We start from the raw sequence: 108,901 nt of genomic DNA on the forward strand, positions 1-108,901 counted from the left end.
GGTTATGAATAGTAACATTAAAATAATATTCTAATCTCCACAATACTTTGAATTATTGCTTTTTCTTTATTAATATACATGTATTTCACACAGGTATTTGTACTTATGTAACAGCACATGACAAGTATTACTACATAAACTCCACAGTCAGTTATTATGCAGAGCAGAGCTGCCAGCTGTGCTGTAAATGCAGTGAGGGCGCCCCCTGCTGTTTAACGATCAGTACAACAGTGTGTGAGAACAGCTCCCTGCTCCTCTGACGTCACTATCTCCACAAATACATGTGTTTCTGTCACGTTGTTCTACTGTTGTCAGTGTGAGCTTTATCCTGCTGCTCCTCTCATGCTGACTCAGTAAACTGGTTGTGGGACAGTAACGTGTCACTGACACGATCCAGAGACAGTCCAACATGTTGTTGTCTTTCAGTGAGTGCAGAGGATGTCATTGACACGATGCCTCGGCTTCTTCATGTGTTCATGCTGGATATTTGTGATGGCTCAGGCCGAGCGGAAACATTTGGATCCTTTCATGTTGGACTTGATCTGTTCAGATTCTCTGTATTCGGGTCTTCCACATGAATCGTCTCCTGCTCGATGCACTTTTCTGTCAATCCTCAATAAAATCTGCTTCATTCAGTCACTTTGCTCAGAGAGTCTTTACTGGATCATCAGCTGATTTTCTTTGTTTCTCTTTGTTCCTCAAACACTTTCAGTTTATTGCAAGCAGCAGCTCTCACACACACTCAGCAAACACACACAAAGCTCCATCACAGCTGAGATTTCATTCAGTTATCAGGAAGAACCTGTGTCTTCTGGAGGAAGCAAGCCCCTAAAATGCTCTTTACATTCCTGTAATTAGTGATACAGTTCCACTGTAACAACAGTATAATCATCTATTTATATTTATTTATTCATCATTAAAACATTAGTATTATAATACATTATACATTATAATACAGTAACACTCATCATGACAACAGCAGCATATCCTCACATGTAATTATTAGTCTCTGCACTATGATGTATGTTTTTCTTCCACATTATAAACATTCGAGACCGTCTGAGCATTGAGTGCTCACGCTGTATGAAGCCTGCAGGTAAAAATACACCAGTCAGCTCATGAAACATCCAAAACCTGGATTTTTAACCAGAGTGAGATCCACGAGTATCAATTCTAACAAAAATAGACTGTTTGTGAGAGAGACTCACCTGGGGCCCGTTCTTCGTACGTCGCTTACTACATCCAAGATCAAATGACACATCCAAGATCAAATCATCGCGCTAACCGTGAGCTCGCTAATCCGGTTCCCCGAACACACCTGCTGTTGACGATTACTACAGCTGGACGCAGGAATGTGACATCACTGGGTGTCGTAAAAGGGGCTACGCATCGATAGTAGAAACATTGATCGGCAACCCGCTGATTGGTCGGCGAAAATGTCGAAGGGGCGTGCTCGGTATTTTCCGGCAGCAGAGCAAGAACTCATGAGTGAGGGATTTCAGGAGTTTCAGAGTTTAATTAAAACGCAAGAGAACACTGCAAAGGCTGCAAAAGCAAGGAGAGAGGGCTGGCAGAAAGTTGCTGACAAATCAAACTCGTAGGTAATTTAATAATAATAATAATAATGGATTGGGTTTATATAGCGCTTTCCAAGGCACCCAAAGCGCTTTACGATACCACTATTCATTCACTCTCACATTCACACACTGGTGGAGGCAGCTACGGTTGTAGCCAGGCTGCCATATCGCGCCATCGGCCCCTCTGGCCAACACCAGTAGGCGGTAGGGTAGATCTATCATATGACACTATATTGTCCAATATCATATGGCATTATATTATATTATAATATGTTATATTATATCCCCTTTCACATTAGAGCCACAACAGGACCCACAAGAACATGGGAACAAGTAAAAGTGGAATACAGGAGTATTCTACAGAATGGTAATATTTATCTCTTAGATTGCTTTGCGTCTCTTGGCAAGGTAATACTGGCCTGTAATACTCTGTTAGTTTGTTCATAACAGCAACCAAGAAAAGGGCAGAGGAAAAAAAGACAGGTGGTGGTCCTGCACCCCCTCGTCAACAAGTTGGTTAAGTAAATAATACCCTCACGGGAAAATCGATATCTCTCTATGAGCACACTGTCGCGCTGAGCTAAAGGATCCTGTCTGTCCCGCAATATACGCTGAATTCTGAAAACTCTCCTTATCAATCTTGCACCTTCTGCAATGGGTTGCTCGCGTATACGGACAGGACATGGCTGCGACAGGCTTCCCAAATCCACCTTCGCTTTTATAGCCGTGGTCTCTCATCTTGATTACACGAAGTAATTTACAATTACTACTCTGAAATATGAATTACATCTGTAATAATCACATACATGTAATAGAATGTTAATAGTACATTTCCCTTTTTTAGGAAATGACCTGTATGTATCTGTGTGACATCAATAAAAGGATCAAGTGCTGCATTATCTTTAGTTACACTGATAATATTTATTTATGGTGAAACAGTGGAAAAATATCGCTGTTGCTTTCGTATAAATGAAGCGGACATACCTGCGTGGCCGCGATCTAATCCTGTTTACATAAAGTAAACCTGCTCCCGAGCAGGTTTACGCTTACGGCTCTGTTGCTATGACAGCAAGTCCCGGATGAGCTTCGGGGAACCGACTGATCCAGGATCACGCGAAATCGTCAACAATCTAATCCAGCTAACTTACTTAGCGAGGTACGAAGAACGGGCCCCTGGTCTCTGATTGTAAAGCATTCAGCTCCATCTTGGTTCATTTTTCAAGTCAAGTTGCTTTACTGTCATTTCAACCACGTACAGTGGTGCAGTACACAGTGAAATGAGGTGACGTTCCTCCGTACCAGGGTGCTACATATGACACACAATCAACACAGGACTACATAAAGTGCAAGTGTGTAGAAGTTGCAAAAAAACAAACGAAGACAGTGAAACACCAGACAGAACAGAAAATACAGACACAACACTGCAACAGAAAAGTGCAACAATGACAGCGGCTTCTGCAGAAGACTGAGCATTGTGGAAAAGTACCTTGGTGTATGAAGGTCTGCATATGTTTGTGTCCAGTCACTGAGTGTTCAGGAGTCTGACGGCTTAGGGGAAGAAATGGTAAATGGCCTGTATTTGTAGAGCGCTTTACTAGTCACTAATGACCCCAAAGCACTTTACATATCCAGTCATCCACCCATTCACACACACATTCACACACTGGTGATGGCAGCTACGTTGTAGCCACAGCCACCCTGGGGCGCACTGACAGAGGCGAGGCGCCAAGAGTAATTGGGCTGATGATGTAAGGGCTCTCCCAGGGGTGTATGGTCTAAGGAGCTCAACGAGATAGCTAGACACTGTATGGTTTATGATTTTAAAGGTGAGCAGCAATACTTTCATTAAACTTGGTATTTGATAGGGAGGCAGTGCAAATCAGCAAGGACAGGAGTGAAAGAGGCAAACCTGCCGGTTGCAGTCAGAAGGTGTTCCGCAGCATTTTGGACAAGCTGCAATCTATGGAGCAGACTGGAGCCAGAAGTAGAGGGAATTACAGTAATCCAATCAGAAGGTCACAAAGGCATGAATCAGCTTCAAGATCCTTGTGTGTTACATAATGCTTAGCCTTAGAAATAAGAAGCAGTGGGTAAAAGCTAGATTTGACTGCAGAGGATAGTTGTCTATCAAGTTTGAAAGAGCTATATCACAGAACACCTAGATTACTAACAGTGTCAGAGAGCAAAGTGGCAAAGGATCAGCCAGCTGGCCCCGGGAGACATGACTGTGAAGAAGCCTGTCCATTCTCCGGCTCTTCTTTCCTCCGTTTCCATTTGCAGTCTCATGCCCTCTCTTATTAAGTCCAAGAATTCATCCTTCCTGTCTGTCTTTTGTCCACTCTTGGCTGCAGCTGGCCCACTGCTGAACTGGGCCTGGAGTGTCCTCCTGGATGGAGACAATTAGGACTGGAGCCTGGTAGAAGGCTCTGTCCCAACACCTCATCCATAATACAGACCAGCACCATTTAGCAGCCGTGGGCTTCCCACTCACTCCCTCGCCTGACCCTGGATACTTGCAATCCTAACAGCAGAGGAAATCACAAGTGGCAATGGACAAAAACAGCAACAGTACAGGTTTACACGAATAAGTTCAAAAGATTAGACTTAACAATACATATTTTAACACTACTGTACATACTTTGTTTTGTTTTGTTGGCCTGCAAAGGGGTGATTTTTCCCACCAGGCCCATCTTCACAAGAATTGCCCTAACAGACAGAATATAAGAGAACATCTCACTCATGTTAGTCCCTGAACAGCATCCACAGCAAACTGTACTAAATTAGGACCACAAGACCAAAAACATCACTCTGCCTCACACGTAACAGAGTAAGAACTGCATACTATTGCTGCACCTGCAGCCCACAGTGGTGAAAAGGTGTTCGTTGTCTCGCTGGAGTTTAATAAACTCGCCGTCTGCTCCTTGCTATCTAAAACATAACAGGACACAGGCGTAGATTCTCAATCATCTCACACTTCTGATGATCAGCTGTCTGTTTGACGTTTATTCAGCTGTGTGAAAACTATAAGTTACTATAACAAACCGATTTACTCAGGAACAAATAAAACAATGAAAAAAGCCAAACAATAACATGTTTAAGTTATCTAAGTGACTTATGTACTACGTTTAACCTGAGTAGTCAAAGACCGCGGGGGGTTAAAGAACAAGGAGTTCGCTGTTCTCACGGCTCTACTGAGCCTCGATCTCCTGGCTAGCTATCGAGCTGGTGGGTAACAGACGTCTCAGAAAACGTCGGAGCACTTTTGCAAATATGCGGTGTCTTGATAAACCGAGCAGATATTTGAAGTTTACACAGCTACATTCTCACCTGAAAATATTTTAAACGTTTATTTTGTAACCCAGAAGGAGTAATGAGAGTAATATTAAAACTAACCTTTATGTTAAAACCAGCGGCACTGTGCAGTTACAGTCACGTAAGTTTAATGAATGTAAAATAAATCACCTTAATATTTAAAATGAAACTTCCATTAACTTTAATATCTTAACAATAACAATTTCTACCGTCTCTGTAGCTGCTGCCATCGTTAGAAACTGAACTGGCTAGGCAGCGCTATGAATTCTGGGATAGGTTGGGCCACAAAGTACACACCTGACCCATGCTTCGAATCAGGGGAAATGAAGGCCGCATTTGGAGCAGCCTTCATCGCCTGGCTGTGACGTGATCGGCCTTCAAATGCCTCTGGAGGATGAGGCCCCTGACTTGGGACACAACTAATGTTAGACCTCATGTGGCTGGAGCGTGTCAGCAGTTCCTGCCAGACGAAGGTGTTGATGATATGGACTGGCCCACTCGTTGAGCACATCTGGGACATCATTTAGGTGTGTTGCACCACAGACTGTCCAGGAGTTGGTAGATGCTTTAGTGCAGGTCTGGGAGGAGATCCCTCAGGAGAACATCCGCCACCTCATCAGGAGCATGCCCAGGTGTTGTAGGGAGGCCACACACACACTGCTGAGCCTCATTTGGACTTGTTTTAAGAACATTGCATCAAAGTTGGATCGGCCTGTGTTTTTCCACTTTCATTTTGAGTGTGACTCCAAATCCAGACCTCCATGGGTTGCTAAGCTTGATTTCCATTGAAAATGTTTGTGTGATTTTGTTGTCAGGACATTCAACTAAATATCAACTATCAACAATCTAACTAAGTATTTAATAAGAATATTTCATTCGTTCACATCTGGGATCTAGTTTTGTGAGCTTTAACCTGAGATTCTGGCATTTCTGGCAAAATACATTTATATTTAAAAACTGATTCAGGATTTAATGAATCAATATCACTTTATTCAAGCTAAAATCGATTATCGAAACCCAGGTTAACTGGAGTACAGCTGCTTATGTTTAGCATTCACTCTGAGGAGAAGAGAGGGTTAAGGGTTATATCAAAAAAATGTAATACTTTTAAACCAACTTTAATTAAATTAACGTAAAACTGGAATAATCCAGAGAATATCCATTTTTGAATTTAGAAGGTGAAAAGCTTAAAAATAGGATTTAAGAAGAGGAAGCACAAGGAAATTAATTCAAAATGCACAAAACATGAGACGAATGAAAATTGGAAAGGGAATAAAGAAACATGCAGACTGAGAGGGAGGTTTAAAAGGAGTCAGTGGCTCGTTTCAGCCCTCACCTGTCAGCAGACAGCAGCAGCCGCCCTCTGTCTAATTCAGACAATAGTTGAACTAAATTGTTTCCATTTTTGTTTGTTTTTTCACTCTTTTTAGGATTTTTTCATTTGTTTTTAAAAAAGTATTATTACTTACACAACAATGGGTGTTTGTGTGTTATCTTTACAGATTATTATGTGAAACTCAGCTGGTAGTGAAGAAAATAGACCTGAACTGCACGTTTGATTGACTTATTGAGGAAGACGGTGCCTTCAGGAGCATCCGGGAAAATCCATATTTAAGCACTGAGTCTACCTCAGAGTTTAATGGAACATTTACATTTTAAAGAAGCATGAGGAACAGCGACAGCATGCAGCCAGCGTCAGTGCGCAGAACCGATTATTGATCATCACAACATCTGTCACGCATCCACTCTTTAACAGTCATTTACCCAGCATTCATTGGACATGAACAACCCTGATTCTATTTCAAGGTCACTAACACATCACAGTCACCATGGTAACAGTTAGTTTCTATACAACTGTAAAACATCAGACAGTGTGAGGGACAAATTCCACTAGTCAAACAGAAGCGATGTCAGCGACCAATCAAAGAGGACTTCCAGTTAAATCAGGAAGTAGAAATTAGCACCCATGATGATGATTGGTTTGTGCACTCAGACTTTACAGCCTTCGGGAGGCTGAAGATCTCCAGGGTTCAGATGTCTTTGAGAGGGTCTCATCAGCTGATGACACTGTGTGTGTTGTCACTTCTTCATCTTGTTCTGTCGGTCCAGAAACTTTTGTCGTCTGTCGACTGGAATCTCATCCAGGCTGATTCCATGGTTGCTGGCCCTGACAGAGAGACAGGTGGAGAGCGAGTTTCAGTTTAAGGATTACTTTATTGGTAATCGATAATGACCGCTGTGTGTTCTTACCCTCCGGCGAGGTCTGGAGGAACAGGAAGAGGTTTATTAAAATCTTCTCGACCCATCAGCCAGTACGTGTCCTCTGTGCCCTTAACCTGCAACACAAGCATCCAAACATCAACGAGTCCCACCACGGACTGGCATCAGGCTGACTAACTGTGGACAGGGTGGGATCTGGACCAGACTCTGAACCTGTCAGACTGGACTACAGTAAACCTGAGGGTAATAACCTGACTTTTGATAAGGTTTTATAAACCGTCCATTCTCTTTCATCCTCATCAGGGTCGCAGGGGTGGGGCAGGGTACACCCCGGACAGGTCGCCAGCCTGATTCAAGGCTAAGCTTTGTGGTCACACCTATGACCAGTTTAGATTCTCCAATTAACATAACCTCACTAATTGCATGTCTTTGGACTGTGGGAAGCCACAGTACCCAGTACACAGAAAGGCCCTGGCAGGGGGTGGGATCGAACTCAAGACCTTCTTTATGTGAAGCAACAGTGCTAATACCCGAGCCAGCGTGCTGCCTTTATCACCATTTTGCGTGTTTTCTAACAGCATCCACAGCTACTGCGTCATGCAATTACATTTGGATTTGCTTCAGGTCTGTTTAGATTGGCATACCTGTGCCTTCCGGGTGTCTATGTGGTATCCCACTTTCAGACTGGTCAGGACTTTGACCGTACTCAGACTGATGTGGATCCTGTAAGCTGCAGACCACAAACACATCGTCACACCGCAACTCAGGAGGAAGCTAGTGATTCTGACATAATTTAAATGCAGACAGGAGAGACTTCAGGGTGGTCTCTCAGTGATCCAACCATTGATCAAAGATTTTACTTACGTAGCCCAGAGGACTCCATGAGTGAGGCCGTGGTCACCGTGTCTCCAAAGAGACAGTACCTGGGCATCTTGAGTCCAACCACACCTGCTACCACGGGACCTGAAGACAAGAAGGGCCGACCTTTACCTGGCACTAACACCATTGATAACCTCAGGAACCATTATTACCATACTTTAATCAGAGATGTAGGGTTACATTCAAACTAGCTGGGAACACAAATACACTACCAGTCAAAGGTTTGGACACGCCTTCTCATTTAGTGGTTTTTCTTTATTTTTACTACTTTTGATACAAACTCAAGACCTCATGTATATGAAGCACGACAAATGGAATTATGTAGCAAAGAAAAAATTGATTAACAACTTTAAATATGCCAGGAAAGTTGATTATGTTCAGCTGGATGCAGGATGTAGTTTTCAGTGTGAGAAATGCTTTGTCACTTCTTCGGTCTCAGCTTTCTCCAACCTTATAAACAGTACATCTGCACAGTAACTGAAACCAGCATGAATGAACAATGACCCAGTTGTGTTCTGTATATGTTTATTCCTCAATGCACATCACCAACAGACCCCAGTCAGGAACCAGTCCCATTTTTAAGTTGGCGGGGCAAGATTGCCGATGCCGTGCAGGTGTGTCCACCTTCCCTGCACAGCACCGCAGGCCACGCCCCACCAAATACCCCCATCGCCCGACTGAGGCTGGGGAGCCACCCGGCTGGCACAGCTCCCCGTGCGGCGCCTCTGCCTCCAGCAGGCACAGCCTGTTAAGTCTAATTGTTGAATGTCGCCATTGTGTTTCTTAAATTTGTATAGTCTTAGTTTAAGCAGTAGGATCAAAGCCATTCCTTTGATCCTGACCACCTCTCCAGCCACTCTGTGCTGGGGGAGGTTTTATTGTAGATACATCCTAACTTGAAGATCTGTTTGATGTTTGGTAGAGCTTCCTACCCTTTGTATGGTTTCACTGTGTTATCTTTGGTAAACCATACATTGGGTGTGGGGGAAGACTACCCTCTTTATGACCAAGGATGTTGTTCCTGCTTTTAGGTTTTATGACCCTTTGATCAAACACACACACACACACACACACACACACACACACACACACACACACACACACACACATTCTCACATAACACCCACACACACACACTTACATACAGTGCCTTGTCTTTGTAACCAAAGGGGGGTTGCAAGGGGAGGTGTTTTGTAAACTATTGTTTGAAGTTTGTCAATAAAAGGCGGCGAGAGGAGGCCACCAGTGTGGTCATTTCAACGTGCTGGTCACAGACGAGAGGCCTCCCTTGCGCAAGAAATCGATCGAACACTGTTGCCTTGCTTTTCTTTCATGGGAATAAGTCTTGGATACAGCGGGGTCTGAGTTTAGACCCAACATTTATTTGGTCCTTCGGAGCCGGAGCCTAACACATTGCATCCACCGAGGAGAGGGAGAGGACGCCACCGCAACGTCTGGGATGATTGACGTAAAGCCCTGGTGTTTTTGGTTTGCCACCAGGCCGGGAAGTTTGCGCCTGACCTCCCCTCGGGATGGATGACGATTGACGGGATCCAGAGACTCTTCCCATGAACGTAAACAAACAGTGAGTACAGAAGGCCTTAGAGAGCGTCTCTATAACCGCGTGAATGAATGTGGGATCCTAGAAACGCGTCACCGTGATTCTGCGTGAAACGTTTGAGTCCCGGGGAGCGCTGGTCACGAGAGCGCACGTGACCCAAAACAATAGAGAGCGGCTACGGGCTGTGCGTTAAACGTGAGTCCGGGAGCGCGCTAGCCGCGTGAGAGAGACGCAGGCTTCTCCGCCGTTTGGGGCGTAGAGAGTTCTCCGCCATTTGGGGCGTGGAGAGAACCTAGGTTCAGAGTCCGGAATCTCCGCCATTTGGGGCGTTGGAGAGTGTCCGAAGGTTGAATTCTCCGCCATATGGGGCGTTTGAGAGTTTTCAACAGAGAGCGCTAGCTGTGCGTGCAGACGCAAGCGATAGGCCTATGTTGTGTGTGTGCGGGCCAGACGTGGTCTGCGTGAGTGTGGCTGATTGTTGTCTTGTAATGGAGAATAAAATGTGTAAGTCTGCCTTAGAAGGAGATGTAAAATTTATGCAGAAAGTTTTACCAGGCAGCACGCAGTATGTAGGTTGTTGGTATAAGAAATGTGGATTTGAAGGGACATTAGTGGAAGTTAAGTGTAAAATGCTGGTAGAAAGAATATCTGTAAGTGTAGCAGGTAAAACAGGTAAAGCGAAGCAGAGGAAGGAATTGCAGTTAGCAGTTGCTAAGTTGTGGCTGGAGCAGGCTCAGAAGAGGAGAGAAGCAAGAATGTTAAAAGAGCAATATTGCAAGCAGTAGTTGTGAAACCTGAGGATGAAACTACAGCTCAATCCACTGCAACTACTCTAGAACAACACCGTAGAAAAGCATTAGAAAGAGCAAGAATGTTAGCAGAAAGAAGAGCCAGAGAAGAGCGTGAGAGAGCAGAGGCAGAAAGTGGAGGAGAGATTAAAGGCATATTAGGAGCAGCATTGAGTCCAAGACAGACTAGGCAAGGTAGGAAACAGAAAGTAAAGTTAGTGAACACAAACGTTACAACTACATATCCATCCCTGACACAACACAAAAAAAAAAAAAAAAAAAAAAAAACCATATGGTGTTTCTGTAACAGAGTGTGAAGATGAAGAAAGTTTTTCTCCTGATCAATTCCGCGAGTGTGAGAATGTTTGACATCATGGTGTGTGTGAAAGGTATCCAGCTGGGGCAGACGTGATTCTGCATGTCACCTGCCCAGTGGACAAAAAGAAATAAAATAGTTGTGTGGATGAATGATAGCATGAAGAGTGTTTGGTGTTTCTCAGTCTGAAACAGCTGTAATGCTATTTTCTGTTTTGGAGAAAAGTACAGTTAAAGAAAAAAAACAGAGAGAGATGTGTGTTGTTTTAAGCAGTGATGAGAATAATGGAAGTGTGATGAGAGATGAACACAAAAACATACTGAAAATGCATTAACTATACTAACCCCACATGCATTTACACATAAATGATACTCATGAGACCAGACAGCATCTTAAGCATGAGATTCTGTTTGTCATCTTGTCCAAGTCACTAGTAAGATGAAAGTGATACATAGACTAGTGGACTGAATATTATAGGAGGACAGATGGTTGCATCATAGAGGAGGAAACAGAATGCTGATGAGAGGTCTTGAATGAGTGAGTTGAGTGAGCTGATTGTGAGTTTCTGGTGTGTGAAGAAGTTTTACCATGGCACACATTTAGTTACATGAGAACTAAAACTTATTATGTGCTAAGACAACAGGGTTATGCTGTATGTTGTGTGTATGGCTGATTGGATGAATGTTTGAGATTAAACTGGCTGTTTGATTTGTCTTTTATTACTAAAGTTGAACCTGCCAATTGGGTTGTTACGATTTATCCCCCTGGCATGAAGAACACGTGTCATGATTTGAACAAGGCCTATCTTTCCTTTATTTTCTTTGATTTCTTTTATTTTCTTTCTTTTATTTTGTTACTTTCATGGTGCACTGAAAGTTTTGTTTGATGATCTCTGTTTGAGCAGATCTGCACGATTAGAATCGAAGCGTCGTCGAGAAAACTGTTGCAAAGTGAGCTTCTCCAAAATTAAAATGGGCTCTTATTTGGGACAATCAGGAAACAAGTTCCTGTCCAAAAGGATTCAACGAGGAAATCCAGTCTAAATTATTTTTCTTTTTGAAATGACGTTGTTTTGCTGAGCGTGGAAACGGATGCGACGATAATTTCCACAATTAGCAAAAGAAGGAATCACTGAGTGAATGAGTAAGAATTTTAAAATAAATGGGGAACTGACTGACTGACTTAACACCATTGTGTGAAGTCAACCCCCACTTGACAAAGGTGTGGATGTATCTCTGTGTGTGTCTCTGTTACAGGAGCAGAAAGATGATAGCAACATCTGAGGTTGCGTGATGGTTTAACCTTTTAAATGCCATTTTTATGTTTGTGAATCTATCAGAGGTGTGTTATTCATGGGCTTGTGGTACTCACAGAAGTTACTGTGAGAAAGTGTGTACACACCTGCGCAGCGCTAACATTTGCATTTTTTCTTACAGCATTGCAGTTTTTCATGTGATTTGATGATGTGGTTTTTAGCAGAACAACTGGTGGATGTTTGTTTCTTTATTTCAGGTTTTGTTTTCTTTAAGAGTGCATGTAGCATTCAGCAGAAGTGGACAAGTGACATGAGTAAAACAAATAAGAGATTACGATATTTATGGAATAGTTTATTATGGGCTCATTTGCTGGCCACTTTTGGACCCATAATAATATATGAGTGGAGTGACTTTGCTTAAGGGAAGTCACCGATTACATTAATGTTAACTGAGCACATGGGATGATCCATGTTTGAGGCGAATTATGGTAACAATAGTGATTTAATGATTTGAGAAAACCTGCACATGACACTTGTCTTGCTGATGCTGAATGCTTGTTACTCTTGTGATATACTTGTTTATAAGTGTGAAGTTTGATTTTACTTCCAGATCTTGTTTTCCAGGCCATGATAGTGTGTATGCAGGCTCCTGGTGGAGCCAGTTTTTAAGACAGGGATCCAGGTTTGGTGAGTTGACGCATGAGAAGTGTCCATGCGTCAAGAGGTGGGGTCCAGAATTAATATTAAACAATGTTTACTATTATTGTTGCAGTGATTTGTGTGATTAGCTGTTTATTTACAAGTATTAAACCTATGCAAGTGGTGCATCCATGTTCAGATGAGGCTTTGATGGCCTATAAGTGAAGTTCACTGATTATAATGTGGAATGACGTTGAGATGTTAAATAATTTGGAACAAATTATGGGAAAAAGTAGAAGTTTAATGAGTTTAGAATAAACCCGCAATGATACTTGTCTCTGTGATGCTGAATACTTTATTACTCTTATGATCTACAGTTGGTTGCGAATGTGAAGTTGTTTTAAATTTAAGACTTTGTCTTCTGTGATACAGGAGCTGGGAGCTAAACAAGCTGAACATTTAAGTGCTGATTAATGTTTTTACACAGGGTTACAGCTTGGAGTGAAGCTGCTCCAAGGGACAAACCCTGGAGATTGTTTTAGGGAGACTGTGCAACATTCTTGTACATGTCTCATTGGGGAGTTGACACATGGCGAAAGCCGTGTGGCGAGAGGAGTGTCATTTTTTCAATTTGTAGATGTCGTGAGATGCCATGATGAGAAGGAGTGACTGAGAGGATCGCCCACAAAATGGAACCTGAGGGAGCGTGCCAAGCTCCAAAAAGTGACAGCGCAGAGGAGGTCCAGCGATGGACTTGTGGTTCTGTGAACAGCACAAATGCAAGGTGACTGTAAAATAACTAACAGCACTTTTTCCACAAGTGAAGCCAGTAACTTACTATCCTAAAAGATTAGCTCTAGTTGCTCGTGCTTTACCTCCATGCGTGAGATCAGTATGTGCAGCAGCTTAAGCTGTACAATGTTTCAATGGTTTATTTCACCTTTTGACATTGTTAGTTCCACACGAGGTAGATGTCTACTACTGCAGACTAAACTTACATTTCTGTCACCTACAAGACACTTGTCTTTAATGTTACTGTTACTCTCACAACCACACATATTACCATAAAGTGGTGCAGAATTCTGAATCTGTCAAACCCTTTTTGCCAACGGAGGAGGACACTTCTCATGAGTGTAGAGAGCGCGAGGAGAAGACGTGTAAGCTGAGGGATGACTTAATAGATGTGCCACTCGTTGAGGGAAAGGTTTGGTTTGTTGATGATTTGAGTTTTACAACAGCAGAGGGACAGACTAGAACACGTTTTACTGTAGCTGACAGTGAGAGAGAGTTATCTATGTAGGACAACTAGCATGTTTCATGTTTGCTTGAGCAGCAGAGATGCTAGCTTTAACGGAAGCGTGTAAAGCTGTAGAGAGACAATATACACTGATAGGTAGTATACATTTGCTACTGTACATTTCTTTGTAGTGCAGTGAGTGAGACGAGGTGTGACAACCTCTACAGGGAAACCTGCAGAACACACCAAACTCTTGCAAATTCTGCTGGATGCAGCGTTATTAACCAGTGGAATTGCCGTTTGTAAATGTGCAGCACACATGTGAGGGAAAGATCCGGTTGCATTAGGGGAAGTTTTTGCAGATAAGATCGCAAAAGAGGCAGCTTTAGTTAAACATGGTGTTAACCTTTTATCAGTACAGCATTAGCAGACATGCAGGCCCACTCACCTACTGCAGGAAAACAGTTGTGACTTACAGAGGGAGCAAGCTTGCAGGATGATTTTTTATCTGTGTGATAAACCAGTACTGCCTAATAATTTGTATAAGACTGCTGCTATTTTGAGCCATTGGCTATGCCATGTCTCAAACAGGAGGGAGATGAGCAGTCGTTATACTCACTCTAGGATTATTAAATACTTTAAAAAAAAACTTTTGCAGACAGTAAAGTTAAGATTTAGGAAGACAGGCAGGACATGGTTAGACTGTATAGAATAAGTACATGAGGATTACTCCAACAGAGAATGGTCTGACTCTTTGAGATTACACATGTTAGAGCATTTAGAGTTCCAGTCTTCTGTAGTGATGATAGAAAAGCAGAAGAGAGAGCATATTAGCAGATTAGATGCTTGAAAATGTTTAAAAGTAAAGTAGTCATGAGAACAAATGATCTGCCAGATGATTCTGTTTTTTCGCAGGAGCAGAGCCTGAAGTCTGGAGATTGGATGATGATAAGGCCATGGAGAGGAAGTGCTGGTCCAGTCCATGGTGGGAAGGTCCATATCGGATGCTGCTGACGACGACCACAGCAGTGAAGATTGCTGGAAGGAACACTTGGATACATCAAGCGCACTGCAAGAAGGTGACACACATCCAGGCCAGCTCGGAGTAAGTGGCAGGAAGACCGGGAACAAAGGGGGGGAAAGCCTCCAGGGCCCCTCGTCTCAATCCGGTGAAGAAACCAACTGAGCCACAGGTACTCATCAGAATGGCTGGGAATGTGCTGTGCATCTTCTTGTGCCTGTGGACCCTGAGTGGGATGACAGGAGCGCATTGGGACAGAGCAAATCACACCCAGTACCCGCATGGGTTTTCAACCAACTACTGGTGGCAGTTTAAGAACACAACCGGATAGCATCACTTGGAGCGAGACAGTTTGTTTGGTTGCTTTAGCAACACATCCAGGAACACTGCCAACTTTTCAACTTTCCAATTCCTCATAACCTGAATGGAAGGTTGATTCACCAGTAGCTGGGAAGGTGAACTGCTCTGGTGAGACAGACCTGCTCGTCTGACTCAAAGAATATGACTTGTTGCAGGACATTATACAGTTAAACGAACTGGAAACAGGCCAATTGCCTATGTGTACGAAGGACAATGGATTAGCCCAAGTTGGAGATTAACCATGGAACATGGCAACATCACTTATTCTTTTGTCTTTTGCAAGAAGGATGTAAACAGAGAAGCCTTTTGTCTACATTTACATCATGAACACTTGAGGTTTTGAGCCAAGAAGATCAAAACAGCTTGATCCAATTTCCTTTACAAAGCTTTTTCTGTGGTGACAACAGGACAGGAGAAGAGTTGTAAATGCAGATAATTCACCAGTTGACTCTAACCCCCACAGGATGCCTACAGTGAAAAGATTTGGGGGGTTGATAGGAGTCATAAAGAAGGGTGTTGACCAGGCTGCAGCTTTGAAGTTAGCTGAGAGCCATATGGACAAACAATAAAGTCAACTGATGCGTTTAAATACCTATGTCTGTATACAGTTGGATTGTAGAGACATATGATTTTTGAGAATGATGATTCTTCTTGTTTGACCTTTGACATTCAGTTGTGTACTTGAAGAAATACATAATGAATTGCACGACAGGAGTAGATCCGCCACAAGACTGGATAGCTTGGTTACCGTCTGGTCCTTGGTGGCATCTTCTTTTGAAAATATTAATTCCTGTTTTTGAACTGTTGATACTGATTTGCTTATGTATAGGATGTAGTTTACTGTGCATGAATGAAATCTACACTGACACTGTCAAACAAAGGGTGCATAAGTTGAAATTTAAGTATACAATGACAAAAAGGAGGGAAATGTTAAGTCTAATTGTTGAATGTCGCCATTGTGTTTCTTAAATTTGTATAGTCTTAGTTTAAGCAGTAGGATCAAAGCCATTCCTTTGATCCTGACCACCTCTCCAGCCACTCTGTGCTGGGGGAGGTTTTATTGTAGATACATCCTAACTTGAAGATCTGTTTGATGTTTGGTAGAGCTTCCTACCCTTTGTATGGTTTCACTGTGTTATCTTTGGTAAACCATACATTGGGTGTGGGGGAAGACTACCCTCTTTATGACCAAGGATGTTGTTCCTGCTTTTAGGTTTTATGACCCTTTGATCAAACACACACACACACACACACACACACACACACACACACACACACACACACACACACACACACACACACACACACACACACACACACACACACACACACACACACACACACATTCTCACATAACACCCACACACACACACTTACATACAGTGCCTTGTCTTTGTAACCAAAGGGGGGTTGCAAGGGGAGGTGTTTTGTAAACTATTGTTTGAAGTTTGTCAATAAAAGGCGGCGAGAGGAGGCCACCAGTGTGGTCATTTCAACGTGCTGGTCACAGACGAGAGGCCTCCCTTGCGCAAGAAATCGATCGAACACTGTTGCCTTGCTTTTCTTTCATGGGAATAAGTCTTGGATACAGCGGGGTCTGAGTTTAGACCCAACACAGCCCCTCTCGCCCCTCGTCCACCTCTGGCTTATGAGGCTCCTCCACCACTCCTGGCTGGAACAGCCCTTCCTGGAGCAGCTCCTCTTCCTCCAGTCGGTGTGGACCCTTGCGCCCCTCATCTGCCATCTCCGGTTGGAGCAGCTCCTCCACCGCTCCCGGCAGGAGCAGCCCACATGACAACGTGAATATTAATGATCAAGGAACTGACCTCCCAGCCCAGTGTTCCTTCAGTGGGCTGGTTTCAGTCATTATGCAAATGCATGTTTATAAGGTTGGAAACCTGCAGTCAGCTGAGACTGAAGAAGTCACCTGATGATGATGAAACGTTTCTCTCACTGAGAACGTTCAGATGAACTGAATCAACTCTTTTGGATTTACTCACCTGGATGATTGAGGGTACAGCAAAACAACACTGAATATGTTTTATAGTTTAGATTCCTGTAAGTAGCTGCCCTTTGCTTTGTTGACAGCGCTGCAAACCCTTATCCTGCTCTCAGTGAGCTTCATGATGTAGTCACCTGAAATGGTTTCACCTCACAGGTGAGCCTGTCAGGGTTCATTGGTTCTAATAATAATGGATTACATTTATATAGCGCTTTTCAAGGCACCCAAAGTGCTTTACAATCTCACATTCACACACTGGTGGAGGCAGCTACAGGTGTAGCCACAGCTGCCCTGGGACAGACTGACAGCAGCGAGGCTGCCATATCGCGCCATCGGCCCCTCACACAACAACCAGGACAGAGAGCCCGGGGATCGAACTGGCAACCTTCCGGTTACAGATGCACATCCCAACCCCCAGCACCACGGTCGCCCCCTAATTAAGAATGGTTCTTGCATTCTTAATGGGGTTGGGACCATCAGTTGTGTTGTGCAGAAATCAGGTTGGTACACAGCTGACAGACATATTTGACAACCTTTACCATTCATATTAGTAAAGTAAGAGAAACAACAGTCCATCATTACTTTAACAACTGAAGGTCAGTCATGGTTTTCCTCTTTTTAGTGAGCCAAGCCGAAAGAGCCGGTTCTCTAAAAAGACTCAGAATTCCCATCAGCAGTGTTGTGTGGGCTGGAGGCCTTATGTGCTTCCATTTAGTCTGCTGCTGCCAATCTCCTTTCAGAACCTAGAGGCTCAGTGAGTGCGCCTCGGAGTAGCCTCGTGGTGATTCTCACTGGGAGGCCCGAGACCCGAACATTGTAAATATTACACTTGGGGCCAGTAGGGTGGATCCCTTCATTAGGATAGAGGGACACACGTCCAGGTTACACAGTAATCAAAGCAAAGTCTGCATATTACGAAGAATCTAAAATATAAAACAAACAACGTGTTTTGAGTTATTTCACACTTTTTGATTTACTACATAATTCAACATGTGTTCATTATTAGTTGATGCCTTCAGCAAGAATCTAAAAAGAAAAACCATTAAACTGTTTTGTCCAAAACTGGTACTGTAATCCAGTCTGACTGGTTCAAATATCATTCCCATCCTTGTGGTCTGAGCACCAGCTGCTGATGAGGCAGGACTTGAGCCAGCCCTGAGGTCTCCCAAAACAGTTCTGTCAACAGACACTTCTACTCACTACTCCTGACATTTCTAAATCTTTCAGCAGTTGCCCACAGACGTCGAGCTTCACTAATCTCATCCACACGTGTCCACAGTAAGAGTGACTTACACCTGAGACACATTGAACATACTCTGGATTCTTCAGATGAGGAAAGCTGATAGTATAGTAGTTACACTGATAAATGAACCCTCTCCTGACGTCCTGGTACTGAATGAGCAGATAACGGTCGACAGGTGTACCTGAGTGCAGTCCGATGCGGATTTTGACTTTAATCTCGGGCATGTGTTTGATCTTAAAGTTTCCTATCGAGTGCAGGATGTCCAGAGACATGTTGGCCACTTCAGCTGCGTGTCGATTCCCATTCCTGTTGGGAACACCTGAAGCCACCATGTAGGCATCTCCAATAGTTTCCACCTATAACAAAACCAGAACCAAATTTCATATGTCTTTGTTCAGATCATCCAGAAATTAAGAGAAATCTTTACTGTTTAGGTCAGACACGTGTTTTAAATGGAAGTGTGTTACCTTGTACACATCATGGAGAGCAATGATGGCATCAAACATGGTGTAGAGGTCATTCAGCAGGTCGACCACCTACACACACACAGGTTTAGTGAAACACTGAAAAATGAAATGCACAAAAACAAGTTCAAACAGTTTGTACCTCGATGGGCTCGCTCAGAGCAGAAATAGTTGTAAATCCAACAATGTCGCTGAAGTAAAGGGTGCAGTCCGAATAATGTTCAGGTTCCACTGGCTTCCCTTTCTTCAGAGCTTGAGCCACAGACCTGGAACAAATGGGAACTCGCAAAGTAAGAATTTCATTGCTTAGTGTAACCATGCCACAAACAGCCAAAATACAGGCCAGAAGTTTAACATGGCTCTCCAGTTCATCCTTCAAACCCAGGACTCCGCAGGAACCAATAATGGATTCCAGTTTAGCTCCACTTTTAACGCCATCATCATCCTGGTCTGCCAAAGAACAAATCCTCCTGCCTAAATCTGCCCCCAGTGGAGTTGAAAACCTTGGCACCAACCATATCAATGATCCTGTCTGATTCCAGTAAGACAGGGTTACCTTTCAGCCTGCCAGCAGCTATCATCTCACAGGTCCTCAGAGAGCTAAACAAGCTCAAATCAAAAGAGCACAACGGAGGACGAACTTCCTGTGATACAGCAACAAGTTAAACTCACCAAAGATCATGTTGGGGCATTCCTCCAAATGCACAATGCAGCTCATCATTCATAACCTGAGGAGTGATTGGCTGCAGCATGCCCTCTCATTAGCACCTGTGCAACTCCACAACCCCGAGCCAGGCTAAACCCTCCCAGCATGGCCACTCCTCTCTCGGGAGTCGGTGTCCCATCAGGACCAAAGTCTGCATCATGAGGACCCTTCATTCCTGTCTGCAGCGAACTTCATTAACGAGGCCCAACGACACAGTTCTATTCTCAAGGACTCTTATCCACCCACCCATCAGAGACTCTGACCACACCTCCAGTTCACATTACTGCTAATTATTACTAGTAATTTACTGTTTTAGTCTTACTTTGGCAGAAGCTGCCCCACCAGCTTATCTGTCTTGGTTCTCTCAATCTCCAATTCATCCGTTCGTTCTCGGATCAGATCCTCCAGGTTTGAGCTGTACTGCTCCAACATCCGCAGCATGGAGTCGATGATGTTGGCCCTCCTGCCTCTACTGATACCTCGAAACTGCAAACAGATTGTCAAAGGAGTCGAGATGAAATCAGAAAATAACCCCGAGCCTGTAGAAGGCAGCAGGTGGCAGCAGTGAGACTCGGCTCACCTGTTTGAAAATGTCATCAAAGCTCGGCCTCTTACTCGGGTCTTCATTCCAACATTCATTCATCAGCGTGAGACACTCGGTAGGAGCTTCATCGACCGAAACGATCGGCCTGCAGAGAGGAGGAGGCTGCTTCAGACGCTCCACGATCTCTGGGAGACAGACATGTGGTAAGAGACAGGCGGTTTAAAAGAGACACAGCTGATCAGACATCCTCCCTCACCATGAGCCGGCATGTCCATCATGGCATATGGCAGTGTGCGGGAGATCACTTCCTGTATGATGATGGAGAAGCTGAAGACATCTCCAGCAAACGAACCTCCTGAGACCGGATTCCTCAAAAGCTCCGGAGCTGTCCACAGCATGTCTGAGAGACAGGAAGAGAAACACAGCTGCAGTTTTTATTGGAACAGGTTTGTGTTGTGTTCATGATTAGGGTTAATGTTAGGGTTAGGATGGAGAGTCTTAATATGCCCTCTGACATAAACACACGTGTAAGCAGAGATACAGCGTCTGAGATAAACTTCAAACATCTGAACATGCTCATGTTTCTACCGTGTGGATCCTCAGGAATGCTGATCCCCTGGGATGTCAGGATCATAGGGAGTCCATAATCTGTTATTTTCAGAACAAAGCGACCATCAACTAAACAGTTTGTTGACTTCAGACGGCCATGAGTCAAACCTCGCAGATGAAGGTACTTCATGCCCTGAAACAAACACAAATATCAGTAACCTGATCGGTCTGATCAGAAATGAAACAGTCTTTAAAGAGATCATAGATAAAGTCGAATAGAGCTGCATAATTAATCGACTTAGAAGTCGAGTCGTGAAACCTGAGCTTTATCAGACTAGTTCATAGATCCTTCATTAGGACAGCAGTGCTTTATCATGGCACTATTAATAATAAGGAGCAGAGTACTAGTGTGAGTAATGCTCACAGCACCAGTTGTTGTATAAGTAGCAGCATTGTACAAACAGTGATTATCTAATGAACTCACTTCTTTCGTTTCATCCCCCGACCACCACTACTCACAGCAAATATAAGTGAACACCAGGGACAGGGGGTTCGGCAGTACCTTGATGAGGTCCATGAGCAGTGAGGATTTAAACATCCAGTCCAGCCTCACGTTGCCGTCAGCCAGCAGGTCTGCCAGACTTCCTCGGGGGCAGTGTTCCACCACCAGGGCGAAGATCCCCGAGTCCACAAACAGACCCAGGCACAGGTTTAGGTTCTCGTGTCGCATCTCCCGCAACTGAACACCAGGCAGAAAATACTCTTAATACTGCAATACTGTTAATCTGTTTCACGTACAGATGGTAGCGCCATACAACAGAACAGAAAACACAGAAACAAATAGAATCTGTGTCTGTTGTGTTTCTATTGTAGATTTTCTGCTCATCATACCTGGCTGAACATATTCTGGGTTGTTTGATTGGCTTCTGTTGGTGTTTTTCCAGTACTGAACTTCTTCAGCCAAACCCAGTCACCCTGAAAACAGCACAGCCAATCAGGGAATGTGACAGGACAGGTAGGCTCACACAGGTGCAGGTAATACCTCCAGTATCCCGATGTTGGAGCTCTCCGGTGTTGTGAGGATATAACTTCGAGCGAGCGATCGCAATGGAGTTTTCATTTCCAAAAGACTCTTCATGATGGACTCATCGTTGAGTTTCTATGGAAACAACAACAATCTGACCAAAGGTAGCTCACTGATCAACTTATTGATCAGCCCATTGATCAGCTCATTAGTCAAACATGCCTCGCTGTTAGTACTCCCGCTGCTCCCGGTTTTCTACAGAACTACAGATGCACCAGTACCAGCAATGGTACCAGATTGAACAGTAGTTACCACCAGTAAACATTCTCTGACCTTCCTGCTGACTTGAGTATCGATGAAGACGATGTCGTCCAGAGTAAGGATCATTTTGGTTGCTGTCACGGCTCCCTTAGTACTCCTGTCCAGAGACACGTGAGAAAAGAAAGGTGCACAGTTCTGCAGCACTATATACAACATAAGTAGTGTTATATATTTACAGTGTGGGTCATTGCACTTAAATTAAGTGTTACACAGTGGTGATGGTCGATTGTGTATGGAGGGAAGTCCTTGGACTGGGGGGTGAAACTATGTCGTCAGTGAGTTCAGGGTGATTATGGCTTGTTTGTTTGTTTGTTTGTTTGTTTGTTTGTTTTAACTAAGCAGCAGAAATCCAAGAAGCTTGGAAAGAAAAACTACTGGACTTCTTCAAGTTTCTTAAAGAGGCTCTGTCTGAGAAACCTTCCTTAGCTCTAAGACTATATAGTGGAGAGTCCTGGGTATTTAAGCCCTAGTGGGAGTGGCCTCTTAAAAGGGTCACTGGCCCACTCTTGATCATGGCCTCATTACATGAGCCAAGGTGGGTGTGAGTCATTATAAGCAGAGGTTTTGGGTGAACCCATTGTGAGACCTTAAGGCGCCTGGGAAGCATCAGAGACTGGATTACAGATGGCCGACAGTTGGTGTGATAAGCCCCGCCCTCTGTTCAAAGATGGTCATTCACAGTGGACATAGATGGCTTCTTTCACTCCTCTTTCAAATCATCCATCTTCTCTCTATTACAGTCAACTTTAATGTTGAGATTTCGATTCTCCTCAATGTGCACGGCACAGTCCAGAAACAGCAAACTGTTAGGTGGCATACACGTGTCTGCACCAGTGGCGAGGTGCTGCCAAGAGTCAGACTTTCTACTTCCTCCATGTAAAGGTTGGCTACGTCTGCTAAAAATGACCCTCATACCTCGTAGTGATGGGATTTCCGGCTCTTTTTAGAGAACTGGCTCTTTCAGCTCCCAACCGGCTCGTCAGGTTGTTTTGTTGCTTTAATTAATTTATTATTAACAATAATATAAAATTATGCACAAAAGGAATTACTAATGTAAAAAAAGTGTTGTTTATATATAAATATATGCGGTGGCCCCTAGAGACAAAACACGTACAAACTCCAAAACACATTTCTAGCATGAACTGAACTTCCAAAGCAGAGCTACTAGATCACTTAAATTACACAATTGAAAGCATGTGTGTATTGTTTGTGTATTTATACACAGGCACTCATATATATGTTCAAATAATTTAAACAAAAGTTCATTTACCTGTTATTACCACACACCAAATCCAGTCGTTGGTACTTGCTGGCTTGTGTAGCCACTAGGTAACAAAAGCTCAACACTGCGCCCAGCATCCTGGAGCACTTCTGTTGTCTTTTGTACGTGTTTTGTCTGTAGGGGCCACCGTAAATATACTTTTATTTATTCACTCCACATAAAATGTAATAAATAAATCATATAACACAAAAATCAACTATTCACATTTCAACTTTTAACTATTTAAATTTTCAACTTTTTCCTTTCACAAATTTAAAGTGAAACAACACAAAACACTGCAAACCACAACACAATTAAATATAAATTATAATAGGAAAACAAAAAGAAGATGCACGTTCTCTGCATGAATAAACTTTCTGAATCCTTTATCATCTGCAACTGAAAATAGTTGTGGATGATTACTATACCTTTCTAATGTGACGTTGTTGTCCCTGCTCTCTCTCTCCCTCCCGCTCTGTTCCTGTGCTACTGAGTGTAACTACCGCCCCTCCCCCCTCTGCCCAGCACAAGGCTGGCATGCTGAGTGAAGCGGGAAAAAGTGCGAGAGAGAGAGAGAGGGAGAAAGAAAAAACCCCACGGCTCCCAATAAGGAGCTTCAAATAGTCGGCTCTAAGAGCCGTTTCGTTCACGACTGACACATCACTAATACCTCGGCTCATGTGATGAGTCACATGATGAACAATGGGTCAACGACCCTCTCCAGGGACAGCTCCCACTAGGGCTTAAAGCCTCGGTCATTCCACCATTTGGTGTTAGAGCTCAAGAAGCTTTGCGTCTTCACGAAACTTAAAGAAGTCGAGACGCTTTTCTTTCCAAGTTTCTTAGACTACCATGACCGGGATGACCGAGAACCAGACTGAAAGCAGACTAAGCACCAGGTACGTTAGAGAGGAGTGTGTGAGATTAAGCCTGTGTGTTAACCTGTTCCAAAAGAAAAGGCCTCCAAGCAGAGTGCAGAACAACAGGAAGAGGAAGAGCACAGTTACAGCGCCCATACCTGCAGGGAGTGGAGAGGTTTCCACATTTATAGCCATGCCGGACAGCAACCTTTTGTCAACGTGAACACTAAATCACGACACATACAGAAACTACAGGTGTAATTAAGACCTCATTTGAACTGAAGCACAAAGCTCCCACCCTCTCTGTGGGTCAGTAAACACACCTCCACTGCAGGCCTCATCTGGATTAAACCAACAGAAGCTGGCTGAGGGGGGTTTTCCTCCCGGGAAGACAAAGGAACGGCTCAGCGGTCTCAGACCTCCGGTCGTCCCGTCGGTGTGCGTCGGAGAGAGTGAGTGTGTTGGGACGAGGCGGTCGCCATCGCTGTCCAACACTACGTAGCTGGCCTGCAGGCCACGCCCCTCAGTACCTCCATACAACACCTGAAAGGGAAGAAGACAGGAGCTGATTGTACCATTGAGTTTAAGGTGAGGACATGATGAAAATGATGATGATGCAAAACAAAAAAGATCAAATCAAATTCTGTGGTTCAGAAATGATTAATTTATTAACTTTATTCTAAATGTCTGTGAAGTTTCTTAGTGATCCAGGTCATCATGGTCTAAGGAGCTTGGAAAGAAAAGCGTCTGTGGGAGTGTCCCTTAAGAGGGTTGTTGACCCATTATTGATCCTCTCAAACTCCAGGCCTCGAGGTCCGGTGTCCTGCAGGTTTTAGCTCTCACCCTGGGTCATCGGGGTCAAATGATTAGTTCTTTACCTCTTTGCCTCTGGAGAACTTCAGAGTCAAAGGTTCTGGTCCATGTGTGTCGGTTTCCGGTAAACTTCAGTGTTGAGGTTTCTATTCTTCTCAGTGTACACTGAAAATCTTTCCAAGCTCCTTAGAGAACTTTATGCAAACACTTAACGACGGGATAGATGTGATTATGTTGTATTAAGTGGTGAAAAACAATTATTAAAACTCTTTTGTGTTTGTGGACACAGAGACTCAATTAGTCTGTCTAACTTAATCAGAACGAACTGTTCCCAGATCAGAGTCATCTGACACTAGAAGGTTCAGTCACGAGTAACTCTTCACTGCCACAAAACAAAACTTGAGTTTTAGGTCATAGTTTTAAAAACCGTGAAGTGTGCCTTGTTGTAGTTTTTGCCTCTCTCCCTCTGAGTGTCACGAGTCTATCTGATCTGGAGCAGTTTGTTGAAGGAAACGAGGAGAACGTCTTTTATCTCAGCTTTGATACTGAAAGCAGCAACTAGTTAGTTACTCAGCTAGCGAGTGCTGAAATCTGTGTGACCTGATTGAAACCCTGAAAATCAAAGCCTCCATCTGATTTCATGAGCTGATTGCCCGTCACCCAGTGTCCACTCCCTGCCTGACGGCGCTCTTCCACTGCCTTTGCAACGAAGTAGACCATGTTGAAAATAGTCCCAAACAAAGGAGACACCTGCAGACACAGGACAACACTTTGTCACATTAGATTCTCTCGTTTACTGGGGACGTACACATTGTTTACACGTTATTTACTTGTTTACCTCTGAATCCATCAGCACATTAAAGCCCGTGTTTGTTGTTGTTTGTTTGTTTACCTCTGTGGCGGAGACACCCGAGTGAATCTCTCGGCTCATTTGAGCCTCGCGGAAAGCTTCATAGAAACTCTGGTCGGATGCCATGGTAACAGTCAGGACGGCACTATAGGCGTGACGTAGCTGCGTGCTATTGGTCAGCTGGTTGAAGACTGTGTGCTGATTGGATAAAACAGAGAGGGAGGGAACCAATCAGAACTCAGCCTTTAGTTAAACATGTCATGATTAATATGTAAAGGCAGTGGGGTGGTGTATGGGTGGTAAATAAGAAAAGTTTGCTTGACTCAGTTTTTTTTTTTGAGGATCGGAGAAAATGGAATAAAACCTCCTTGAGAACTTGTTGGTCGTTACCTGATAGGGCATCGCGTACAGCAGGGCGTCGTAGGGAATGAACACGTAACCATTGGAAACCATCCCCATCTCCAGGGCGGCCAGCAGTACCTCCCTCTGATCCTCTCCACCAATCAGGACAGAGCTCATGCACATGATGACCACTGAAGGTGAAATAAAAAGTTCTCTGATCTGATGTGTTCAGTTCAGGGATGCAGCTTAACAATCACCTCTTAGCTCTGACCTTTGACCTTGTCGGCTTCTCTGATTTCGTTCAGCGCCTCCCGAGCCCCGCCTTTGCTGCCTGGTTCCATGGTAACCACCGGCCCAATCGGCAAACCCATAGCCCGGAGCGCAGAGGCCACTTCCTGTCCGGTGCTCTCCCAAAGGTCGGTGGCAGCTACACAACAGAGGAGAAGAGATGGAGACAGGAAACACTGATAAACAATTAAGACAACAAAGAAGATCACAATTTAAACAAACTGCCGGGGAGATGCATATGTTTACGCAAATGCTGGGTAAAAGCTGTCAGCCAGACCTCGTGCAGGTTCACAAAAGGAACAGTGAGAGGAACAGTGTGAGAGGAACAGTGTGAGGAACAGTGTGAGAGGAACAGTGTGAGGAACAGTGTGAGAGGAACAGTGTGAGGAACAGTGTGAGGAACAGTGTGAGAGGAACAGTGTGAGGAACAGTGACAGGAACGAGGAACAGTGTGAGAGGAACAGTGTGAGGAACGCTGTGAGGAACAGTGTGAGAAGAACAGTGTGAGGAACAGTGTGAGAGGAACAGTGAGAGGAACAGTGTGAGAGGAACAGTGAGAGGAACAGTGAGAGGAACAGTGTGAGAGGAACAGTGTGAGGAACAGTGAGAGGAACAGTGTGAGGAACAGTGTGAGAGGAACAGTGAGAGGAACAGTGAGAGGAACAGTGTGAGAGGAACAGTGTGAGAGGAACAGTGTGAGGAACAGTGAGAGGAACAGTGAGAGGAACAGTGTGAGGAACGCTGTGAGGAACAGTGTGAGGAACGCTGTGAGGAACAGTGAGAGGAACAGTGTGAGGAACAGTGTGAGGAACGCTGTGAGGAACAGTGAGAGGAACGCTGTGAGGAACAGTGTGAGGAACGCTGTGAGGAACAGTGAGAGGAACAGTGTGAGGAACGCTGTGAGGAACAGTGTGAGGAACGCTGTGAGGAACAGTGAGAGGAACAGTGTGAGGAACAGTGTGAGGAACGCTGTCTCGTTTCATACTGCACATGGTTGCAATGACAATAAAGCCACTTGACCTGACACTGCTCTGTTTTTTACTCTCACAGAGAAGACGAGATGATCACAGCCGTCTGGACATTAATCGAATGAGTGCCCCCTGACATCAAGGTTTCGTGTGGATCATTTAGTTGATGGTTGGTTTGAAATGATGAAGAACCAAAGATCGTGGAGATCATCTGAGCTTTTAAGAAGCTGTCCTTAATAAGTTGGAATCAGACAACCAGGACAATTGAGGTCCTCCTGGATGGGTCCATAAAGAGAAGGGCTCGGTCCATGTCTCCTTTTTCCTTCAGAATGGTGAAATCAGACTTGGAGGATCAGAAGGTCAGTGGATCTGTTGAACCTCCAGCTGTCTCTGTCTATCTCTGTACTTTACTTTGGCAGAGAGGATTTCATGTCAGCAAGAAGTTTCCTTGGTGAAAGAGTCCTGGTGAACATGTCAATACTGTTAAACTGGGTCTAGCTCTCACTTCTATCTCCATTCAGAAGCTCATAAGTAACAATGGTTAAGTTAAAGCCCTCACAGAAAACACCTCCACTTCTGTGATGTCCCAATGAACCACTGCAGTTATAGTCCGATGGGCAGTAAAAGTCAAACCACCAAAATCAAACAAAGGGGGCCTAATATGTGAGTGTAACAGTCTAAAATGATGAAGCTCAGATCAAATAACCGGCTCAGACTAAATTAAAGTAACACAAGTTTGAATGAAGAGATTATGGTGAGAACCACCCCACCACTCTGACTGTGATGTCAAACCCTTACCTGTGATGATGCTGACATGCGCCCAGCCGAAAAATCTGAGCACGGTGAACAGGACTCTGGTGGGAGGAGTCAGTGGCGGCAGGTTTGGCCAGTCAGCATCTAGACAACTGGGAGAGGCGAGTCCAGCCTCCCAATGCTCAGTCATTAGGGAGGCAGAGTGACAGAGGGCGGGATTAAAGGGTCCAATGTAGGCATAGCCATAACCTTCAAAGTCCCCAAAGTTGGTCAGAGCTAAAATAAAAAGGTCAAAGGTCAAATAAATATCACACAAATAAAAACAAGGAAAATAAAAAATTGTTCACTTACTCCAGTCTGTAAGCTGATAAACACACTTCAAATAAGCGTGTGTTGATAAGACTGATTAAATGTCTAATGATCCTTTGGAGGTGGTCTAATATGTGACTAACAAGCAGACTTTTCAAATTAAAGGTTTTATTAAATGTGTTCTGATTGTTCATTCAATTCAATTTTATTTATAAAGCTCCAAATCACAACAACAGTCACCTCAAGGCGCTTTATATTGTATAGTAGATCGCACAATAACAGATACAGAGAACAACCCAACAATCACATGACCCCCTATGAGCAAGCACTTTGGCAACAGTGGGAAAGAAAAAAACCCTTTTAACAGGGGGTCTAATAATTGGCTGCTAACTCATCATTGTGTGATTGGTTAACCCTGTAGCACTTTGTTCTAGTGTAACTAACCATAACTGTAACTGGTAATCTCTTTCTAAATATTTTACTGAACTTTATTTTAAGGTCCTATTGGCTGATTGGATAACAGACCTTTGGAGGCAGAGCAGTCCTCGTCCAGCACTTTGACATCATACCAGTACCCTCTGCTCATACTGGTGTCAGTCCGTAACCTGGACAACGCCAGCGTGACCGCTGCTGTCGGCATCGCCCGGGAAAACAACGGGTCACATGACCACGGACCGACCAAGGCGATCTTGAAGGTTGTTGTCCGAACCTCTTCGATGCATAGCAACCACAGACACGCCCCTAGCAACCATCGAAGCTGCATCCTGACAACCTGCCAGAGATTCAGACAGATTTTTAGAAAGTCAACAAGAACACAAACTCGTCTGAACAAAGATGAAACAAAAAAAACTGATTCAGGTTTGTCAAACTACTGTCTGTTAACAAGGAACCTGAAACCTCCACGTAATCAGAATCAGAATCAGAATGGGTTTATTGCCAGATGTTGAGGTTTACAACATTAGGAAATTGCTGCGGTGCTTCAGTGCAGACAATAAGAATTAAAGTGCTATGTAGAAAGAAAGATATGTGCATGAGATATACATGAGATATATACATGAGAATAAGAATTAAGAGTGCTACGTAGAAAGATATATACATGATATATACATGAGTGCAGGTGGTGATCAGTGCCAAACATGGAATGATGCAGTGACACAGCGTAGGGTCATGTGTTAGTGGCGGGGACAATCATGTGGTTATTGTTCATGTGTCCAACAGCAGAGGGGAAGAAACTGTTCTTGTGGCGAGAGGTTCTGGTGCGAATGGACCGGAGCCTCCTGCCTGAGGGGAGCAGGTCAAACAGACTGTGTCCAGGGTGAGAAGGGTCAGCTGAGATCCGAGCTGCACGCCGCAGTGTCCTGGTGGTGTACAGGTCCTGCAGAGATGGGAGTCTGCAGCCAATCACCTTCTCAGCAGAGCGCACAACACGCTGCAGTCTCTGTTTGTCCCTGATAGTGGCTCCAGCGTACCACACGGTGATGGAGGAGGTGAGGATGGACTCGATGATTGCAGTGTAGAACTGCATCATCGTCCGTGTTGGCAGGTTGAATTTCTTCAGCTGCCTCAGGAAGTACATCCTCTGCTGGGCTTTCTTAATGACGGAGGTGATGGTGGGCTCCCACTTCAGGTCCTGGGTGATGGTGGTACCCAGGAAGCGGAATGAGTCCACAGAGGTGATGGGGGTGTCAGTCAGGATGATGGGGGGGAGTGGGGCTGTGTGCTTCCTGAAGTCCACAATAATCTCCACTGTCTTCTGGGCATTCAGCACCAGGTTGTTGTGGCTGCACCAGGACACCAGACGTTCAACCTCCCTCCTGTAGGCAGACATTTCTTCTTAACCTGCAATGTCAGTTCATTTTAAAGACAGGGCTTAAGACTGTGGGCTTACCACCCACACGAGGGGCTGTAGGGTTGGGTGCTTAGATGGTAAATGGTGAATGTATTGGTTCTTATATAGCGCATCTCTACTCTTTCTGAGCACTTCAGGCGCTGTACACAACTTGTACATTCACCCATTCGCACAAGCACATTTTTCCAAGTGCTTTCTAAGTAACATTCACACACATTCATACTCCGATGGATGCATCGGAGAGCAATTTGGGATCTTGACCAAGGATATTTGGCTTGCAGCCTGAGGAAGCCAGGGATCGAACCACCAAGCTTTCGCTCTACCACCTGAGCTACAGCCACCCCAGACAGTCTGATGTACTGGCGCTCCGATTTTCAGCTTCCAAAACTGGCTTGTGGCACATGGAATGTCGCCTTTCTGGTGGGAAAGGCGCCTGAGCTGGTGCATGAGGTTAAGATGTGATGACCTCAGTGCATAGCTCTGGTTCTCAACCAGTTTCCTATAGATGACCTGGACTCTGTTCCCCTCTGGAGTTACCCTCGATGTGAGGGCACGGACAGAGTGGTACTACATGTATCGCCACGGTTGGCTGCCTTTGCTGTTGGAGTTTTCCCCGGTGGTTCCCTGCGCCTTGTGGTCGTGGAATGAGTCCTAATTTTTGTTTGTGTGTATGAGCCAAATGACCCTACAGAGTTCTCCAGCACCCCATCCAGCCTTCTTAGAGTCACTGGGTGGGGGTAATAACGCTCAGTAACTCTCCAATAAGGAACTCTATTGTCCTGCTGGGGGACTGAGAAGGTGCTGAAGGTTACGTTTCTGCAGTGTTGCATTGCCTCTACATTGGCAGACCAGATGGTGGTTGCCCTGTTTAAGCAGGGGGTCTAGAGGGTGTGCTCCAACTACAGAGGGATCACACTCAACAGCTTTCCTGGGAAAGTGTGTGCCAGTGTTCTGGAAAAGAGATTTGTAGTCGACCCTCGGATTCAGGAGGAAGGCTGAATCCACTGGTTGTGGAACACTGGACTGGCTCTGGCAGTCTGTAATAAGACTTAATAATGCTGACATACAACTCAGAGGAGACAAGCATCAGAAATCTGTATGAATCACTTGTTTGTAACACTGAAAACACATTTACACTAAACATACCAGTCAAAACAGAAGAGCAAGCTATTGTTTTAAATAGATTTTGTAGACCAGCATTGCTTATGTACACTGATGCTTTTACGGGGTTTGGCTTCCTCTGGACGCAATGCAGTCACATGTCACAGTTACATGGACAGCAGAAGAACATGTAGTCAAATTCAAAGTGGAATCAAACTCAGGACTTGCTGTGAGGCAACAGTGCTAACCACTGCGTCACTGTGGACTGTGGGTAGCCAGAATCACATGATCTGTAAGTTTATACTACAGCAGAGGTTTTAAATCCATCGACCAGCCTGCCACCTGAATGATGTAACATCTTACCTTTAACATCTGCTCCTTAACCCTTTAAGACCTACCATAGAACCAAGTCTGCCAGAGCTTATATCATATTTTTACCTGCTGTGGAGCCATTTTTGGGAGCATTTCAAGTTGCTATACATCAATACAACCATTATAGCCCAGATTTTAATAATATGTATTCATTAAGTGCATAGTAATTACATAAATTGCAAAAAAGTGCAATAAACTACAAAAAAAATTGAAAATCGTTTTTGTTTTTTAACATATATTTCTTGTTAGAGAAATTTAAGAGGCTTATCCCTCAAAACTGTAAATACAAAAAAGTTGCACAAAATAGTTTACACCAACAGGAAATTTATTTTGAGTGCCTTCATAGTTTTATTTTTGAAATACACCAATTTTTATATACTGCAGGAAAAACGAAAATAAGTATTATAGTGCAAATTTGCAAAAAAGCAGCATGTGCATCAAAATAAACTATTTCCAGCAGTGCAATATGAGTCGTAAGCATCCCAGAAACGACACAGAAAGTCATGAAGTCAAAGATAACTTTTAAAAAGACCAGTATAGGCTCTGAGGGCCTGATAGTAAAAAAGACTACATTTCCGCGAAAATGACGTCACTTCCGGTTTCGGGCAGGTAATGGCGGAAATGCAAAAGTTCACGCTGACGTCTATTCAAACGTAGGAAGTGTTACAAACAGCTGATCGGATCACAAAGCGTGTTTCTGGAATATTATGTTTTTGTTGCTGCAAGCGCTTTTTATGCAGTTTTTGCAAAGCTATATGTGGAAGGAAACCGTGACCTAGGACAAGCTAATGGCATAAGATGTAAGTACAACTCCTCCGGTTTCATATGCAAAAAAAATTTTGCGCTAGCTCACGTGGTTGCAGAGCTACGGGATTTAAAAATAGTTACGCAAAACAGAGCGTGCCCGCTCTGATCGGCTGTAAAGGGTTAATCTTGTGTTAGGTATTAAAGTGAATAACAGATTAAGAATTTAGAGGCCTACGTAGTGCTTCGTTAAAAGATGATGACAATGTAGAAGCTCCAAGGTGATAAGGTCACAGGGACCTGCTGGCCCCTTCACAGAGGACCACGCTCTGTTTTAAGGTGAGAATACTTCAATAAACCCTCAGAAGAAGACCTTCTGTTTGACATCACATGACTTAAGTGTCATTTCCACAGTAACTATGAATGAGATGCAGTTAACCACACGTGGGATGCTTGCTTGTATCAGCGTTTGAAAGCTGACTGTCAAAACCTCTGAAACGACCACATTTCCTCTGACCTCCTGCAGCTGTGACTATGTGGGGTTTGTGATGAGTCTCCAGGTGATGTCACAGAGATGCTTCCCTCTGGGGATAATTAATCTGAAGGTAGGTCTGAGTCCACATTAGAGACTGTGATGACTTGAAGCTGAACACTCAAACCACCAGGCACTGGAAACCTTCAACCTCCTAAGGGACTAGGACCGCTTGTGTAGGACCACTATGAACCATGACCCCCTTCAGGACTTGAGCCTCAGTGAACCGGCTTTCTGAAACAGGACCCTCAGCTGTGGCTCATTTGTGACTGGTTCTCCTCAGAGACCATAAATCCTAAAGTTTGGACCCTTAGGTACAGCAACTGGAGAGCAGGTGGAGGCTTTCACTGGTTTGTTTACACTGAATAAATGGCTTATATCAGCATGTGCTGACCACTCAGTGCACTTTATCGACAACTTTAATATTTTTTGGGAACGCAGGCATCTGTTCAAAGCAAATGGATTTAATTTTAACAAGTCAGGGGTGAAACTGTTCACCTCCAACTTGTTTTATTCCATACGTCATCCATCCGTGCTTGGTGCCAAGGCTGAGATAAACGAGGAGTTATCTCATAAAGAGGAACAAACAGTACTCCAAGAACAGACAAAGCCCAGCAGAAACCTTGAAGAGGAGCTCCATCTGCCCCCACCCGGGAAGAGCCTCAGAAAGGAGAGACATCTGAGGCAAGAAGAGGCAAGAAGAGGGGTCCCTATTTGCCTCCAACTCTCTCAACAACACCAACGACCAGGACAAGGGACCACGACCTTCCCCAGTCCCCCAAACCCCTGACAGGCCATCACCCTCCTCCCCCTCCCTTTCCCCCTCCTCCCCACACCTGAAATTCACTGAGGAGATGATGGAGCGGGTCAATGCTGGGCTCAGATCTACCCCCCGGCCCAATCCCTTTTTGTCCCCCATAAACCCCCCACCAGAGCGGCCAAAGGTTCGCCATCGAGCCCCACCCTCAACAGAGCAATCGAAGTCACATTGCCCAGCCTCGCCCCCCTTAGTTCCTCTTCATGCTCTGTCTCCACAGTCTGATGCGTGATGTGTGGAGGGTCCGGGCTGTGAGGATTATGGCAGTGATGACTTTTCCCAGGAGAAGCTGGGACCCTGTTTACTAGAAGGTTTTAAAATTTCTGTACTTTTAGGTGACAGGAGACATGTGGCCTGGTCAAAACACAGAGAGCTGCACTCTAAAAGATCTTTAAACATAGTAAACATACCTTGTGTGCCACAGACTGCTCCCAAACACGAGGGGACAAGTAATACCTCTAAAACACTTAAGTTGGCTTTATTAAACGTTAGATCTTTAGCTGGGAAAACATTTTTAATTAATGATTTAATCACTGAGCACAGCCTTGATTTTATGTTTTTAACTGAAACTTGGTTGGACCAAAGTAACAGTGGAGCTGTTCTCATCGAGACGACCCCTCCTAACTACAGTTTTATCAGTGAGGCCAGGGTGAGCAGGAGAGGAGGAGGGGTTGCTGTCTTATTTAATGAATCATTTCAATGTAAGCAGCTATCTCCTGGAAGTTTTCAGTCTTTTGAATATGTGGCTTTACAGCTGAAGGCCCCATCCAAAGTTGTGTTTCTTAATGTTTACAGGCCTCCCAAATACTGCACAGACTTTTTTAATGACCTCAGTGAACTGCTGTCTGTGATCTGTGTTGATTTTGACTGTGTAATTATTGCTGGGGATTTTAACATTTATGTGGACAACCCTCAGGACAAAGGGACTAAAGACCTGAGTAACACTCTGGGCAACTTTGGGCTGACTCAGCATGTAACAGAGGCCACACATAATAGAGGACACACTCTTGACCTACTGATCTCCAAAGGCCTGAGCATTTCAAAGGTTACTGTGTCTGATGTGGGCCTGTCTGATCATTACTGTGTTTTCTTTGAAAGTAAAATCTCAGCCCACATAAATATATCAACAACAGTGATCACAAAACGGTGTATAACTGAACACAGTAGTGCAATTTTTAACCAGGTCTTCCCATTAACACCTGACCTGCCCAGAGGGTCAGTCAATGAGCTCGTCAATAGCTTCAATGCTAACATGTTAAATGTAATGGACACTATTGCTCCCATTAAGGTGAAGGTTATCTCTGGAAGGAAAAAGTCTCCATGGAGAAACTCCACACTGGTGAAAAATGAAAAAAGAGAGTATAGGAAAGCTGAGCGCAGATGGAGAAAAACAAACCTCCAGGTTCATTATGACATTTATAAAGAGAAACTTCACATTTATAATTTACAACTGAGGAGTGCAAGGAGGTCCTACTTCTCTGACATCATCACTAAAAACAGCCATAATGCTCGGGTCTTATTTTCTACAGTTGACAGGCTAACAAACCCTCCTGTGTCAGTGGCAGCTGAACTTCATTCAACCATGGCCTGCAATGACTTTGCCAAATTCTTCACTGAAAAAATCCAAAAAATTAGACAAGCAATTGGTACATCAACAGCAGATCCAGGATATGTACTGTGTCCACCAAAAAACTGTTTAAACACCATGAAACAGTTTCAACCTATTAACAGCAAAGACCTGGAGGACATCTTAGGTCACCTGAACTCCTCCTCCTGCTGTTTAGATGTCCTGCCAACAAGTTTTTTCAAAAAGGTCTCAAAGACTTTAGAGTCAGACCTGTTACAGATCGTCAACTTTTCTTTATTATCAGGTGTGTTTCCAGAATCACTAAAAACTGCTGTAATCAAACCTATACTGAAAAAGGACAATCTTGACAAGACACAAATGAACAACTACAGGCCGATCTCAAATCTCCCGTTTTTAAGTAAGATCATTGAAAAAGCAGTTTCTCAACAGCTCAGTTACTTCTTAAAACAGAATAATTGCTACGATGCCTTCCAGTCAGGTTTTAGACAGAACCCCAGCACTGAAACCGCTCTGACCAAAGTGTTTAATGACATATGTCTGAATACAGACAGTGGAAAAATGTCAGTCCTAGTTTTACTGGATCTCAGTGCAGCATTTGATACAGTTGACCACAACATATTACTCAAACGACTGGAGAACTGGACAGGTCTTTCAGGAACTGTACTAAACTGGTTCAAAACATACGTAGAAAACAGGAAATACTTTGTATCAATAGGTAACTTCACATCTGAGCAGACAAGTATCACATGTGGAGTTCCCCAAGGTTCCATCTTGGGACCCCTTCTGTTTAACATCTACATGCTCCCACTGGCACAGATTATAAAGAACAACAAAATAAACTACCACAGCTATGCAGATGACACACAAATATATATCACAATGTCACCAGGAGACCGAGGCCCTGTACAGGCTCTTGGTAAATGCATTGAGGAAATTAATGACTGGTTGTGCCACAATTTTCTCCAGCTGAACAAAAACAAACTGAGGTAATAGTCTTTGGCGCCAAAGAAAAACGATTACAGGTCACCAGAGAACTTCAATCTATACACCTAAAAACCACAAACCAGGCGAGAAATTTGGGTGTAGTGATGGATGCAGACCTAAACTTAGAAAAACACATTAAGACAATAACAAAGTCAGCTTACTATCACCTCAAGAATATATCAAGGATAAAAGATCTGATGTCTCAACAGGACCTGGAAAAACTAGTCCATGCATTCATCTTTAGTAGGCTTGATTACTGTAACAGCATCTTTACAGGTCTACCTAAAAAATCAGTCAGACAACTACAGCTCATTCAGAACTCTGCTGCTCGAGTCCTCACTAAGACCAAAAAAGTGGACCACATCAGTCCAGCTCTGAGGTCTTTACACTGGCTGCCTGTCCGTCAGAGGATAGACTTTAAAGTTCTGATGCTGGTCTATAAAGCTCTGAATGGTTTAGGACCAAAATACATCAGTGACCTCCTGACCCAGTATGAACCTTCCAGATCCCTCAGGTCATCTGGATCCGGTCTTTTATCAGTTCCCAGAGTCAGAACCAGACACGGAGAAGCTGCATTCAGCTTTTATGCTCCTTATATCTGGAACAAACTCCCAGAAAGCCTCAGATCAGCTGAAACACTCAGTTTATTTAAATCCAGGTTGAAGACTCACCTGTTCTCAGCTGCATTTGAATAAAGCACCAAATCCACACTTTTAAGCTTAAATTTCAAAACTTACATTTAACTACTGATTTTATCTACTGTTCTGATTTTATCTGTTTTGATTTTATATACTGTTTTGTTTGTTTGTTTGTTTGTTAATTAGTTAGTTAGTTTATTTGCTTGTTTTAATCAATTTTAAATCATGCTTTTTATTTGTTCTTGTTTCTAATGTCTCTGTAAAGCACTTTGAATCACCTTGTTGTTGAATTGTGCTATACAAATAAACTTGCCTTGCCTTGCCTTTGTCTGGCTGCCACCAGAGGCTGTCCAGAGACATGCATGTTGTGCAATAACCGATGATGGTGTGTGCAAATGTGTTGCCTCAGTCATGGCATCAGGAGAGAGAGAGCAGAGTATGTAACTATGACCACACATGCTCAGGTTGAACCCACAGAGGGCATCCGCTGACACCTTTAATCCAATCATGGTAACCATGGAAACACACACACACCTGAGAGGTCAAGACTTGATCTGCAGCTCTCCGATTGGCTGGTTTTAAAGAAGATCAAGCTCATTAACAGATTTACTTAAATCACTCAGGTCCCATGCTCCCTATATTCAGGCAAAATTTAACTTTATGTATACAGCTCGGGTTTACAGCAGCAGTCAAAGAGCCTACAATATTAGAGGGGCAATCGAAGGTGGGAAGGAAGAACTCCTTTTTAACAGGGAGAGAGCTCCAACGGATCGGAAATCAGAGAGGACAAAACACAACCTGTCTGCACACACAGAGTCTAAGACTGTCTGAGCATCAGAAGCTCAAATATCAGAACAATCAATCAAGCGATCAATGATCTATTTACCTTTGTCTCAGAGCTTCATCTGTCCAAAGGAAAACTTTACACCGAAAGTCCTGAAACCAGCAAACCAAGCAGATGATGTCAGGGTGAACGAGGGAGGACCAGAGACCAGGAGGGAGAGCGTCAACGTCGAGTTACATCCACTTACAGTGGAGAGAGAATCATGGTCGAGCTACATCCACTTACAGTGGAGAGAGAGAATCATGGTCGAGCTACATCCACTTACAGTGGAGAGAGAGAGAATCATGGTCGAGCTACATCCACTTACAGTGGAGAGAGAGAGAATCATGGTCGAGCTACATCCACTTACAGTGGAGAGAGAGAGAGAATCATGGTCGAGCTACATCGACTTACAGTGGAGAGAGAGAGAATCATGGTCGAGCTACATCCACTTACAGTGGAGAGAGAGAATCATGGTCGAGCTACATCCACTTACAGTGGAGAGAGAGAGAGAGAATCATGGTCGAGCTACATCCACTTACAGTGGAGAGAGAGAGAATCATGGTCGAGCTACATCCACTTACAGTGGAGAGAGAGAGAGAATCATGGTCGAGCTACATCCACTTACAGTGGAGAGAGAGAGAGAATCATGGTCGAGCTACATCCACTTACAGTGGAGAGAGAGAGAATCATGGTCGAGCTACATCCACTTACAGTGGAGAGAGAGAGAATCATGGTCGAGCTACATCCACTTACAGTGGAGAGAGAGAGAATCATGGTCGAGCTACATTCACTTACAGTGGAGAGAGAGAATCATGGTCGAGCTACATCCACTTACAGTGGAGAGAGAGAGAGAATCATGGTCGAGCTACATCCACTTACAGTGGAGAGAGAGAGAATCATGGTCGAGCTACATCCACTTACAGTGGAGAGAGAGAATCATGGTCGAGCTACATCCACTTACAGTGGAGAGAGAGAATCATGGTCGAGCTACATCCACTTACAGTGGAGAGAGAGAGAGAATCATGGTCGAGCTACATCCACTTACAGTGGAGAGAGAGAGAGAATCATGGTCGAGCTACATCCACTTACAGTGGAGAGAGAGAGAATCATGGTCGAGCTACATCCACTTACAGTGGAGAGAGAGAATCATGGTCGAGCTACATCCACTCACAGTGGAGAGAGAGAATCATGGTCGAGCTACATTCACTTACAGTGGAGAGAGAGAGAGGAGAGAGAATCATGGTCGAGTTACATCCACTTACAGTGGAGAGAGAGAGAATCATGGTCGAGCTACATCCACTTACAGTGGAGAGAGAGAATCATGGTCGAGCTACCTCCACTTACAGTGGAGAGAGAGAGAGGAGAGAGAATCATGGTCGAGCTACATCCACTTACAGTGGAGAGAGAGAATCATGGTCGAGCTACATCCACTTACAGTGGAGAGAGAGAATCATGGTCGAGCTACATCCACTTACAGTGGAGAGAGAGAGAGAATCATGGTCGAGCTACATCGACTTACAGTGGAGAGAGAGAGAATCATGGTCGAGCTACATCCACTTACAGTGGAGAGAGAGAGAATCATGGTCGAGCTACATCCACTTACAGTGGAGAGAGAGAGAATCATGGTCGAGCTACATCGACTTACAGTGGAGAGAGAGAGAATCATGGTCGAGCTACATCCACTTACAGTGGAGAGAGAGAGAGAATCATGGTCGAGCTACATCGACTTACAGTGGAGAGAGAGAGAATCATGGTCGAGCTACATCCACTCACAGTGGAGAGAGAGAGAATCATGGTCGAGCTACATCGACTTACAGTGGAGAGAGAGAGAATCATGGTCGAGCTACATCCACTCACAGTGGAGAGAGAGAGAATCATGGTCGAGCTACATCCACTTACAGTGGAGAGAGAGAGAATCATGGTCGAGCTACATTCACTTACAGTGGAGAGAGAGAATCATGGTGGAGCTACATCGACTTACAGTGGAGAGAGAGAGAATCATGGTCGAGCTACATCCACTTACAGTGGAGAGAGAGAGAGAATCATGGTCGAGCTACATCGACTTACAGTGGAGAGAGAGAGAATCATGGTCGAGCTACATCCACTCACAGTGGAGAGAGAGAGAGAATCATGGTCGAGCTACATCCACTTACAGTGGAGAGAGAGAGAATCATGGTCGAGCTACATCCACTTACAGTGGAGAGAGAGAGAATCATGGTCGAGCTACATCCACTTACAGTGGAGAGAGAGAGAGAATCATGGTCGAGCTACATCGACTTACAGTGGAGAGAGAGAGAATCATGGTCGAGCTACATCCACTCACAGTGGAGAGAGAGAGAATCATGGTCGAGCTACATCCACTTACAGTGGAGAGAGAGAGAATCATGGTCGAGCTACATCCACTTACAGTGGAGAGAGAGAATCATGGTCGAGCTACATTCACTTACAGTGGAGAGAGAGAATCATGGTGGAGCTACATCCACTTACAGTGGAGAGAGAGAATCATGGTCGAGCTACATCCACTTACAGTGGAGAGAGAGAGAGAATCATGGTCGAGCTACATCCACTTACAGTGGAGAGAGAGAGAATCATGGTCGAGCTACATCCACTTACAGTGGAGAGAGAGAATCATGGTCGAGCTACATCCACTTACAGTGGAGAGAGAGAGAATCATGGTCGAGCTACATCCACTTACAGTGGAGAGAGAGAATCATGGTCGAGCTACATCGACTTACAGTGGAGAGAGAGAGAATCATGGTCGAGTTACATCCACTTACAGTGGAGAGAGAGAGAATCATGGTCGAGCTACATCCACTTACAGTGGAGAGAGAGAATCATGGTCGAGCTACATCCACTCACAGTGGAGAGAGAGAGAATCATGGTCGAGCTACATCCACTTACAGTGGAGAGAGAGAGAATCATGGTCGAGCTACATCCACTCACAGTGGAGAGAGAGAATCATGGTCGAGCTACATTCACTTACAGTGGAGAGAGAGAGAATCATGGTCGAGCTACATCCACTCACAGTGGAGAGAGAGAATCATGGTCGAGCTACATCCACTCACAGTGGAGAGAGAGAATCATGGTCGAGCTACATTCACTTACAGTGGAGAGAGAGAGAGGAGAGAGAATCATGGTCGAGTTACATCCACTTACAGTGGAGAGAGAGAGAATCATGGTCGAGCTACATCCACTTACAGTGGAGAGAGAGAATCATGGTCGAGCTACCTCCACTTACAGTGGAGAGAGAGAGAGGAGAGAGAATCATGGTCGAGTTACATCCACTTACAGTGGAGAGAGAGAGAATCATGGTCGAGCTACATCCACTTACAGTGGAGAGAGAGAGAGGAGAGAGAATCATGGTCGAGTTACATCCACTTACAGTGGAGAGAGAGAGAATCATGGTCGAGCTACATCCACTTACAGTGGAGAGAGAGAGAATCATGGTCGAGCTACATCCACTCACAGTGGAGAGAGAGAATCATGGTCGAGCTACATCCACTCACAGTGGAGAGAGAGAGAGGAGAGAGAATCATGGTCGAGTTACATCCACTTACAGTGGAGAGAGAGAGAATCATGGTCGAGCTACATCCACTTACAGTGGAGAGAGAGAGAGGAGAGAGAATCATGGTCGAGTTACATCCACTTACAGTGGAGAGAGAGAGAATCATGGTCGAGCTACATCCACTCACAGTGGAGAGAGAGAGAATCATGGTCGAGCTACATTCACTTACAGTGGAGAGAGAGAATCATGGTCGAGCTACATCCACTCACAGTGGAGAGAGAGAGAATCATGGTCGAGCTACATCCACTCACAGTGGAGAGAGAGAGAATCATGGTCGAGCTACATTCACTTACAGTGGAGAGAGAGAGAATCATGGTCGAGCTACATCCACTCACAGTGGAGAGAGAGAGAATCATGGTCGAGCTACATCCACTCACAGTGGAGAGAGAGAATCATGGTCGAGCTACATCCACTCACAGTGGAGAGAGAGAATCATGGTCGAGCTACATCCACTTACAGTGGAGAGAGAGAGAATCATGGTCGAGCTACATCCACTCACAGTGGAGAGAGAGAATCATGGTCGAGCTACATTCACTTACAGTGGAGAGAGAGGAACTTTGCATCCACCTGTGTTGTTGTCACGTCTTCACTTCCTGCTGATGATGTCAGCACCTCGCTGTAGTGTCACAGCCTGTGGTAAGAGGGCGTCTTCCTGTGTAAGGAGCAGCAGGGGAGGTGAATCATGCGATCAGACAGGTGAGCTGGATCAGGTACCGATGATGGTACCTCCGATCTGCTAATCCCGGCCTGGATCAAGTCCATCTGCTCAGCTCCCTGCTGGACTGCAGCCTGGAATAGACCCAGATTAGTCTCAGCTACCATCCTGGAATATCCTGGGACAGGTCTTTATACTGCTCTGGGACCCGGAGGTGCCAGCTGGGATTAAAGAGTCACACTCAGAGTTTAAAGAAGACTCAGTTTTATTTACACCAGCACAAACTTCAGAGATACAAACTAACACCGTCAGTCCAGTTCAGTCAGTTTATTGGTCCATGTGGCCATCCTCTGGCCAATGAGAGAGCAGAGTAACACCACGGCAGTTCCTGATTGGTCAGAGGGCCATTGGGCTGACCCCGGTGACCTCAGACAGAGATCTTGGTGTTCCTGAAGCTCGAGTTGTCCCTGAAACAGAAGACAGAAGAGGTCTCACTGCTTTATCAGCATCGTTTCCCACAATGCATTTCACCAGTCAGCAGTGACAAGCACAGCTGTTAGTTTAAACACAGAATTAGTGTCATCTGGGCAATCGTTGCTCAAGAGTTCAGTTCGTCCTGTAATCGGAAGGTTGACGGTTTGTTGTGTCTTTGAGCAAGACACCTCACCCGTTGCCTACTGGTGGTGGTCAGAGGGCCCGGTGGCGCCAGTGTCCGGCAGCCTCGCCTCTGTCAGTGCGCCCCAGGGTGGCTGTGGCTACGATGTAGCTGCCATCACCAGTGTGTGAATGTGTGTGGATGTCTGCATGTAGTGTAAAGCGCTTTGAGGTCCTTAGGGACTACATAAAGCGCTATACAAATACAAGCCATTTACCATCTGCTGCAATCCTCCTGCTCTCTAAACACGCTTGAGTGTTTACAGTGGCTTTACAGAGTGGACAGAGGGGTAACAGTGGGTTTACAGAGTGGACAGAGGGGTAACAGTGGGTTTACAGGGAGGACAGAGGGGTAACAGTGGGTTTACAGGGAGGACAGAGGGGTAACAGTGGGTTTACAGAGTGGACAGAGGGGTAACAGTGGGTTTACAGAGTGGACAGAGGGGTAACAGTGGGTTTACAGGGAGGACAGAGGGGTAACAGTGGGTTTACAGGGAGGACAGAGGGGTAACAGTGGGTTTACAGGGAGGACAGAGGGGTAACAGTGGGTTTACAGAGTGGACAGAGGGGTAACAGTGGGTTTACAGGGAGGACACATACATTTGATGAACCAGCGGTCCCCAACCCCCGGGCCTCGGACCGGTGCCGGTCCGTGAGTCGTTTGGTACCGGGCTGCGAGAGTTGAGGCTCAGGTGTGAAATGTCTGGTTTTCAGGGTTTTTATCGGTTTTCAGCGTTATTTTGTTATCATTTTTATCGTTTTTATCGTTAACTCGGTTTTCCTGGTCTTTTCACATCCATCTTCATCCGCTTTATCCGAGGCCGGGTCGCAGGGGCAGCAGCCTAAGCAAAGAGGCCCAGACCTCCCTCTCCCCAGCCACCTCCTCCAGCTTATCCGGGGGAACACCAAGGCGTTCCCAGGCCAGCCGAGAGATACAATCTCTCCAGCGTGTCCTGGGGGCCTCCTCCCGGTGGGACATGCCTGGAACACCTCACCCAGGAGGCGCCCAGGGGGCATCCTTGTCAGATGCCTGAACCACCTCAGCTGGCTCCTTTCGATGTGGAGCAGCAGCTGCTCCACTCTGAGCCCCTCCTGGAGGGCCGAACTTCTCACCCCATCTCTAAGGGAGAGGCCAGCCACCTTTCGGAGGAAGCTTATTTACGCTGCTCCCTTCTCCCATCACTCGAGAACAAGACCCCGAGATACTTGAACTCCTCCACTTGGGGCAGGAACTCATCCCCGACCCGGAGTGGGCACTCCACCCTTTTCCGGCTGAGAACCACGGCCTCAGATTTGGAGGTGCTGATCCTCATTCCCACTGCTTCACACTCGGCTGCGAACCGTTCCAGTGCGAGCTGGAGGCCCTCACCCAATGAAGCCAACAGAACCACATCATCTGCAAAAATCAGAGATGAGATTCTGAGGCCACCAAAGCGAAAGCCCTCCGCCACTTGGCTGCGCCTAGAAATCCTGTCCATAAAAATTATGAACAGAACCGGAGACAAAGGGCATCCCTGGCGGAGCCCATCACCCACCGGGAACGAGTCCGACTTATTGCCGGCAATGCGAACCAAGCTCTTACAACTGTTGTATAGGGATCGAATCTTTTCACATGTGTTATGAATAAATCTTATTTTTTTTGGTACCGGTACTAGTTTTATTTTGTTGACACCTTAAAAGCCAGTCTGTGAAAATATTGTTGGGCATAAACCGGTCCGTGGCGCAAAAACGGTTGGGGACCGCTGCAATAAAGTACAAAAAATTTGAAAATCGTTTTTATTTTTTTAACATATATTTCTAAATAGAGAAATTTAAGAGGTTTATCCCTCAAAACTGTAAATCCAAAAAAGTTGCACAAATAGTTTCCCACCACAGGGAATTTATTTTGTGTCTTCATAGTTTTATTTTTGAGATACAGCAATTTTTATATACTGCAGGAAAAACGAAAACCAATCCTATAATGCAAATTTGCAGAGAAAACAGCAGGTGCGTCAAAATAAACCATTTAAAGCAGCGCGATTTGAGTCCTAAGCATCCCAGCAACTATTCAGAAAAGCATGAAGTCAAACATGACTTTTAAAAACATCGGTAAAGGCCTACAAGTAAAAAACTACATTTTCTGAGAAAATGACGTCACTTCCGGTTTCGGGCAGGTAATGGCGGACATGCGATAGCTCATGCTGACGTCTATTCTAACGTAGGAAGTGTTACGAACAGCTGATCGGATCGGCAAAGCGTGTTTCTGGGATATTATGTTTTTGTTGCTGCAAGTGCTTTTTATGCAGTTTTTGCAAAGCTATATGTGGAAGGGAACTGTGACCGAGGACAAGCTGATGGCATCAGATGTAAGTACAACTCCTCTGGTTTCATATGCAAAAAAAATTATTGCGCTAGCTTACACGGTTCCGGTTCTACCGGGATTTAAAAATGGTTAGGCAAAACGGAGCGTGCCGCTCTAACTGGTTTTAAAGGGTTAAGTACAGATGGTTTAGAGCTGAGACAGGTGACTTTGATCACCGTCAGGTTCATATGAATACACTCAAAGCATCAACCAACCTGAGCAGCACAGTGTTAGCAGCAGTAACAGTGCTAGCACAGTGGTAGTACCTGAGGCTGTCGTTGTGGGTCTTGTACTCCATGATGGTGTTAGCTGGAAGGTTCAGGACTCGTCTCAAAGTGTCTCTGATTCTGGACGTCGTCGTCTGGTCGTTGGACGTCCTGTTCCAGATCGACAGGATGTCCTCCTGACAGACAGACGGGTTACAGACAGGTCAGAGGTCAGATGCTATCATAAACGTACCACAGGCCTTCAAGCTTGTTTAAACCCAGCTAATCTTAGCTAATTATAGGCCAACAGCTAACAGATCATCTGCAGAGGCTCATTGAAGAGTTTCAGTCAGGTTTCAGAGCTCAGCACAGCAACAGCTTTAGTGAAGGTTACAAATGATCTTCTTATGGCCTCTGACAGGAAATGGTGAATGGACTGGTTCTCCTATATCACTTTCCTACTCTGAGCACAGCGTGCCTGGTTCGCCCATCCACACAAGTCCTTTTTCCTATCTAATATTTACACACATACTCCGATGGATGCATCAGAGCACAACTCGGGGAACCAGTTTGGATTTGGGAGACAGACCGTCTCATTTTAAGCTTAGGCTAAAGGAGCAGACTCCTGTCAGTGGAGGAGCAGCAGCTCTCCTCTGAGCTCACTTCCAGCGCTCATATATCGGACTCACTGATTTGGTCTGTGAACACAGCTCGACAACATTGCTGCCACAGTCTTCCATACAGGACACACTGAGGCCAAACAAGACCCCACCCGTCCAGCTGAACCCACGCTACCCACTGATCAGATCACATGATCCAGACTGGAAATACTTTTACTTTGAAAGATGTCGTGGGAGGTCCCTGAGCTCTGAAAGTGGAATTCAGCACTGAGCATGACGCTCAGTGTAGTTTCATTCTTATTAAAAAAAGGGGACCAGCACACCAGCACTGGGTAACCCTGGTAACAATCACAGAAGTCCTCTCTCTGCTTGACTCCACAGACTTCCACAGTCATCACTAGCTGCACTTTAGTAACACAGTTCTATTGTGTTTTACTTGGACAGCACCGAATCCCAGTTTGAGCCCTGATCTCTGGTAGAGAAGGTCTCCGCTGTGCCTCACTCCGACTCAGAGCAGCAGCCCTGCAGTAACACAGTGCTGCAGTGGTTGTGTGGTTACCTGGAAGCGTATGGAGACCACAGCCCCACAGATCTCCTCTCCCACCATGAACTGCTCGCCCAGCATGGCCAGGATGATGTTCTCCCAGAACCGACTCGCCAGACCCTTACGCAGCCGGATGATCCACTTCCCCCCACTGCGGTTAGACTCGTCCTGCACAGGTGAGACAGACACAACAGGTGACACAGGTAGGAGACACAGGGGGGAGTTTGAGTGCATCAGTCATGTGACCACACAGCTCTAACATCACTGCAGGAAGTTATCTGGGACAACTGGTACGAGCAGCACAGCAGGGGGCGGTACGGGATTGCTGCAGTATCAGTACTCCTTTAGCGCATGAGTACATCTCCAGGATTACTCCTGCAGTACTCGAGTACACTGATGAGCAGTTAATACTTTTCTGTTAAAACAGCTTTTCTGTTAAGAATTCTTAGTTGACTTATTATGTATTGTTTATTTTCACGTGTTTTATTTAATCTGTTGTATTGACTATGACCTAACGTTCATGTTACTTTTAGCCTTTTGTGTACAGCTGTGGGACCGCTCGTCTGTGAAGCGCTACCTTTCTGGACATGGGTTTAGGGACCAGACAAAGAGTTATTAAAAAACCTCCATGAGAAGCTCACCCAGGAAACAGTTCCCCCTGCCTGGGGTTACCAGGGCCACGCCCTGGAGCCAGGCCCAGGATGTAGCTGGGCACAGCCAGGGAAAGGGACAGGGGCCCATCGCCGTACTACGGGCCATTTAATCCTTAAGCAACCATTGCAAGAACTTGGTCCGCAGAGCCGTCAGTAGGTAGGACTAGTTCCTGGTGGGACATGGTACTCTCACCGATTCTGTTCAGAATCTTCATGTACAGAATTTACAGGCGCAGCCAAGAATCTCGTCTCTGGCTTTCGTGCAGATTGGTTCTGTTGGTTTCATCAGGTGGTGTCCTACAGCGCGCACTGGAGCGGCTGCAGTGATGCTGCACCGGTCCACGGTGGTGAAGAGAGAGCTGAGCCTCCTGGGCAAGGTGCGCTTGTCGTGTTCTCCAGGAGGCGGCCAGCAGGAGGGAGGTCTGGCACGCTCTGCTCAGGCTGCTGCCCCGTGACCTGCCCCCCAGTGAAGGAAGATGGATGGATACCCCTCATCTTCATCAGCACTTCACTAAGAATTCATTGATGCTTCCTTCATTAGTACTTTCTTGGTGTGGGTGTGGCCTCACACAGGCGTGTCTGGTTCGTGGTGATGTCACTGCAGCCCTGCATGTGTTGTGTGTCTATGATGATTTTATTGTTGTACTTTCATTTGAGCAGCACAAATCTGTCCTACACGAGTACTGCAGGAGTACTGCAGGAGTACTGGGTACTTAGTTACCTCCCACATGGGTTTGATGCCCTCCTTGAACAGGTGGAAGTCGCTGTGCCCGCTCAGGTCACCTGGCCTCACCAGATGACTGTAAAACCTCCAGAACTGCTCCACCTGAACACACATTATTGGCTATCAGAACGATCGATCGCACAGACTTACTGATCCGGTCAGACTGATCATGTGACTGAATCAGAGAGAGAAGAAATAAAATCGTGTCAGACTGAAACTATCAGTAAAGCTGACGGGGTGTGGTCTCAGAGGAGGCGTGTCCTCACAGAAAGCTGTCCATACGTACCGAGGCCACGGTGCCGATCTGTCGTATGTTCTGCTCGTAGCTCAGAGAGCTGGCGGGACGACTCGGGGTCCTCCTGCTGTACCAGAAGGTGTAGTTATACTGCAGGGGGTGCTCACCTGCACCTGGACACACCGTCTGCAGGTTACAAAACACACACATCACAGCTGCTGACCAATCAGGCCCTCACAGTCTGAGGGTTTTAAGAGTGTCTAAACTCAAGGCTGTCCTTCAGAGGGCCGATTACGTCACAGTGACGTGACGAAGGCTGCTGCAAATGCGTCGTCCTTTCCCTCAGATTTCAAGGATGGGTTATGATGTGGGTTGGCACATCATATCCCAGGATTCATAGCACAGCAGAGGATAAAGTGGGGCGGCCGAAGAGTAAACATTTAAAAGTAAGTGCTGAGTTTTATGACTCTTATTTATGCGGCGATACAAAAGTTCCAACAGGAACATTAAACAATACTTTTAGCTTCCTGTCAGCAAAGTCACGTGACATTGTTTTTATGAAGCACTTATAATGTTCAAACAGTTTAATCCTACAGAGATGTGATGATTTCATGCATAATTACAGTCAGTCATATATCCACAAACACAACTGTTGTCTGTCCTCTAACGCCACGTGTCTCAGCGAGACTTCCACCTGGGATAACATAATGTGCCTACAGACACGAGCACGGCGTGAACAGGTAACCAGGTAAAACAGAGGAACAGGTTACCTTGCGCCGGTTGTTGTTGTTGTTGTTTCCATCGGCATTGTCAACGTGACAATCTGTCTCCTGTGCGTTGTCATCTTGGGGACTGAAAGACAAACAGGAAGTACTCAGCAGGTAATCCCAGGTGTCACCTGAGGGACGTGCCCATGGTTTATGGTGGACGAACAGCTAAAATGCTTGAGTCATCTTTACGTTTGCTTTTCCACTGATATGTAGCCTGCATGTGTTATCACAGCAGGGCTGCTGTACACCGAACGACCAGCAGATGGCAGCAGTGAGCTGTTAAACGGGGCTTCGTGCGCCCGAAACCATTGGCTGGAAAGATTCGACACACCGCACCGTCACTACTCACAGGTGAAGTCGCCCCTTTATCTCACATGTCCTTCCTAAACTCCATTTAAAAGACGGAGCCCTGCGCTGACGTCACACCTCCACAGGTCCTCTCACTTGTACACAACAGCGCACGCGACCGTCTCACGCTCCGAAACAACCGGACTGTTCAGGGAGGCTGTGTCAATAAAGTTTAGACCCCGACTGCCTGGATAAAAACGCTGTTGTTAACGGCTAACTCTTATTTCACGCAGTCTGTTTAAATAAAGTTTGAATGAATCACACTGGATGCTAGCTCTACGTGCTCGAGCGTTATCTGCAGTTATTTCCGGGTCAAAGGTGAGCCTTACCGCTCCAACTGATCCATCTCTCCTCCGTCTCTCGTTCTGCTCCTTATCTCCGCCTGTATCACCTGTACTTTTCTATTTTTAATCTATTGTCCCTACTCGGCTTCTACTCAACACACTGGACTGCGGTGACGGCTTCTGTCAATGCGCATGCTTACGGCGGAACAGTGGACGGAAGGCGCGAAGGGACAAATTTGATAATGGTCACTAATCGCACTTTCACGAAAGGTTATAAAAGCGAAACATTATGTCCATAAGTATGGAGGATCAACGCGGGATAATTGACTTCATTAAAAATAATAATAAGTGATATATAAATATTATGGCGGACCCATAGTGCATAAACTACAAAATTATATTTATTAATATATGGAGGACCAACAATGCACAATCAATACATTAAAAAAACGATAAACGAAAATACACTTCTCTGCATTAATGTATGCTTCTCAAGTCAAGTGATCTTTATTTATAAAGCACATTTAAAGGGCATCAAGTGTCCGCCAAAGTGCTGAACAGAAGGATAGCATAATCAAATAAAAAGAATTAAAATAGATGAAAGATGAAAAAATAGAAAACATTGTGACATCCCATATGTTTGTAAAAATATATGTGTACATGCAAATATGCACATACATATACAAGAGTGTACACATTCACACACAAGCACACATATGTGAACATAATACATGTATACGTTTGTACAAGTGCAAACCCAACACATGTCTTTAGATGGTTTAATACAGGGGTCCCCAATCCCAGTCCACGAGGCCGGTGTCCCTGCAGGTTTGAGATCTCACCCTGGGTCAACACACCTGAATCACATGATTAGTTCATTACCAGGCCTCTGGAGACAAGACAGTTATTTATCTATTTAAATCAGCTGTGATGGATCAAGGACACATCTTAAACCTGCAGGGACACCGGCCCTCATGGACTGGGATTGGGGACCCCTAATTTAATAGGATTGTGTGGTCAACAGTGTCAAATGCTGTCTAAGGAGCTTGGAAAAAAAAGATGTCATATATCATGGATTGATTAATACCCAGAGTTATTTGCATTTATTTTCCTTGAAATACGGTGAAATATCTTATTATTTTAGTTTTATTTATTTCATTTTAAAAAAAGAGCAGTTAGGACTCAAAGGTCACAGCAGCACCTGCTGGACGTCAGAGGAACTGAACATGTCTCAGGTGAGTAAAGCACACACACACATACACACACACACACACACATACACACACACCAGTTAAACTTTTATTTTGAAACAACAAAACAACAATAATCCATAATAACACTGATCAATAAGTGCTTTAACACCTGGGCATGGTGTTATAACATCAGGCTCCGCCCTTCAGGTGACCTGCTCTCCTATGTCAGAGGGTCAAGAAGAATCAATAACATCACAAATCAATACATGAAGAAACCAATTAGTTAAAAATCATTAATACATCAGAAAACAATCAATACTGATCACATGGAAACAAACACATCACATCTCCCCGTGTGTTATCAGTCACTATAGTAACCATCACAGTCGATGATGTCAGCAATGAATGATTAGCATGCAGCAGGGGGCGGGGCTTTGATCTCTCACCTGAACAGGAAAAAACCTTCACATAAAACTATTTGAATGTAGCCCTGCCCTAGGAACTGGCAGCCAATGAGATTAGAGGGACGGGGTTTTCACTATGGTAACTAAACCTACCCACAGTTCCTTTATCCAGTGCAACAACTCAGCTATCTAATAGCTAACAGGCTAATGCTAACTATCTCAGCATGACTCATGAGCCAACAGCTAACAATGCTAAGTAGACTAGCTAAGGGCTAACGGCAGCAGCTGATTGGTTCAGATTGTCGAGTACTTTGATCCCTGATTAACGAGGATGATATGCTGATCGTAAAAATCTGTTTAAGTGGGTTCAAATCAACAAAATACTCCAAAAGATACTTCCAATAAACTCTGAAGGTATCTTAAGTCTCTAGACTGCATCATCACAATGACTCCGCCCACAGCTGGTCAGCTCTGCCTTCCTACTGGTCAGAACTGATTGTCATAATCTAAATATTGATTGGTTATTGGAAGTTTTATTGCTCTCACAGTGACCACAGTGTTCACTTTGCTGGTTTCAATAAAGTTATGTCACTCAAAAATAACATTTTATGAAGTTACAGCTGCTTGTCAATAAAATTTCACTCAATAAAGTTTGACTGTTTTTGAAAAGTACAGCAGCTAACAAGCTAACAGTAGCACCGATTGGAAGACTTTTGTGACGTCACCTTCATCATCAGCATCGTCATTTTTTCCCAGCCTGCCTTTGGCATCATCAAAACCCCACTGACCTTTGACCCTGAGATTCATATTTCTATGACAACCGTCCAAAAGACACAAGGACAAAAAACCTCTAAAGAAAATCTATGACATCAGATGACGAGTCTGTCATCATCATCATCATCATTAGTATCATAATCATCACAGTAGTGCAGTAAACAAACACACCAGTGTGGGTGTGTGTCAGTGCTCATTGGGCATGTGTCTTATGGTGTGAAAGATCCAGTCCATCTTCGTGCTCCAGCCGCCGTGGTGAGCGTCGTTCATCTGCTTGGTGAAGTACTCCAGTGCCTCCTGCTGGCTCTTCTCTGAATGACAGACAAATGGGTTAGAGACAGACTGGTTAAAGAAAAGACTTACAGGTCGTGTCCAAATTCATGGGCTGCATCCTCCTGAGGACACATTTGTAGACCGATTACGTCACAGCGACGCGCCGAAGGCTGTCCAAATTCGTAGACTCCTCTGAATGCAGCCGACAAGTGTGGCCTCCTTTTACCCGAATTTGAAGGATGGGTCAGGTGTGTCCATCGTGGCCCACCATATCCCAGAAATCATAGCGTGGCCCAGCCAAACTCCAGTTTCCGGCAATGGCGGCAGCTACTAAGTTTTAAAATTACTGGTATTAATCTAAGGAGCTTGGAAAGAAAAGCGTCTGGACTTGTTTAAGTTGCTTGAAGATGATTCACCTCTCATTTGAGAAGCTTCTTCAGTTCTAGGGTCAAATGGTGGGGAGTCCCAGATTTAAACCTAGTGGGAGTTTCCCCCCCCAAAGAGGGACAAAGGACCCCCCAAAAAATAAACTTTTAAAATATTTTCAGGCGAGAATGTGGGCGTGTAAACTTCTAATATCTGCTCAGTTTATCAAGATATCGCATATTTGCAAAAGTGCTTCGACGTTTTTGGAGACGTCTGCTACCCACCAGCTCGACAGCTAGCTGAGAGCTCGAGGGTCACTGAAGCCGCCGAGAACGACACAACTCCCGGCACATCATTTTCAGATCACCGCGGACTTTCGCTACTCAGGTTAAATGTAATATAAGAGTCATTTAGACAACCTAAAAATGTTATTGTTGGGCTTTTTCAGTGTTTTATTTGTTCGTGAGTCAATCGGTTTGGCTGAGATTAAAGTTATTAGATTAGATTAGATAAAATAAAACTTAATTAATCCCCTGGGTGGTTTTCACACAGCTGAATAAACGTCAAACAGAAAACTGATTAAACAGAAGTGTGAGATGGTCGAGAATTTACGCCGAGTTTATTAAACTCCACCAAGACAGCGGTGACGCTAATCTGAAGGCTAGACCGTTCAATTCCACAGCCGTTTACTTCCGGCCTACCCAACCTTCTGAGGACCCGGCCCACGTAGACCACGAAGGCCGGGTCCTCAGGAGGATCCAACCCATGAATTGGGATATGACCTTAGACAGGCCGGTCTATGACAGATGGCTTAGAGACAGACGGGTTACAGACAGTTCCAAGTACTGAACTGTCCCTGTGATGGACAGGAGATGGTTGCTTAGAACAGGCACTCTGCTGCCACCATGGATTGGTGGAGTTCTAGACATCTACAGCATCATAATACCACCTGTCTCCTGCCCGTCCGTCACTCCAGTCTTACCCAGGGCCAGGGTTTTCCTCAGGTAGGCAATGTCATCAAAGCTCTGCAGTTCAGGCATCCCGCAACCCAGCATAAGGGAGAAGAGATTGATGAAGAGGCTGGCGTGCTGACGGATGGCGAGGTATGCTTTGTAGCACATCTCCTGGAACCTAAACAGGTAGACAGAGAGTGAGGCGGGCTCAGAGGGAGACAGGAGGAGGTGCAAAGAGGAGGGACAGGGCACCTCTCGAACTCCTTGGTCTTGGTGGATTCCTGGATGCCTTTACTAATGACGATGAGGAAGTCCTGAGTAAGGACAAAGGGTACACGCTCCCTCTTGTAGCCAAATTTCTTCTTCTTGTGATCCAGGAAGTGACCAAAGTCAATGTGGAACAGCTGGAGGAGGCAGACAAAGAGTTAGGCGGCTGCAGTCCCAGGAAGAGCTGTCAGGGCGTGGGGTCAGAGGCTCACCTGTCCATTCTCTTTCACCATAATGTTGGAGTTGTGGCGGTCTCCGATTCCCAGGATGAACGTGGCAACGCAGTAACCAGCACATGAGCGCGTGAACAGGTCGATGGCCCGATCGTACCTGTGGGACAGACAGGAAGTGAGCAGAGGGCAGACAGGTGTTCATGCAAACATGTGTGCAGAGGGGTGTGCTCACGCTTCGCCGCGGTTCTTGTCTTTGATCCAGTGATGCAGCGTGTTGGAGTTGAACTGCAGCGCCCCCTTCAGGCCTCCCTTGCACTGAATCTGCATGATGGTGAAGCTGTTCTTCACAACCTCGATCAGACCCACGCAGTCACCGATGGAGAGGCATCCATAGGGCAACATGCTAATACACAAACACACGCTCCGTTAGCCAGGTGTCGGTGTGATGTCACAGCTAATGTCACGGGCTCTCACCGCAGGTCCAGACCCTGGTTCTGCCAGATGTTCTCCATGATTTTAATAATCTGCAACGTTAGCATATCCTGACGCAGGTCTGTAACAGAACACACTACGTTACCCACAGTGCCCTGGCACAGCTGTAAACAGCAGTAATACAGTTAGCGCCAAACTCGTTACCATCTCCGTTCTTGAAGATGATCTCGTTGTTGGTGAAGAGAAGCTCGGACATGATGTCAGGGTTTTCCCAGTTCAGCCACAGGGGGCGCTTTGCCGAGGACATGATCCTACACTCCTCCAGCCTAAAAGCACACGACACTTTTTAAACATTGTTTTACTTTGTTGTTTTTCAAGCCTGAAAACACGCTGATGCAGTCAGGAAGCTCTTTAAAGAATAAAACACTTAAAGTCGGTCAATATGCAGATGAATCACTTTTATATTTAGAAAACCCCACATTTCACTACCAAGAGCTATAAATATCCACACTGATCTTAGTCATAGTCACACACACTAAAAGATCTGGTCATGCAATGATCGGTCAGGTAGGAAGTCATGCAGTTATTTAACCAGTTATGCCTACCTGAGATTTCCCAGCTGGTGAACTGGATTCAGTGGAGAGACGAATCCCTGCAGAGCTTCCATGTAATCTGGACGAGACATGTGCTCAACCAGAAACTTCATCTGAGTCTGACAACCAATCGCAGTACAGAAACACACGTCACCGTCAGCCAATCACAAGTCAGATTTAAGTTGCTTTGTTTGTTTTCATACTTTCTGAGTCTCGTCCTTCTTCTCCTGCTTCAGTGTGTCGGTCAGATTCACCAGTTTATCCATGGCCTCTACCTGCACACACACACACACACACACACACACACACACACACGCACACACGCACACACACACGCACATACAGGTGTGTTAGTAGCTCAGTTATACAAACGACCAGGTGAGAGAAGCTTCGTTAATCACTGACACTGCTGTTTCACTCTGCTGCTCTGTGTTATTTTCACGCTCTATTCTGTGTTTAACCACCTAATATTTTTCCAGCATGATACTTCCTGTGAGTATGTGTCCATGCTTCTGATTGGTCTTCCAAGGCTTCCTGGTTCCTGTGAACTATCTCACAGGTAGACTGATAAATCCTGGGCTGAGACACACTTTTGTTGTGTGGTGATGGTCTTAGGTTAAGAAAAACTAGATAAGGAGCTCATGTTGAACTGGACTCAGAAGACCAGGTGTGTCAGGGCTCACCTGTCTGTTCAGGTGCTTCAGGTACATCCCGCAGGCTCTGCAGAAAGCTTCCAGCAGCAGACCGAAGCGTCGGGAAACCGTCTTGTTGTGCATCTCTGACCTGTGAGAACACTTCCTGTTAGATTAAAAATGACCAAACAGACATGTTAGATCCCTCAGGTAAACACCAGGACATTTGCACTCACTTCAGGTGCCAGAAGAAGAAGTGCCCTATCCTCTGATTGGTCAGAGCTTTCTTTATCAGGAAACGGGCCAGAGGATTGTCCAGGTACATCTCATACTTCAACACCTGCAGAAAAGACCATGAGACAAAAGACGAAAGATAAGTGTATGTATGTGACAGTACACAGACAGGTGAGGAGTCCAGGTGTGTCTGCAGTGTGCTGCAGAGGACTGTGTGAGGCACACAGCAGCAGGTGTGCAGACCCTTTACCATTTACCATTACCACACGCACCTGTACAAGTTGCAACAGGTACTGCGACAGCTTGTCATCCGTCAGGCCCTGCACGAGGCAGCGCAGCGCAAACTCTCGGACCATTGGGTCGGGAAAGTTACAGTCCAACAACTCGAGAGCCGACTCGGGCTCCATCAGAGGCCACTCCTTCAACAGACAGTACATCTGAGGGAGGGGACAGGTGACAGAGAGACAGGTGAGTCAAAGTGAGGGTTTGAAGCATTTGTCCCTGACTGTGATGGGAAGTTCGGTACCTGAGAAACTTCGTCTCTGGAGTTCCATTTGACAGAAAGAAGCAGCTTAGGGAGAGACTCTGGGATGTTTACACAGTAATGTCTGCAGAGATACAGACAGGCAGAGACACAGGTAGACAAATGGGGAGAGACAGGTAGACAAGGCCGGTGGACAGGAACATGCACAAACAGAGAGAGTCACGTGAAGCTGCCAGACATCTAAAATCAGACAGACAGAAAGGTCCAGAAAGTTTCTGTGTCAAAGATCACGTTAGGTAAATCTGGGACTATTTAGACCTGTTCAAATGTACCTGGATCAGAGGTTTAACTGTGGGTTCAGAAGGTCACAGCGTTCAGAGGACATGCCTCCAAAAATACACCTGCAGGGTGTTCACTCCATTACATTCATTCTCACCTGTGTCTCCAGAGGAAGTCCTTCTCCTGCTCCGAGAGCTCGTACAGCGGATCTCTGGAGCAGAGAGAGCGAAGCTGCTCGGCATCGCCTGACGAAACACTGCTGTCACAGGCCAAACGGCTGCTCTGAGGGAGAGGTGAGAGACGGGTGAGAGACAGGTAGTCTGAGGCAATCGCTGAGTCTTCTGTATTTGGATCTGAGTCACAGGTAAACACTGACAAACTAAAACACACAACAACATCGGAAACACAAACTGCACAGGACTGCTGCTGCTCTTCGGTCGAGATGAAACCTATAAAGATTACACCACAATTCCCAAAGAGGCAAAAAGAAGCCAAAGGCAAAACAGCTGGAGAACAGCTGGAAAGCAACTGTGTTCACTTTGAGGAAGACCCCGAAGAAGAGCACTGTTAATGGAAGGAGAGCACACAGGAAACCACTACCGATAGATAGAGGATCTTTGTAGAGGACCTCTGGTAGAGGATCTTTGTAGAGGACCTCTGGTAGAGGATCTTTGTAGAGGACCTCTGGTAGAGGACCCCTGTACAGGATCTTTGTAGAGGACCTCTGGTAGAGGATCTTTGTAGAGGACCTCTGGTAGAAGACCTCTGTAGAGGATCTCTGTAGAGGATCTTTGTAGAGGACCTCTGTAGAGGATCTTTGTAGAGGACCTCTGTAGAGGACTACCTCTGGTAGAGGACCCCTGTACAGGATCTTTGTAGAGGACCTCTGGTAGAGGACCCCTGTACAGGATCTTTGTAGAGGACCTCTGTAGAGGATCTTTGTAGAGGACCTCTGGTAGAAGACCTCTGTAGAGGATCTCTGTAGAGGATCTTTGTAGAGGACCTCTGTAGAGGATCTTTGTAGAGGACCTCTGTAGAGGATCTTTGTAGAGGACCTCTGGTAGAGGACTACCTCTGGTAGTGGACCTCTTTAGAGGATCTTTGTAGAGGACCTCTGTAGAAGACCTCTGGTAGAAGACCTCTGGTAGAAGACCTTTGTAGAGGACCTCTGTAGAGGACCTCTTGTAGAAGACCTCTGGTAGAAGACCTCTTGTAGAGGACCTCTTGTAGAGGACCTCTTGTAGAGGACCTCTGTAGAGGACCTCTGTAGAGGACCTCTGGTAGAAGACCTCTGTAGAGGATCTTTGTATAGGACCTCTTTAGAGGACGTGGTCTGAGGATTTCACACACACACCAAACCTCGGGGGGCAGAGAGGGAGTTTTTAATGTTGTAGTTACCAGGCCGTGGCAGTAGTTGTAGCCCAGCTCTCTGCTGATGGTCCAGTTGGCGTGCTCTTCAATCTGCTGCTCGTCAGGAAAAACAACGATCTGATTGAACCAGGAGAACTCCAGCTCCACGCAGGGGGTCTCCTGCAGACCACAACACCATCATTAAATACTTACTTCAGGATCAGACACATTTCTACTGTCTGAGAGAACTTGTTGGGTACCTTGTTGGGATTTGAACCCGCGGCTCCAATGGGGTTGAGCAGGTCCTCTAGGCCATGGGGAACAGGCCACAGGCTGAGAGCCACCTTACCACAGACCAGGATGTCCTTGTAGTCAAACAGGTTTACATTCCCCCAGGCCAGAGGGCAGTGCTCCTGTGAGACAGGTGAGACAGAGGATGTGTCTTGGCTCCTCCCCTTCTATCGAGCATGCATCGATGGTCATTTCACCTGATGTAAAATGTGCTGTTCTTATTTAAACAGCTGACTCTGAATTGAATCTAACAATAAAAATAATTAAATCCAGGAGGAAACAAAAACAGCATGTTGATACGAGGAGATCCTGACGGCTGCTCCAACAATGATCTGATTATATTTGGAGTATTAGTTCAGTTCTCTTCCAAACCCCAGCAGCTGTCTGTGGTACGTTTTAGTATCTACTAAAATAAAATAAAAGCTTTCTAACCTCTTTGTTTCTATTGAATAAGCAGCATGAACTGTGCATACATGTGTACAGTTTTTAGCTGTTCACATCTGACTGTGAAGCAGATGATATGTAAAAGGGCATTTTGCAAAATACTTTAAAAAGATTATATTCTTAAAGAAATCTATTACTTTGTGCAGTTTTTTATGTCATGTGTAATTTCCATTGCGCATATCAATCACAGTTAAATTAAAGGGTGGTGACAGTGGAAACAATGGAGCTGAGCTGTGATGTCATCAAGTACACGCCCGTTCCAACATTAGAACGATCGCCGCGTCCTCCAGTTCTCAGGAACTCCAGATTCCCCGTGGGAACTTCAGAAGCACGAGTGGGACGAGTGCGGACTTGCGTACTTGAGTACTGAGAAACGACCTGGGACAGGTTCAACCAGCAGTCTTACTACACAGATCACTTGTACTCCCTTCTTTCCTACCTCCTTAGCTCCTTTCCTTCCCTTCACAGAGCAGATAGACAGGCAGAGTCTGGCTGAACGAGGGAGGTCAGCCAGGTAGATGTCATAGGTCAGCCACTCATTCCACCTGAAGACAGACAGGTAAGAGTTAGCTGCAGACAGGCAGGTAAAAGGAGCGACAGGAGGGGGGCCGATGTTTTAACGTGTGTGTTTGGGTGTGTCGTACCTGGGGTTGGAGCAGGGCACTCTCTGGGTGTTGACGTTGTCACAGAGCGGCTCTCCTCCGTGATAGATCCCTGTCCTCACATAGATCTACACACACACAACAAAATCCTATCTGATGTTTTGGTGGGACTGATCCAACCATCCACCCAAACATCCAGACATCTAATCCAGTCCAGTGAACCGGCCCCCAGTGCTCAGAACCTCTGCAGAGTCCTGGGTCTCCTCCTGCTACGACCCTGTGAGTCCTTCTTTGAACATTAAAGCTTCTCAAAGCACGTAATAATTACTGGAGTCAGGGCTGATGCTTGATCATGATAACACCTGTTAGACCCCACATGTGATGCGGCAGGTCCAGGCAGCGAGTACCGACTCACCTTATCGATGTCTCTGATGTTCACGTTCACGTACGTGGCGCAGAGCAGCCGGACTCTCAGCAGAGTGTTGAAGGCCCACAAGGAGCGAGGAGGAGAACCGTCGCCTCCTCCTGGACAGGGAGACGGCTGAGGAGTCCGACGGCTGAAACACACACAGCTCAAGTCACCTCCTGTCCTGTGTCCTGTGATACCTGCAGGTGTGACACCTGTGACGGCCATACCTGTAGGAAGGCGTGACGAAGCCTGAGGCGGGAAGCTGAGAGTAGAGGCTGTCTTTGGACACGAGCATCAGGTGAGGAAGACGTCCCACGATGATGCAGGAGCGGATGTACTGCAGACACACAGGTGAGGAACTGAAGATCACCTAATCCTGGATGACACTTTAAGCTCACGTTGGACAGTCTCACCTGTCCTGTACGTGACATTAATGTGAACTATGGGCAGCAGGTAGGTCAGGTGTAGGACAAACTGTGACAGGTGCAGTGAAGCCACAGGATCAGCTGTTACCTTATACTGACTGAGAGGAAACTTCTCCAGCAGGTACTCATCGCAGCCACACACCTGAGAGGCACACAGGGAGGGAGACAGGTGAGTCGACAGGTGTGGGGCCAGACAGGTAGACACAGACAGACAGGCGTACCTTAAGGATGTACTGGCCCTGGTACTCCTGAACGCAGAGGCGGAGCTGCTGAGGTGAAAGGTGCATCGATCGGCTTTTCTTCCTGATGGACTCGGCGATCAGCTGCTCAGGTAAACTGTCGTGACTAACCTGCACACACACACACACACACCTGGTGACTACCTCACTTCCTGTTCTGATTGTTTCAGGAACCAGCTCAGTGTCCAGGTTTACCTTCAAGGTGTACTTCTGTTTGGAGTTTGATGGAGACACGATCACCCAGATGGTCACAATCAGGCGCCCTGCACAGACAGGTACAGCAAGTCAGACAGGTATACAGTACCGCTACCAAAAAACAGATTTATTCATAACATCGGGAAAAGACCCAGGGAAACCGAGCTAACAATATAAACGATATAAAAACGATAAAAACCCTGAAAGCCTCGACTCTTGCGACCCAAACGACTCACAGACCGGTACTGGTCCAGGACCTGGGGGTGGGGGCGGCTGTGCTTGTAGCCTAAGTGAAGCAGATGTATTACTTAACAATACTGTAGCTTCCTTGAATGGATTCAAGGTGCAACAGGGAATTTGGCAAGCATGTCCTGTTTCCCCTAAGCTTTTTATATTGGCAACTCAGTTGTTAACATGACATACAAGGAATATCAATTTTTAATAAAGACTTCAAAATAAGTCAATTCACAGATGATAAGTCTATTTTTTTGAAAGATAAATGCGAGGTAGAGAAAACTAAAGCTTCTCTAAAGCTTCTCCTCCCTACCCTCACCTATGGCCACGAGCTGTGGGTAGTGACCGAAAGAACGAGATCGCGGATACAAGCGGCAGAAATGAGCTTCCTCCGAAGGGTGGCTGGCCTCTCCCTTAGAGATAGGGTGAGAAGTTCGGCCATCCGGGAGGGGCTCAGAGTAGAGCAGCTGCTGCTCCACATCGAAAGGAGCCAGCTGAGGTGGTTCGGGCATCTGACAAGGATGCCCCCTGGGTGAGGTGTTCCAGGCATGTCCCACCGGGAGGAGGCCCCGGGGCAGACCCAGGACACGCTGGAGAGATTATGGCTACGTTCACACTGCAGGCGAAAGCGCATCAAATCCGATCTGGGTCACCGTCGTATGTGGTACTGAATCCGATACATATCCGATGTTTTAGAAAGCGACTGCTGTTTGACGGTCATGTCGCATTAAATCCGTCTTTTACGTCACTGACACAAGACAGACGCCAATTATCAGCGCCAGAGAAGACATCGCGAACGCTTCCTGGCCATCCCGTGTAGATGTCAGTGAAACTGTTGGGAAGACAACGTTGGAGAAACGTGAACATTTTATTTGTTCTGTATAATCTGCAGATTCTGACAGAAATCTGCAGCTATCCTTTGAAGCAGCGCTCCTCTAAAACAGCAATAAGGATCATTATTAGGTTATTTACATTATTATGTAAATAACAAAATAACTTAAAGCAAAACTTGGGAAACGTAAAGTCCGAAGTCTTTATATTAAAGTCCATCAGTCAAACATCCTGTTGCTCTGGGTCTAAACAGAGCGCGTTGTGTGTGACGTCTTCTTTTGCGCATGCGGGCCGCTTTGAGCGTTCACACTAGAGCACGTTTGCTGTCACATTTTATTTGTAGTGTGAACGAGCAGACAAAAAAATCGGATTTGATCAAAAAATCTGAATTGAGCATCAAGACCTGCAGAGTGAACATAGCCTATATCTCTCGGCTGGCCTGGGAACGCCTTGGTGTTCCCCTGGATAAGCTGGAGCAGGTGGCTGTGGAGAGGGAGGTCTGGGCTCGTTTATCTCTCAGTATCAAAAAATGTGAACCCGATTCATACAAGCTCTGACTCCTCAAGTTAAATATATAGGGCTGATAATATCTAAAAAACCCAATTAGCAGAGAAGACACTAATATTTCTAACTGTATCATGGAGATGAAGACATCACTCAGCCACTGGTTAACCAGAGACTCGCTATTTTTGGCAGAAACATCCTATCTAAAGCTGGAGGCATCTCCAAATTGATTTATCCTTGTCCCTCTCTACATATCTCCTCTAAAAGCATTAACACAGAAAAATGTTGTTATTTTATTTATTTATTTTTTTCTAGTCATGTGTGTTTGTCTTATTTTTGTGTTGTATTTGCAATGGTTTTTTTGTATTTTTTATTTTTGTGTGTGTTTGTTTGTTGTTTGGGTTTTTTGTTTCTGTTGTTTGTTTTTTCTTTTTTCTTGCTTTGTTTGTTTTTTTCTTTTGTTTTATTTGTTTTCCTACCTGGCCTGAGGGATAGGGGTTCTAAGTGGTATGGGTAGGGGGTAAACTGGTGTAAACAATTACTAGACATGTGAGTGTGTCATTAATCTGTGTTCTAATATTTCAGTCCAAACAGTCACTGTGAAACTTGTCTGTTGTTGAACAATTCTGTGTGTACCTGTTTTTCTTTGTTGCTTTAAATCAATAAAAATATCTTTGAGAAAAAACATTAACACAGTTATTTTCCAATTTTTGTGGAGGAATAAAACCCATGACATAGAAAGATCTCAGCTTGTGAAGGGATACAATAAATGAGCGACCCACAACTTCTCCCCATAATTCAGCCTTATGGAATCATAGGGTAATAACACTTAATCAAAAATCAATTTTCAACAGTGACTGGTTAAACAAAAAGATTATATTCATGACAGATTTGTGGATGATAGCGGTGTCATTCTCAGTTACACGGACCTTTCAGAAAAATATTGTCTAAACTCAAAGAGAATATAAGACATTTAGTGCACTGGTCCCGCTGCCTCGGCTTCATTTGATTAAAAGTTTATGATATACAATAATTTCTCATCAGTGCTCCCAAATTTATTGCCAGGGCAATGTCAGCTGTTTGATAAAAATGCAATAAGAGTATAATTAGTAGATTCTTCAAAGACAAAATATGTCATACAGGATGGTTACATGGTTCTAATGTAGTTATTTCATATACACTGGATAAAGCGTACTGAAAATTATGAAATAGCCTATTCTACCTAAAGTTACAGAAACACACTTTAATCCTGTGGCAGAATTTCTAATAAAGAGCTTTGGCTTTGAGGTGGATCAGTGTTCTTTATGAAACTGATGACCATGAAACCCTAGGACATCTTTTTTTTGCCCTATCACACAATGTGTTTGGTGCAACTTAAAAAATTGGATTTCCCTAAATATTAATGATGTGCCACTATTTGAATTACATCATAATTTTTTATATGGATCATCTGCATTGGGTGTCTCAGACATTATTAACATCATCATACTTTTGAGTAAACATCATTGTGCTACATGGAGGAGCGCTGAGCTTCTCTCCCTGGTTTTATTGATGATTTTAAGATTTTCTTTGCTAAAAAAGACAAAAAGCACACATGCCAAATAAATAACCAGGATAATGCCCGTCTGTTATTCTAAATTTGACTCGTGCTGGGGCTAATATAGTGTTAAGTAATGCAGCTGCTTCACTTAGGCAGGTTGCTGAGTAGACATCTGTGCAGTGGTTTGTTTGAAATCTACCACTTTTTCCTTCAGTTTCCTTGTCAAGAAACAACTTCCTGTTCAACTGAAACAACTTCCTGTTCAACTGAAACAACTTCCTGTTCAACTGAAAGGTTTTTCAGTAGTGACAGTGTTTCAGTAATAATGTCCCTCACGGCACCTCACACAGGAGAGACAGGTACAGGGTGGTTCTGGGCCCAGCAGGTGTGGGAGTACCTTTGTCCAGCTTGCTATAGATGTGCTGGGGCAGCTGGGGACTGGACTCCACGTTGGGGGGGTAAACGTAGAGCGCCTGGCTGTGGGCCCCCCCTCCTTCCCGTTCCTCCATGGCCTCTCTGCACACGCTCAGTATGGAACGGCGGAAGTCCTGGACCTCCGGGTCCTTCATCATCTCAAACTCGCAGACCGGCATCCCGATGGCGAAACCTGTGGGGGGAGGAGTCTGACTATGAGGTCATAGTGTGATTACATGTGATGGGGCGTTCGCTTACCGATCTCACGGTTCAGGATTTTCTCCTCACGGTTGCCGAGGGGCTCGATGACCTTAAGGATGGGGTGGAACAGGCGCAGGTCGCACAGCCGCCTCGTCTCATCGTAAAACTCCTCCCTCTCAGCCTCCTGGGTCACGCCCACAAAGATGTAGCACGACTCCTCCTGGCCAATCGGAGACCGGAATTTATAGTTGGACTGAGATAGAAGGAAGGGGCGGGGTCAAAGTTAAGAGCGTATACCTGCAGCAGGTGGTACAGGGGGTACTTCCTGGCCTCGGAGAAGAGCTGCTGCTTGATACTGATGAGAGGAGTTTCCCTCAGACACTCCAGGCTAACCATCATACCTGAGGAATGTCATGGAAACAGCATGAAAACGCCATGGAAACGCCACGGAAATACAATCCAACAGAAACACAAATATTACAGGTGAGCTGAAAGAGGACGAAGGTAAGCCTGTACGAGTGATGCTTGTGTTCAGCCTTAAAAACAAAGCTGTGACGTCATGATGTCATCTGTTGTCCGACATTATGACGTCACAGAGCTACACCCAAGCTTACATCCGCCCGTGGCTGTACCGTTAGGCAGGCAGCAGTCCACCAGGATCCGGGGGGGCATCAGGTGGAGCCCCCATAGTTCCCCTGACGATGGCCTGGGCACCATGGCAACCAACAGTCACACCTCACCTCAGTGCTGGGCTACCTGTGAAGAGAGAGAGAGCTGCAGCTCAGCACAGGGCAAACAGCAGGGGTCAGAGGTCACTCTGGAACAATTCCACAGGTGCAGCTGTTGGGTGAGGCCCGTACCTGTGGGCGGAGTCACGTAACCTGAAACTAGACTTGATAAAACAAGAAAGTGAGACTAATTTTGATCACGTCTTGGCCTCCTCTTTAGCCCCGCCCCCTCTCCTTTGCTCCCCAGCCTTTGTACTTTGTTTGGGTTTGTTTGTCCTCTTTGATAACAGGAGGTTTGTCAGAGACACAGGTGTCCTCCTACGAGCCGTAACGATGTTCAGAGGACGGTTTGTCTATGAACAGCTGCAGTTAGAAGAAATAGCATCCTCCTAAAAATCTGTATGAGTTTCTATGGTAACATGTTACATGCATCATAATGAAAGTGTCACATTACAGGCCACGCCCATATGAGAACACCTGGAAAAGAACAGGTGCTACAGCTGCTGGGTCACATGATTCTCAGCTAAAGTGAACAGATGCTGAATGAACAGAGCAGCTTCACTGACGGAGCGTTTGTATTGGTCCACAGGTAAAGTGGGAGGGCTAATGTGTGTTAGCTGAGCACAGGTGATCTGATGTTCGCTGAAAACAGGGAGACGGTTTATCAGTGAAGCAGACAACGAGACGCTTTATGGCTGCAGATCGTGCAGCAGACAGAGGAGGCTGGGTTCAACCAAAAGCAAGAGGTTTATTATGGCTAAAGGCAAAATAAACACACGGAAAAACAGCTGGAACGAATTCGACTAAATGAGACGGGGAGGCAAAAACCACAGCGCTGAACGTGGGACGCAAGACTGTCAAAATAAAACAGGAAACCCTGAGAGGCAGACTTAAGACACACACAGGCTTGACACATCACAAGATGGACAAACAGGGAGTCAAGGATGAGACACAAGGAGAGGAACAGAGGAAACACAGTGACACGACTAAGACACAAAGGGACGAGGGAGCGAGACACAAAGACACGATGGACTCTACACACACTGAAGACACAGCTCAAGCACACTTGGTCCACGCTGAGAGTGGGGTCGTCCTGTAATCTCTTACGAACTACGCTTCCCTAACTGGGATGCAAGTGGAGACAGATGTAACGTGGTACGAGACCATCATGACACCTCTCACCTCAGGGTGTGGTGTTCAGAGCCCAGCAGCAGGTTGATCGAAGCCAGAAGGTGACTCAGCTGATCACACAGAAAGCTTGTCTTAGAGGTGCACCCTGTTAAAATATCTCGATCACGCTCAGTCATCACGTAAGTACATCCTGCAACGCTGTGAGGTCAGTGTGTGATCAACTCTCTGTGAATGGTTCTCATAGCTGTGGTCAGTTTGCAGATTAACGATCACAAGCTGACCTCCCAGCTCCTTCAGTGGGCTGGTTCCAGTCATTGTGCAAACGTCCTGTTTAAAGGAAACCTGCAGTCAGCTGAGACTGAAGAAGTCAGCTGATGATGATGATGATGATGAAAGGTTTCTCCCACTGAAACGTCCTGATGAACAGAATCACCCTTTGAGGTCGCTCAGATTATTCACTGTTAGATTAGACGTCTTCAATCGTCATCTGATAACATCTGCGGAGCAGTGACACCTCTGTGAAAGGAGAGTCACGTGATCCATGAAACGCTCCTTTTAGATTGGTCAGATGCTGCCGGCCCCGCCTCTTCATGCAAGTGCGCAGCTAGAACCATGATTTAACTTAAGAGCCACCCTGGGTGACCGAGAGCCTTCACAGACATCCTCATGTGCTGTTGTTGTTGTTCTCCCAACCAGGCCGTCAAACAAAGGAAATAGGACACGCACACGCACACACACACACACGCACGCACGCACACACACACACACACACACACACACACACACACACACACACACACACACACACAGTCAGGACAAAGCAGGGGTGTGTGTGTGTGTGTGTGAGGAAGCAGACTTCCTGGGGTTGTTTTCCTGTTGACCGGCTGCTTTAATGCAACAGCAGTTATTTCTCTCAGAGTCTCAGAGCATGACGAGGCGGTCAGAGGTCAGAGGTCAGCTCCTGCTGTGAGGAGCTCACACTGTCTGTGTCACAGACTCCTGCAGAGGAGAAGATGGAGGAGCTGATCAGCTGTTTGAGGCCAGCCAGACGCAGAGGAAGTGACCTGTGAACCAGGGCTGCTGGTTTGAATCCCATAGGTCACCGTGGGCAGAAACACGACAATGAATGAAGCGCTGAGAGGTCAGAGGTCAAAGTATCACTGAGGATAAAAACAAACCAGCCAAAGATTCTGAACGACCAACCTGAGGAGGTCCACACACACATCCCAGACTGTGATCTTACGGACAGGAGAGCTTTTCTGACAGAACCAGCAGCACTTAGAGAGATGCAGAGGAACCCCAGAGAACCTCAGAGAACCCCAGAGAGAGCTACGTCCACCCCAACCACAGGTCTAAACAGAGAACCTCAGACAGCTGTAAACAGGTTTTAACAATCTGAACAAGAACTCTGCTGTTGTTGTTCCACAGTGATGTCTGATTTCAGAATAAAATAAACATTTTTTTATATTTTACAAACAGGTTTGAGGAATTTTCACAATAAAGTTCTAAAAAGATTAAAAGCTGTAAATGAGTCAGGATGCTTTATCATGTAAGTGTGGACGTTCATCGATCACGAGGCTTCTGTCAGCAGGAAGCTGATTATACTGTTTGTTTATTGTGAAAATCTCAGCTGCAGCTGAAACAAACAAAAGCTCTACAGTCACGTGACCCGCAGACGTCTGATGACATCACGCAGGTAAAAACAGGAAGTGCCGGCTGATGTAACAAACCGGCCCTCCTCCTCTCCGTGACCTCAGACTGGGAAATGGTTACCATGACAACAGGAGCAGGAGCATCCATGAAAAAAGGAGGAGAGTCTTTGTTCCTACCTGGGGGCGAGCCCGAGGGTCCAGCGGTGCCGCATCCTGTCAGTCCATTCGTCCAGTCTGTTCGTCTGTCTGCGAGTCTTTGTCTGTGCTCGCGTGTCCGCCCCCCTCAGCTGATCCTGTCGGACACACAGACAGACGCCGTCTCTCCGTCGGAGGCACTGAAACTGTCTGTCTGTCCGTTTGCAGCGGGCTGAGCAGCAGCAGCAGCAGGAGGAAGTGGCTTCTCCCGGAGCCACAGAACAATGTGCAGCTGAGGAGGAGGAGGGTGTGTGTGTGTGTGTGTGTGTGTGAGGGGGGGGCTCATCCTGTGCTCTTCCTCTCTTAAAGGGCCAGCAGCTTCACAGGGAGGAGGAGCTGACTGCTGAGCTGCAGGTCAAAGGTCAGCTTTAGAGGAGAGGCGCAAGCTGTGAACCAAAGTCCATTCAAATTTTGACCGATTTAAAGATCATCAGTTAATCCTAATCCTGTGTTTGTTTCCACGATTGTGTGTGTGTGTGTGCAGGGGGAGGGGCTCGCTGGATTAAGGATTAGATATCCTCCTTTCTCTGATTTGGCTGTTTTCTCTCCATCTGTCAGCCTGACCCAGTATCCCAGCATGCACTGTGTGTGACGTCATACCCCACAGAGAGACAGCAAACACAGAGGGACCACACAAACATCAGTCTGTAAGGCTTTATTAATTTATTAGACTCTACTCTTCATCATCAGCATCAGCATCTGGACGGCTAATACAAACAGTCCCAGGTGCGACCGTTAGGCCACGCCCACACCGTCAGGTGAGGTCAGTAAGGCACATTCTGGGTTACTGTGTTACAGGATGCGTGTGTGTGTGTGTGTCTGTGTGTGTGAGTGATCAGGGGTCACAGTGGGTCCAGCCTGACCCATGGTGAGGGCGGAGCCCGCTGATCCTGAGCTACAGTTCAAATTGATGAAGCAACTCCTTCCTCAGCAGCCACACTGAAACACATCATCGGGACACCTTGGACGATTACTTTGCAGCACAAATCACAACAGTCGCCTCCGAGTGCTTCACACGGTGGGACAGTGGGGAGGAAAAACTCCCTTTAAACAGGAAGTAACCTCCTCGGGGTGGGAGGGGCTCTCAAAGAAGGAGTTTCAAACCATCAGCTCTGACTCGTCCATCGGTTTCTGACAACACCTCTGCTGCCTGGAGCTGAGCTGCTGACTCCACCCATCATCCTCACTGTCCTCCACACCTACACACAGACACACACACACACAGACACACACACACAGACACACACACACACACACAGACACACACACACAGACACACAGACACACACACACACACACACACACACACACACAGACACACACACTCGCACACAGACACACACACACACACACACACAGACACACACACACACACTCGCACACACAGACACACACACACACAGACAGACACACTCGCACACAGACACACTCGCACACACAGACACACACACACACACAGACACACACACACACACAGACACACACACTCGCACACAGACACACACACACACACACAGACACACACACACACACTCGCACACACAGACACACACACACACAGACAGACACACTCGCACACAGACACACTCGCACACACAGACACACACACACACACAGACACACACACTCGCACACAGACACACTCGCACACAGACACACACACTCGCACACAGACACACTCGCACACAGACACACACACTCGCACACACAGAAACACACACTCGCACACAGACACACACACTCGCACACACAGAAACACACACTCGCACACAGACACACACACACACGCACACAAACACACACAGAAACACACACTCGCACACACACACACACACACACACACACGCACACAAACACACACAGACACACTCACTCACACACACACAGACACACACTCGCACACAGAGCACAGCCTCACATTTTTGGAGATATTTCGTTACATCTTTTCACAGGACACACTGTCAATCTGACACGTTGATACAATGTAAAGTAAGCAGCTTGTACAACAGTGCACATTTGGTGTCACCTCTAAATAACTCCACCCACAGCCATTAGTGACTGAATCCCTGGGAAACAAAAGAGAGTACAGCCATAGGTGAAGATGTCCAAACTGAGCCCGATTAGCCATTTTCCCTCCCTGGTGTCACGTGACTCGCCAACACTCTGAAACTGAGCTGCAGCACGGTGGTCGAGACCATCCAGCAGTTTAACAGGACATGGTCGACAAAAGAAGCTGAGTGCACGTGCTCAGTGTCATATCCAGAGGTTGTCTTTGAAAACAGGTATGAGTGCTGCCAGCATTGCTGCAGAGGCGTGGAGGGTCAGCCTGTCAGTGCTCAGACCAACCATGTCTCCAAACCCTACTGAGCATCTGTGGGGCATCCTCAAATGGAAGGTGGAGGAGTGCAAGGTCTATGATGTCATCGGAGTGGGAGAGGATTCAGCGGCACTCTGTGGAGCTCCAGTGAACTCCATGACCAACAGAGTTGAGGCAGTGTTGGAAAATAATGGTGGCCAAACATAATACTTTTGGGCACAGTTTGGACATTTTCACCTCGGGTCTTCTCTCTTTTGTTACCTACAACGTTGTCCCATGAAAGGAGCTAACACAACATTTACAGAAATGTCAGGGTGTGCTCACTTTTGTCAGATGCTGTAAGTACTTGCACACACACACACACACACACACAGAAACACACACCTTTCATCAGTACACAGTACCACAAATACTGCAGTTCAACAGTACTACAGGTACATGAAGGAGGACGAGCAGGAGGGCACAGCGAGTGTCTCTGAAGCATCAGCTGATCAGAAAACGCAGGAGCCGGAACGCCGTCCTGTTAACCCTGACATGACGGCACGTGTGAGTGTGTTAGTGTGTGTGTTATTGAGTGTGCATGCTGTGGGTCAGCGCCCTCAGCGTGTGGTTCTCTCTCTCCAGTTGCCGGTTCCTCTCCTGCAGCTCTCTGATTTGTTCTCTCAGAAGCTCCACCTCCTCCCTCACCGCCAGCATCAGGTGACTCTTCACCAGGTCCTACACACACACACACGTGATGTGCATAAATAAACTAGCCAATCATAAAGCCCGTCCTACAGAGGGAGCATTGTGTGATTAACAGCATCATCAGCATAGAGGAGACCTCCTGCTCATATGTCCTCACTGAGAGACGTTTGTAACCACAGAACGGTGTCACATTTATGGTCGTCAGCAGCAGGGACAGATCTGAACAGCTCTACATGCATACTTGGAATGTATGCATTCAACCTCAGATTGAGGACAAACTGAGCCAGGACCGACCTGACGGAGGACCACCATCAGAGTTGGCTCAGAAACCTTTACAGCTGTTGTTTAACCACTGCTGACTGTCTCTCAGTCAGGACCCTCTCACACAACAGATCCTTAACCTCAGGAGTCAGGTTATCCTCGTTTCAATCAAGGTGAAATCAAATAACTACAGAACTGAAATATCTACACAGGAACAGAGTCACAGACAAACTCTCTCTCACTGCAAAGAGTAAATATACAACTAGAAAAACAACAGACGACTTGATGTCTTCATGACAGAATCTACCAGCAACAGATACAAAGGTTTATAGATCGACGCCTGATAGACGACTAGAAACGTAGAAACAGGACTCACCATGGCCTGCTCAATTTTGTTGTCGATGGCGATCAAACTGGTACTGGAACTACTGCAAGACACAGAGAGACAGACAGGTGAGAGACAGGCAGGTGAGACAGACAGGTGAGACAGACAGGTGAGAGACAGGCAGGTGAGACATGCAGGTGAGACAGACAGGTGAGAGACAGGCAGGTGAGAGACAAGCAGGTGAGAGACAGGCAGGTGAGACAGGCAGGTGAGACATACAGGTGAGAGACAGGCAGGTGAGACAGGCAGGTGAGACAGGCAGGTGAGACATACAGGTGAGAGACAGGCAGGTGAGAGACAGGCAGGTGAGACAGGCAGGTGAGACATACAGGTGAGAGACAGGCAGGTGAGACAGGCAGGTGAGACAGACAGGTGAGAGACAGGCAGGTGAGAGACAGGCAGGTGAGACAGGCAGGTGAGACATACAGGTGAGAGACAGGCAGGTGAGAGACAGGCAGGTGAGACAGGCAGGTGAGACATACAGGTGAGAGACAGGCAGGTGAGACAGACAGGTGAGACAGACAGGTGAGAGACAGGCAGGTGAGAGACAGGCAGGTGAGACAGGCAGGTGAGACATACAGGTGAGAGACAGGCAGGTGAGAGACAGGCAGGTGAGACAGGCAGGTGAGACATACAGGTGAGAGACAGGCAGGTGAGAGACAGGCAGGTGAGACAGGCAGGTGAGACATACAGGTGAGAGACAGGAAGGTGAGACATACAGGTGAGAGACAGGCAGGTGAGAGACAGGCAGGTGAGACAGGCAGGTGAGACATACAGGTGAGAGACAGGAAGGTGAGACATACAGGTGAGAGACAGGAAGGTGAGAGACAGACAGGTGAGACATACAGGTGACAGACAGGCAGGTGAGACAGACAGGTGAGACAGACAGGTGAGAAACAGGCAGGTGAGAGACAGCTGAGAGACAGGCAGGCGAGAGACAGGCAGGTGAGACACAGGCAGGTGAGAAAGACAGGTGAAACATACAGGTGAGAGACATGCAGGTGAGACAGACAGGTGAGACAGACAGGCAGGTGAGATAGACAGGTGAGAAAGACAGGCAGGTGAGACAGACAGGTGAGAGACAGGCATGTGAGACAGACAGGTGAGACAGACAGGCAGGTGAGACAGACAGGTGAGACAGACAGGTGATAAACAGGCAAGTGAGACAGACAGGTGAGAGACAGGCAGGTGAGACAGACACGTGAGAGAGAGACAGACAGACAGTTGAGAGACTGACAGGTGAGAGACAGGCAGGTGAGGCAGACAGGTGAGAGACAGGCAGGTGATAGACAGGCAAGTGAGAGACAGGCAGGTGAGAGACAGGCAGGTGAGACAGACACGTGAGAGAGAGACAGACAGACAGTTGAGAGACTGACAGGTGAGAGACAGGCATGTGAGACAGACAGGTGAGACAGACAGGCAGGTGAGACAGACAGGTGATAAACAGGCAAGTGAGACAGGAAGGTGAGAGACAGGCAGGTGAGAGAAAGGCAGGTGAGACAGACAGGTGAGAGACACACAGGTGAGAGACAGGCAGGTGAGACACACAGGTGAGAGGCAGACAGGTGAGAAAGACAGGCAGGTGAGATAGACAGGTGATAGACAGGCAAGTGAGACAGAAAGGTGAAAGACAGGCAGGTGAGAGACAGGCATGTGAGACAGACAGGCAGGTGAGAGACGGGCCTGTGAGACAGACAGGTGAGAGACAGGCAGGTGAAGCAGACAGGTGACAGACAGGCAGGTGACAGACAGGCAAATGAGAGACAGGCAGGTGAGAGACAGACAGGCAGGTGAGACAGGCAGGTGAGAGAAAGGCAGGTGAGACAGACAGGTGAGAGACACACAGGTGAGAGACAGGCAGGTGAGACACACAGGTGAGAGGCAGACAGCTGAGAAAGACAGGCAGGTGAGATAGACAGGTGATAGACAGGCAGGTGAGAGAGACACGTGAGAGAGAGACAGGTGAGAGAGAGGCATGTGAGACAGACAGGCAGGTGAGAGACAGGCCTGTGAGACAGACAGGTGAGAGACAGGCAGGTGAGGCAGGCAAGTGAGAGACAGGCAGGTGAGAGACAGACAGGTTAAAAAAATACAGGTGAGAGACAGACAGGTGAGAAAGACAGGTGAGAGACAGGCAGGTGAGAGACTGACAGGTGAGAGACAGGCAGGTGAAAGACAGACAGGTGAGAGACAGGCAGGTGAAAGACAGACAGGTGAGAGACAGACAGGTGAGAGACAGGCAAGTGAGGCAGACAGGTGAGAGACAGGCAGGTGAGAGACAGACAGGTGAGAGACAGGCAGGTGAGAGACAGACAGGTGAGAAATAGGCAGGTGAGACAGACAGGTGATAGACAGGCAGGTGGGAGACAGGCAGGTGAGAGACAGACAGGTGAGAGACAGGCAGGTGAGAGACAGGCCTGTGAGACAGACAGGTGAGAGACAGGCAGGTGAGAGACAGGCAGGTGAGACAGACAGGTGAGAGACAGGCAGGCAAGACAGACAAGTGAAAGACAGAAAGGTGAGAGACAAGCATGTGAGACAGACAGGTGAGAGACAGACAGGTGATAGACAGGAAGGTGAGACAGACAGGTGATAGACAGAAAGGTGAGAGACAGGCAGGTGAGACAGACAGGTGAGAGACAGACAGGTGATAGACAGGCAAGTGAGACAGACAGGTGACAGACAGGCGAGAGACAGGCAGGTGAGAGACAGGCAGGCGAGACAGACAAGTGAAAGACAGAAAGGTGAGAGACAAGCATGTGAGACAGACAGGTGAGAGACAGACAGGTGATAGACAGGAAGGTGAGACAGACAGGTGATAGACAGAAAGGTGAGAGACAGGCAGGTGAGACAGACAGGTGAGAGACAGACAGGTGATAGACAGGCAAGTGAGACAGACAGGTGACAGACAGGCGAGAGACAGACAGGTGAGAGACAGGCAGGTGAGACAGACATGTGAGAGACAGACAGGTGATAGACAGGCAAGTGAGACAGACAGGTGAGAGACAGGCAGGTGAGAGACAGGCCTGTGAGACAGACAGGTGAGAGACATACAGGTGAGAGACAGACAGGTGAGAGACAGGCAGCTGAGACAGGCAGGTGAGAAAGGCAGGTGACTATCTGATAGGTGACTTTGAGACAGGTGAATGACCGTTATCAGCACCTTTATCCACATCTGCACTAGAGATGGCACGATACCACTTTTTTATGTCCGATACCGATATCATAAATTTGGATATCTGCCGATACCGATATGAATCCGATATAGTGTTTTTTAATCAACAAAACTGTTTTTTAAAATATCTTGCTGCATTTTGTATAAGTTCATACTCAAGTTTAAAACAACAACTACACTAAAGCTATTCTGTTATACCTATATGTAAAAAAATATATATTTCATAGTTCAGCAATACTGATCAATCTAATAAACTCAAACCTACACCATCCTCACTATTCTGGTATTTTAAAGAGTACTTAGCGTAAATATTAAGCAACCTAACTAATAGGGTTCCAACTCCCAGCAACAACAAAAATAAATAAATAAAAAATAGGGAACCACCCCTCACGCTCCACCTCATGATGCTTAATCGACGTAATCAACCTTAATTTGATGCAGTGTGAAAAAAATGCACAGAAATCAATTATTTTTCAAGAAATATTAAATAGATTCAACATCTTTCTTCAACAAAATTGCAGACTGCACAGATGGTACCTTCCCAAAGTAAAAAGTACTATAGCTTACTAGGGTATATATATATTAGACTTAATAGTCACTATATACAGTAATTGACTTCTATTCATTTTACATCAAATTAAAACTTTGGGTGTAAGATTCAGATAATTATTTATTAAAAGCTCGACATTTTAAATGAGAATAAGAAAGAAAAGTATGTCCATCGAAAGCATACTAACGTACTGCATAGGCATATGGTACGCTAGCTGCACAGTGGCTCAGAGGAAAGCACTCCAGGGAGTAATCAACGCTGCCCAAAGGACAATCGGCTGCCCTCTCCTCAAACTGAAAGACCTACACAGTTCCCGCTGCCTCAAAAGAGCCCATAACATCATAAAGGACACCTCACACCCTGGACACTCCATGTTCGAACTGCTGCCTTCAGGTAAACGGTATAGAACAACATACACAAGGACTAACAGACTCAAACACAGTTTCTACCCAATTGCAATATCATGTCTCAATGCTACTAAAAGTAGATGACTTTCATTGCCCCTGTTGTCATTTGTGCCCTTGATGTTGGAATGCTTTCAGACATGTTTTGTTGGATGCGCTAACAAATTGACTGAGTGATTGATTGTTTGAGTGATATATCAACTAGGTCGTATGTTGAGTGTCTGTATGGGGCCTTAGGCCTGGATTGCTTGGGTGTATTTACTGTATGAGAATACTGTATTTTATATGTATTTCTATCTTTTATATCATATCTATTATAGTTTTTAAGTATTTATCTTTCGTGATGTTGCACTGACCGGAGACATCTTTCAATTTCATTGTACTTGTGACAATGACAATAAAGAATATTCATTCATTATTCATTCATTAATGCCCTATCGGCCCCCCTGGCTAAACTTTGCTAGATCCACCCCTGCACAGTTACCAGCGTCAGCTACGTAGAAAAAGATCCTGGAGTAGAAAGTAATATTAAATACATTCTAACAACAGCTGATCAAGCTTAAACGTGCTGCTGTTGTTCAGCCGCTGGTTTCCTCTTTCTGGTGCAAAGTGGGCCAAAAACAAACCAGAGACACGGACTCGCGACAGAAAAGCCGATCAGCTGATCATTAAGCAGTTTCATGATTGAAGCAGCAGCCAGAAGAGGCAGTCGCTCCATATATCAGTTGTTAAGCTTAACGCAGGAATGCTTTACAAACATTCAGAGATGGACTTACACACTTGCTTTACTTCTCTCGGGGATAACTTTGTCGGAGATGAAATGCCGGGTTGCTAGCGAAGCTCCACATGCTATCCAGACCACCGACAGGTCCCGCATGCCACAGCCGCTCTATCACGTGATGCATACTGCTCCGACGTGCTAACGTTCTGAGGTGAGTTACGGCGTGTTGCAAGTTTTGTGAGGTACTTTCGTGATATTTAATGGATCGGATTACATTTTTTATTTTTCTCCGATATCCGATCCAGTAATTTAGGTCAGTATCAGACCGATACCGATACGTAATATCGGATCGGTCCATCTCTAATCTGCACAGATGTTCTTCTCACCTGTTATTACTTTATCTAACCATGAACAAACCCACTGAAATGATAAATCTCCATTACGACGGTGCCCTGGACAGGTACTATCACATATTTATTATTTTGCAGGTGAATCTGAACCCCGCCCGGGTTACCGTGGTTACCTGTTGCAGAACAGCAGCAGAGCCATCATAGTGGCCTCAGAGCCCTGCCCGGTGGGTGAAGCCCTGGCAGGAACTGACCAATGAGGATGCGGGGCAGTGTGACGCAGAGGATTCTGGGGTCGCTGGGATGGCTGTGGTTGATTGGTGGATCGGTGGCGGGCCTCTGTGACAGGCTGAGCTCTGGAGGGAGGGGTCAGGGACCTCTGAGTCACCCGTGGTTTGAGTTCTTGGATCGATGTCCTAGAACTTGGCCAGGACTCCCTGACAGCTGAGCCACGACCTTTGACCTTTGTATGATCCCGTAAGACAACTGGAGGCTCCAGTTGCTTAGCAACAAGCTGCAGAGTCCTGGGAGGAAGGGGCGGAGTCGAAGGGAGACGGCGCTGAGGACGTGTTTGACAGGTCCTCTTCTTCTCACCTACAAACATCTTCAGCTGATGGAGGCCCACTGAAACACCAGCCAATCAGAACTCAGCTACATATTTTACAGTCCAATCACAGCACTCTGAAAAAAAAACCCAGTCCAATCACAGCACAGCACAACAGGAAACATCCAGTGAGAACTTCACCACAGAGCACCAACTAATCACAGCACACCATCAGAGCAAACTCCAATCAGCTTAATGTAATCGTAATACCTCTGACTCCGCCTTCCCAGGTGGCCCCTGATTGGCTGCCTCCTTGTGAGCTCACAGGTGTGTAAATGTCAGCAGCTGTATCCAGATGTTGTCTTCAGACTAAGGTGCGTCCAGACTTCAGATCTTCATGTTCTCTGTCACTCCCACACATCTCTGCTCTCTGATTGGCTGCTGCCTGCCAGCTCCTGCCCACTCACGGTCTCAGCCAATGGCAAGGCAGCAGCAGCATTCTTCTCCCGCCCACTCGCAGACAGAGGCCCATTGATTCAGACGGAGGGACCATGGAAACGACCAACTGCCTGCTCATTACTGGAACTAATCAGTAATCACTCACTGGTATTGATCAGTAATTAATTCCTGATCACTGATATTGATCGCTGACATTTCTGTGGTTGGTTTCCAGGCGTTTTGGTCCATTAGTTGTCTTTAATGTCAGTTTGACTCTCAGGTGTTTTATTGGCTGTTACCTGAAACTGTATGACATCACCGCCCTCTAAGACGCACGCAGTTCAAACAGGGTGGACTTTTATTGTGAAAGTCCGGGTTCATCATTCAATCAATCAACCTGATCAATCACAAACAAACCAAACACTGAAAACTAATCAGCTGACCTCTGAGAAGCATCCTGACTCCTCCCACTGAGCAGTGACATCACAAACACCTGTTAAACACACTCACCTGGCGTCCCCCGGCAGGTCGAACATGGTGCGGTCCAGGCTGAAGCCTGACGGCGTCTGAGCGGGGGTCAGAGGGGGTTGGTACAGTCCAGCAGGGGGGGAGCCAGGCTGAGAGTGAGACAGCCTGAGGACAGACTGACAGGTGAGACACAGGTGTGAGTGACTGTCGTAAAAACAACGAGCAATGTTCTAACATTAAAGATTCATTTTATATACCAGCGGGTTTCCTCAGTGATGTCATGATGATGTCACATGTTGCGCTGATGTCACTGCTGCACGTACATGTTTTTATTATTCCAATGACCTGATCAACAATCAGCTCGATCAGCTGCAGCTGTGACATCACAAGCAGCTGACGCCCTAGCCCCACCTCTGTTAGCAGCTGCACCGCCCCCTAGTGTGTCAGGGGTGAAACTGCAGAGCAGAACAGGTGCTGCTAACTCAGCTACGTCGCAAACGAGAAGGCGTGCAGCTAACAGCCTCCACCTGTGCAGAGATCACGCCTGAGTCAGGCAGTAGGACACGTGTGTGTGCGTGTATACTTGTCTAAATGTCTTTGTGGGAACCAAATGCTTCACAAAGGAGTAGGGATATGGCTGCTGATTGGTGGGTTTTCTCTTTACATTTGAACATAAAGCCCACTGTGGTTGTGCTTTGGAGTTAAATGAGGTTCTGGTCAGGCCCGGGTTAGTCCAGATTAGGTCGTTTCTGAGGGTTAGGGTAAGAGGCTAGCAAAAATATTATGTCAGATTGATGTCCTCACTAAGGCATTAAAACGAGTGTCTGTGTGTGTGTTTACCCGTCCTGAGGCGTCCACATCCAGCCGCAGAGGAGTTGGGGCGAAGCGTGGGCGGGGTGAAGGTGGTGGAGGGGTGGAGCCTAAGCCCTGCTCGACCACAAGGCGTGACTCCTTGTGGTCGAGCAGCCGGACATTAGCTGGCGTTTGGTGCGTGGGTGAAGGCGGGCCGCTGTGCAGCACGTGCTGAGCCAGCATATGGGTGTTGTCCTGAGAGTGGACTCCACCCCACTCGCTTTCCCGGCCAATCATCTCCAGGGACTCCAAGGAGTGGGCGTGTCTCATGCTGTCCATTACCCGCCTGAACCCCGGGCCTTCCTGCCGCTCTGTGAACTCTGTGCACATCCATCGCCCGCGACGATACGATTCACCCCGGCCTCCGCCGCCGGCTCCGCTCACTAGTCTCACCACCCTGAACCTGGAGGAAGACCCCGCCCCCTGCCCGCCATCGAGGGAGACGTACTTCCTCTTCAGAGAGGGTGTGGTTGGCTGGGAGGAGCTTCCCTGAGGGCTGCAGAGGGGGGACTGCAGAGAGACCTCTGATTGGATGATGGGCAGGACAGCGCTAGGAGACAATTGGTCTGCTGGACTCTGGTTCACCTCTGAAGTCACGCTGGTGATCTGAAAGCCACTCCTCTTTTTACCACCACTCATTCTCACGCACACACTCCACAGGCTCACTGACACACAGCAGAGTACACCAGTTAATGTGGTTTATGGGGACATTTCAGAGACACAAGCTTAAAAAATTAAACACAATTAAGAATAAACATGGATTTTTGATCTACAGAGGAGGAGCTTAGGGGTCAAAGTTCAGCTTTAACCACAGTCCAGTGTGAAGACACCTGACAGGTACGCCTCCTAACATTCACTGCTGTTTATGTCCAAACAGGACACACTGAGCATGTGCACGTGTGTTGATCCGCATCCTGGGGACGTAGCCTCACAATAAACGCAGGTGGTCTACATCAGTGGACTAAGTCGTCAGATGCACAGACCTCTGGTACGTCCACATAAAGCACAAAAACTAACACACACAATACACTCGAAGTCCTCAGAGAAGCATGTACACACCCAGGTCCCCGTAGAGCACAAAAACCAACACAGTGTGTGGAGGCAGAGGTCCGAGTAAAAGCAGTAACGTGTCTCACCCCTCGTGCAGTCTGTCTGTCCAGAAGAGTGCACCGCCCTGCAGATCCCACTCTGCTTCTTCTCTACTTCCTGTTCACTCCACCCTGCTCAGCTGTGTTGCTTCAGACTGTTGCACAACATGACTGTGTGTGTGTGTGTGTGTGTGTGTTTTTTAGGTTCTGCAGGGTTTAACCCTTCACTCTCCGGGTCAGGTGAGGCACTCGGAGTTCTCAGAGCTGTGCTGTGATTGGCTAGCTGAGTTAAGGTGGACCACGTGATAATGATGATGTTGGTTTCTGAACATGAAGGTGTGTCCACAGACTTTTGGTCACTTTGCTAACTGACCCTCAAAGCCTGAAACACCGCTTCAACAAAACTTTGAGCTTTAATAAAACTGTAATAAAACATAAATTACAGCTTTTGTAAACAAAGTTTTACTTATTTATTTTTGGTTGTATGTAAGAAACAGTGGGACCAGCTCCCACCTGTTTTGTTTTGATTGCACTTCCTGTGTTTCACTTACATTTTTACTTCATAACATAAAGCCATATTTGTTTTTGCTGAGCAGTCTAATTCTGCTGTTGTGTCGTCAGAATCTGACTGTACTCCAGATGATACTAGTTACTGGAGATCTCAGCATACGAGTATCTCATGGTGCAGACGGTTCTGCAGGGACGATAACTTAAAAAACAGCTTTAATGGTGATGTTCACCCTGCCTGGGATAAAGTTACCGGGGCCCCGACCTGGAGCCAGACCTGCGAGGGTGCCCGAGTGCGAGAGTCTGGGGGTCGGGCCTTAGTCCGTTAGGGCCCGGCCGGGCACAGCCAAAAAAGGTAAAAAGAGGCCCACCGCCCGCAGGAGGCATCGTAGGGGTCGGGTGCAACGTGTGTCAGGCAGCCCTGGTGGGCCGAACCCCGGCTACCAAGACTAGTAACTGGGACGTGGAATGTCACCTCCCTGGTGGGAAGCAGTTAAGTGTGACTGTCGTCTGCACTTATTCGCGGGACAACGGTTCTGAGTACCCAGCTTTACTTGAGTCCCCGGGTGGGGCGCTGGAGGGTTCCCCACCTGGGGACCCTGTTGTCCTGCTGGGAGACGTCAGTGCTCATATGGACAACGACAGCGAGACCTGGAGGGGTGTGGTTAGGAGGAACGGCCTCCTGGATCTGAACCCGAGCGGTGCTGAGTTGTTGGTCTTCTGTGGAAACCACAGCGTGTCCATAACGAACACCGTGTCCGAACCTAAAGGTGTCCTGTAGCACCAGCGCACCCTGAGCCACAGGTCGATGAAGGTCAACGACGACCTGTGTCAGCAGAGCTGCATGTTCTGGACACGGTGGAGGGAGGAGCTGACGTGTGTCTTTGTGTGTCTGTCAAACGTGTGTTTGTAAAACATGTTTGGATTTAGCAAAAGTTACGTAAAGTTTACTTCTCAGTAAACACTCACGGTCACGCGCTGAGCCGAGGCGCGCTCCCGCCGCCGTCACTGGTTCAGATCCGGATAAGCAACCGGTGACGTCACAATCGGTCCATTGTGTTCCGATGGGGTGAAAACTTCAGGGCGCATGCGCGGTAGCACGGCCCGACCGTGGAGCGTGCAGGAAGTTTACGGAGTCAGAAGTTGGGGACTCTTCCTCCTCTTCCTCCTCCTCTCCTCGCGCTGTTTCAGGAGCGAGACTCTTCTGAGGTGCAGCTTCACCTCTTCCTCCTCTTCTTCTGTAAACAAACACCCTGCGCTCCGTCACTGCACGCTCCTCCTCTTCCTCTCCATCCTAACAGCGTGCGCGTCTCTGTACCAGCTCGTGAACGCGCAGCCAGGTCCGGGTCCGATCCGGATCACGTCCGAGCACCGACGTGCGCGTGCACGACAGACTCTGACAGAGTTAGCGCCTGCGCAGTGGGGAGAGAGGAGGGGTCTTTACCGTAAACGTGTTGTCAATAAAGTTTGGTTCAAAGTGCACACACGTGTGTCTTTAAAGGTGAAAGCGAGCGTTACTGAGCAGCCTGCGTGTCGGCACTGACCTCTGACCGGATTCAGCTCAGCTCATAAATATTATAATGAACAATAATATAAATCATACAAGAGTTCAGATCAGCGTGCTGTCGAAGGAACCCTCTGAAGCTCCTGCGTTCAAATTATTTCACTATTCCTCTGCAATCACAGCCTCACTGTACACATGCATTTAGCCAAAGCTGGCGCTGTGAGCAGATGTCTTTGTGTAGCTGAGGAGGAAACAGACAAAGCAGATTTTCCTGGCCTGGCGTTTTATAGCAGATACCTGCTTGCAGTCGATCAAACAGGAAGGGTGGAGATAATTAGGTAGGACTGCTGGGTCCACAGACGTTACCGTCACGGTTTAACGACTGGGAGCCTGAAGGCCTGCAGCACATAGCTGATTATTGGTACTGAAAGCTGTAGATAAAGAACTCATGATGTTCTTCCAACGTGAAGCGTTGTTTTCTTTTTCTGCTGCTTCAGTGAATTTTTGTCCGGAGGGATGAAACCTGTGATACCTCTGCTCTCAGCAGCATGTGCGTGCATGTGCCGTCGGACCTCTGCTTCCTGTTGACACGCTTTCGTGGAATCCAATTACCAGAATTTATTGAATATTGCATCATTCAAATCAGATCAATGTGAATCGTGAAGTGTATTTATTTATGTCTCTGGTAACCTCGGCTCTCTGGGGGAAATTCACAGGTCAGAAGATCCCCGTGAGCATCCCCTCTCAACATAACCTGCTGCCGAGCAGACGCTCAGCATCAGTCACAGCTCATGAAGACCCTCCAACGCTCAGCTCGTCCATGCCAAACACTTTAAACAAGGGAAACAATTCAAAGACGTAGCTTCAGTTTATTTCCAGATGTTTCAGCATCTGCAGCTTCAGTCCTCCAGGGTCTCTGCTTATAGGCAAACAGCTCTGACTCACACTGCACCACCCCCTGTGCTGCCACACCTGTGGCTGTAGCTCAGGTTAGAGCAGAGCTACTAACCGGAGGGCTCGTGGTTCGACCCTCGTCTGCTCCGGTCCGCATGCAAAACATCCTCGAGTAAGACAGTAACCTCATGTTGCTCTCTGACGCATCCATCGGAGTATGACTGTGGGTGAATTGTGTAAATCGCTAGGAGTGCTCGAAGCAGGAAAGCACAAAATAAGAACCAGTCCATTTACCTGTGATCCTATTACATGATTTATTGCACATAAACCCACGAGAGTAGTCTTTATGACACCCTTAAACGTACCATGAAAGCTCCATTAGCATTAACGTTAGCAAAGCCCATTACAGGCAGATTCCTGCAAGTGTTTCCTTATGACCTGAATGCTTCCCACTGTGTGTTAGCTCCTATTTAAATGCATGGCTCCTCCCAGCACTGTTAGCTTTTGCTATTGTAATCAGTGCTTCCTGATAGCAGCTTTGGAATTTCCAATTTAAGTCAACAGGCTCTGCAAGCAGATCCAACTCATAGTGAAATCACATGCAAGTCACACACAGGTCAGGTGTTTACATGAATGTAGTTCATGGTTCAATGTTCACGCGCTCCATCAGATGAAGGCGAGGTGCTGGTCGTCAGCAAGGCCGTAGCTGCGTTTGTGTTGCTCGAAGAGCTCAGCGAGATTCTGCAGGTAGACTTTATGAAGACTCTCGATGTCCTCGCTGCTGGGACTCGGAGTCTGGACCACTGGGATGGGCTTCCCCACTGAGGGCAGAGGCAGAGAGAGGCATGAGGCTGACAGCAGTGTTGGAATTGATTTTTTATATCGTTCTTTATGCTTAGAAACATACATCACTCGTATGCTGATAACAATCAGATCCTTGTTAGGTCTGATGAGATTCTGTGTGCACTTGTGTACCACGAGACGAGGAAGCAGCCTCGACGTTATCATTTCCATCAGAGCTTTAGAAACTGTCCTGACCTTTAGATGCTCATCTGACACATGACCTATTGCAACCTCCTGTTCTGATCATTTAGTGAGACGCCTACTCTGCTGTCCTGCAGACACAGTTTAAGTGCATTGAAAGGTTGCATGTCTATCTATGGAACAGCTGCACCCACGCACACAGACTGCAGACACTGATGTTGTTCAGGTATACCTGCTTAACAATGCCACAAGTATTTGTAATTGCATATTCAATTAGGACAGGTGAAGGCCTGGGCTGACGTCCCTCGCTAACAAGGGCAAAGAGCTCCGTCTTGTCGGTTTGGTTGTGCAGTTTGGGCTTGTGTTCCAGCAGCTTTGTGCCTAGATAAACCCAACAAGCAGCCAACGGGGCTGACACAGGCTGACACTGGGCCAGAGATAAAGGGTAGAGGGTGTTTAAAAACTGAGATAGGAACGGGAGCTGATACGGACTCAAAGGGACTAAAGCAGACCAACACAACCCCCTCCTAGTGCTCAGTGTGGTGTACACTTGGTTAGCTGTGGTTTAGCATTAGATGAACACCATAAAGGTCAGCAAGTCAAGTGAAGAGGCTTGATGGTCCTTTTAACCATACAGTACACAGTGAAACGACACAGTGTTCAACACAATCAACACAGGACGACATAAAGGACAAGTGTGCAACAATGGCAGGACGCGCCAGGCGCAGGACGGTGCAATAGCATCAAGTTAGCATTGAGTCAACACGGGATACAGATGGAGTTACCATTAGGCTAGCTCTGAGTCTATATTAGAGGAACGACAGTGCAACAGCATCAGGTTAGCATTATATTAAGCTGGGATAAACACTGAGTCAGGGTCGGGTTGAAGCTGTGTGCTCGTACCGATGGTGCGTATGGGCTTCCTGTAGGGTATCAGGCCGAAGCTGTACTGGAAAACTCCTCGGGCATGAAACAAAGGCATGGCTATTCCCATGATGCTCTGCAGTCGGTTCTGTAGACACAGGATAACACACTGGTATCCCATAATAGCCACACAGTCATTTCAAGCAGCTGTAAAAGTGCAGCGATGAATAGATTATGTTCAGTGTATCAGCTTTGTGGCCGCTGAGAGGCTGCTATAGGGTCAATCAGAGCTGTGGTAAATGATTGTAGAAGGTTGTGAGGGCCCCCTGTGCTTCCTTTATCGAGCAGGTTACCCTGAAGCGTCTACGGTGATGTGGGGTGTGACCTCTGACCTGCAGCCTCCTCAGAGGGGAGCCGGTCGGGTTCTCGATCTGATCAAACAGCTCGTTCTCTCCAAAGGAGAAGACGGGAACCAGCTGAGCTCTGCACACAGACAAACACAGTCAGTCAGGTGATAGTCCTGGCCCTCTCGGCCCCGCCCTCTTTACAGGCTCCACCCACCCATGTTTCAGAGCCAGTTTGATGAAGCCCTTCCTGTTTTGAACCTGAAAAACAGACGGAGACGGCGCTCGGTGAGGAAAAGCAGAATTTAAAATTTAAAATGTGGTTAGTCCAGCCTGTGACCTCTGACCTCATGTTTCACTGTGCTAATAACCCGATGATGTCACTGAGTGCGGTGTGTTTCCACACAGCTTCCTCTTTCTACATCAGTGATGTAACCGCGATGGGGCGGAGCTGCGAGTCACGGTCACAGCAGGACTACACGTACCTGTAAGGTGAGAGCTCCGGGCCGAGCGTCCAAAGCCTCGGAAGCTCCACCCACTGCGACGACGGCCACGTTCCCTCCTTCGGGACGGCTCACCAGGTACGAGAGACTGGACTTGGAGCTGGACACCAGACCTGACAGAGACACGGGTGACAAGTGACTCCTCCCCTCACCTGTTACCATGGTTACCACAAGGCATAGAGGCCATGTAGACACCAGCGACCTACAGACTGATGAAACTGAGCTCAGACCACTCCCCCCACACCACCGTTAAAGCGCTCCGCCAAAAATCTTCCACCTGACAATCAGATCGACTTTCACCACGTTCATCGTCCAGGACAGGGCTGGGGAACTCCAGGCTTCGAGGGCCGGTGGGTCTCCACACCTGACTGGCATGAGTAGTTCATTCCCAGCCTCTGGAGAGCTTCAGTACGTGTTGAAGTCATTTAGCCTTTAAATCAGCCGTGTTTAGGGCTGCTCAATTAATCGAATTTTCAACGATCATTAAAAATGACTGAGCCAATAGCCCCTCCCTCCCGCTTTACTCTCGCGCTGCTCCGTGTGGCAAATCGAGCGCACCTCTCTGCATTTCGAACACGTGTCACAACAATTAAGAGCAGCGGTCTCCAACCTTTTTTGCGCCACGGACCGGTTTATGCCCGATAATATTTTCATGGACCGGCCTTTAAGGTGTTGCAGATAAATACAACAAAATAAAACTAGTACCGAATAAAAGATTTATTCATAACACACTTGAAAAGACCCAGGAAAACAGAGTTAACGATAAAAACGATAACAAAATAACGCTGAAAATCGATAAAAACCATACATTTCACACCTGAGCCTCAACTCTCGCGGCCCGGAACCAAACGACTTACGGACCGGTCCGAGGCCCGGGGGTTGGGGACCGCTGATTAAGAGGACCCGAGGGAAGCTCGGAAAGCTGAGCAGAAGTTATTTGGAGAGGAGAGTGACTGCCGTTGGTTGAAAAGAGGTAAAAACCTTCAGTGGTGTGGAAACATTATGGGTTCAGTCAGACGTGGATCAAGTAGACACAGTGTGTAAACTTTGCTACAGTGTAGCTGCACCACAGAGCAACACTGCAAAGTTCACTAAACACAGATGTTTACATTTTTCATTCATTTTTATATTGCAAACATTTGCACTGTTATCAGTATTTGCACTATTTTATATTATTTTTTGACAAACTTTAAAGTCATTATTCAACACATTGTTATTGTTAAATAAATATCGTCACATAATCGAGATCTCAGTTTCAGTGAAAACAATCGTGATGATCATTTTTGCCATAATCGAGCAGCCCTAGCTGTGTTGGATCAAGGACACATCTAAAACCTGCAGGACCCCGGCCCTCGAGGCCTGGAGTCCCCATCGGCCCGTCATCGCTAACACTGACCTCGGGCTGGTACGGGTGTCGGCTGAAAAGGACCAAAACCATCACCCGCCCTGTCAGACTAAAGGCAGATGTTTGTTTCTTACAAGAAGAAAAAAGTACAACCAGATATCAAACAACAGAAACAGTTTACTTAGAGATAAAAACACTGACTGAATCCCTGCTGCAGCTCTTACTGATCCAGATGGAATCAACCTTCGGTCCAGAGAATACACAGGTTCACAGGTGAGACCCTGACACACCAGCTCCACCCATCACTCCATCAACACTGCGCTCGTCACACCCTCACGACGATGTTCTAAATCTCCATCCTGCAGTTTCTCATTAGACCACCAGGTGTCACATGACCCCGCTTCCTCCCTCAGGTGAGTCTGACCCGAGGTGACACAGGTGCACGCACCGAGGGGGCAGCAGGAGCCGAGCCGGAGTCACACGACCAGGTGCTCGATAGCTGGGACACATCGACCCATGTGACCCTGCGTGTGGTCAGGCAGCCAATCAGAGAGCCTGTGTCAGCCTCCTCCCTGCTGACCTGTAGCCCAGAGTCCAAAGGGCTGATGGAGCAACTGAAGCCCGATGGAGACGCTGTGATGAAAGCACAGCTGGATTACAACAGCTGGAGGAGGTCACAGCGACAAAGAGTCCAAGGAGCGTAGAGTTTAAAGGAGCGTCATTAACAGAGCATGACTGTCCTCCAATCAGCACACAGACCGCTGTCACATGACCAGCACAGTTGAGCTCACAGGTCCTTACCTCCACACATGATGTATTCTCTGAAGAACGGCACTCGGAACCAGAACGGCAGCATCAGCAGGTGAGGCTTGAGTCCAGGAAACAGGTGAGAGAAACCCGTCGCCTCCGTGCAGAAGTTCCCAAACGCCCCCGCCACCAGCACACCTGAGGACAGGCACATGCATGGAGACACACACCAGGGGGCGGGACTAAAAAGGGCAGGTGTACAGGTGTGTTTGTTACCATGTGGGTGGAATCCAAAGATGTAGTTCTTCTTCGGGTCCAGGTCGACCGTCTTCAGCAGCTGCAGACAAACCAGCAGTGATCAATCACCGATCAGTGATCGATCACCGATTGATCGATCACTGATCGGTAATCAATCAGCGAACAGCAGCGCTGATCGATCGCTGATCAGTAGTGATTGATGAATGATCAGTAACCAATATTCAGGGATCGCTCACCGTCAGCGGGAAGTAGTCTCTGAAGTGCTCCCACACACTCCACCTCCTCATCCACTGTGACCTTCGACCCCCATTGGTGGGTGTGTCCCAGTCCAGCCACAGCCAGCCAGCGTAGAGCAGAGCCACCATCCACCAATCAGAGAGGGCGAGGAGGACGAAGGCCGCCAAACAGCACTGAGCTGGGAGACAGGTGAGGCAGACAGGTGAGCTGAGGCGTTCAGGTGCTCTCTGAGTGACCAGGCTGATCTACACCTAACAGGTGTGTGTGTCTAAGCTCCGCCTCTTTAAACCTTTTACCAGGTGAAAATAAAAATGAGTGTGTAACATCAGATAAACTCAAACATCACATAAAACATCCGAATACAAATGAACAGGTAGAAGTGGGAGGATCCTTTTTAACACCTGAAGCTGTGAAATCCTTCAGTTTTCCTGTGATGTGCCTCTGATTGGACAGTGAAGCCAAACGCAAACACCTGCGGAGCACAGCAGGGTCCACCTACAGGCTGCTGAGGACTCGCCTGAGAGTGACTGCAGATCAATACTACTGCACGCTGTGCTAATTAATCAACGACCCTGATCACACTGATCAATCACTGTCTCTACGTGTGTCTCGGCAGGTCACGTGACTGTACCTAGCGCCAGGAAGGAGAAGATCCACTGCACGACGGCGGCGGTCTGCAGCCTCCTCCGCAGCGGGACGTTCAGCGGGGCGAACTCGATCCTCATGCCGACTGTGGAGCTCCTCGGCCGGGTCTGCAGCTGTGCGTGCTCCCGGTGTCTGTGGAGGTGTGCGTGTGTCAGCCGTACGCGTGCTGTTGCTGCAAGCAGTAAGCGCCACTGAACTCAAAACTCTGCTCCTATCCTGCTACACTGCGCATGCGTGCTGTACACTGGGTGGTGTCCTTTTAGCCAATCGCAGCACGTGACGACACACGGCGAGAACGAGCATGTGCGGAGGCGCGTGCACGCCAGGGGACGCTCAAAAACTTTAAATAAAGTTTATTTAAAACATGAAACGCCCTAATAATAAGTCTTTTTCTTTTTTATAACTTTACAGGGAGAAAATAAAAGTTTCTAGGGTAAAGAAATAAGGAACATAGACCTTTTGACTAGTGAAGGGCAGATGAAGCCTCATGAAGCACTGAAGCTTTTCATCCAATTGGTTCACCCCAACGCGAAGCTTCATGAAGCTCCATTTGCTCTAGTAGGACACCTACTGGACGTAAAAATAATAGCTGGCATGAATTTGAAGAGTGTGGCATTTTGCACACAGCCTGTAAATGTCAACAACAAAAGGAGTGTGTAAAACATGTATATTGTAGTCATGGCAGTATACTGTGTATATTTATAGTGGCAGTATGGAACATGATTATTTGGAAATGCCTAAGATGGAAATGATCATTTACTGTGAGGTGAGGTGTGGACAGTGGTTGTGCTTTTGTAACATTGAGGCAAGGACAGTGATTAGTGTTTAGGGGACACATCATTGGTTTTTATTTAAAAACAACAGTTTGTCCACTGTGGCAGGTCGTAGGAGATTTCTTTTTTTTCTAAACTGTCTCTAACTCTCCATCAAACGCCCACATTTTGAATGAAGTCTGAGGGGTTTATACCGCTGTCATAGCTCGCGGCAAAGTTCGAACCGCTTCCTGAACCAGTCACGTGGTACAGCCGGGCAGCGAGGCTTCGGACGTCATCATTTTCAGCTCCTCCCATAAATGAAGCATGCCTCGATACGCGCTTCGCGGAAACGCCCCCTCCATTACTTGACACACGCTTCGAAGCCTCGATACAGAACGTCCCATCACTACTTTTGACACAGGCAGGAAAATTAGAATAGCAAGTATTTATAGTACAGCAGTTTTTTGGTTCATATTTGGAATAAGCTTAAGTGACTTAAAATATTAACAAAAGTAATTCAAGAAGACGGTAAACATAGGAGACGCATTCTTCCACTTACATAAATGAATAAAAACTTATGTAGCACTATTACAAAATGACAACATCTGAGATGTCAGAATCCAGATTGTCCATAAAGTAAAGAACATCCTTAGATGTGAAGGCAGGTACATTGTAGTATTAGAGGTATTAGAGATGAACTTATTATTAAATTGTTTGTCCTTTATTGCGGTGTTACCTATCGTCATGTTCTTATTAGTGAATACTTTAAGTCCTAATAATAAGTCTCTGACATCGGTGATCAACGAGGTTCATCCGGGTGAGTCAGACACGTGACCTCTCACCTCTGCGCACAGGGCTGATGACGCGCACGTCAGCAGAAACTCTCCGAGTGACGTTGCTGTTACCACGGTAACGCTATTTGTTTGGTTGCCACAACAACGCCTCCTGCTGCTGCTTCGTTTCGTTATTAGTCTTTACTGAGAGTTGTTGGTGGTTACAGATGTTTATCAATTCGCTCAGTAAACTGAAACTGGAGGGTGTGACGCTTACAACAGTCTAACATGGAACGTGAACTAAGTGATTTCACGTTTCTATGGTGATCGTATCAGTTAGTGTCTTAGTGTTTGGACTCCCGATGTTACAAGATCACACGCGAGGAGAATCACTGTGAGAGGCAGACACCCGCACACACCACGTGCATGCTGCTGGTGGTTGCTGTGTTCAACCTGTCAACACAAAGAAGAAGCAGTACCGAGCTGTAATCATACTTTTCCTACTTTCTTAAAGTCTGGGTCGACAGCTCGGTGGTGCTGTGGTTAGCACTGCTGCCCCACAGCAAGAAGGTCCTGGTTCAGACCCACAGTCCGGCTGCGTTTGCAGTGGCTACTCTGGTTTTCTCCCACAGTTAGTGGGCTTGGTTAGTTGGTTTATATTACCCGTGAGCAGTGTTCCCTGTAATGTTTCACGTGTCTGCGCGAACACACAAACTCCCTGAGCGGCCCTTGGACCACTGTGAGCAACAGCAGACGTGTGCACTGTGGTCACGCCAGCATCCAATCCATCCAAGTTACATGTTTATTAAAGTAATCAAATTACAGCATTCACGTTACACTACTTTTAATTAAGTGCTTTAGCCCACTTACAACGAAAAATAAAATCTTGTCCATGACCTGTAGCATGTTAACACTATTGGAAGTAAAAAAAAAAATATATATTTTCTTAATAAAGCTCTGACTTGTATTCTGAGTCTGTGGTCTGGGAGAGAGTCTGTAACTCTGTCTGCAACATACAGTAAATAATGACCAATGTTGGGCAGTTAATTATATAGTTACTTCTTCAAAAAAGTAACTGAGTTTTGCAAACAACAAAGTGTTTTGCAGCTGTTTACCTAAAAATGCAGCCAAGGTGTTTTTTAAATAAACATTTCAAACTATTTACAGAACAATCAGCTGTTCTGCATCAAATCTGATGCCACACAAATTATTTGTGCCGCTCCAAAAAATAATTTGTGTCCACTATGAGATGAAGGAGAACAACAGCCTGATACCTGCAGGCCTGACAGCAGCAGATGTGTCACTGCTGTAACACCTGTAACACTCAGCAGTCGCCTCATTGTTCTGACACACACAACAAAACTACTGACTAGACACTAACTACACACTAACTACACACTAACTACACACTAACTACACTCTAACTACACACTAACTACACAAGATTTGCGCTAAACGTCTCAAGTCTCTCACATCTCAAAACACGCCGTCACTCCTAAAACTTCCCCCCTTCCTAAACGACTAAATGCCATGTCTGGACTGTGGGATAAGGTGGCATCGTTCTGATCCCACACGGGAGCAGCCAGTCACTGACTAACACTGCAAAACTGAATAGTTAAGGTATTTACTTTAATTTCAATTCAGGTTAGATTTTTTTTTTTTGTGCGCGACGCAGATTTTCTGTGTGCAGAGACCGTGCCGGCAGTGCGCAGCTTAGAGGGAACATTGCCATGCAGATGGTTGTCTGTCTCACTGTTTGTCCTGTGATAGGCTGGTGAGCTGTCCATGGTCTACCTCACCTCTCGCCCTATCACACCTGGGATAGCCCCCCTCCAACCCTGATGAAGATAAGAGAATGGATGGAGTGGATGTTGTTTTAAATCCATTGTCTTTATTAAAGCAGTGGAAGTCTTGATCTCCTCCCCCGACTCAGCTTGAATCATGGGGATGTTCACCGTCTTAATCTTATGGAGCCTGTAAAATGCAATGTTTTAACAGCTTGACAGAAGAAGTCACCAGAGCCAACATTTTCAATGCTTTGAAATATAAAGTTCTAACATATCAAAGACCTTCTAAAAGTCCAGGCAAAGGATTAGGTTATCACCAGGGCATAGAAATGTTGATTACAGTGAGTTTTTCATGAAACCAGATTGGGTTTCATCAATGATCGGCTCCAGAAAAGCCAGTGTTGAGGCAAAAATGTTGTCGTCTGCATTCAATTAGGTCTCCAGTTATCAATAACCACATTAGGTGTGGGGATTATGTCTTCTGTTAGTGCAGGAGATAAAGAGCCTTTTCCAATCCTCTCTAATATAACGTCTAGCAGTAATGGAGCTAGCTCTTCAGAGAAAGGTTGCTAACCATCAGTTCCAGGAGATTTATTAGTTTTAAGATGATCAATCGAGGAGATGATAACTGATAAGCTATCACCTCATCATAAAAAACCTTCAATCATCTTGATTTTTCTGCTTGACCTTGTTAAGAGAGTTCATAAAAGATGGTTGCTGAGAATGAAGAAGCAGAAAGTTAGCGGCCATCCAGGTCTTTATGTCTTTAAGACATTCCTGCAGTTTAACTCATTGGTGTGTGTTATCTGGCTTCATGGACAGATAGAGCTGGGTGTCATCAGCATAGCAGTGAAAATGTATGCTATGTCTTCTAATGATACTGCCTAAGGGAAGCATGTATAATGTAAACAGAATTGGTCCTAGCACTGAACCCTGTGGAACTCCATAATTAACCTCAGTGTGTGAAGAGGACTCTCCATTTACATGCACAAACTGGAGTCTATTAGATAGATATGATACAAACCACTGCAGCGCAGTACCTGTAATACCTACAGCATGTTCTAATCGCTCTAATAGGATATTATGATCAACAGTATCGAACGCTGCACTGAGGTCTAGCAGGACAAGCACAGAGATGAGTCCACTGTCAGAGGCCATAAGAAGATCATTTGTAACCTTCACTAAAGCTGTTTCTGTGCTGTGCTGAGCTCTGAAACCTGACTGAAACTCTTCAAATAAACCATTCCTCTGCAGATGATCTGTTAGCTGTTTGACAACTACTCTTTCAAGGATGTTTGATATGAAAGGAAGGTTGGAGATTGGCCTATAATTAGCTAAGACTGCTGGGTCTAGAGATGGCTTTTTGAGTAAAGGTTTAACTACAGCCAGCTTGAAGGCCTGTGGTACATAGCCGATCATTAGAGATAGGTTGATCATATTTAAGATCGAAGAATTAATTAATGGCAGGACTTCTTTGAGCAGTTTTGTAGGAATGGGGTCTAAAAGACACGTTGATGGTTTGGAGGAAGTAATTATTGAAGTTAACTCAGAAAGATCAATTGGAGAAAAAGAGTCTAACTTAACATCAATGGTACTAAGAGTAGCTGTAGATAATATTACATCTGTGGGAGTAAATTAATCCTGGAAACAGTAAATCTTCTTCTGTGAGCCTGACATTACAACCTCCTAGCTTACAATAAAACAGATGAATCCATGGCGAGAGTCATTATGTTTTTAGTTTAGAGTTTATTATGTGATACAAACACACACTCTGTTCATACAGCAGATTATCTAATACACACCTGAAGTACCAAAGAAAGTTTAAAGTATAAAACTGTCACAGATTTCTGAATAAACAGGAGCACACAAGTACATAATGACTTCAACATTTAAAAGAGATTTATGTTTACAACACGTTCAGTTTACAGAGGTGATCAGATTTATTGATCCAGAATCAATAAATAAGCATCACTACTGACTGAAATAGCTCATCCAGACATCTCACACTCACAGTGAAAGGGTTAAAGGTCATTCCACTGATTTTACACACGTTACTCTCAGCTTGTCGCCTCTGCAGAGGTAAAGTTGCATTATGGGACATATAGGAAATGAAACAGCTGATCGGGAGGATGCTGGGGTGGGGGTGGGGGGGTTCTGGGTGAGCTGTGACAAATTACAGACTTATTTTATAGACCCAAGCTACACCTGGTCTATGTGTGAGCTACACCCGAGCTGCACTTTCTCTACACCTGAGCTACACCTGGTCTACGTGTGAGCTACATCCGAGCTGCACTTTCTCTACACCTGAGCTACACCTGGTCTATGTGTGAGCTACACCCGAGCTGCACTTTCTCTACACCTGAGCTACACCTGGTCTATGTGTGAGCTACACCCGAGCTACACTTTCTCTACACCTGAGCTACACCTGGTCTATGTGTGAGCTACACCCGAGCTACACTTTCTCTACACCTGAGCTACACCTGGTCTATGTGTGAGCTACACCCGAGCTACACTTTCTCTACACCTGAGCTACACCTGGTCTATGTGTGAGCTACACCCGAGCTACACTTTCTCTACACCTGAGCTACACCTGGTCTATGTGTGAGCTACATCCGAGCTGCACTTTCTCTACACCTGAGCTACACCTGGTCTATGTGTGAGCTACACCCGAGCTACACTTTCTCTACACCTGAGCTGCACCTGGTCTATGTGTGAGCTACATCTGAGCTACACCTGGGCTACGTGTTAATGAAGTGGACCCAGACTTCACCTGAAATTAAATTCTTCCTAGGACTTGGACTACGTCTAGTCTACAGTTACGCCACATCTGGCTACAACTAGTCTACACCTGTCTTACACCTGGAATCTAACCTTACTTCACACCTGAACTACACCTAGTCTACACCTGGTCTACATTTGTATTCTTATAGGGTGGCCTGGATGTGAAGTATAATGGGTGGATCAAACCAGTCTACAGGTGGACTCTGACCCCGGACAGGACCTGGACTTTAATCCCACCCAGGACCTGGACTCTGATCCACTCAGGACCTGGAATGATGAGCTCGACCTGGACCTGGACTCATGAGCCCGGCCTGGACCTGGTCTTTAATCCACCCAGGACCTGGACTCTAAACCTGCCCTGGACCTGGACTCCACGTTTCTGGTTTCTGAGAGCTGGATCTGCTGCTTTGGCCATCATGGACAGTGGCTTGTCCCTAAGACGTTGGTGCTGAGAGGCATTCAGAATGACTTGCTTTCATTCAGGGCAGGTACAAAGCTGCAGAAGAAACAAGCAGGTGAGTCACATGGTCAGAGGGCCTGTTACCTGAGGGGCAGGTGGATGTTTGAGGGGGTGGAGATTGTGGAGATTGTTACCTTTCTTTTGCTTGTACCGCTGGGATAGCATTGAGAGAACCAGAGCGAGCACCAGAACCAGGAACACAGACACTGATCTGCAGATATAGAAACACAGTTAGCTCCACCCCTTCAAAAAAGAACCAATTGTAATGCAGATAAAACTAAGTCCAGCTAAACATCCAATCAGAAGCCTTCATCCGTTTAATACAAAAACACAAACAGGAAGAGAAAACACTGAGCACTAGTAGGTTAAAAGGATCAGATGAAGAAAGGAATCAATAACAGATGAACAGCTCATCACAGAGTGTTGACTGATTGATTAAAAAGTGATTAGAGGCCACTTAATAATTACAGGAGAGTTATCCTTACATCACACTTAGGATGATCCACATTTCACCAGGGAAGACTGTGGACGAGAAAAAGGACAGTGATAAGAACTTCAGGTTCCTCTCAAGCCGTGTGAAGAAGAAGGATGAACAGGTGAGCCTACCAGGAGGTCCAGCAGTGGTCACCGTGGTGACTGTCACCGTGGTCACAGTTTGGTTCCCGCACACAGCATCAGTCCACTGCGTGCACTCAGATAGAGTGTCCCGATGTAAAGCTGGAGGACACATAGGAGGACAAATCAAGCAGTGACTGATTGCAAATAGGTAAGTCCAGCCCTTTTACTGAAAGTGTTCTTACCCGAGCAATCAGTACAGTCTTTGCACCCGATCCCTACAGTCTTGGAGCAGTTCTTCACTAGGAAGAAACCTGAGAGACACACACATGAGCTAAGAGACATGCGCAGGTGTGCACAGGTAGATCTGTTTGAGTCAAAGCTTCAGCTGCAGGAGAACACACATTAGGACTCCTTACCTCGTGCACAGGTGGGACAGCTCCCTGCAACCCCTTGTACAAAGGTCATCTTCACCAGCAGACATGCAATGCTCACCTGGGATAAGACACATAGACAGTTGGACAACAAAGTGTCAGGTAAGAAGGGCATAACTATAGCGCACCTGCCTGAGCTATACTGAAGCTATACCCTGAGTATACCTGAAGCTAAAGTCCTTTCTATTAGCCCAATCTGCTCTGTCCTGTAAGGTAACAAACACACCTGGACAGAAACCAGATTCAGCGATCCAACTTTAGACACATGTTCACCTAATCTTAATCTGTAAACAATCAGTTCAAACCCTGTTGCTAGGAGACAGAAACAAAGTTCAACAAATGTGGATTCCTGAGAATGAGGCTCCACCCCTCTGCACGTATCAGCAAAAAACGAGCCAGAACAAGCTGATCTGATCTGAGGAGTCACAAATACTCACAGACCATATCAGACCAGCGCAGAGCAAAAACCACAGACCAGGCACCTCCTGTCATGGACTTCCAGAGAGTGAAGAAGTCTGAACTGCATTAAACGTGTTTAAATCTGCAGTCAGTCGTAAAATCAGAGAAAAGTCTTCATCTCAGGACTCCTTTAACCCTTCACCTTCCTCCTCCTCTGACTTCATGTATCTTCAGTGAGCTGGCACTCCTCTCTTAAAGCTGTACATGCTTGTCCTTGTGTGCGCTTTCTTCTGCTCTCAGACTTATTCAGGCTTCCTGCCATCGTCACCTGCCCAGCACTCACCTGCAGACCGTCCATGTTGTCGTCTCCTTGCTGTCACGGTGTGAAGTGATCGAATGAGTGACCCTGCACGCTATGACCTCTTTTATACTTTTGCGCTCCACTTTAAGATGAGGAACACTCCTGAGTCATCACATTACATCAGCAAAGTGGGAGGGGCAAAGAGTTCCTTGGAAGGACTGTTATTGTCTGGGCAGAGCTCTGGCACTAACAGATGCAGTGTGACTGTTTAACTGAAGCTTTATTGTCATAAAAGGTGTAAATTGTTGTCTCTGAGAGACCTTTAATGACAGGAAGGAGACAACATGGGCCAACTCTACCTGTGTCCAGCTGTCCAGGTGCTCCTAGCAGTGGGGACTAAAGGTGATGCTGACTGAAGAGAGTGTTTTGTTACACACTCAGGTAAATGTGCAAACCTGTCAGGAATAACTACTTTCACCTGTTCAGACTGAGATCACACAGAAATTCTTAGACTCCTTTTATATCAAAACAAACATGTTGGTCCAAGACTTCTGCAGGATGCCACAAACGGTAGAGCGCCAAGATGAGGTCACTTCCTGTGAAGTATGAGTGAGCCTATCACCATTACTGATGGATGGCTAGTTTGTGTTGGTCTGTTTCAAAAAGTGCTTAAAGAAGTATTTAGACTCTTAAAGTTGCTAAAAGTACTTTGTGGCGGTGAATGAGCCGACAACAGCACGTTTTTCATTGGCTGGCTTTCCACCTGCCCTGCTTCTGTAGCACACACACCACACCCTCTCCTCAGGTCGCAGCGACATCTTTATCAGGCGACACATGAATAGATAATGGGGCCACGCGTGCGAGTCCGCCTCCCTGACATCACACCCTACCCACTGCTCCACCCCTGCCCTGCAGCTGAGCCACACCGCGCCACACCTTACCCTGAATGAGCCAGCGCTCTTTCACAGAGTTAAAAGTATCAGCGAGTGACTTTGCCCTTTCAGTGGACATTTAGCCCACTGCAGTAAAGAGAAAGTTTTGTGTTGATGGATTTGTCATCATTAGTCAGATAAAAGCTGCGTCTTGTAAAGCAGCGAGGAGTCAGAATCACTGTGAACTCTACAGACGCGCTAAAGGTCACAGACACAGGCTCTGAGTGGACCCGAGGTCTGGTTTCCTGATGAGTGTACCTTACAGCAGCAGATGGTTTGGATCTGCTCACTGTGTCAGTGCAAACATCTGGATGTGATAAATATTTACACACAGTTTCCATGGTGTCTGTTTGCAGACGTGCTCTTTGTTTCATCACACTGTGTGTGTTTGTCCGGCTAGACCCCAGTGGAGCCTTCAGTGCAATCATATCTATCTAACATCTATCATGTGAAAGGAGAGTCCTCTTCACACGCTGAGGTTACTTATGGAGCTCTGCAGGGTTCAGTGGCAGGACCAATTCTGTTTACATTATCACATATGATGTGTTTCTGGTGGCTTCACACGTGAACGGTTTGCAGCCGAGTGTGAAGCGCTGGGAATGAGAATCAGCAGCTCCAAATCTGAGGCCATGGTCCTCAGCTGGAAAAGAGTGGAGTGCCCAGTCCGGGCCGGGGACGAGTTCCTGTCCCAAGCGCGGGTGTTTAAGTATCCGTCTTGTTCACGAGTGACGGGAGACTGACAGACAGATTGGTGCTGCAGCTGGAGTGATGCAGATGCTCTACCTTAGAGATAGAAGTGAGGAGTTCGGGCGTCCAGCAGGGGCTCAGAGTAGAGCCGCTGTTCCTCCACATTGGAAGGAGCCAGCTGAGGTGGTTCGGGCATCTGACAAGGATGCCTCCTGGGCGCCTCCTGGGTGAGGTGTTCTGGGCATGTCCCACCGGGACGAGGCCCCGGGGCAGACCCAGGACACGCTGGAGAGATTATATCTCTCGGCTGGCCTGGGAACGCCTTGGTGTTCCCCCAGATAAGCTGGAGGAGGTGGCTGGGGAGAGGGAGGTCTGGGCCTCTCTGCTTGGGCTGCTGCCCCCGCGACCCGGCCCCGGATAAGCAGAAGTGGATGGATGAACTGAATATTTTTGCTCCTGGAGCATTCGCTGGTGTTCATGAAGAATGGAGGAAGCTCGTTTCTCTGTGTGTGACTGAGCAGTTCTGAACCACAAAAACACAACGACTGAAGATATGAGCGGTTGCACAGCTCACTGAAACGTGTCCTCTCTCTGTGGACAACATCTGGATCTCTGACTCTGCAGCTCATCACGTGGAGCTGGAGAGAAGGTGTGACAACAAACAGCTTGCAGTAAATACAGATCCTGGTCACAGCTGACATTGTGTGTGTTAAGACTGATCCCTGATGAGGCTCCATTGCACTTAAAGTACTTAAAGCACTTAAAGTCCTTAAAGTTCTTTTGCTCCGAGAGCTTTTAGGCTTTACTTCCCTTTTTGTAACGTTTCCTGCTGAGCCTCTGTGGATAAAGGGGGAATTAAAAATGTGTGAGGTGACTCTCAGTGTGCTGAACAGGTTGTTTTTACAACATTCATGTGTGTGCGTGAGAGATGCAGTGTGAGTGAAACTGTGGGATAAAAGCTGCTCGTTTAGAGCTGAAAATAGTTCAGGACGAGTCCTGACAGGTGCAGGACGGCTGCAGGCGTCAGTGAGAGCAACAAAGAGTTTGGCACCTCGACTGGGAGAAACCTGCTAGGTGAGGACCAGCTTTACCCTGGCTTCTGCAACAGGGCTAATTGTAAACAACGATCTGTTACCAGAAACAAAGCAGGTGTTTCTAGGTGTCACAGGCTGGGCCTTTTGAATTTTATTTTGGATTGCTGAGCTTCTCGTGTTAGGTTTGTGATTGAGGGTTATTCTTATTTAGGTTTTAGTTGAGGTCAAGTCGTTTTTGTCATCTGTCTCCTTGTTTTTCTGTTTGGTTTCTTGTCATGTGTTTCACGTCTGGTTTAAGTCTCCATGTTTCCTGTTTTATTTTGAAGAGCTCATTGTTTTGTTTCTACTTTCTCCTGTGGTGTGATCATGTTAATTTGTGTCAGCTGTGTCCCCTCCTCACCTCCTGTGTATTTATTCTGAGTGTTTCCATTCGTTCCTCATCACGTCCAGTGTGTATCGTTCCCCATCATAGAAATCATAGTTAATCTATAGTTTCATAGTCAGTCCATAGCAGTCTAGTCACAGTGCAATAGTTTTGATTTATCAGCTCAAAACAAACGCTCGCCTTTGGTTAGAATTAGCTCCGCCTCCCGCCTGTGTCCACACCTGGGTCCTCCACACCGTCTGCCCCCCCACAGACCGTGACACTAGGAGGCTTTGTAAAAATGTGAATACAAACAGAATACAGTGATTTATAAATCATCAAAGCCACATTTTATTCACAGTAGAACAGAAAATATGTCAAATATTTAAACTGTGAGCTCATTTTGAACTTGATGGAAGCAGCATTGCTGATAAAAGGCTGTAAAAGTCAGTGGTACTGAACAGAAACAGCTAGAGGAACGTTTATAGCCAATCAGAGAGAGGCCAGGTTTCTCAGAGGTAAGGATGGGCACCAGTCTGCAACAAGCTGTGGATTTCCCACTAGAGGACTCTTGTGATGACACCCTACGATCAGCGTTCGACCAAGTGACGTAGAGCTGACATTTGCACTGATTAGAGACAGGCTGTATCAGGTGAGTCATGACACCACACTGACATCAGCATTTCACCAGAGCACATGGGAGATACTGCTGTTTATTACTTTATATATTTTTTGCACATAGAAAAAGTGAATGGCGTTGTCACTTGGTGTTGAGTATCACTTCCTGTTCCCACGAACAGTGGTGTTTTTGCTGATCTGTGTAGCAACTTTAATTGAAAACTCATCACTTCTTGTTCCCTTGTGTGATCTCCACTCGCTTCAGCCAAACCACACTCTCTGTGTATTTGGGGATTGGCCAGCTTAGCTTAGCTCGTAGCTGATTCGCTCTGTGTCAGGTGTTAATCAGACACACCCTTGACACACGCTCCAGTGCTAACAATGATTTCTTTAGATAAAACATGATTCATACAAACTTTCTGTGGACGATCAGTAATAAATCTGATCCAGTGAATCAGCCCTGGAGTTAGCCTCGTCTTAATTAAGTGCTGCAATAAAACCTGTGTCCTCATTGTCCTCAAAGCTGAAGTCAAACCAACAAATACAACTCTTACCTGAGCATCTGTTTGTCGTAACTGATGTGCAACGGTATCAACTGAAAGCAGCGCTGCATCTTCTTTCATTTCACCCCCTTTGTGGCTTAGATGCCAACTGCGTAGGGTCCACCTGATCCAGCAGAGGTAAGATGTTTACTGACCACTCGCTACGTAAATTCAGTAACCTGTCAAAGCGTGACTATCCAGAGTTGGGACGGTGAAGAAGAGTTGCAGTCCTACATGCCTCTCTGCAGCTCGCCTGTCAAGGCGGACCCAGAGGCCAGCACGTGCACGTGGACCTATGAAATGCAGTTTTTAACGTGTACACAGACTTTATTCACAAAATACAGATGAGGAGAGTTTATGTGGGGAGATGTGCACAGAATGTCACAGCTACTAACTATTCACAGGGGAATAATCGAGGTGTGGGAAACTCGAGCGTGGCTCTCTGGAACAGACAGAGATGGTTGATTAGCTGAGAAACCGAGGATGTGGACAAACAAAGCAGTCTCATCTGATGTGGCTTACTCTGCAGGCAGTGTAACGGCAGTCTGGCAAGGAAGGAGTGGCTAGCAGGTCCCGCGGGCATGTGGTGTGGATGTTAGCCGGACAACTCGGAGACCAGGCAGTTAAACAGAACAGTCTCCCCAACTACCACAATAGTAGGACAGCACCCCCTACTGGTGCCATACCACAATAACCAGGGTTGTTACATCAGGTGGTGAGTGTAACATGTTGACTCATGTGTGTATCAGCCACTAGATGGCACTGTGTTGCTGCAATGTGTGCAATTCACTCGCGAGCAAGAAGCTCCAGAGGAAATGGAGAGGTAGACGAAATAAAGTGGAATCGGAGCAGAGATTGGTGTGTGCGTGCAGTTAGTAAGAAGCTCGGTATATAGACAAAAACAAAACATGGTGTCAGAAGTGGGATTCTACGCAATCCCTCGCCGTCGGACAGCGCAGACATGGAGGCTTACGGCGTTCCCACACCGCGTATGGATTGGGACTCCAGCAACCTGCCCGAGGCATGGCGGCGTTTCAAGCAGCACGCTGAGCTAATGTTCGCTGGTCCTCTTCGGGGGAAGGAGGAGGCAGATAAATGCAGCTACCTTCTTCTATGGGTCGGTGAGAAAGGACGGGACGTCTACAACACGTGGACGCTCACCGCAGACGACTCCCGAAAGCTTCAGACGTACTACGATAAGTACACTGATTACATCATACCGAAAGCTAACCCAATCTACGCCCGATATAAGTTCCATGAAAAGATGCAGGGTGAAAATGAGACATTTGAACAGTTTATTACAGAGCTGAAACTGCTTGCTAAAGACTGTGGGTACCCAAATACAGATGAAATGGTCAGGGATCGCATTGTATTTGCCACTAACTCGCCACACGTCCGAGAAAAGCTACTCAGCCAAGGCGCAGAGCTCACGCTAGAGAAAGCTATAGATATAGCACGATCACACGAGCTAGCAAAGCAACAGCTAAAAACTATGGGTCACTCCAGGGGCCAAGAAACTGTGCACGCCATCGGCAGGAAATTGCACAGACAAGAATATCAAACAAGAAGCGTGAGACCAAAAGAACACGCTAATGCAACACTAAAAACGTGCAGCTATTGTGCCGGACAACACAGTAATAAAGACACCTGCCCAGCAAAAGGGAAGCAATGTGCAAAATGCAAGAAAATGAACCATTTTGCGAGAGCATGCAGGTCAAGACTCCCTTCGCAGACAAAAGCCCACCTCAAATCAGTACACACTGTGAGAGAGAACATAGAAATGTCAACTATGGACACAGATGAGGACCAAGACTGTTTCTACATTGATAGCATCACCATAGAAAATGAAGGAAGAAATGATGAGCAAGCATATGCAGACATGCAGCTTGGTTCCCCCCCACAGACAGTGAGGTTTAAAGTTGACACTGGGGCGCAAGCAAACACAATTCCAGCTAACATGTTCCAGACACTCTTCCCACACGTGACACTGAAGCCTGTCACACACAAGCTCACAGATTATGGGGGACACTCACTCAGCGTGGAAGGAAAATGCCAGTTAAAATGCAAACACAAAGACAAGACCTGCACGTTGGAATTCCATGTTGTTAACACAAGCGCCCCACCTGTATTAGCAATGAAAGCTTGCCGTGACCTTAACCTGGTAAGGATCGTGATGGCAGTGACGGAGGAAAGAGGCAAGACAACCAACAGTTCACAGGCAATACTAGACGAATATGCAGACGTATTCAAAGGGATAGGAGAATTTCCTGGTGAATGCAGTTTCCATGTAAATCCAGACGTTGCACCCACAGTCAGCCCACCTCGTCGGATTCCCATTGCTCTGCGAGCCCGACTCAAAGACGAGCTCGACAACATGGAAAGGAACCAAATCATATGCAAGGTCACAGATCCTACGGACTGGGTGAATGCACTTGTTGTCGTGGAAAAACCCAAGACAGGCAGACTCAGAGTATGTCTGGACCCCAGACCCCTCAACAAGGCTATACAAAGACCCCATTACCCTCTACCCACCTTGGAGGATGTCACCACAAAACTTGCTGGGGCCAAGTATTTCAGTGTTTTGGACGCCAGATCAGGCTACTGGGCCATTAAGCTAAGCCACGAATCATCTCTGTTAACCACATTTAATACTGTGTTTGGCAGGTACCGCTTCCTCAGGTTGCCATTCGGCATAATCTCAGCTCAGGATGAGTTCCAGCGACGCGTGGACGAGACCTACGAGGGCCTGAGGGGCGTGGCAGCCATTGTGGACGACGTATTGGTCTTTGGAGGAACCAAACAGGAGCATGACGACAACCTGAGGGCCATGCTGCAGCACAGCAGGGAGAGAGGTGTAAAAACTGAACCCTGACAAGTGTACCATCTGCGTCAAAGAGGTCAGTTACTTCGGTCACACATTGTCACACGAAGGGCTGAAACCAGATCCACAAAAAGTAAAAGCAGTCCAAGACATGGCGCCCCCACAGAACAGGGCGGAATTGGAAACAGTGCTGGGGATGGTTAATTATCTAGCAAGATTTGCCCCACACCTGTCAGAGATAAATGCTCCGCTCCGCCAGCTGTTAAAGCAGGACAGTGAGTTTGTATGGGACAAGAACCATGACAGAGCCTTTCAACGAATGAAGGAGCTGATCACTAAAGAACCAGGCCCAGTTCTCTCCTTCTTCGACCCCAAGAAAGCGCTACGACTCCAGGTCGATGCATCCAAAAGTGGCCTCGGTGCTGTGATGCTGCAGGACGGCAAGCCAGTTGCCTACGCATCCAAGTCACTTAACAGCACTGAGCAGAACTATGCCCAAATAGAAAAAGAGCTGTATGCTGTTCTCTTTGGTTGCAAGCGGTTCCACGAGTACATGTACGGTCGACATGTGACCATTGAGTCGGACCACAAGCCACTTGAGTCCATACTCAAAAAACCACTAGCATCAGCACCACCACGGCTACAGAGGATGATAATACAGCTGCAAAAGTACGACATCAGCATCATCCACAAGCCAGGGAAAGACATCCCGGTAGCCGACACGCTCTCCCGGAAATCCATACAGTTCCACGATAAATCATTATGTGACGGGATGGATGCGCAGATCCACTCAGTCCTCAGCAACATGCCTGTCAGTGATCAGAGACTCTCAGAGATAAGAAACGAAACAGCCCAAGATCCTCAGCTCAACAGCCTGAGACGGACCACATTGAGTGGATGGCCTGATAAACGGTCTCAATGTCCGCCTGACATTCAGGAGTTTTGGAACCACAGGGATGAGATCTCACTGATAGACGGGATCATGTTTAAAGGAGAGAAAATGATCATCCCAAAAAGGCTCAGAAAGGACATGATAGAGCGGATTCATTCCAGCCATATGGGTATAGAAAAGAGCAAAAACAGAGCCAGAGACCTTCTGTTTTGGCCAGGCATGGGAAAGCAGATTGAGGAAGCAGTCGGAGCCTGCAGCACATGCCAGGAGAGACAAGCTGCTAACCCCAAGGAACCCCTGTTGTCACATGCAATACCAGAATGACCGTGGCAGGTCATAGCCACCGATCTGTTCACTTGGAACTCGGAAGACTACATCATCATCGTAGATTACTACAGTAGATTCTTCGAGTTGGAAAGACTGCACAGCTGCACTGCAGAAGCAGTGATCCACAAACTAAAGTCAGCCATGGCTAGGCATGGTATTCCAGAGTCGGTGATTAGTGATAACGGTCCGTGCTATGCTTCCAGTAAGTTTCAACAGTTCGCAAAGTCATGGAGTTTCACCCACACCACTACTAGTCCCCATTACCCACAGAGCAACGGGCTAGCCGAGAAAACAGTCCAGACAGCAAAGAAACTTCTGGACAAGGCCAAAGCGGAACATAAGGATCCCTACTTGAGCCTATTAGAATACCGGAACACCCCCGTGGACAACTTAAAGTCGCCTGCACAACTACTCATGAGCCGGAGACTTCGCTCCATCCTCCCTGCAACACCAAAACAGCTGGAACCCCGAGTAGTTTGCCAGCAAACAGTGCGTGAGAGGAGAGAAGTCTGCCAGCAGCGCCAGCAGACTTATTTCAACAGAGCCGCCCGACCTCTGCCTCAACTATATCCTGGCACACCGGTCCGGTTCCGGCAAAAAGACGGTTCCTGGAAACCAGCTGTGGTCACAAGTTGTGCCGACACGTCCAGAAGCTACAACATAACCACAGATACAGGACAAGTTTACCGGCGTAACCGCCGACACCTCCGCAGAAGCAGGAACAGCGTAGGAGGTGAGGAGTTCATTCAACCAACAGGCATCAGCGATGACAGCCCTGTGGTATCTCAGCCCCCGCCTGTGGAGCCCCCTGATAAAGACATTACAACACCTGGATACACGACTCGATATGGGCGTGTTACCAAACCAAGACAGGTCTTGGACCTGTAATATTGTAAAGGGTGCAGGCGGATCGCTGCCCTAAAAAAAACAAACAAACAAAAAAAACAAAACAAAAGCTGTTTACATGTTTGTTGTTCCAATGATGTCATTATATGCATCTGTTTATTATGTTTGTGATATAGCCAGTATTGAGTCGAATGCTATGTTATCAATGGATGTGCTCAGGATGTTATTCCTGTAATTTCAGTTGCCTTAGAAATTTTACAAGCCTGAGTTGTGTTTTTTTTTTAAGAAGGGAGATGTAACATGTTGACTCATGTGTGTATCAGCCACTAGATGGCACTGTGTTGCTGCAATGTGTGCAATTCACTCGCGAGCAAGAAGCTCCAGAGGAAATGGAGAGGTAGATGAAATAAAGTGGAATCGGAGCAGAGATTGGTGTGTGCGTGCAGTTAGTAAGAAGCTCGGTATATAGACAAAAACAAAACAGTGAGTGCCTCGGGAGGGGATTGCTGAGTAGGCTTCATCATCATCATCATCATCATCATCATCATCATCAAATGCATTCATAAAACACTTTAAAACAACCACAGCTGACTAATGTGCAGTACACTGGAACTATACAGTAAAATGAAGAATAAGAACGACTTTATTGATCCCGAGGGAAATTCTTTTGTCATGTACATGCTCAAAGCAGCAGGAGAGACAGAGGGACAGATGAATAAGATCTATAATATACACAGTAAGAATAGTAGTATACAGTAATATACAGTAGTAGGATAGTGCAAGACATAGTATCAAATATAAATGACTGTATCCTGGAGAATAAAGAACTTAACTATCAGTGCAGGCGATTCTAGAAAGTGACAAAGTGTTGTGCAATAGAATAAAGGGAGTAGCAGCGTGTGATGGGGGATGAAACAAATATTAAATATTCAATTTAATATCTGTTGGGTAATATTGCTGATTATGATACTGGTAATATTGGTCTGAGAGGGAGCAGAATAACATTGGTTATTGGTTAAAATTACATAAGATATAAATAAAAGCCAAATAAAAGAAAACATAAAATTATTACTTTGTTTAATTAATTATTATTAAGCTATTCCATAATTTAGGAGCCGCGATAGAAAAGGCCCCGCCCCCTCTGAGCTTCCTCGTGGATCTCGGTACTTCCAGGAGCAGCTGGTCAGCTGACCTGAGAGACCGACAGGGTGTGTGGGGATGTAGATGCTCAGAGAGGTAAAGCGGGGCAAGACTGTGAAACATTTTAAAAACATGAGAATTTAAAAATGAACTCTAAAAGGCACAGGCAGCCAGGGAGGCCAGCACAGGGGATTCATTTAGAGCCTTCTGTCGTGTTGGAGGCGGAGCTTACATTTATCAGATTAACACCTGAACATGGTCAACATCTCTGATCCAACCCCAGCCTTGTGTTGTCTTCATCTGCTCACTGAGCTCATTTTAACTTATTTCACTGTTCAGGACATTCCTGATGCGTCTTAATGTCACGCTAGCAGTGACAGGAAGTGACCTATACCCTGCTCGTCAAAATAAAAGCTATTTTTTGCAGCATCGAGTCTGTGAAACTTCTGGAATATTGATCAGTTCAGTTAATCAGTCACATGCTGTTTGTGGACTGAGGGTGGCTCTGGAGGAAAGGTCACGGTGTCATTTAAAGGTCAAATGTGAGTCTCCTGTGTTCAAAGCTGCATCACAGCAAAGATTAAAAATGAGTCAAAGGTTCACAGACGACAAGCTCGTGCCGTGTCTTTTGTCCCAGCTTTTCTTAATCCCATCTCACTTTTTCTAACCGAGTTTCCAGGTGTGTCTGAGGCTCCTTTAAAGGTGGGAAAAGTGAGCTTTAATGGGAAAGCTGCTGTGCTGGGCGACTAATGTGAGGCGGAGGGCAGAAGCTGGAGGTCTGGATCGAATCCACATGACAGAAAAGCAGGAACAGATTCAGTCCGAGTCATTCATTTGATTCCAATCAGCACATTTATTGATCATTAGTATCCACATTAAACATTAAGCACTGATTCATCCTCTGAAGCTCAAACTGCACAGACACATGAAAACATGATATTTATCTTATAAAACACGATGTTTATTATTCAAAGGTGTTTGAAAGCCTTTCCAGGTGAGTTTGATCCAGGAGGGTCTGAAGCCAGAGTGAGACAGAGACTGTGTCCTGTGTCTGTGGAATGCGTGATGCTCGGGTAGCCACACCCCCGGGCTGGGCCATCACCGGCACACCTGCTCTCCATCACGGTGACTACACGAACCTCTACGGATGATCTGATTTCCTCGTGTTGGTGTTGTTCCCAGACCATCATGAAAATGTTGTTCCAGGTTCAACATTGCAAGTGACCAATCATATTGTTGTGACGTTATTCCTTTGCGCGCCAAGCCATTCGTGCATTTATGAAATTCCAATGTTGCAATGACTATATCAATTCTTAAAGGGTTACGGTTAGGGTTAGGGTCAGGGTCCGTTGATCAGCAGACAGAGGCGGTTTCAAGCAGCTTAAGTACAGTTTTTTGTTTTACGCCGGTTTTTCCCGAAGTCGCAAAAG

General features: G+C 46.3%; 7 protein-coding genes across 10 annotated transcripts in view; 1 reads left to right on the forward strand and 6 right to left on the reverse strand.

Annotated features, from left to right (window-relative positions):
* The window catches only part of LOC101484139 (uncharacterized), a 73,932-nt gene extending 73,915 nt beyond the window's left edge, over nt 1-17 (forward strand). Inside the window, exon 12 of the mRNA XM_076882284.1 lies at nt 1-17. This exon is cut by the window's left edge and continues 3,402 nt beyond it. The gene's annotated coding sequence lies outside the window, so the exon portion shown is untranslated.
* Nucleotides 18-6,443: 6,426 nt separating this feature from the next.
* On the reverse strand, nt 6,444-38,105 carry LOC101473519 (retinal guanylyl cyclase 2). Its single transcript, XM_024800638.2, has 25 exons — nt 38,035-38,105; nt 37,974-38,004; nt 28,988-29,234; nt 28,199-28,429; nt 26,416-26,571; nt 26,193-26,335; nt 25,845-26,000; nt 25,553-25,702; nt 24,463-24,682; nt 24,222-24,297; nt 22,031-22,115; nt 21,716-21,832; nt 21,565-21,648; nt 21,236-21,412; nt 20,713-20,866; nt 20,381-20,524; nt 20,161-20,309; nt 19,903-20,066; nt 19,017-19,140; nt 18,878-18,946; nt 18,592-18,766; nt 7,974-8,072; nt 7,754-7,839; nt 7,140-7,225; nt 6,444-7,056 (listed from the first exon to the last, which is right to left on the reverse strand). The coding sequence occupies exons 3-25, from the start codon at nt 29,223-29,225 to the stop codon at nt 6,969-6,971; spliced, it is 3,171 nt and encodes a 1,056-aa protein (XP_024656406.2). The 5' UTR covers nt 29,226-29,234; nt 37,974-38,004; nt 38,035-38,105; the 3' UTR covers nt 6,444-6,968.
* Nucleotides 38,106-42,380: 4,275 nt separating this feature from the next.
* Nucleotides 42,381-49,747, reverse strand: eif4e2rs1 (eukaryotic translation initiation factor 4E family member 2 related sequence 1). The gene is made up of 7 exons (XM_024800690.2): nt 49,558-49,747; nt 48,881-48,962; nt 48,162-48,296; nt 47,873-47,977; nt 46,514-46,666; nt 45,395-45,531; nt 42,381-42,600 (listed from the first exon to the last, which is right to left on the reverse strand). Exons 1-7 carry the CDS (start codon nt 49,572-49,574, stop codon nt 42,561-42,563), a joined length of 669 nt encoding a protein of 222 aa, XP_024656458.1. The 5' UTR covers nt 49,575-49,747; the 3' UTR covers nt 42,381-42,560.
* A 248-nt stretch (nt 49,748-49,995) lies between these two features.
* On the reverse strand, nt 49,996-68,509 carry zgc:158659 (phosphatidylinositol 4,5-bisphosphate 3-kinase catalytic subunit alpha isoform). Its single transcript, XM_014413001.4, has 28 exons — nt 67,937-68,509; nt 64,881-65,004; nt 64,546-64,649; nt 64,306-64,468; nt 64,031-64,240; nt 60,525-60,592; nt 60,312-60,440; nt 60,179-60,232; nt 59,893-60,002; nt 59,672-59,813; nt 59,299-59,384; nt 59,094-59,199; nt 58,180-58,332; nt 57,968-58,099; nt 56,727-56,851; nt 56,333-56,414; nt 56,079-56,243; nt 55,809-55,912; nt 55,624-55,723; nt 55,144-55,215; nt 54,953-55,059; nt 54,552-54,673; nt 54,390-54,468; nt 54,148-54,318; nt 53,955-54,072; nt 53,728-53,879; nt 53,505-53,653; nt 49,996-52,194 (listed from the first exon to the last, which is right to left on the reverse strand). The coding sequence occupies exons 2-28, from the start codon at nt 64,963-64,965 to the stop codon at nt 52,070-52,072; spliced, it is 3,213 nt and encodes a 1,070-aa protein (XP_014268487.3). The 5' UTR covers nt 64,966-65,004; nt 67,937-68,509; the 3' UTR covers nt 49,996-52,069.
* Nucleotides 68,510-68,594: 85 nt separating this feature from the next.
* Nucleotides 68,595-82,081, reverse strand: zgc:153012 (TSC22 domain family protein 4). 4 transcript variants are annotated; one of them, XM_004574783.6, is made up of 5 exons: nt 81,668-82,076; nt 79,092-79,768; nt 78,294-78,427; nt 71,596-71,647; nt 68,595-70,988 (listed from the first exon to the last, which is right to left on the reverse strand). In XM_004574783.6, exons 2-5 carry the CDS (start codon nt 79,740-79,742, stop codon nt 70,839-70,841), a joined length of 987 nt encoding a protein of 328 aa, XP_004574840.1. In that variant the 5' UTR covers nt 79,743-79,768; nt 81,668-82,076; the 3' UTR covers nt 68,595-70,838. The 4 variants fall into 4 exon arrangements, with proteins under 4 accessions (XP_004574840.1, XP_012771368.1, XP_076735378.1 ...); XM_012915914.4 differs by lacking the exon at nt 81,668-82,076 and adding an exon at nt 80,240-80,367; XM_076879263.1 differs by lacking the exon at nt 81,668-82,076 and adding an exon at nt 80,163-80,243.
* Nucleotides 82,082-83,391: 1,310 nt separating this feature from the next.
* Nucleotides 83,392-89,266, reverse strand: mogat3a (monoacylglycerol O-acyltransferase 3a). The gene is made up of 9 exons (XM_024800655.2): nt 89,010-89,266; nt 88,378-88,556; nt 88,160-88,220; nt 87,938-88,081; nt 85,774-85,904; nt 85,506-85,549; nt 85,337-85,427; nt 84,984-85,092; nt 83,392-83,917 (listed from the first exon to the last, which is right to left on the reverse strand). Exons 1-9 carry the CDS (start codon nt 89,101-89,103, stop codon nt 83,763-83,765), a joined length of 1,008 nt encoding a protein of 335 aa, XP_024656423.1. The 5' UTR covers nt 89,104-89,266; the 3' UTR covers nt 83,392-83,762.
* Nucleotides 89,267-94,064: 4,798 nt separating this feature from the next.
* Nucleotides 94,065-97,420, reverse strand: LOC112432076 (uncharacterized). Its single transcript, XM_076879286.1, has 7 exons — nt 97,311-97,420; nt 96,554-96,629; nt 96,380-96,448; nt 96,186-96,296; nt 96,065-96,101; nt 95,714-95,790; nt 94,065-95,615 (listed from the first exon to the last, which is right to left on the reverse strand). Exons 1-7 carry the CDS (start codon nt 97,323-97,325, stop codon nt 95,599-95,601), a joined length of 402 nt encoding a protein of 133 aa, XP_076735401.1. The 5' UTR covers nt 97,326-97,420; the 3' UTR covers nt 94,065-95,598.
* Between the last annotated feature and the right edge of the window lie 11,481 nt (nt 97,421-108,901).

This window comes from Maylandia zebra, linkage group LG3 (genome assembly GCF_041146795.1).
Source record: "Maylandia zebra isolate NMK-2024a linkage group LG3, Mzebra_GT3a, whole genome shotgun sequence".
Lineage (NCBI taxonomy): Eukaryota > Metazoa > Chordata > Actinopteri > Cichliformes > Cichlidae > Maylandia > Maylandia zebra.

Coding starts and splice junctions, on each gene's coding strand:
- zgc:153012 (XM_004574783.6), bottom strand. CDS start 79,742: ATGAGTGGTGGTAAAAAGAGGAGTGGCTTTCAGATCACCAGCGTGACT. Junction 71,648..78,293: donor GACCTGCCGGGGGACGCCAG/GTGAGTGTGTTT, acceptor TGTGTCTTGCAG/TAGTTCCAGTACCAGTTTGA. Junction 70,989..71,595: donor ACAAAATTGAGCAGGCCATG/GTGAGTCCTGTT, acceptor GTGTGTGTGTAG/GACCTGGTGAAGAGTCACCT.
- mogat3a (XM_024800655.2), bottom strand. CDS start 89,103: ATGAGGATCGAGTTCGCCCCGCTGAACGTCCCGCTGCGGAGGAGGCTG. Junction 88,221..88,377: donor GAGACTACTTCCCGCTGACG/GTGAGCGATCCC, acceptor GTTTGTCTGCAG/CTGCTGAAGACGGTCGACCT. Junction 85,428..85,505: donor AAACTGGCTCTGAAACATGG/GTGGGTGGAGCC, acceptor GTCTGTGTGCAG/AGCTCAGCTGGTTCCCGTCT.
- zgc:158659 (XM_014413001.4), bottom strand. CDS start 64,965: ATGGTGCCCAGGCCATCGTCAGGGGAACTATGGGGGCTCCACCTGATG. Junction 58,100..58,179: donor CGGGTTCAAATCCCAACAAG/GTACCCAACAAG, acceptor TGTGGTCTGCAG/GAGACCCCCTGCGTGGAGCT. Junction 52,195..53,504: donor GAGGAAAACCCTGGCCCTGG/GTAAGACTGGAG, acceptor TCTGTCATTCAG/AGAAGAGCCAGCAGGAGGCA.
- LOC101473519 (XM_024800638.2), bottom strand. CDS start 29,225: ATGCAGCTTCGATGGTTGCTAGGGGCGTGTCTGTGGTTGCTATGCATC. Junction 24,683..25,552: donor ATTTTCAGGGTTTCAATCAG/GTCACACAGATT, acceptor CTTCCCTTTCAG/GTGTTGTATGGAGGTACTGA. Junction 19,141..19,902: donor GTGGGGCAGCTTCTGCCAAA/GTAAGACTAAAA, acceptor CATTTGTTCCAG/GTCTGTGGCTCAAGCTCTGA.
- eif4e2rs1 (XM_024800690.2), bottom strand. Junction 48,297..48,880: donor ACAACAACAACCGGCGCAAG/GTAACCTGTTCC, acceptor TGTAACCTGCAG/ACGGTGTGTCCAGGTGCAGG. Junction 42,601..45,394: donor ACCCACAACGACAGCCTCAG/GTACTACCACTG, acceptor CTTCTGTTTCAG/GGACAACTCGAGCTTCAGGA.
- LOC112432076 (XM_076879286.1), bottom strand. Junction 96,449..96,553: donor CTGTCCCACCTGTGCACGAG/GTAAGGAGTCCT, acceptor TGTGTCTCTCAG/GTTTCTTCCTAGTGAAGAAC. Junction 96,102..96,185: donor GACCACTGCTGGACCTCCTG/GTAGGCTCACCT, acceptor TCTCGTCCACAG/TCTTCCCTGGTGAAATGTGG.